The following is a 144,179-nucleotide window of genomic DNA, read 5'->3' on the forward strand; positions in this document are numbered from 1 at the left end:
TGTCCTCTATTGCCTTTTTGCTGGGGAATGTGATGCCAAGTTGCTTTTTGCCTGAGACCGTGTGAGCAATTGTCTTCCATCTATTTCTGTGGGACACGTACATAGCACAGTTTGACTTACAAACCCTTATCAACTTTGGCAATGCTATTTCTTTGATAACTCACTATATCAGGTACCTTGCTTATATTTTGTGTGCCATTAAAACTTTTATTATGAAAAGCCATAAATATAAATAAAGTATTATGCTATCTAAGCAAGCTGTACACATTTAGCCCCTGAAAGTGTTCACATAATAAACAACACTGTAAAACTATTGTTGGTAATGCCTGTTTTATTTCTGCTCCTGATAAATGCCCTATTGAAATAAACTAGCTCTCCTAGCATCAATGATCATTTGATTAAAGAAAACTTTCTAGTTAACATTTTGTAACAATGTAATAAGTAACTTTCAATTAAATTTCTCTATATATGGAGAATATGTGTAATGAATAAATCAGTAAAGACTACATAATGGAAGCATATTAGCAGAGTGAATATATTCTTGTAACTCAGATTTCTATACCACTTTAGTATTATCTTCTATCAGAAGAGAATGTACAATTACCAATTTTATCTTATCTTAGACTTATTATTAAAGAGTAGTAAAGGAAACTTCATTCCAGCATCTATAATGTGATTTTTGATTAATAGTGGGATTTTTATGTGACAAGAATATTTCTCCTAGGCAAAGTATGCACATGTATCTTTGCCTGAACTGACTTGTTTCTGGCAGGCTTTTCACTGACAGAAGTTTTGCTTCTCCATAAACATATGTATTTGTCTGCTTGTATAGCAGATTTCAGTGTACAGGATCTAAAACATTCTGAGCAGTATCTGTGTTAGATGAAAGGACTTAAACCTCAGCTTCATATTTTAATCTATTTAACTTTAACAAGACTTACTAAACAATAACCACCTTCCACTTTATCTTATAAAATGTCAAAGTTGCAAAGAGAAATATTACAAATCTGAACAAAATTAATCATCACCTGAAGTATTCTAAGTGTGTTTCACATTTATCCATACATGCACCAGATACTCCTAGTGGGAGCTCTGTGCATATGATGGTGGCTGCAATGTCCAAGAGATTATTTAAAATACGTTTTCAACCTTTAAAATGTTTCTTAAATTCATTTGTAAAATATGGAAAAGGATATCCTTTCAAGTTTTGCTGTTCTTCAACTGAAGTACATGATATTTTTAATGAGACAAAATTTGAGTGTATTAAGTTAGAGCTAAATCAAGCTCTCACTAGCATCAGATGAAAGAACTGGCTCAGATTTTCAGTTTGTTAAGCCATATGAAATTAGTATTTTCATGCCTAGTCACAGTCAATATTCACCTGTATGCAAAGGACAGCAAGAAGTCCGAGCCTATGCAGGCAGGATGTATAAGGCATATAAGTGCACATGGATTAATACATTAGCTGATATAACTATATAGCCATGCACAAATGCATTAGGAAAATAAAAAGTAAACCAACCTAACTTAAAGGCAAAACCTGGAAGTCTGTAAACAGTGCATGCAGCCAAGCCAGTCTGCAGGCTTGGGTTGTCTCTTTGGTGGTGCTTTCCAGCACTGTGCTTCCCTCTGCCGTGGGAAGGAAACAACTCCAGGTGAGGCAGTGATGGAGAGTTTTGACCAGTGAAATGTGCTCTGCATTTTACTTCTCTTTGCAATGAAGGATATTGTTGGCTCCTGACCTGGGCACATACTGTACTCTTCACCTTTGGATAGAAAAGGACTAAGTAAGTCAGCAGGTCCACTCTGCTGTTTTGGCTTTCAAGGCTAATAAGAAACAAATCTACAGATTCATTCCAATATGTGACTTGATGCCCTAGCAATTTTGCCTCTACCATCCTTTTCTTTTTTTTCTTGAGAGATTTTTTCCATTCCTGGCTTGAACTGCTATTAAAGCACTCAATTTTATTCTTAGCCAAAGTTAAGGGAGTTGCTCTGCATTTCAATAAAAGAACCAGATTAACTGAATTTGGCCTGGTTTTCCCTCCAAATCCTCCATTTTCTTTTTTATCATTTTAGCTTTTTTTTTTTTTTCTTTTGGTCTTAGTATGCATGAAGAATCATTTCTCCTATTCTTTTTATTTCTTCTGATATGTCTCTTGGCAATACCAGGTTTATTTTTTTCTAGATTCTCCTTAATTCCAAATAGCATACAGGTTACTCTGACTTCACTTTCAATATATTTTGTCTCCACATATGTATCTGCCTTCATATTATAAATACATGTTTATATATTTATATACATGTATTCATATACCTATTTATGTAGTTATACATAAATATGTTTCGGCATTTGGGTGATAAGTCCAGACTGGCTCGTTTCTAAGCAACATTCCAATAAACTGGCACTGGTTGTCATATTCTTCCTTGCTATACACCTTTTCAGTCTCTGTTGCCAATATCAGGTTCATTGGTCACTGAAAATGAATAAGGTCCTTATGTAGGATGCTGCTGTTTATGCTGCAGTGAATATGAGTTTTGATTCAAATTTTTCAAAGGTCAGTGGATATTCTTCCACTGAAAACAAGCATTTGTGTCAGACAAGACATACATGCGATGCGTGGAACTCTTCCATTTGATCAAAACAAGGGTGATTTTACTCATCTCTTCGATATAAATAGGTTTGTTTTGGAGTGAAGCTTCTACACTGTTTTAGTGGCCTGAGATTTGTTTCCATCCATGAAAATAAAGACAGATAACAACAGCTATGTTCACACTCTTTTCACTCCATAAAGTCCTGGAAGACTCAAATATGCTAGGTTCGTGCAACCAAATGGCTGTTTCTGCCAAACTGTATGGAAGCAATATTGTTTCAGGTAGTACCAAAATTGGCTAAGCAAACACAGCCAGCAGTTTTTGGACATTCGTGTTATTGCATACAAAACAGGCTGTGTTTCGCTAGCTCTCCTGCTGCACTCTCTGCAGAATCTTCAAATATGCATAGCATATGAAACACCTTTCTAAGGACTCTTCCAGCCTGAAGATCTGCTGTTGCCACACGAAAGTCCACTGCAGACTAGCTCGGATCGTGCACAGGCTGCCACCAGGACCGTGCCTCCCAGAGCAACCACAGCACTTATGAACTCTGAAAAGTGCAGTTGCCATTCAGGTTTCCAGCAACACAGTGAACACAGTGCAGATCCTCCTGCAGCTCTTTTAAAAATGGAAGAAAAAATGGGTTCCTCAATTAACCCCACATTCATATAAGAAAGGCGATGGCATAATTTTAAATGCCATTATCTCGCATGAAATAAATGGTTGTACAGAATCATTTCCAGCTTCCCCTCCGCTAATCTCTAAACAAATACAAACAAAAACCAGTAGCAGGTTGGAGCCACTGTAATTTATTCTTTTGCTTCCACTGAAAGATTTTAAAGTCCTCCATTTACTTGTAAATTTTGTTTTAAAACCTCTTGAGATCTGGCATCTTGTTTTCAAGAGTGTCTACAGGGAAACCAAGGCTAATGACAGCTACAAAAACAAAAAGGGTAAAATGAAATGGAAGATGACATCTTCAGTTATTCTATAGGTGTCTGCAAACAGATTTAATGAGGTACACTCATTTTCTCTTTAAAACCTCAGGAAAGGTTTTCCATCACATAGTGCCTGCTCCTGTATCCTTCTTGTTTCCCCCCCATTCTCCTCTACCTCCCTTGGTGCATTTTGCCTTTTGGTCTGTACCTCTGCCCCATCCCAGGTGGGTGTCTCTGCCCTGCTGGCAATCCAAGTGGATGCATCGTGATGCTGAGCAATACCCAGGTGAGATACGTAGCCCCTAAGTTGGCTGCATGAATTGCACAGCGGGCAGGCACAGAATGGCTCTTCTTGTCTAATGATTCTGCGGAAAAAGGGGAGCAATGATTATGATCTTTTAATTAACGTTGCATTTAGGATAATGTCAACAAAGGTAGTTTGCACTAGGGTTTACAAAACAGTCTTAAAAAAACAACAACTGCATTAATGACAGAATTGCAGAGTTGCAGCTTGAGAGGAATGGTTGTCTAGTGGAGTCCTATTGTTCAAACTCCTGCAGAGTGGTTTGCAAGTAGAAAGAAAGGGATTTAGATGCAAATAACAAATGCTACTGAGTTTCATGATTTGGCTGGTAGCTCAGGAACCAGAGTCCGTTTGGTCACCTGCAATTTCACAGAAAGTTTCTGCCAAATGGATCACCTTCAAGCAAATGAGAACCAAAGACCCCTTGCATCTTTGCAATATTTTGTCATGCTGCCCTTAGCTTTGTTAATATTCATTTTTTCAACAAATTATGAAGTAGATACAAATTGCTGCAGTTCCTTATGCTCCAATTTGAGGCATCATTACAGTGAATCGATGAATCTGGTTATGATGGGCTTGGTCCAACCAGGTTACACAGAGCCATTATGCTGAATTAAAAGTTGAAAGAGCTCCCATTACATTGAGTAAAATACAAATTCTGGGAACAATCCTCACCTTAATGAGGGTGCTAATATGTAAAGTCTCTGTTTTGGAAGTGAGATTTACACTTTTCTTCCTTCTCTTCCTTTCCGTCCTTATCCCAACATGACCTACATTCCACCAGGACTTTTTGTTTGTGCTTTCTTTAATGCTAAGCATGCTGCTCACAGACATAGCTCATCAGCAACGTTACAAAAGTGTGAAAATCTTTGCAGGATTTGAGATTTTCGCCACTTCCTGGGCAAAAATGTTGTCCAGCTCAATTAAATAAAAGCTGAATTGGTCTGCAGTCTTGCAGTTCAGACCTGTATCTTTCCCCTGCATGCACAGTACCTTGTACACCTGTAGGACGACAGAAAAAGCCTACAATAGCAAATAGCCACAACATGGGATTTCAAACTAAAATAAAATACGAAGACAGATGTGAAAACAGACCACAAAGTCTGTGTACTATTACACTGGGTGTGATCCTCCTCTAACTTAGAACTGATGTAGATCAATTTACAGCTGATGTAGGACAGATATAGACCTGATGTGGTATAAATTCAATCCTTATTGGAATTGATGGAGTTAGACAGGTACAAAACTTGAGGCAAAGGAGTGGAGAATTAAGCTGATTATCTTAGAGTTATGAAAACACTATTTATTTGCAGAATTGACATACTTTGTGGTTTCTGTTGCTTGACTCTCCAAACATTCCCTTACACTGAAAATGTACTTGAAAACTTTAAAGATTTATTGTGCATCCCTCAGTTTGGGTAGGTAATTAATTGTGATGACTGTTTATTTTGGAGCTGCTCTTGTATATTTTTGGAGGAAGAAGGAAGTTTGCTGCCAGGCAAGAGGGAATCTTTGTTTTGCTTCTTTATAATTTGTGGCTGCATCACCAGCTGATGCATGAAGTTATAGGAATAGCTGTTATTTCTTTTTCTATGTGCTAATGCACTGAGCATTTTCTAGCCCTGATTTTTTTTTTTTGTTCTTTTTTCTTTTTTCCCCTCCCAAGACTTTGGCATCTGTTGCTGTCAGATAATTTGTTGCACGGCCCACTTGACCCTTAGTTCATAGGTCATCAGAATCTATATGAAGGAGGTTATTCTCCACTATTGTTGGGCAAGGGATTTACATCCTAACTCCTATTAATGCTTGTAAATCTCTCATGCATCAATGATGAAAGGGTGCCTAAATTACAATCATATTTGCTTATGAATACTACCAGCATACTGGCACAGTCCAAGCAGGCGTGGAAGTGGAATATTTGAAGAATATGAAGTTTCATGAGAAGTCTAACGGGAATCTGATCCTGCAACCTTACAGGAGTGCAATTATTGAGATCCCTAACAATATATTATTAATTATTCTGGGAAAAACTAAACAGTTAGGAGAGGTAATGCTGCCCTGTAGCAACTAATTCATACACTGCAGAAACAGTTGCCTGACCAGTATGTGCTAATGGAGGGAACTGCACTGAGTATTGGGCTTGCTGAATTCAGGCAGACAGCTCCTGAGAGTAACTCATAGCTCAGGCAGTTAAGCGGTTCACAACGCCGCCTAGAAAAATGAGCAAGGTGCACTCAGGTCTGTTTACAAGTACTACAAACAGGCATGTTGCAGTCCACTTTCTAAGATTTATTTTGTATAATAACCTTTTCCAGTCTTGGTTTCAAGCATGTGGAGTAAAATTGATATTTGTTTAGAAAATCAGGCCCAAACCTCCTTTCTGCTGGAGTTTTAGGGATGCCACTGGTAATTCGTATCCCTTTGAGGAAAGAGGACAAGGCAGTCTCAATGAACTTCTCCTCCAGAGTGGAGGAATCAGTGAGTGAGATGTGCCATAGTATCATAGAGGTGTTATTACCCAAATGATTCTGGGTGTGCAAACATCCATGATCATCCATGACACCTTCCTGTGGCCAAGTCCTCCTTGCTTCTTACTTGGCTTGGGGTATTTGTCCAAAATCTCCTCCAACTTCTAGTTTCAACGGAGAGATGATCTCAGTGCTATTTTCTGTGCCAGACCTACTATGAGCACTGTGCCAGCTGCCAGATCCCAAACCATCTTCCTGAAATGTGTTGTAGTAGAGTCATTGTTTGGAAATAACTGAAGCAAACCAGCTTCTCCTTGAGTATAAGAGCGTACTGATACAACTATGCTTAAAACTATTGCAGTGTAAGTCTGGGCATATCCTACTCAAATATCTGCTAATAAATAAAATTTTACCCTTCTAAATAAGTAAATTGACACATTTTACTCTGATTTACATGAAGCCAGATGTATTGATATCAATATATAATATTGAATGCATTAACTGCTGTTATTAGAGTTATTTCTTCAAGGGGAAACCAATTCTGTGATGAATCCTTTGTATACTGCCTCTGTTCAGTTAAATCGCAACTCATCTTGACTCCTTAGAGCCTGTATTGAGGATGAAGTTAAAATTTGGATGACAAAAGTCACTCTAAATGCAGAAAAGTTCTTGGTATCCATAGAAAAAAAAATGAACTCAATATGTAACGAGCCAAAATTCAACCTTAGGTCTAAATCTTTACTAATTCTGTAGATAATTGTAAACATTTGTCCTCCATTTTTTAAAGTGTCAGTCAAAGACAGTACAATCTGTTAACCTGCAATTAAAAACAGATTATACGTATATATTCAAGTCTTTCCATGATAAAAATTAAGATATCTAATGACTACACAAATCAGAAGAGAACACACAATTTTATCTCTAGCTTTATCTTGTCAGAATTATTTACTGCTTTTTTTCATCCTGGAAGAGCACACCTGCGCATACTCTACATTACCCTAGATGGAGTATAAAGGACATTCTTCTCAGGTTACTAAATTAAGGCAATAAGGGCCTGAACAAGCTATCCTGACTCATGCAAGAAGTTCCTTTGACTCATATGAGTTAGGGTTGCTGGATCAGGCTGTTGTATGTCACAGTATCCATCACTACTACAGATGCAAGTTCAAAAATGGAACAAATTTGAGTAGTGCTTCTTCTTAAAAGTAGTAGCCTATTATTTTAAAACATCTTTCACTTTTTTTTTTGTGCCTGTGACTGAAAAAATGAAGTATTACCTAAGAATATTTGTTATTTTAAATTATTATTTATAATAATTTTATTTTTTAGAGATTAACAGGTATTTGCTGAGAAATATTTTGATAGCTTTTTTCCTTAACTTAAGACCTATCTATTTCAATTTAGGTGATCATTTTCTGGATATTTCTGAGAAAAAAAAAAAAGATACTCCTATCAACATGAGTAGCAAAGGCTGAACCTGCTCTTGACGCCTTGTCTTATTCTTTATTTATGATGAATTATATGGTGCCTATATAAGAATATATGTACATACATATATATCTTACATTGTGTGATACATTGTTTGGTCAGTATAGTCACAGAGAGACAAATAAGGGATTTCAACACTTGTAAAATAAGTGCTGTGCAAGATGTATACATGGGCTTAAGGCTATGTCCATTTTATGATAATTATGTCCCGTTCTTTAATCTGCAGGTTAAATATCAGACCAAATCTCTCTTTTGCAGGAAATAATAGAAAAACAAGAAAATGTAACTTAAGCACAATTCAATTAGATGCTAGGGAATTGAGCACCTCAATTCTTAATGAAATTAATGATCTTTCATAATCACAAATGGCCAGACCTTAATTTTACTTGCTATTTAAAAGATGACACCTAGAGTAAAGTCATGTCCCATAAACCATTAAGTATCTCTGGAATTCAGAAAAGACTGTCCCTTCCTGGATTAGTAAGAGAGTGTCTTGACACACCTTTAATGCTTCCAATACCAAGACAGCTCAATTATGACTGAAAGATTTTGATTAAAAGGTAAGTGGAGCATCCCTAAGCCAAATGAGATGAAGCAAAGGACACTCATTAGCTTTGGTGGAAGATGGCATCAGCCTAGAAGTCTTACCAACAACCATTGTCAAATGTAGCTGCTTCAAATTTTTACAAATTTAGTTCTAAGGCAACAGAGGAGTGATTTTTAGATCCTGTTAAATGTAAATAAATGTTAAGAATTTTTTTCCTATCTAGGCAAAACCTGTTTCCCTGCAATCTCACTACTTTTTGTGTTAACCACCTGATGAATAGCTTATTCGCCTCCTTTTTGAATCTATCTTTTATGAATTTGATTTCTACTATCTAACTTAGAGTCTTATCAGAAAGAGTTTGAAATACCGTATTGCAGCTGTTTGTTCTAGATGTCTTCAAAGAAAGACTCTTCCAGAGATAAAGGAAAACAACCTTCCGTTACCAGGATATAATCTGTGAAAGCTATTAAGATATGAAAATCACCCCAAATTTTTAGTCACTGAAGTTGGGAGGACAGGGACTCATGTGCAATGTAGGATTGCACAAAAGGAAGTGGCCAAATGCCCTGGGATTCTGGTTTGACCCAAATAGCTGCAGACTGACTTGTGGCATTGACTTCCAAGCTTGTATGAAAGGCATGAAATGAAAAAGTGAATGAAGCAATATTAGAAATGGCAATGGATCAGAGTCTGAACAATAGCAATATTCAGGGACAACCTTTACCCTATTTTGTGAACCCTGTAAGATTACTGAACTGAGGAATAATGACTATTTCTTCATATCCCCTCATTATACCTTTCTTACAAATAGTTCTTGACAGTAGCGTCATTTCTCAAAACTTCTAGAATAGGAAAAATTATACATATTGAGAGACTTTTGCTCTTTCCATGTGACCCTCACATTATAACCAGATGGTAAATTACTGCATTTTTCCTCTTAAAGGGCTGGGAAGATGTAGCCCATACTGACTTAATCTGAGGTTGATGAAGTGGTTTGTATTTGAGACAACATGATTAGATTATCGCAGTATATTAGTTTAAAGTCTTTCTGACAGTGCCTTGTGTTACCTGGTATTAAACTATGAATCATCTCTGCATGCATACCATGGGCCAGATTCTCCCCTGGCATAAAATGATACAAGTCCATTGATGTCCCTGGAGCTGCCCTTGCCAACACCAGCTGAGGATCTGGCCCTTATCACACAATACACTATTGAAATGTCAGTCTTTAGAGCAATTCACTAGCTTGATCTACCTCACCAGTCCTGGTTAGTCATGCCCTGGGGGTAGCTGTGATAATCTCCATTCAATCTGTACTTCTGGAATGGAATTGTTTGGAAATAATGCTTTCAGCTGCACACCTTGCGTTTGGGAAGTTTGCCAAGACGCTTCTTGCTCTGTTTTGAAATAAAGGCTCACATCTCCACTGAGATTTTGGCTCTATTCCCTATTGCAGAATTTTCAGTAAGTTATTAGGTGCATCATTACCCCATTTCATTTCCTGGCTGTTCTGACTACCATTCTAGTGCTTGGATGCTGAAACCGCCAAGATCCTTTCCTCAACCCTTTCCTCGAGTACCTGATCCAAATCCTGCAGAACTCCACTCAAAGTTTCCCAGCAAACTTACTCAGATTCCTAGGAGAAAACAATGGAAGATAGCTAAAGTTTTTGATCATTGAGTCTTTCATGCTGCTTGCTGGTTGAGATGCTGAAATGGAGCAGTTGGGAGCAACAGGGGGCCTAGATTTTCATTCCTGCAATGTCTTCTGCAGGTTTTTTCTCTGTCTTCATACCTGCAGGAAAATAATCTTCTGGGGAGGACTTAGAGACCGACTTTTTATTTCCTTTTGTAGCATACTACTTGCTGCAGTTAATGAACAACTGACTGCACTGGCATCTTTTTACACATTCCTCAGGTTTGTGTTTCTCAAGTGGAGGGAAGACTTTGAAGATGTGAAGTAGCAATTTGTGGGTCTCTCAGTTTACTGCAGGTCTCTATGGTTCTTATACAATATCCCACAGCAGCATAATATGAGGATTCATATTTCTGCATTCTCTGTGCTCAGTGTCATAGACTGTTGCCTTAGGATCACAAGTGAGAGAAAATACAAGCATGCAGTCAGTTTTCCCTGAATAATGCAAACTGTTCCTCCCTTGGATTCAAGCAGCTGGCAAAAAGCTGAAATTTTTCTAGAGAGAAAAGGAAAAACTGGGAGCCTTGGAGCATTTTTTTCCCATGCAAATTTGCATATTTTTGAAGGCTGATTAAGTCTAGTTTTCCTGAACATGAAAAATCAAGCAGTATGAGCTATTCCCTTAGTCCACACCTCCAGCTCTGGCAAACAGTTTCAATCCTTCTTTCTGGACTTTGTGCTTGACTTCCGCTCCTCCTCTGCATGTCATCTGCATCCCTCTCCAACCTACTGAACCTTTGTATCTACGCTATTCAAATTCCTGAATGACCAGACATTTGCCTTTGCTTTTCAGGTGATGACATGTTTCTTGGGTTTGATTTGGAGACTGCTATAGTTTCATAAGTGAATTTAACTGCTTCTTTACGGCCATCTGAAATGAAGGACAGCTGTTACACCTCAGGCTTCAATTTAACGTTTTGTCTAGCCAACAACAACTTCTTCATTACCTCATTGAGCCAGCAGTGGTCCTAAACACTCACTCTTTTGGCTTGTTCTCTGGACACTAATATGCTTCTGAATCTGCTGTTTTCCTCTCCTCCAGCTGCTCTGGTATTTCCTTCATCTCATTGAGACACTAAAGTGTTCATGAACAATGTCAGTGAAATCCCCTCCAATGCTTGCCTTTCCTTTGGGCTGTAAAATGTGAGTGTGTTTGGGATGGAGATTGCTGTTGTTTCAGCTGTTCGGTTCCATAAAGGAGCTTTGCTGCTACTTATATTGACTATTTTAAGTATAGGACAATTATTACTCCCGTCCCAGAAACTTGATTTTGTATTGGTATCTTTGCTCATATAACCTAACAGCTTGGATGCCTGCTGGGTCCTGAGAAAGAGGTTTCAGGTGTGATACTCAGTGCCCTCTCCAAAGTTATCTTCCTTAACAGTAACAGTCTTCAACAGAGGACTTCTAAAACAAAAGGAGGCAAAATGAGCACCCAGAAGAAATACTGTGTTCAGTCCATCTGGCATCATCACTGTGCATCTGAAACACAGCTTGCCTATGTGTGCTGCCCTGTTAGGAGCAGAAGCTCCTGACTTCCTCAGGAACTGAGGCTGATTGAGCTTTTTTTTCCTGACTACAGGGAGCTGTAGGAGGGCACATCAGAGGAAGCAGGGTCAAAGGGCAGAAGCAAAAATAGGGAAGATAATGCTAAAATTCCAACTCTGCAGACTCTTTTATGGGGCATAGCACTGGTTATAAAAGTAAATGAATTAGGATTTCTTCACTTACAATTGCTTGGGAATGTTAATTATCTAGTCTTTGCAAAGAGTATGAAAATCTATTAGGTGAAATGTTCTCTATAAGCATGGTCCCTGAGATGGCTGTGGAAGGTGCAGGTTGAGAGACAGGAGAGAGTCAGGGAGATGTTGCCATCATTGGTGTCTGTATACTCAAGGTAATCTGCACTGGGGAAGGAATACCTCTGGTGTCCCTTTAGCTGGCTGAGGGAGACCAAGGGGTGGATGTGACAGTGTAGTCTTCAGCATATGGAAACAACCCCAACGTAAGCCCTTGCACAGACCTCGCAGACCCTGCACGGCTTCTAGCAGGGACCTAGCATCCCAAAATGATCCTTTAAGTCTCCTTCTGGTTCTGGAAGCTTTAGTAGTTGCTGCCAAAAGCTCTGCCCTGTTATGTCAGCTGGGAATCCTTGCATTGACCTCAGTGAGATCTGGTCAAGATTACAACAAGGATTTAAATATATTTTTCAGTATGGTATTGGTAAGAGTTTTGCTTCAGCCCTTGGAAATGAGACGCTGAACATTAACAGATTTAATATTCATCTAGTCATGTACTAGGTTACCCTACCAAATTTTGAGTTGCTCATGCAAGAGGTGCCCTATCAAGCTACTGCTGAAATCTCTCAAATGATGGCCAGGCAGTGGAATATAGAGAAGAATAGAGAATATTCTTCTTTAAGATTAGGTAATTTCTTTTTTATTATTTTTTATTTTAGCCAAGATTTTGACTTGATGTTAATAGATAAAATAGCAGATTATAATAAATATATATCTATATGCACATTAAAATGTGTATCATGCACTTATACAATATTTATCTTAAAGACACTTTATTTAAAAATAAAAACATACCACAAATGTAAATAAGCTTTTGTTATCTATGTGTATTCACCTTTGCATGGAATATTGTCAAAGCTTCAAACTATTTAAACAATAATATTTTGGACTTCCGGAAAGCCTAGGGGACTTAATCAGGCTTTTTTTCAAGGTCTTTGTTGGCGTTAATTAAAGCTGTGAGGAACTCTGTGCTCTTGGTATTACTTACACCTATTTAACACTAGCTCACATACCATATCTAAGGTCAAGCAGCAAATCAGTAACAAAATCAGCAGAACTGTGATATCAGTACTCCTGAGACTTGCTTGAGCTCTTGGATATTATCTCCCACCAGACCACACTATCTGATATAGAAAATAACTTTTGATCACTCAGAGAATGATCTGGCTGCAGCAGCTATTATTATCATTGATATAAGCCTGAGTGAAACTTCAGCAAATGGTTTTAAGAACAGATAAACCCAGACCGAAGGAAAAAACTCCAAACTTGTGAAAGTGCTATTGACAGGCAATTTCATTAATTCTGGTTTCACTTTATTTGGGTTATATATTCCATTTCATAAAAATCTTATCATAAAGATCTAAATCTGTGAAGAATGACATTAAGCAATTCTTTATTACCTCTGCCAGTCCATTAAAATAAATTACATCTATCCCTTCCCCTATTATTTCAGGGAGTGCAAGGACTTTGATATATTTTGGCATAATTACCTTGGTATCCAAGGTTTATTCTCTAATTGCTGTTGTGCAAATGAGACATTTAAGGAGCATTCAGATTATTATTTTTTTAATTTATTTTTCTATATGGCCTATCACCACAGTGTATAAGCAACATATAGTCTGCATATTTTGTAATGTATGAAATTTCCAACATTTTTATTGGCACTTTTTTGATAAAGGCAGATGTCAGATTGCAGCCAGTTTATCCATACAACATAAGGTGGTCCCTGGCTTCCTAGTTTATTAACAGTGGTGATTCATTACAATGACAACAGAGAAAAACAGATTACTTAGAAGTTATGATGAGGTAATTCTGCTTCTTGGAGCCTCTGTAATGAATCACCATTTTCCCTCCCTCCCTTGACCTAATTTCAAAATCTTTTACCTGTATAAAATATTGTGATGAGAATTGTGTCTAATTATCTTCTAAATTTTTCTTTTAATTGCTAGAAGGATGCCCATTCTTGAATGAGGGAGGTATTCATGATGTAATAGTGTTAGAGAGTCCTTGAAATCTAGATTAATTATTAGTTGTGTGGACTTCTGAGAGTTTTTGATGTATTCATTTGCATTCACAAAGATGGCTTTTTAATTAAAGAGAGTTTTTGAACTTACACAAATCAGCCTTTTGCGAATGTCTCTAGAAACGTGAAAAGTGTTAAAAGTGAGAAGAATCACAGTTTTCCTGAAACTACCTCCGTTACAAACACTGAATAAGCAATAACACTTGAAATATCATACCTCATGTCAACAGCTCTAGCTAGTCTCTGATATAAAATAGAATTATTAAAGCTTGTGTTTTTTTTTACTAGAACTGCCTGGCTTTCAAATTCCGTGTAAATGCTTCTGTATAAAAGAGCAATATGAGAATGTCTGATTTTCATTTGAGCTTCCATTACAGCATGTGTTTCTACCTTTACCTGCATGCTTGTTTTTTCCTCTTTCTAAATTAAAGCCTCTTTCCCAAGAACTCCAGTTTTAAATGTTTCCTCATTGTAACTCTTACAATCCATTGTTGCCACCTGAGACTTCTGTTTTTCCTTTTTCTCTCTTGGACATCAAGAGAACAAAACGAATGCTCTCTGTCTCCAGGTCTGTTTTGCAGATTTATAAATGGTACCATATTTTCCATATTACAGCCATCCGATTTCTTAATGCAGCCTAACATCTAATTTACAATTTAGACTGCCGCTGCACACTGAATTTGAACAGATGTCTTTACCGAACTGTCCACAGTGATGCCTAAATCATTTACCTCAGAAGTTCCCAACAAATTCAGGTCTCAGCAGAGTGTGCAAGTAGTTTAATTTCTGAAGTAGATTGTTTTGTAAATAAGTGGGATTTCATCTGCCATAATATTGTCTGATTTCCTCATTTTGCAAGATCTGTCTGGAGATTCTCATATGTCTCCCTGCCAGTGCTGGCTGCCTAATTTTGGTTTTCAGCATGTGAGTAACACCAGCCTGTCTCCATGCCCATGGTCCTGTTCCAGCAGAGAGCCATGGTGAAACGGGGTCATTTAAACCACCCTCACATTCCTGTTTCCTTCACTGTTCCCAGTTGCACATAGAATCCTAATCTTGATTTACGGATGTCCTTATTCAGGTCTTGTGAGGACCTTTGTTGAGAATCTCTTTAAAGTCTATATAAAAGATATCTATCAGCCTTCCTGCATCTCTTCATATTTTTTTTTTCAAAGAGCTTAGCCAGAGTACAGCAAATCAATTTATTTTAAAAACAGTGATACTTTTACATTCATATAGCAGGATTAAGTCAAAATTATTTCCATTACCTTCCTCCTATACTTTTTTGAAGAGAAACTAGTTCAGGATGCCCACCATTATCACGGTTTTGTTTGTTTAAACCAGCCATAATAACTAGGTATCTGGCCAAGAAGTACACTCATTTAGAGCACCTCTACTTCATATTTCATTTCCAGAAGACACTGACATATTTTCTTGGAGAATCAATGTTTGGTCTTAACTTTCCCAAGTCAACTGAAGACATAACTGGATCAAGGGCATTCCCTGTTTGTATTGTTGTTCATGTCCTCTGTTTCCATTTGCATGATGTGATATCTGAGCTTCATGACTTGACAAGTACATGGTATTCGTCTTTCAGTCTGATGGCAAATGACCTCATACACTACTCTAGTTACCATACCTTTTCTATATTTATTCATATTTTCATTTTACAAACTTGTCTTTTATTCTGAAGCACTCAAATAACTTCGTTGAGCATTGGTTTCTTGTTTTTCCAGTTTTCTTACAGTTCTCAGAGACAGCAGCATATATTCCCACCTTCCAGAATCCTTTCTTTCTTGGCTTTACTTGGGATAAATTCAATTGTCAAATGATATTTTCTCGAGCTTGAATAGACCTTTACATCTTGATGTTTGCCTGTTTCTTCCCTGGTAGCTTTCCTGCTCTGCAATTGTACTTGGAGGTGAAATGTGAACACTATCCATGGTTCTGTCACAATTTCTTTAAATATACTCCTAGCTGATTTATTTTCCTAACTTTTCCCTTCCGTATACTTCTAAGGAAATAAACATTTGGATGTTTTTATTTGATTTTACCTGTGTATATGCCCAATTATAAACTGCATAAAAACCAAGTCACTTATTTATACTATCAGCCCAGTGTTACTCAGAGGCTCATTTCATGAACCAACCTCTGTCCCACAGCAGAGGAGTTGCTCTGAGAAGCAGCACCTCCTGGCACCCAGACATTACTTCTGACCATCTTCCAAGGTAATGCTCAACCACCCAGGTTGGGATACCCAAAGGCATTCATTCTTTACCAGTTTTTGTGTCCCTACAGTGACCTGCTATGACCTGCAATGACAGCTGCCACTGGAGCTGAAGAGCTACTGTTGGAGATTTTCTTGCTGCTTTTTGTCTTGTTGGGAATTGGGAATTTTACTGGTGTAGTTTCTACATCATGGTCTGCATGAAGGGGACCTCGAGACCCCTTGAAGTTCTCTGTGACAAACAAGAGGAAAGGAAACACACTCCTGAATGTTTAATAGCCCTTCAGCCAGGGCCCAGCGATGAGACCTGGAGGTTCAGCTTGCAGTTGCGCCTGCTTTAGAGGAGCAGCTTGAACCCGTGCTCCTGACAGCTGCAGTCAGCAGGCTCTCCTGGAGGCTGCAGTAGGAGTGTGCCTGCTTCTTTTTGTTTGGAATACAAGTAAAGATTTCTTTGTGTAAAATGCAAGCAAGTTAACAACCGCTGCTGTCTTCACTGCTTTCTCTCTTTCACTTCCTGGTAAAAGCTATATTCAAATAGATATTTTCCCATGAAAGATTTTGCTTTTTACAAAATGGATTCATCTGGGAATACCAAACAGTCTGTAATTTCCTCCAAAAGCACAACTCCATCTAGCCACCTTCTTTTGACACCTTTGCATAAATGCTTTTGTGCTGGGGGCTGGGGCCGTGAGGTGATGCTGGGGGTGGTGGGGCCAGGTGGCACACAGCCCCCAGCCCGAGCTGCCTGCCCTCCCCTCTTCTGCCGCTGCCCTTCCATGGACAAGAGGCTATGATTGTCTCCAGAAGCCAAGCCTTCCCCTTTATTAACAAATATCTGCCCTCAGCCCCAGAAGACATTTTGCTTCCCCATTGGATTGCAGACATTTACCCACCCTGATTTTAAATATAGATTTTCCCGGTATGATTAGATCCACAGTTTGTGTTAAACCCAATTACTTGATCTCACACTTTTATTCTGTATAGGGTTCATCTGGTTTTAACATTTCCCCAAATCTTTGGTTTAAATAAATCTTCCTCAAATATTCATGGTCTTCCTTGAAGGCAGTCTGTTTTCATGTTCCTTAAAATGTAAACCATCCGTGCAATGTAAATGCAAACCTCCAGGCAATTCATTTTCTAATTTGTTTTCTCCCGCATTGGAAACTCAAGAACATGTACTTCATTTACATCTATTATTACTATATTATAGATATTGTTATTATTATTAACATTATTATTATTATTTACTCTGGGGGTGTTATGTTCCCTCAGGCAGATACATTGTAAATTGAAACCAGATGTCCAACGAGTTGATGACACATAGATTTTCAAGCAGGACTGAAATCTTTTCCCCAAATTCACAATGCTACAGACAAACTAATGTGACCCTGTGTGACAAACCGGTTACTGACCGTGGCAAGTCTTAAATAATGTCAAATATTACTTTGTAATTGGATAAAAAAAAAAAAGGCTTTTCTTGCCATGATTTTAAGTTTGATCTTTATACACAGAGTGAAATTGTAACAAAACAAGCAGGGAAGGTAAGAGGCTACAGTAAGATTAGAGAATAGGAAAGGTACATTCGGAAGCCATTAACAGCCCAATACTACTAACTAAAGCTAGCTTTAAGATAGTCCCTCCAGGGAGGATACTTCAAAGATGCTCAGATAAAAAAAGGCAATTTATTGGCTAAGTGATCTTCTTAGAGGCCCCCAAATTTCCTACCCAGCCCATTTGTTTTTCATTCCTCTTAAATTTTAAAGTCACCTTTGCAATTGCTCAAGATCTTTAAGGAATTTTTTTTAGAAATTATACTAATTGGCCTATTTTTACTCCCCTCTTTTTGCCCTTAAAGACTACGAAGCTTGGTACCTAAAAATAAGTCAGAGTGAGCTGAAGTCTGTGATCTCCAGATGGCTATCAGCAAGAGACTTCGTTTTACACCCGTGCTTTGTGCGCGGGTACCTGTGCTTCCCACACCAGCAAGTTTAACCATTGCAGCGTTGCTGTCTGAGAGCAGCAAGAGCTGAATGTAGGACACGAACCGGCCCCTCACCACGGCTATTTCCTGCTGTCCTGAGAGACTGAAGGCTCTGAAGTCTCACATTAGCCCTCCTTACTTCGATTTGGTTCAAGTCTGCTGTGCAATGTGAAAAGTTTCAGCAGTAAGAAGCAAACAAATCCCACTGCAATGGTCTCACTGCAAGCCAGGCACTAATAACAGCATCTAAGAATGATTACTATTTTTTGTAGTAGTAGAAATACAAAGACAGATAATATAGAAATAAGATAAATAGGAAGTGCAAAATAAGATAAATAATACAGAAACTAGAATGATAAACCTACAGTAATGAAGAGATAGGTACTATCCCAACAAGCTATTGCTATTTTATTTATTTTTTTGGATATTTTAAGTTTGTACCACATTGTCAGAAATATTGTGACCGGGACTTAAATCACCATTGGAGAAACATGGCTCCTTGCATCATGTGAAGACAAAAGGCTCTCTCCAGGCCCCCATGCGTGGACATTCAGAGATACCCGAAGCAGGATTAGCTGGGGTGCAGCCATGCGGTGCTCTGCCAAGCCCAATGTGTCCTCCTCCTCAGTGAGCACATGTAGTCTGTGCTCATGTGATTGTGATGACATTCTGCTGTCCCTAAGTGCCCTTGCACTGTGACACGGAGCAGCCAAAAGGCCCAACCTTCAGGAGCTCCAGCTGGCAAGGAGGTGATGACTAAGATATATCCATTAAAAATATTAAGTGTGGGCTTAATATTAAATAAGTGAATCTCATTGAATTTGTATGTGTTATGTGGTGAGATTTTTATGAGGCCATCGAGCAGGCTTACGAGAGGAAAGCTCTCAGCATAAAAATTCACTTCTGTTCTTCATGGAAATGTTTGTTCATTCGTAGTTTGAACAGAAAATGGAGAAATGCATTAATTGAACTGTTTAAAATTATTATTTAGCACTACAAGTCTGCCAAAACATACAAATGGGCTAAGCTTGAATCATGTGCACTAAGCTGAGGGTATAAACGAATCTCTGGAAGGTTTAAATACAAACCAGGAACCCTGAGCACATTAGCATGTTTTTGAAATCCAGTGTGGAGGCTGGGAATGAAATGTTTACCTGTTTCACCTATATAACACAGTTTGTATTCTCATTCAAGCCTTCCCATGAGCAGGGAGGAATGGGTTTTTAAATATTCAACCAGCATTTTCATTAGCTTGCTATCAAAGTGGGGATTTACACGTGATAAGCTAACATGGTTGCACAGCTGTAGCAAAGGACAGTTTCTGGCTACAGAATGTTAAAGCTGTTGCGGATGAAGCCCAGTTCATTTCCTATGAATCAAAGGTCCTTTTCCACTTCTCCCTGTGATGCCTGCCCTCTCCTGTATCTGTATGCTCAGGACTGAACAGAGCCCTCCGTGGTTGCCAGTGCCCAGCTCAGATGCCTGCAACATGGGGCTGTACAGCCCGGTATGGACCCGCACGGACCCCAGAGCAGCAACTGAGCATGGGTGGGTGCCAGGGAGCTGCAGGATTTAGCCCCACTTGACACCAATTAATCTAATTTCTATCACTCGTCTGCTTGTGCAGATGGCTGAGGAGGAGGGGGGACAAAGCAGGATCAGGACCTATGTGGTATCTCCTTGTATCAGTCTACAAGGGAGAATTTAAGATGACATTTTGCGTGAAGAAGAAAAAGATCTCCCTTGTCTGGCTCATGCTGAGTACTTTTCCCCTATGCTCTTCCTCATTTTTAATTTTTAGTCATTTGCAGTCTGATAGAGATCAAAGGCTTCTGTCAAAATACGGTTTGCACTGAAGTAGGTATTTAGCAAATGGAGAGAGAGACATTTTTCTCCCCCAGTGTCTTACAGTTTAAAACTAGTCTGGAAATGATTTGCAAGAAAAATGATCCTACAGGTTTATGCCTCTTGATTACTTGAATTCTTAATAGAATTATGCTAAAATCATCCATTTTCTGTGTATATATCTATAAAATACACCCTATAATCAATGCCCTGCAGAGTAATTGAGCAGCAAGAAGCAAACATAGGAATGCTAATTAAAAAACTATTACAGAAATAATCAGTGAAGAGGTTCACATGATCCAAGCTGTCATCTCAGGACCAAATCATATTCCCTTCTGCTAGAAGACATTTTACGAGAAAAATAAACACGCAGGTGCCTTTGATAATTTTGCATCAAATCTAAGTGAAATAAGGCAGTTGGTTCAAAACTTACTAGGAAACTGGGCAAAAACTCCAGAGTGAACATGTCTAAGAGTGGAGGAACAGCTGAGAACACTCAGGGGCATGGTCCCCAGGTGTGCCCCTGTGCCGGTTTATTTGCGTGAAGGACAGATCACCGCAGGGTGGGAAGGAACTGTAACCTCAGGAGAAGGGAATCTCTCCTCCCCGAGTCAAAGAGAAATATTACCTGACCTATTAGCACTTCAAGTCTCTCTGCTTTCTAAATAAGTTATTTCCTGACTTTTATTTATTTATTTATTTATTTTTAAAGAAAAAGGTAAATCCACTAGGTAAATTTCAAACCCAAATCAAGCTTGGCTTTTCAAGCTAAAAGAAGGACACATTTCTGTCAATAAAGCAATCTGTTCCATTGATGAAATATTTTGAAGATACTGCATGCCCATTCACCTAAAACCAACAACAAAAGGGCCAAAGAGGCTCTGCTCTTTCCAGACGATTTTTCACTCAGAATTAGATTTCTGTCACCATCAGCACCCGAGAGACCCTGTCTCCAATCCCTGCTGTTGGGCAGGTCCATGAGTCAGAAGAGGATTTTTTCTCCCCTCCTTTGTCCCTGAGCTGCACAACCCAGGGACCCGTGGTGGGATGTCCCCTCGGATGTCACCAGCGGTGGCCCGGCTGTCGTCCCAGTAAGGCTGTCCACAGCAGTGGGCTGCGAGGCAACCCTGCTGCCCTCCTCTATCAGACAGCATCACATCCCCCACTCTTTGTTGCAGTGACTCCTCCTCAAAAGCCCACACTTATCCCTTGCAAGCACATTTGCCACTTCAAATCTGTTTCCCCATGGGAGGTTTTGTTTTATCGCAACAACCTGTTTGCATTTCCCGGGCTGCTGTGTATTGTCCAGGGTTTTTATGCAGCTTGCGAAAAAAATAAACAACAACAAATGCCTCCACCTTTCCCTTTCAGATTCTTATTTCTCTATCTGGAGCTTTCTGCAAAAATTCCCTGTGAGAAGTGTGCTTTTATTGCTGCGGTATATTTTTATCTTGCCATTTTATAAGCAATGAAATGCAGTTCCCCCCCTCCGTACCACCTGTTCTCACCTCCGGCCAATGCTTCCTTCCATTTTTAATTACCATCTCACTTACCTGTTATGACTCTATGCAGAATCACTGACACCAGAAAACATGCCGCACGTTGCTCTCCTGTCATTGAGACGCTGGCTAGACTGGTTGTTGTCTTGGCCATGGGGACAGGATTCCACCCAGAGACCCTAAGCAATTATCTTTCTCTTTCCCCTTGGAGGTTGGAGCATAGTATTGGTAATTAAATTCATACTTCTGTTTGTTGTGTGTGGGTTTTTTATTTATTTATTTATTTTATTCTATATGTTCCCATTTCCCAGAAACCTTAGGCATACAATTTTCTACTGGGATGAGGAAACTGGATCTGAAGCTGCTTTGGTTTAACTCTGGAATTCAATCTGGATTTAACAGTTACACTGCAAATCATTGTGTCATTTTATTTTTTATTTTTTTGCAAAAAACATGCCCTAGATGTTTCGTTGAGCAGTTGAGAATTTATTAGGTCACGTTCACAGTTTGCTACACAAGAACCTGCTCAGAATGTGTTATTTTTAGGTAAAATTATTCAGAAGGCCAAAAATGGACTGCTGGCTAACCCCAGGGAGCAGTGGGCAGGCGGGAGGGAAGTCCCCGGGGACAAATCCCCCTGCTGGAACAATGAACTGTTTCTGGGCCATGTTTGCTACCACACACTACAAAACAAGCAAATGAATCTCTCAGTCAACATTTTCAGGTCATTTGCCAAACTCCTGCGCTGCCAACCCCTATCTTCATTTCCAACTGCCCAGGCCCTCTTCTTCCTGCCAGATCACTTTTTTGTTTACAGCTGTGCCATCTACCTCCACCACCTCTGGATTTGTTTCTCTCCCAAACCCGTTTATTATTTCTCCATTTCATTTCTCTAAAGAGGTCTGGTCCAAGGCCCATTGAAATGTTTCCATCGACTTCAATGGGCTTTGAATCGGTCCCAAGGTCTTTGTCTCTTGCAGGCGTCCTTAGCTGCCTCTCGGTCAGCCTTTCTTGTCTTTCTGCAAAGTCTCTTTCTTCCTCCCCTTTTCATTCAGCAAGGCAATATGCCGTGAAACCTCCTCTCCTCCTCACTCCAGGATGGTGAAGGCGATCAGAGAGCCCACAGGCAAGAGGAGCTGGGTGAAGGCATTGGTGTGGCTGCACAAAAACCTTGGCTGAAGTTACAACCACTTTTCACAGGCTTAATACTTTGAATTTACCTGAAAGATAGTAGAGCTGACCAGTTGAAGGCCTGGTGGTGAAGGAGGGGAGTTTCACGAGCATGCCGGGGAAGGGGCCAGCCAGACCCTCAGACAAAGTACGGCTCCACAGAAATCAAAGGGCAGATGGCATATTTGTCCCCCAAAATACAAACACGCATAAATAAATAAATGGGAATCATAGCACTGAATAAAAACCCAACAATTGTAATCATCTACGCATTTGGGAGCAGTTAAAATTTCAGCTCATGCTGTTTTTTTCTGAATTACACAAAGGATTGTTATATCTCTTTTAGCAGAGTAAAACTCCAGATGCAGGAACTGTTTTTGGCCTATCTCCACGAAACATAGTTAAGGATTTTCTCCTCTGGTAAACGTCTTTTCCCTACCATAGATGTTTCGACCCTGCATAAAAGACTTCGCTTCTCAGGATTCTGCCAGTGCGGCTATTTGTTTGTTTTTAACAAGATCGTCCTTTAACTGCAACCGAAAGCCTTTGTGCTAAATTCCAGTGTAATCGGTTTCCCCTACCTGCTGTGATGACAGCCTTGTCCATTATTCAGGTCCAAGCCCATCTCTCCAAGCTGCTCTCCTACCCCTCTGCGGCCAGAGTCGATCTGCATTGCTGGGAGCTGAGACGGGCACAAGTGCTGTGCATGCTTGCATGATGTACAGCGACACAGAGCAGGCCAAATCAAAGGGCAAACTTCACCCCTTTTGTAATGCCTTTTCTTTAGTCTGAAAGGTGGGGCTGGTATTTTAGCTTTGCAGAGGCGTTGATAATTTGAAGTGTTAATTTAATCATTCTTGCAAGCACTCGGGCTGTCCATGATCCAGTAAACACCCTCTGAGTTTGTGACTGCTCCAAACCCATTGAAATCAGCAGGAGTCTCTCTGAACTATTGAATTACAGACTTTCCTCGGGGTTGTGTACAACGCCACAGACTTAATTACCATGTTCCTGGCTGGGATAAATATGCAAATGGACTTTTCAGCTGGAGGGCCCTAAAATACAGGTTGGACACATGGCAACTAATGACTTGATTTGGGCTATATGCAAACATTTGCCAGCCAAAGGCCTGAGCCTATTCCCATGGAAGCAAAAGGCACAATTATTACCAGCTCTGGGGAGAGCAGGACTCGGATGCCTTCTTTAAGTAGTGGCCAGTGTTTCCAAGCAGCTCAAATCTGTCAGCAGCCTTTCCTCAGCCCCTTCCTCCTTCTCCTCTCCCTGATCTGCTCTGATAAGAAAACGTCCACAACACAGATTTTATCATAAATGCTGGAGATTTATGCACCTGCAGGTTTTGCAGCTGCAGGGCAGGCATCTTATTGCACACGTAGCTCCAGCCATACTCAACGCAGAAGTGATTTAACAAAGAAATGGGAGCCTTGCCCCAGAAGCTGGAAATCAGCATCTTAAATTTATTGACACAGCCACTCTCCTTGGTGTCCCCTGCCCAACACCACTGCACGCTCGCTGTTATGGTGCTGAGCATGAATTCAGGCTCTCGCTCATTATTCAAGCCTCCACGTATGGCTGATGGTAAAGGGTGGGAGAAAATTCAGCCCCACAAAGCCCGTCTTGCTGACTCAGCTCAGTGGGGCTCCGGGGCCAGCTGCAAGCAGACTTGTTAAATCAGCTTCTGTTATGGGACGAAAACATCTGCTGGAAACATGATGTCCCTAATAATTCACAATTCCCATACTATATTTATTGACATTCACAGTATGTGACTTTTTTTTTTTTCTATCAAAGAGCTGCAATCAATAAAGCACCATTTCAGTCGTGTTTTTGAGAACAGTCACGTCTAGAGATGCAAACCATGATGTGTACATTGCTTCATCCGTTTCATGCAGTATTTTTCACCAGTGCAAGAAAACCTGGAGTAAGTGCAAGATATGATTTCACACCAAATTTTCCCAAAGGGGGACTGCAGCCATGTTCAGAGTGAAGGTAAAATAGCATGAGGAATTAGGATAACAGACTGTCGTTTTACTAGTGCCACAGAGGCTTTGCTGTGGTGCCATGGAGAAGTGGGACAGTGAAGGAGTGGCACTGTGAGGTGGGTGCCATGAACTCTAGAACAAAATTCAGCCAGCAGAAGCCTCCATCCCTCCACCAGCACTGGTGGGATGGTGTCTGCCAGCTCATTAGCAAGTCCCACAATGTTCTCCACTGAGGAAGAGGGAGGAATATTTGAAATACCTCCCAGAATTACTGTGTTATGAAAAACAGGAGAAGGTGCAGTACTGTGGTTTAAAATGCCCCGTTTTATGCTATACTTGGTATGTTAATTTTCCATCTGCCCACCGTCAAGCATTAAGCCTTCCAATGTCAGAAAAATAACCTGTACTTAAATAACAGAATATGAAAACTAATGATACCATTTTTAGTATAAAATGAAATATTACCAGTCTCTTTGACTAGGAGTTTAAAAGTGACAGGAGTGTGATGGTTCTGTTCCATTCATTTCTGCAAATCGGCAATTAAGTGAGAATAATGAAATATAGAAAATTACTTATATGTAAGTTGCCTTTTAAATTACTCCATTTTGTGATAGAAAAGACATTTAAAATGGAGATTTGAAAATGTGAAGGCAACAATATTACAGCAACAATGCATCCCAAAGAAATGACAAAACCTTGTTGCAGCATCTGACACCTCAGAAATACCCCAGGAAAAGAGAAAGAGAGGTTCAGTGGGAAGAGCAACAGGCTTTATGAAGGAAGCAGAAAAAACAACCAATTGACCTGTATTAATTACATTTCTTTTTTGAATATACGTATTTAGATATTTACTCCAAAGCATCACACAACACTAATCAGACAAATAGGGGTACTGGTAAGACAAGGCAGATGACAGACAAGTGAAAGATAATTTGAGACATACAGAGATAAAAGGGAAATAACTGTCCAAGCATAAAGTATTAATGTGCACATGCATGTGTCCGTGGGTATACTAGTACGAATGAGTGTGTTAGTATGCGGACATATGTGTTTGTATTGGGCAGTGGCTGAAAGCAGTAAGAAGGAAGTCTGTTATTAGCACTTTAGTACTATGTTTGTAAAAGAAATTACTACATTATTTTAGTACTTGGGTTGCTAAATCAGTATATAGCTAATACAATGTCCATAAAAATATATTTATTTCCATGTTAATACTGCTGAGAATTATTAGATATATATGGAAGGACAGAGTTTTAGATGGTCATAGGAGAATCATGTAAATTATACCCAGTCAATCAGAAGACCAGAAGAGGAAATATCATTAACTGGTGTTGGTGGAAGTTTGTTTTAGTTTTGTGAAGTTGTGAGGCCCATACCGGGTGCCTGCCATGCATTAACCTGTTTGGATGAAGATTCACAGCAGGTTGCTTTAGTATATTGGTGTCCTCTGCAAATCATCTGGACAGCTGGGACCATGAAATTTACCCAGATTCAAAAAAAGTTGACCCTCACCAAACCTCAGTGCCCTCTAAGGCCATATGTGCAGACCACTTCACATTTTGCACTTGTTTTGCCACTGTGGAATGACAAAAATGCTCTTGTCAAGTGGACATGAGATTTTCAGGCCCTTCCACACAGAAAACATGTCAGCAAAACTTGTCAAATGTTTTTAAACTACTGCATTAGAGACACATTTTCCCTTTGTTTTTAGTGTCATCTTCTGTCCTTTGAAACAAATAAATAAATAAAAAGCAAAAGCCTGTTTGACTCAATTCTGTGTTTCTGAACCAAGTATAATCCCATCAGTTTGGTTCCATCACTTGTAGTAAACTATTCACTAATCTAAGACAGGTGCCCCTGGGTGTTAACATTTAGTCTTCTAGTAGAAAAGTGGGTGCAAAGTCAAACCACATGTTCCACTTAAAAATAAGTGAGGTGTGATTAGGCAAGGTCTTTAAAACATGCGCTCAGACACACACACGCACACAGAGTTTGCAAGGAAAAGATGATGACACTTGCAGGCTGTACTGTGTAGTTATGGTCTGCGCTTAACTCTTTGCCAGGTGGATCATTCTGTAGAAATCTGAGGGGCAAAAGGTTATGTTGAGCTCATTACTGTGGACAGCTTTTAAAACAAAAGCGATAATATGTACATTCCTAGGATGATGTGTTTCATTAATATTTCCCCACTGCTAGAATGTGCAAAGAGCCTAGCCCAAAGCCTTACAGCATGTTAGTGATATCTGTTGGAATAGTAGATTAGCTATGGATGGCTTAACATAACCAGTTAAAAATACATATGCAGATATTTTCATTTTGATGAACAATCTCTGATCAGCTGAATTTTATTGACAGGAGGAAAAGGTCTAGAAAAAGTCCACCAACTCTCTAGCAGTTGTTTTTAATATCATTTCAAATTGAAAAGAACACATATGAATTCCTAAAATAAGGAGTGAAAACTAAACAAAGTCAGCAATTCAAGAGCTAAATTAAGTGCATACTTGCTTACTTTTGTACAAAATAACTGCCAAAGGCTTTCAGTTCTGAATTTTTCCTTTTTTTTTTTTTTTCTTTTTCACAAGGGGATCAAAGGTGTTGAAGTCAAACCCACCTGAGCAGGTTACAGAGCAGAGGAGATTCAAGGCCCACAATTCACAATGCAACTGTGACATGAGCCTGTTGCCTAAATACAAAGGGGATGGACTACTCTTGTGTTTGAGTTAATTACTGACTACTGTACATCATTATTTGGAGAGGTAAAGCTCAGGAAACGTGAGCAATCATTTCTGTAAGAATGCATTTGAGGCTTAAGTAGCAAATGTTTAGAAAGAAGGTAGGAAATCAGATCTTTTAAAAATTGAAAACAGTTATTGTAGTACTGCTAGTAGCTTTAAAGTCTGGACCATCATAGATCTAAATGTCTTCAAACGTTGGCAAAAGAGCAATGGAAAATTAATGATGCGGTATTTCAACAGAGATGTTCACATCATCTGTTATTTGAGGATCACAGCATTCCAGGGAAATGGATAGCTTATCCCCATTTTATAGACAATGAGACAGGGAATTTCCATGACTCACCTACAACCATACAGCCTCACGGTGACACTGCCATGGGCAAAACTGCTTAGTATCTGCTTTCATGTCTACCTATACAAATTCTAGGCACACAATGAACTATTAGCACCATGTTGGAGGCATTTAAATTCTGAGTTATTTACATCTGTGCTTGAAGACTTGCTTCAGAATAAAGCTCTTAAAATTTAAATGTTCTCTCACTCCACAAAATTGTGTACTAGAGCTATAGTCTGTAAATGTAAAGAGAAACCTCACTTCGTTGTGAACTCAAATGTATGTTTTTATACTATTTCATTACAAAACAAGATAGAGTTTGATCTAGGAAAGGAGATGAAGATGTTTTTTATTGGTAGTGAATAGGAGTATCCTTTAGGAATAACAAAAGATATTAAAAATGGAAGATTTCAATGATATTATACCAGATGTAGCATGTCAGTAATATGCTTCTGGAAAGCTTTACAGATGATGTAGGAAGTAAAATAAAATTGTTAAATCAAAATTGTGAAATGATAATTGACTAAAACAGATCTTTTTTTCAGAATTCATTTTCACTGGAAATTGAAAACATACTTGCTTTTGTTCCAAACCTGAAAAATACCTATCAGAAAGTAGAGTCGTCTCATGAAATTCAAATGTAGGCATCATTACTTATCCATCCTCACTAAGCACACTGAAGACCTTGGAGCACAGGCACACCTCTGCTTGCCAAAAGAAATATTTCTCCCTCCCTAAATGAGGAGACTGCAGTGCACCGCAGCTCAGGCTATCTCCGCTTCCCTCTGCCGTCCCGAAATGGATCAGGAATAGTCCACAGAGCTCCTTAATAGAGAGAAATACAGTCAGAGGGTGTAAATGAAGCCTAAGCAAGACCTATGAAATATGAGTCTATTACAGATGGGTGGTGTTTTTCCAAGTACATAGTCAGATTTTCACCCCTCTCCTCCTCCTATCATATGTTGCTTGTTTTAGTGGTTGGCAGGAGGGAGGGGGAAAGGAACTAACAACATGTGTGCCTATCATCACCCTGACCACTGCGCTTGTATGTCTAACTCGCTCCCCTTTGCTTTGTCTGCTTTTTGTCTTCATCCTGCTTGATCCTGCGAGTACTTATGTGTGTACAGCTGAACTACTCATGAGAGTAAAGCTGCGAACATAATGCTACAGCACAGAGCCTTTTGGTCATTTCCTTGAGGAAGATTTGTCCTGTAATTAGGCTGATGCAAAAAGAACAGAAGCAGAAGTAACTTTCTGCCCTCCCCACCCCAAACCCAACAAAACAACACCTCTTCCTTCTAGCATACCAATACAAGTGATATGTCTCCTAGAATACAAACTTTTTGGAGAGAGGATAGAAGGGAAGAAGGAGAAAATGTGTGAAAGAACGTAGATTGGAGATGGATTCTCTCTCTTGCAGCTTTCAGGCTTCCTATCACCCAAAACTGGGGTGGGAGGAAAGTTAAAGTGACTCTCCAAATGGCTGGTGCCTTTCCTGGTGATAAGGCTGCCAGCTGCACAGTAGGAGCTTACATCAGATCTCTCTCTTACCTTGGCCCCAAGAGTGCCACTCGCTCCAAGACCTCCTGCAAGGAAAAAGCATCTTATTGTCATGCAACATCCAGCACAATGGGTCCAAGAAATGCTAAAATGAAACTAGTGTCTATTTCACTGGCACTAAATTGATGTAATCCTCTGTTGCACTCTAATTTAAAAAGCAGTCCACCTGTACAGCCTGTGCTAATGTGCCTGTATTAAACAGGCTAACCATCAGTTACTGGGCAGACACTCTAAAAGTAATTGTAAATACACAATGAGCATTTTCAGTGGAGGTTTCCACTAAGGCTGAAGAAGCCTTTTCTTATGCAATGCTATTCGTCATCTGGATTACTAAAAAATTTTTTCAATTGATCTTATTTGCATTAAAAATGGATTTTCAACTGAAGTATTTTATCAACAAATGAGAAAAGAAACGGGAAAATAAATGACTGCTGGAAAGATAAACTCTCTGAATCGAGAGTTTTCAGATTTTATTTTATTTTATCTGAACAAATCTAACTACTGGTTCAGATTACCATTAACAAACTCATGGTTCTCTGTCCTGATTTGCCTTTCCTCTACAGCCTACTGCAAAATATGATCAAGATGCACCTCAGCACCTTCCCAGTGAGGAACTGGGAGACCTTTGCTGATGTACTGAGTAGGAAATGTGTAACTGGGTAGATGTCTGGTTCATGACTGAGAAACAAGTGCTATATTGTGCTATATTAGGCCAATCTGGGTTATTTAAATGACACACATTTTAGTAAAATCCAACACAGCTTGTATGCACAGGAAAAAAAAAGGCCTAGATGACTTCTACAGAATATATCAAAGAATGTTGTGACACTAAAAAGACTTATAACAAATGCAAAATAGTTAATTGAACCTAAGTTTTCAGTGTAGACTCATAGCTAAGATGTCAATGTGGTCATTGGATGGTGAGAGGGAGGATGAGGAGACGTGGAAATGAAATTAATCCACAGGGAAATCATCTGAGGACTTACATCTAGTGGAAACAGTGAGGTAATTGTGGATGTCTACCTGCACGGGCTCCAAGAGATTTGTCATTGACCCCTTCAGGAGCTGAATTAAGTGCAGGGTGAACAAACAGAGCCATGAAGCTAGAAGAGAAGCAGAGGACTCCGGGTCCCAGCTGTTCTTGTGATTAGACCAGAAATACTTTATTGCCTGAGAGACTGAAACTCAAGCATAATACCCACAGCTGTCCTAGCAGTGCATCAGCTTAAAGAGAGAAACAAAACTGGCTGAAAGATTCAACCATCTAGGGCTAACATTTATACATACCTGTTAGCAAACTGTTGGCAGACAAAAAGAAGTGTGTGTTTACCTTCAAAAGTAAAAAAAAAAAAGGACTGTTGGGGGTTGTCAGCATGTTTTCGAGGAACCATCCCTAATGTGCTGTCACTGGTGTCCCCCCCGAGCGTACTCAGGCTGAACTAGTCCAGGGTTTTGACTTCCACAAACAGCTAAGCTGTGGAAGCCCACAGCCAAAACCACAGGGTTCTTACTCTGTAGCTGTTAAATAAAGACCCTGTTCCTATATCACTATAAATGCAAATGATTGTGAAAGGATACTCAGTGAGGTTCAGTAATAATTCAAATCACAAATCCTTTTGCCATGCAACTCATATAATATGATATTTTTTTATGGAAGCTCTTCTTCCCCTCCAGAAGGCATTAAATTGTTATTCATATTTCAGATGAAAAAATTCAGCCAAGAGTATTAAATGACAGACAGCGATAGCAAGATAAATTCAAGGCTTGTGTATGTGTAGTAGGCTCATGACTACTACAGCAAGGTGCTCCTGCTCTAGAAATATACAAAGGAAGTCAAGTGAACAGTATGAAAATGGATGTAAACATGGAATTAAAAGGATCAATCTCCAGAAGTACAATAGCATTTTTAAGGGAAGGGTGTGTAATTTGAACAAACACAGCTAAAGGCAAGAATTAGCACCATATGCATAATCACATAAATCAGGATAAATAAAGTTGGCAGAATTACACGTGATGTTTTTTGCTCTGAAGAACAGTGAACTAGATAAACAAGGATGTCTTGAGCTTAGCAGGGTTTGCTATACTGAGTGGCAGCACTGCTAGTGCTTCTCAAACGCGTTACTTAAGAAAATAATCATGGTACAATAATCAGTGCTACTGAAACTCTGGCTGTGGAGCTCTGCTGATAGCCATCAACGTATGCAGGTGCAAGGGGAGGCATATTACTCTTAAACAGCTCATTCATTTTAAGTCTCAGTTCATTTGCTACTGAAAATATGAAAGCGGTACACTGGAGAGAAAAGCTCTGTTAATATGTGTATCCCAGCTCTCCAACAAGCAGTCTTTTTTTTTTTTTTTTTTTTTTAAAGCTTATTCAAGTGGTTGGGAAGGCAGTGAAGTTGTACTTTGGATTTTTCACTAATATAATGTTTTTTTCAATGTGCCGGTTCATTTATTCCTCAAAAATGTGTATTTTTATGCAGTTCTTGGTCCTGTATTTGACCTAATGAATCCAGAAGTATTAGAAAAATGTAAAATGATATCAGCCATTAATATTAAAATGGAGAGTCCAGCAAATTCAGAGAGAAGCTGACATACTCAAAAACGATTCTGTGCCACTGAGGAGGAACTGAGCCTCTCAAACTAAGTGTGCCAGGGCTCAGACTATACTAGCAAGTTCATGGTGCTGTAGGAGAAGACCTGCAAGGAGAAAGAGTTGGTTGTCAGTCCACACCAAGTGTCTCAGTTTTGCTTTGGACCCCCTCTGTGAAGCGAGCACCCACCAGTGCTGGGGTGTAGCAGAAGTTAGTGGCTGGGGCGTGCTCAGCCTCCTGGATGGCATCCTCCAGCTTAGCTCCTGCCAACAGACACCCAGTTGGCATCCTAGGGACTCCATGCTATGAATCAAAACACAATAGGGAAGGACAAACATGATTTGTTTCCATAGCGTGTCCTGGACCAGAACTAAAATGTTAGTGTAGGCACACTTCAAGGGAACTCCAGACATAGTGCTTTAGTGGTGGGATTTAGCAGAGCTGGATAAAGTGCAGACAGTCTGAAAAACTGAAGTGAGGATCAGTCCTGTGAACATACAGAACTACAAAAAAACAACAAAACAAGCTTTTTTATTATTATTATTTTATTTTGTAAGTTCTAGATGAATTTCTTTCACTTGGAAGTTACAGATGATGAAGAATTAGAAAGATTAAGACCATCTAGGTGGGAATATTATAATGATGTTTCTTCTTTTTGGCTACTGAGAAAATACACGGGAAAAGAAAAAGGTGTGTAAGAATCAGTTAAGGGCAAAACCCTGTTGACAGTGATAAATCTGAACTGATTTGGCTTTGGTGATGTCTCCTCTCACAGAATGGCCCCTATTCAGGATGACTACGTTTTTTGCTTTTTATAAGGCATTATCTGAGAAAGATCTGCCGTTATTCTAGAAAAGTACTGTTTTCACACTCATTAAGTAAATCATTGAGACTTTTTAAGGCTAGACTTGCCTCTTCAGAAGGAACTGCCTACAGCATTATTAATGCTTTCTAGCAGCCTTGTGTCCGTGATAAGAATTGAGATATTGCTCCTGTGAAGCTATACCCTGAAACCCAGTTTATACCAACCCTAATATCCTTCAGCAGTCAACTACTTCAACACTAGGGCAAAAGCCTCTTTCCAACACAATGGACTGGGGTCGGTGGAGGCTGGGGTTGTTACAGAAGTTCCTTCTGTGTCTTGCTTCCCTCCACTGTACAATTATCAGAAATAAAGAGGAAAAAAAAAAAAAAGAAAGAAAAGACACAGGAGCACAGAGATAAGAGGCAGAGCTCGGCTTTTCTTTGATCTCATTCTCCGTTGCAGGCAGAACAGATCAAAGAGAAGAGGCATAACAGAAAGCACGTGAGAATAGCATGCCTGCAAGAGGCTGTCACACACGCTGTCTTGGCTCTACTTGTTGGGAATATGGCTACGCGATGAACACCGACCACATCCTCATGAGAGAGAGCAGTGGCAGGCTGGCAGGACAGGTCTTCAGTTCTCTTAGAGAACACGAGAAGTTGCAGCGGCCTCGCCCAGGCAAACCTTCCAGCTACGAGGCATAAACCAAGAGTGAGCAGGACCTTTGCACCAAGTCTGCGGCAGAATTAGTCTCAATTTACATGAGTGTAATTCAGTCCAGGCCCATGCTAGGAGGGCTTTGCTGGAATGGAAATATCCAACCTTCATACTGGAAAAGCCACTTGTAGCAACAAAACTCCACTTTCAATACAATAACTTTTCTTAGGCCTGCCAAATAAGTAAATTGAAAAAGGCAATAGGTATTTTTGCCTATTTACCTGCAACCACATTGATGGCTTTTGCTCATGCCAGTCACAGATTACACCTCATTGTACCCTTGAACGACACAATTATGCCAGAAAAGTCTGCTGTGCAGGCTTAAGAGGGAAAATGTGGTTCCATTTTATCACATTGGAGCTTTCTCATTAAACTTATTTGGACTGGGATTAGGCTATTAGAGAAAATTTAACCCCAGATGATTGGAATGGAGAGAAAACCAAATTAAAATATTCTCATATGTTACAAAGGAAACAGCCCCCAAAGAAATTATAGAAAATATGAAAATGTATAGCTTTATATGGGGGAAAGAGGTAAAATCATAGAATAATTCAATAAGCTATTCCAGTCAACATAGCATGACCTGAAACAAAAAACATAAAAGACATCTTTCAAAAATATTTGAAGTACTTCCCCTACTCAAATGATTCTTTTATTGTTAGAAGTTGCACTATTCATATTTAATAATCTGCAAGATAGAGTCAATAGGCTTGCTTTAAGGTAGTGTAACTTAGGTTTTAACAAGACACTATTACTACATATAAATGAGATTCAAGGTAAAAATGATGTTATTACCCCTGAATTAAATGTATATATGGGATTATATTGAATATATGAGCAATCAATATAGGATTTCTTTCCATTCTTGTCTCTTAAGTATTTATATGACTTCAGCATCCTTGATTGTTTAATGTTTTGCTATTAATTTAATTAGCTCTTTTTAACTTCTCTTTTCCCTCAAACTACTTTTTGACTTAAATTTTGTAGCTTTTTAAGGATGCTGGGTGCTCTTTGGCATGGGTGATACACAGTGTGCAGAATGGTGATAAAAAAAGTAAGACAATTCTGCAGACGTAGACGCAACCTTTCCTGATGCCTTAGGGCATTCGCTTTTGTTCTGGCCCACTGGCATCCAGGGCAGCCAAGGTGTCTGGGCACAGTCAGGAGGCCCAAGGGCATGGCTACATCAGGCATTTGTTGTTCTACTAGTGTGTCCTCTTCCCTCTTCCTCTGGAGCTTTCTCTTTCTCCTCTCTGCCTTTTTTCCATGCCCCAGTGTTTTCTTCTGATATCCCCTCTTTTCTGTCTTTCTCTTACTGTGCTCCTCCTAAACTTTTTATCCTTATTCCCTCTAGCCTGTTTTTATCTCACTCCTCTCTGCTTCTCCATAACTGCTCTCAGCTCTTCACACTATAGTAATTCTCTCAGCTTCGCTGTTTCTCCCAGTTGTAGGATTTTGGCCTATTTCTAATTTAACAGTCTTATCTTCTCCTAGACTGGACAAGCCAAAGCTGGGACAGAATTACAGATTTACCCTCAAAGGTAGGAAAACAAGAAACAAGCCTGCATGTTCGTCACTTTTACATTCCTGTAACACAAGCATGCCTCCTTTACCTTTTATCTTTATCCTACCCCTTGCCTTTACTCCTGGTTTGCTGTCATCATGTTGAGGCAAATCAGATCCAACATTTCTCCTCCTCTCTCATCTAGCATGTCAATATATGGATAAGTCTCAACTTCAATTTCCTCTACTCAGTAAACGTGATACAAAAATGAATGGCTTATGTCCAGCTTGTGAAACTACAGAGCACTCGCAGCTCATGCTTGATGTCCAGGTGATGTAGAAGACTGGAGTGGAACAAAAAAATAGGTGAGGCATAGGATTCACCTCTCTTGGGTCCTACTTTTGAGGTCACACCAAAATACCAAGAGAAGCCAATAATTTTATTCATGTTCCAGCTCTGTATCTGGCAATAATCCATGGTCTGGCAAGTGATCAATAGGGTCACTATCTTTTTCTGTGTTGCCAATGCTGGTTTCTTGTATTTGGATAGCAGACCCATGGCACATGCAGAATGGACTCCCAGATATTGTGTATTGCTCTTGGACTTCACGGTGCTTAACATTTTTGAAAAATCAGTCCCCAAACATAATGAATTGAACATGCAGCTGAAGCATCTTCTGGATGGACAAGTTAATCCTTACTACTATTGAAATGAAAAATACTGCTAACTGAGATAATGTATTGGTCAAAAAGAAAAAAAAAAAAAAGAAAAAAAAAGCAGAGCTGGAAAGAAATAAATCCAAGCTGCGGAACTTTTGTGTATTATGGAGCTGTTTAGACACTGTTGATTTTTCATAGAGTATAAACTAGCAGCCCTTTTGGCTTTGAAATGTTTTAAGTAGCTTTTTATATGACAGTACCATGAGATATTCATTTGTCTGCAGCAGGCTGAAGGAAGGAATGACTGGATCTCCCAGACAGGAAGATATAAACAGACCTTGAAGAGGTCAGATGAATTCATGTTTCATAACAGCCTGAAGGGAGCAGTTGCAGAGAGGTTAAAGCTGGTTAAGCATTTTTCCCTATGGATCCAGAAACAGAAGTTTAAGCCTCACTCCAGGCTTGTGTCAAAAGTTTCCCTAATCAACCCAGATGTAAGTGGCTATTTAGTACTTTAGGCTCGGAAGTCAGAGGCAGGTGGACACAGCACCAGCTATATTGCTGCTTGTGTGCTGTTGTCGACAGAAAGCTGACTTACTGGTCTCATAGGCTTCTGTTGATATTTGGCCCTTAACCGGAAAGAGAAAACCAACAACTCTGAGGCACTGATGTTATTAGTCAGACCCCTATGGGAGTGCTATGCTTATACACAAGGGTGCCTTAGTAACATAAAGGGCATTGATATTTTAGAGTCCAGTCAGTATCTCTCGTGGCTACGGAGTGTTTCTCTGGTGCATATTTTAATCAGTCTGGGCCAATGAGTGATGAAATAATATATCTTTATAGAATTTATTGCAGGTTGGAAGAGAAAGGATAGTCAACAGTCAGACTGCCAATACTCGTAACAAATCAAATCCACATTTTGGCTTAATGTTTTTTAAATATTTACGAATACTAGTTTTCCGCCTCTTAACTCTATGAGAGGTTTCTAAAGAGGAAGAAAAAAATAAATTATCTCATAATGCCAGCAAAAAATTGCAACAAATCTTGTCTTGCATAAATCTACTTTCTGTTTTGCTTCCTGGGACTGCTTCAGTGTTTTTCCAGCATAGAGGTTTTAGCCATGAAGCAGAAAATACAGACTATTTTGTGGTGGGAAACATGCTAAAGGCAAGCAGCTGTGGCAATTTTAGACTATTTTCAAACACAGTCATCTTGCTGCTCTATGTGCAGTTCAACACATTTGACAATTTAAAGTTCCCTGCTCAACTGAGTATGCAATTTGTTTCCTTCGCTGCAGTAGCACAATGCATTAGAAAGCACCTATTACATTGCATCCAAGACAAAGTGATACCAAAGAGTCTGGGAGAAGAAATGAATTCCTTCTTATGCAAATCCCTCCTGAAAGTCATAGGTCATCTAAACAAGCCTGCTAATTATTACCTCTGCCTGATTTTCACTTTGATTGTGCATATGCAGCTCAAACTACTGCCAAGTTCAGTAGCAGTACGGTGGCTGATAAACTTGTAAATGTGTGCACCAAATTTGGAAAGAAAATAAGATAGTTTCATTGATAAGTTCCCTGCATCTGCAGTCCTTATGTTTGTGTTAAAACTGGACTTCAGGCTAAAAGATGAGCATGAAAGGAAATAATTATAAATTATCTACATAGAATCTGCAACAAATTACCTATAAAACTATAACTATCTAAACAGGATGACATTTACTTTATAGGTTCATGACTTCCTTTCTTTAAAGTTAGCTAAGAAGAGAGTAAAGTAATTACAGTTCTCTTTTGATTGATTAAACATGACATATATGCTAATATGAAAGTAACTTCTGTCCTTTGTTACCCAAGCTTCTGGTTTAAAGCAATTTTGAAGATAACAGATATAATCTCATCAGTGCTGCCATTTCTAACGTATATGCCAAGAATGTAATTCCTCTGCCTTTTTTCTCCAGCAGAGAAAGCATATTTTATCCTTCATGTTTTAAATTTTGGATACAGAAGTCAGATGATATTACAACCATAAATCCCCTGTTTCTTTGCCATTATGTGTCAGGAAATGTCTGTGCCACCAGTAGAATAAATAGTGCTGCCTTTTCACAAAGGTTGTCCCACTGATTTGAGGGAGATTATTTGACTGAATAAGGCTGATGTGAAATAGCCCAGCAGGGAAAAAAGAAACACCTGCTAAGTTTCACTTGGAAGCACTCTACACTGCATAACTGTGACCATTAGCTTCACCTTCTTGTAGATCTGGCTCCTGCATCAGGAAACGCTCTCTGTAACTGAGGGACTGAACTTGTGGGACTGAACTTCCATAAAGTTTTCCCTCCTTTTTCTCAGCCGTCTTCTAATTCTTCACATTGATGCCTCTAGACGCTCTAAATTGTTTCACTTCAATATCAGTATAACACTTATAGAGTGCGGATGTGTCCCCTCTTTGCCACCTCTCCTGTAAATGATAAAGATTCAAGCCTCTTGGAGGCTTTCCTTACATGAAAAAGCCTCAGCTCTCAAATTATCTTCTTGTGTCCCTTTTTGTTTTCTACCTCCATCCTGCATTTTCTGCAATTTTTGAGGCCAAAACAGAGCATGACATTCTAGCTGTGGTCACACTAAGCCTAAATAAAAATGCACTCTCTCAACTTGCAGAAGACATCCCAAAAATACATTCACCAAATAGATGTGTGTGTGGTTTTTTTCCCTAACACTGCATCATATTACATACTTAAATTAAACCCAGTGGACCAAATTCCTCCCTGGATTAAGTTTAGCAATGTAAGAGAGAATTTGGACCAATAGCTATTAATATTTCCTTCCCTGAAGCAATGCTCTTTTACTGTATATGAATATTTTCCTACAGCTTATTAACTTCAAGCAGAAACTTGGGAGGAATGCAGCCCTGCTATGGAGATCTCCTAAGTCTACAAACAAACAAACAAGCACCTCTCTGTCAGAAGTCTTTTCCGTTTCTGTTCCAGCCTCACATCCCTCCTACCACAAAGATGCCTGACATGGAGGCTAATGCCTGATCTGCAGCAGAGCACTGCTAACGCACAGAAAATGGATTCTTTCATCATATTGGTTTGGAGATGTTGACCCTCTAGGTAAAGTACAAGAAGATGTCAGAGGATATTTTCTGTCTTTGATCATGTGAGAACTGTAACACAGGCAAAACTGGCAGCTGGGAGGGCAGCATGGTCTGGGGACAGGGGAAACGGGCTGTGTCCTTTCGCCTCCAGTAGCTGCCCAGGCATGGCTGGCAATGGGGGCTTTCAGTGGGTAGCAGCTCTGAGCTGCTGCCAGAGAAACAGTGGTGCACAACTACTCAGCAGATTAAACCCATCTCATTTTTTATGATGTTTAAAAACCTACACAAATGGAGAGTAGAGATTTCTTAAACGTTGTTACTGAAGTACCAGACCAGCTTGCACTATTTCAGGGGCTCTCTTTTTGGCTCTGCATTGCCAGTTCCCTTTGCTATTTTTCTTTGTTAGCTCTGCTAGCCTTGCCATGGTTTTGTGCTTGGTGTGTTATACTTGCAAGGTATAACAAAAAAGCAGCCTAACTCCATTGCTTGGAGGACTGCAAACTACTAAAAAAGGCTTCCAAGGCATAAAACCCCATGTTTGAAGTAGAGGCTTTTTACTGGAGTAGGAGAGAAAGGTATTTTGGTTTCTATTTTCCCTCCCTTCTCCCCGCCATTATTTCCTACAGTACAAGCACAAATCACTTAAAATAAATTAATATTAACTAAACATCAGTATTTACATGGCACTACCTTAGGTCAATAGACCTAAGGTGAAAGCTTTCATAAATAAGAATAAAAAAAATAAATGTGTCCTTTTAGACAATCCAGTTTATATAAACATTAAGATCTGCAACACTTATAAATGGCATCATAGTGATAGTGCCACAGAAATACGGGGGCAGATCCCTGACTTTTGTACAGTATTGTATCACCTCAGTTTTTTCTTGGCACAATGCTAATTTACACTAGTTACAGATCCAGACCAGAACAGTTTTCAGGAGGAGATGACTGATTCATGAAGTCTAAGTGACTGAATACAGAAGTAATTCATTAGCTCCATGGTGTATATGAAAGCTTGACCAGAGATGACTGCAAAGGACTGCATATGTAGGCTAAAAAAAAAGCCAAAGACAGAATAAAATTCAAGAAAGCTCATTGCTAATTTGCCTTGAGTTTAATAGTAGACTTGCAACTTAATTTATTTTGGCATGACTTTAAGCAATGCAAGAGAAAGAAATGGAATTGCAGTAGTATAGCACTGGCTATGTGTTTCAGTTTTCTGGAAGAAATAAATTTTATACCGAGTTTTCTTTGCTCATATATTGTCCAGATAAACTTCCTCTGTCGCATATGCTTATTTTCAGTTAAGCTCATCTCTACTCTGATGCAGAAAACGTCTATTTTCTGTGCTCCTATTTTGGGTTTAGCTGTAGCTCCTTTTGATCATTAGTAACATGGAAAAAGTCCTACAGTAAGATAAAATACATAGCCAAAAGAGCCATGATATGTCCCCAGTGAGTTTATTTTGGTTCCGAAGTCACAAATTTCTCCTTCCTTAGTCTACACTTAAATTAATATCAGTACTTTAAATCTAAGGTGTTCATTATTACATGATTTACTTCTGCTTAGAAAATCTCAGAACAAACGCAGTGTCCACCTTGTCCACTAGTGTGCCCCTGACAGTGCCTAATTCCACATGTTGAGGAGGATGGTGCAGAAGACAGCACATGTGTAGAATGATCTTTCCTTGCTATAAGCTCTCCAGGCTTCTGGAAGTCATGGAGTGATTTATTGAAGAGATTGCTGAGGTCCTTCCTTCCCCATCCAGGTCTGCATTGGTGAAACATTGCTTAACCTGTTTCCAAATTGTTCATTAACAGTACCCGCAGAAGGATTTAAACAGTTACAGACAGTGCAGTACTTATAGACTTTGTGCAGATGAGCTTCTAGTGTCTGACATTTGAAATAATTTTGCTTTTTTATTTTTTTTTAATCTGGCTACTTTTCAATAGTCTCTTTTCAGAACACGGTCAAAGGTGTTTTTAAATTATTTTTTCTTTTTTTGTGAGCAATGTGCCTGAAAAGCTCTAATAGATTAGGGAAGCATGTTTTTCTTTGCTAGATAGACACTGTCTTTATTCTATTATGATTTTCATTTATTTATTTTTGTTTCACAATACCCTCGATATTAAGAAAAGAAATTGGTGTTCAATTCCCAGGATCATCTATAGCTCTCTTATTAAAGATAGTCACTGGTGATCAGGCACAGTAGTGGATTTTAATGAGTCTGAATTTTAGGGTTTTTAGCAGTTCAACCATTTTATTCTTAAACTCCTTTGGAACCCTTGAAAATATATTCCCCTATTTTAATAAACGCTTATTCTCTAATTTTTGCCTTCTGCTCCAGTATGTCCTCTGTTGATATTGCAGCTTCTGACAGTACCTCATCTTTATTTCCAGAAAAGAGAAGATATGTCACACAGCATCCTCTGTAGTGAAGACAAAGGCAAAGAAATCATTTAATTTCTCTGCAATGTCTGTATATTCCTTAATTGCTCCCATTAATCCATGGTAGTCCAACAGACACACAAATGTTTTCAACGACTTTCTAGGCAATCTATCAAATAATGCTAAAACATTGCTTTAGGTAAGATACACATTATGATTTGACATATGTTTTCACATTTTTCATAAGTAACTCAATGCAATCTAGGTAAATCATTTTGCACAGACAGTCTATATGTGATATTTAATTTGGTCTGAAAGCAGAGTAGTCCAATTGTCTCGTCACGATTGCTTCTATATATTCCTGCTATTAATAATGCCTAACACTTCTCAATTGGTGATTCCAAAGCTTTTTACAGATGTGGATAGATATTATTATTTCCAGTTTTAGATACTAGAAAATGAGTTTATGTTTGAGTGACATGCAGAAGACCCTGGAGTTGCTTACAACTTGGGTGAGAACCCTTCCACAAATCCTTGTCCTGTTGATATCTCCAGGAGGGCTCTATCCACCCCCGCTAGACCTATGAGTTTATCATTTCTCCCAGCCTTTGGTCCCAGGCCACTCTTTCTTAGATCATTAGTATAATCTGACAACACGGCCGTGTACTTCTCAAAGACAACTCTTTTGGCAAAATGAAAACAAGTTATGTTGTTTCTTAGTAAGTGGTAAAAATATTTTTTCCCCAGACAATTATTAAGAATTTGTAGACAGCACGGGAAAAATGGAAAAGAAAGACTACTCTCTAACTGTAGTCATAAATTACATGAAATACATTTCATTATAAAGCACTACATTTTTTTCTAACCCTTTATGAATTCTCTCCATTTACCCTGGGGGGTTGTAATGTAAACTGACATCTTACTCTCTTCTCAGAAAAATCACTAACATTCTCTTACAACATTTTGCCTAGGAATACAAACAAGCAAATAAAAGCAACATAATGTACAACAGAAAGAAGACTCTTTATGAAAAGGAACACTATACCATCCATATCGCTGTGACTGAAAAAGTTAAAACATTATATGTACAAAAGTAATGATGGCTGGCCACCTATCTATTTTGTACTACTAAAAGGAGTATCAGTATGTTTCTGCTGATGTATAACTGCCTTAAAGAATGAGGAATATGTTAGAAGTATTAAGTTTTTACTATTCTTATATGATGGGTAATATTGTTATGACTTACATTGTTTGACAAAGAAATAACACTTTCATTTTGCTTAGCTCAAATCTTTGTGAGGAATTTTCATCTTTTCTTTGTATTTGAATCAGTTAAGCAGCTCAAAGGCAACTTTTCTCCACTCCAAGTTTTGAATAACAGAAAACTGGCTTTATACCCTTGGGCTACTTGGGTTTAATATCAAATTCTTACCTTGCACAAGGTCAGAAAAAAAAAAAAGCTTATAAAATTGGACTCATATGAAGAATGAGTTTCTATCTTTTAATACTACCAAACAATCTGCAAATTATTTAAATTAAGACAACCAGCACTCCAACATCTGCAAGCAAAATGCTTAAATGCCAAATGCAACTTTACTGGCATAAGAAAATAATAAGTGGAGTTCAATTTGTGTCAGCATAGCTCAGAAAAATAAGATATCATGTCTTGCTGTCTGCTTGATGTCAGCTTCTCAGATTCAAACCCTAATGCCTCATCTTAGGCTGTCCTTACTGGAGGCTGCCAAATAGCAAGGTTCAGCCAGAGTTCATGCAGCTACTACAAAATAGCTTTTTTTTTTTTTTTCCTTCTCCTTTTTCAATCATTATGAACCTTCTGCTTTATATTGTACACACTTGATTATATCTATCCTTGAAATGTATACAACTCTATTAGCCTCTTCTCCTATTCTTTTAACATACTGTAAATTCCTTTCTGTGCTTAGTTTGTTTTACAGCTTACAGAATTAGGCTTTTAAACTTTCACTGCAAAGAGGAGATTAAGTTGTGTGATTGGCTACAAGAGGAAAACAAAGGAACAGAAATCTATATTAATACAATAAAGAAACAAAAATATGAACACTTTTAACACTTTGTAGACTCTTACTACTTTCCTGCTAAAATATGTAGACACCATCACAATCAGGCTGCAAAATATCTGGAAGCGGGTTCTTCCTAGAAAGGGAAGATTAGCACCTTTCTAAAATGTCCCTTTTTTTTTTTTGTCCTAAGAAGCCTAAATCTCCTTCTGCTTATAACCTCATCTCTCATTCATACTTATATCGATATTCCAACTGAGACATCATGCTAGATTAAAATGAGCAATTTCTATTGTTTTATTTTCTTAAATTGTGTCAAATTCATTGTATATGAAATTACTCTGAGTGGTAGTTGGGGGACAGTTAAGCAAAAAAATTTATGACAATACATATAGTTTAGTGCTCTCAAAATTTTCAGTCTTACAGTAGTATTTCAGGGAACTAAGAAGAGCCTGTTGTAATCTGCTTCCAGGAAAAAAAAAAAAAAAAGAGCCAAAACAAAACACTTGCAGGCTGGAGCATTAAAGTCATGATGTACTAACACATATATTTTGAAGATAATATGATCCTTCCCTAAAACAGTGATTGAGTTTTCTGAACACTTCAATCATAGTAAATATGCAGACACAGAGATACATCTATATACATGCAGAAACTCGTACAAAAGGTAAGAAAATTTGTTTTCTTACAGTGCTGCAAACACTAAAGTCACAATAATTTTATATTAACTACTAAGAAGCTATGAAAAACCATTGCCTTAGTATTTTCTGAAATATGATAAAGATTTTATAAAATGTTTCTTTTTATTGTATTTTATTCCATTTCTGACTTGCTGTCCTGCTTTAAAGGAAACAAGTTTCTTCACTTAGGCTCATTCATTCTAAACTTATCTGGTATGAATTACTGAAACAGATTTGCAATATTCAATGTCTGAACAGATGAAACACTTTAATACCTTAGATGGCTCATTTCTGGAATCAGCCAGAGTGACATATTCCCCAAACTTTAAAATATTTTTTACAAAATTCAAAGGCGATCAAGATTAAAATTCCCAAATGTGTATACTGGAAACCTTCCAAAAACATTCAGTCATTATTGGATATTGTCTTGATTAAAATTCCTGTTGGTTTGTTCTATGGTTAAAGAGTAATCTTCTATCTTAGCTTATGGAATGTATTCATATCATGTGACATCTATGAAGTCCGAATTAATATAAAGAGATCTCTCTCACTACACAGCATGGGAAAAGGTTTAGAATGTTCAGATTTCAGCAAAAGCAGTTTGTAGAACGTATTTTTTTACTAACATCACCACTTAGCTACTTCAAAACTTCCTTCAGGAACAGTGAAAAGTTTGTTTCTAAAGATCTCATACCCATTTTTGAAAGAGTGCAACTGAGAATAGCATGTGGACTATCTAGTATTAAAACAAGAATTATTCCTTCTCCTTTCTGTAGCTATACTTTCCACAGACGCATCTTTTGTTATAGAGAAGCTATAGTCACTCTTGACCTAACTGAACCACTTTACTTAGTGTTTTAGAAGTTCAAAAGTAATCCAGAAATACTCCCATTCTCAGAATTTATTTCCCATGGCCTGTAGGATGGTTCTCCCAGAACATCTGAGAAGAAGGGGCAGTCTTGTGCATGGGCCACCTCTACAAGGAAAGGGCAGATCCAAGATCCTACACTGACATTCTCACATCTAAAACCGTGCCTTTAAGTAGTATTTAATGAATTAATTATTTCAGTGTTATTTAAATATTTTTAGGTGTTTATCATTTATTCCTGGTATATACTCTCTTTACTAACTGAGAATGAATCTTCAATCTGAGTCTGATATTACAGTATTGACAAGAGATTTGTTTTTTGTGTTTCCTAGAAATAGTAAATCTGGAAATTCCTGTTTGTATCCCATGAAGCTGTCCATGCAAAAGTTTCAACATTCATCACCACGGTTAGCTTTTTAAAAAAATCAGTATTTCCCTCCCCAGAGTTTTTCATTTAGATCTCTTTCCAAACAGAATTTTGCAAATAAAATAAAATAATTTCAGAACAGGAAAGGGGAAAAATAAACATTTTTTCAGGTTCCTTGAGGGACTGTATTAAGTATATAGATAGCCTGAAATAATTGATTTGTGTGATATTACTTTAAAATTGCAAGATTTATATGAGTGGATTAGAATTAGTAGTCTCAGAACATCTCTATAGAAAATTTGACTTAATCTTTGACATGAAAAATACTCTGTATTTTCTATTAAGTTCTCATGCTGTATATATATATATATATATTTTTTTTCTACGGAGTCAAATATTTTAACAAAGCTAATTATCCTTCCATGATGCTTATGACTGCCCAGATTTTCAGGAATCCACCTTATGCCCGCAATATTACGTCTACATCTAGCAATTAGTACTGTAAGTGGCAGGTACGTGCTTTCTTGAGATGAGCACAATACGGAAAGCTAGTTTTGAAATTGGGATCTATGCAATAATTTTTTTCTTTGCACAGGCAGCTAAAGGGCAATATACAGAACACATGGAAATCCCAAGTTGAGTAAAATAATCTTACCTTGCTTCATCTGCCCTTGAACTTAATGTACATCCATTCGTCAGCCTAAAAAGTGACTTGTATATGCCAGAAAACCTGAAAGACAGCAAATATGTCAAATTCTGTGCTTTATAATCTTCTCCTCCTCCCCCTTTCAGGTATGTTTTGAGATTGTCTCTTGACTTTTTTCCAGTCTGTCTACCTGTTTATCTAATTACAGTGCTCTATTTTTGACCAGGATGTCATGGAAGGCATATTGCCCCAGAGGAGTTTTCCTATTTCTAAAATGCCATGTTGTGAAGGCGAAAGCTCTCTGAGTTTTAGTAGATACGACTCTCATTTGAGAAAGACAAGAGCTGGGTGGAGACAGAATTCCCCCCTTAGCTTTGAAATAATACCAGTATCTCTCTCTGAACCAACAGCATAGGATCCTGCTGTGTGAAAACTCAGTGCTCACTGCAGTGATGTCCCTCAGGCCTGTCTATCAACCCTTATGCTTTTGATCTCTCTGACACCCTGAATTTTTGGCCTTTCATAGCAAGCTGTGGCAGCTCTGGATCTTCTGTGACTCATCAGGATGAGTGTTGGGCCAGATTTCCTTCTGGAATTTCCTCCTGTCCATGCTGTGGACAAGCAACGTCCCAAGATTGCAGTTTAAAGAAGAATGGAAAAAATGTTGGACTTTCTCTGGAGTACCTGAAATCTAACAACAGCCCAACTATTACTCTTTTTGTTCCTGAAGCTTAGTCCACTTCTCAATTCTAGAGTCTTCTTCAGAAGGACTTTTCTGATATTTGGAAATGTACTAACATTTACCTGCTGACCGCAGAAAGATTTTGATGGCTGTAAAACAGGATTTGAGAGTAAAACCATACATCATCATTTTTTCTTGGACCTCCCTTGGGGTCTTCATATCCATCAATATCCAACTCTTGACTGCTTTCTAGCTATCATTGTTCTTGTCCACATTGCAGTTACTGCAACACAAATCTTCCTGCCTTGTCACATCTATAACTACTCTGATGCTATTCACTACTGGGGTTTGTAGCTTCCTGTGTTGGCTCCTACTATTTTCTTGAACTCTGAAGTCCCAGCTTGAGCTCAGGAAGTCACCAGGCAGCAGGCATCATCATTAAACTTATTTTATTTCCTCCTCATCATATCCCAACTGGCTCAGACCTGGCCAACAGCATCTTCAACTGTCTTTGAAACCTCCTTATATCTTGGCAGCATTATCAAGCAGTTGGCACCACGGTAGAGTGAGCACTGGTAGGAGAAAACAGGCTCCAGCACATTGGGTACCAGAGACCTCAACATAGACACTGATCAAATTATCTTGGAGTCAAGACATTAGGCTATGACAGACTCACTATGGCAACTTATTTCAATGTTTTTAATTTATCACTGCTAAAGCCTTCTACATTGTAGAGTGAAATTCTAAAATGTAGGAGTGAGACATGTTTCCTTCAGGTGGTGGAGAACTGAGAAAGAGATAACAGCATTGCCCTGCCTGTTTTTTAGCAAAATATAGACTCAACCAGTGAGACACACATCAGGACGTAATTACATGCTGGGGTAGCTAAAGAAGTGATCTCTCTCTCTTTTTTTTTTTTTTTTTTTTTTCCTTCCCCCATATATTGAAATTGGAAGAGTGGAATAGATTTGGAAACTTACAAAGTTATCCTAATAACCTAGGAGTCTAACTTTCAACATCAGGGTTCCTAACCATAGATTTAGTTTCCTTACGTGAGTCACAGCTACTCAAGCAGATTAGTTTTATTGACTTGAGTGATAATATTTCTGTAAGCATGATTTTCTCATTTTTTTTTTCCCCTTGGTATATTTTTTTGTGATATTCTGGAGGCATTTTAAACACATTTTGGATTTGCCATTTGATCATACGATTAATTATTGCTCATTTTATTGCTAAGTACTTTGTGGTTGCTGGGTGACATAGCTTTGCAAGGCTAAAGGATATTTCATGTGCCAGCGAATGAATAGTAACGACTGTGAGCATTCACTCTAGCTTTTGTTCTAAGTGTTGTTGCTTTCTTCTCTTAACACTTACCAGGTCTTTAACACCATTGTTTTGATCTTGTTGCTACACTGTTGAGAGTATTCACATAGAATGTGTATTTAGTTAAGCAGTTAAGGCTTTGTTTTAAATATTACTGTCTTCAGGCCCTCAGGGAGATGAAATGTATGATTCCAACCACAGCGAAGAAGCAGCTGGTGCACTAGTACAGAGAAAGTGGAGACGCTAGTCAAGAGAATTACGAGTGCACTGGATTAGGATCTAAATCCTGGGTGTTCCTTTAGTGGTACATAGAAATGAGTGATACTGATGAAATCATTAAATCCTGGATACTGTCTCCTTTTCTGACAGTCAATGCTATAATTGCCGACTGTTTAGGGTAAGGGATATATAATATAGTGGGAATGCGTCTCAAAGTACAAGGGAAGTTTCAGGACCTATAGCTGGAACAGGCTCTAATCTTAGCAGAGAGTGCATTTGCAATTAAATGGAAAAAATGGCTTTTGATATTTAATTGCAAATTCAGCATTTATCTCTGGATTTATGAAAGTTTGTTTCCCTATTACTTTTCCTACAGAAATCGTCCTCAGTGATACAAAGAACATGTGCATACACCTACAGCCTCTATAAACAGTGCTGCTATATAAGAACACAAGAATGACTGCACTGGGCCAGACTGTGTAAACTTGTAGCATCTGGTTATGACTGAAGTGAGGAGTTCTCACAGTTCTCTTTGCGTTTTATGAAGAACCACTTACTTCTGTTTATTCTGAAGCTGCTAGTTGCTGGTTTTCTCAGGAGCAGTGGAAAAGACTGTGGGCAACCGTCTTCTATTTAGCCTGTCCAGGTCTCCATGAGTTTATAGACATCCTCATTCACTATTTTTTTTTTTTTATTTTTTTATTTTTCCAGATTAACAATCCCTTCTCTACAGTCATTCCATAATTCTGGTGGTTGTTACTGTCTTTCTTTGAACATTCTCCAGTTCTAGGATAAGCTTTCTTCAAATGAAGGCAATGGGAATAAGGGATTAGAGCTATATAAAATGTTTAAGATGTAGGAGCACAGCAGACACAGAGGCATAGTGATAATGCACATTTCATTGTCTTTTCCTTTCCTAATATTTCCTAGCATTGGTTTGCTGTTTGGCCCCTGAGTGGTGAGCTGACATTTTCATAGAGCTATCTGTCATTCCTTGGCTCCTGATTGGTAATGATCAGTGAGAGTCCACCAGTGATTTTGTACAGCCAGGATTATTTTTTTTCCTAACATACATTCACACTTACTACAGTGAAAGTAATCCACTACTTCATCAGCCTGTCACTCAACATCATAAGTGTCTTTCACAATTCTGGCTGCAAGCCTTTCCCTTTATTGACACAATATTGAGAAATATTTCTCTGTTACACCTTCACTATCCACCCCAAAATGAACCTTCAGCTCTGTGTTCCATTCAAGTGCTCTTCTCCATGGCTTATGTACAAAGTTTTTTCTTCACTGAGAAATTCATTTTAGTGGGAAAGTATCTTAACACACTGCCTGCTATAAACGTTGAGTTTCTGTTCTGAATTTACTTATTTCTTCTCTCTTGCCTACACACAATAAGTTGGTTCAGTTTGTTTATGAAGAGCCCAAATATTGTGGAGCCTGTTAGTTGTGTTCTCTAGACACTACTGTAACACATAAAATAAAGCAGCAAGAAAATATATTGCCCTTATGACAAAGCAGTAATTCCTCATAAATACTTTGCAACTAATATTAGGAATGTATTTGTGTATTTTTAGATGTTGCTAGGGAGAAAAGCGTTTTGATCTTTTCTAGAAAAGAAAAGATTAAGCATTCTGTCTACATTTGATTTTCATTTCATCTTCCCCATATATTCTATTTCTTTCTCTGGAAGTCAGCCAGCAAGCCAGCTCCATGTAACTACCTTCTTCCTTCCAGGCCTCTAAAAGGATTTTGTTTGAAAAAGATGTTTATGGTGCTTATACTACTCATTCTCTGTTCCTTCTTCTGCTTCATTGTCTGCTTAGCTTATGAGTTATTACTGGGTGTTTGTACAGAGCCTGGCACAATGTAATCCTGCCCTTGTGCAGATGTGTAGGTACTGCACTAATAAATGTAATTATTAATTACAATATATATTAATGCTATTTGCTATAAGGTATTTAATTAAAAAACAAAATTGTAAAGGTTTTTCATCACAGGTGCTGACACACCTGCATGTTTGTAGGGGTTCAGTTTGAGTACTTATAGAACAGGATTAAAGTTTAGAGAGAATTTACTGGGATTATCCAACTAGTATTCTGTGTGTTTTTTTTCAGATATTTGCTCAAAGTGGTACAATTCAAAGAGACGTGTGCAAACCTGAGGCATACAAACTTATTGTTGACTTTAAAAAAACACACAAGCTTTAAAGATTTCTTTCATCATTCAGTTTGGTCCCACACTGGCAGATCATCATTGTAAGTGTCCTTCTTCCTGGACATCATGTGCTTTCTCCAAGGCCAGTCCTGTACACCTGATATTTAAAAAATAACCATTGAAAGGTCTGACACTTTTAAATGATATCATTACATTTAAATTATGGACAGCTCATGATGTCTTACACTGGAAGACAATAAAAATTGGCACACAAAGATGATCTCCCCAGTCAACAATAAAGTTTGTTATATGACATAGTCAAAATTACTCTGCAAATTCTCAGCTGATTTCCCAATGTTGTCACTTGGTAAGACAAAATGAACCAGTTCATTTTCTTTACTTCTATGATTTGAAAACAATATTGGTTGTGATCCCATATTTTATAAGTACTCTGGATGTTTTGAATCTGTTTTGCAGACTCGGTCTCTGTACATTTCTGTTGATTTAACTTTTTTTAAAGTTATGTTTTTAGAAGCACGCCTCATTTATAAATCTGGCATTTATTACTTTCTGTTCAGCTACGTTGGACTACGTTTTCAGTTTTGAATCCTGTGTGATCACTTTACAAATGAATTAAAAGGAAAATAATTACTTTTTAGAGCATGCATGTTTGGAATTCCTTTTGGCTTTAGACTATATTGAAGTCATGCTTCTCACCACAGACATAAAAAGTTATGCCTTTTTTTTTCTTTTTTTTTTTTTTTTCCAGAAATACATTCAAGGAATATTATATATGCAGCTTCATTGAACAGTTGGTTTGCCATGTGAATTTTGTGACCAAGAAGGATAAATGCATAAATCTGGAGCACTTACAAGCCTTAAACACACGCATGAAGTATATATACAGATTCCCCCAATACTAGATGATACGACACCTGGAAAAAATTTAAATGTAACATGGTTAAAGAATAAAACTAAGCAAAAAAAAAAAAAAAGTCAGCCTTTCTATATATTTTAAATTCTATATTTTTAATAACTGCAAAGTATGTTCGTGGGAGGAAAACTTTTTTTTTAAACAAACAAACAAAAAAAAGCAACTAAATTTGTAGATAAAAAATGGTATTTTTCTGACTTGCTATTTGGAATTATGAGGTTATTAAGACAAACACTAGTCTTTTAAGTACACAGTTACCACTAGGTTTAAAACCTCTGCTAAAAATGTTTTCTTTCACAGTTATTTCTGTGTTCAACCACTGAAAAGGACAGGAGAAATGAAAGGAGAAAGGAAAGGAGAAAAAAAAAGAAAGGAGAAAGGAAAGGGGCAGGGGCAGGGGCAGGGGCAGGGGCAGGGGCAGGGGCAGGGGCAGGGGTGGGAAGGGAAGGGGCAGGAAGGGGCTGGGAAGGGGAAGGGGAAGGGGAAGGGGAAGGGGAAGGGGAAGGGGAAGGGGAAGGGGAAGGGGAAGGGGAAGGGGAAGGGGAAGGGGAAGGGGAAGGGGAAGGGGAAGGGGAAGGGGAAAGGGAAGGGGAAGGAAGGGGAGGGAAGGGGAGGGGAGGAAAGGGAAGGGAGGGGGAGGGAAGGGGACGAAGGGGAGGGAAGGGGAGGGAAGGGGAGGGAAGGGAAGGGGAGGGAAGGGGAGGGAAGGGAAGGGAAGGGAAGGGAAGGGAAGGGAAGGGAAGGGAAGGGAAGGGAAGGGAAGGGAAGGGAAGGGAAGGGAAGGGAAGGGAAGGGAAGGGAAGGGAAGGGAAGGGAAGGGAAGGGAAGGGAAGGGAAGGGAAGGGAAGGGAAGGGAAGGGAAGGGAAGGGAAGGGAAGGGAAGGGAAGGGAAGGGAAGGGAAGGGAAGGGAAGGGAAGGGAAGGGAAGATTCTGAGACAGTCGGAAAAACTATTCTAAAATATGCAGAAGAGACTGTCAAAATATATCCAGTTTGCACAGACCACAGGCAGTGAGAAATGTAGAGAATTCCCATGCAGTTTGACATGTTTCCATTCACTACTCCATCAGCACAGCATCCTGCAGTTTCTCCAGCTTGTTCCTGATGGCAGGTGGGTATGGAAGCCTAGGAGCTAGCATTATTGTGTTTTCTCTTCTAGGGATACTTCCATGAGAGAAATCTGCTCCAATGCAGAAAACCCATAAAAAATCCAGTGCATTAACCTCCTAAAGTTTAACCTCCTCAAGCACTGCTGGGTAAATCTCTGCAGCTTACAAGTGATTCCATCCAGCTGTATGGAGAATCCATGTTCATCTTTCCCTGAAACTCTCAAATAAATGCACCAACACATCAGTTTTCATCCTCTGGGATGGAGCCAGTTTTCGAGAGCAGTTCAGCAGCTCCTTTCCAGCCTGTGTAGGACGATACCTCCTCTGCTTCCTGATACTGTGTCTCCCAAACAGTGGGACACTTCTTGAAGAGAAGGCTTAAGAGCAGGTTAGATCTTTCTACCATATGGTGGGACTCCTAAATACTGGCAACAAACTGCAAAAGGAGGCCCGAGAAGAGAACTCTTAACAACAGACCTAGCTACAGATGGTGTTTTAAGCAAAAAATACCACTGAGGTAAAGAAAGCACAATCTGCATCTCAGTCATGAATACACATGCTCTGAAGGGCTCCTCTTTCTCTGCAAACCCTTCAGCTACTTCAATTCCAGAAGGTTACTTGATGAAGACAAAGAAATCTGAATGTAAAAGGTTGCTGTGTTGAAAAACTCATGTCCAGAATTTTTGAAATGCCTGGCGTTTCCTAACATTTTCAAAGGGATGCTAAAGATCATTAAACTTAAAAACAAAACAAAATAAAACCACAACATTGTGTGTATGTACACTAACATGACACAGATGCAATGGCTGTTGTTGGAAAAATCAGCATTTTCCAAAGATCCTACCATAGAGTTCATTTCTCTGCTAAGAGTATTGGAGTAAAGAGTGGAACATCAAATTTTTCTGTTTTAATTTAGCAGATGCTATTTTTTTTAGAAAAAAGTGTACCATAAATAAGTTTCTCATTGTATAATCATATTCCAGTATTCTCACAAATTGGAACATTTCCTAATTCCTGCCTAATATTAAACAGCAACAATACAGATCAAAGATAATGCATACAAATTTGATATTTACAGTGTCTCCATGCCTACAAAGAAGAGGAAAAGTAATACTGCTGTATATAAACTAGAATTATGGCATTTTCAAGGATCAACTACCTAAATAGTCAACATGTGCACAAATATAAGTTTAAATAGCTGCTTATTAAAATATGTAGTAAAATATGAGAGTGTACTGACAGTTAATACATTAAGGGTTTATTTATCTTCAGAATAAAACTATCTCATATGCAGGCACTATCAGATGGCTGGTATTTAGCACATATATGTGTATCATTGTTTTAAATCTGCACTTGCTAGGTTTTAATCATGAACCATACTTACTTCCATTAAAATAGCTGTTTTGTGTAATTGAACAGCAGGAAGTAATAAATACTCAGTCCCAATAGTGTTTCGATACCAAAATGTAGGTGACTGATAATCAAAAACCACATTTATCAGTCTCTGCAAATAAACACCAAAATATGAACTGACAATTGGGAAGCAGAGACATTTGATAGCTTTAATGCATGCCGGCAGGATGCCTGATCCCAGAAACCCCAATGAAGTGTTTGCTTGTGCTTAAGACAAATGCTGTCCCATCATCAGTGTCTCAAGGTAGAGAAATACTCAGAAAGAAGATCAAAAGAAAGCAGTGGGTTGAGGCTATAATCAGAGTACTAAAGTCAATGTTGACGAGAATCAAAGCTGGCTACAATTCAAGTTTGTGCTAGGCAGATGTTTATTATTTTGCCTTTCTCTCTCACTGGTGCTTACGAGCAGAGCTGGTGCTCTCCCAGAAGTGAGAGGAAAACCCAAGAAATATTCAGAACAAAACTGTAAAAGGGCTCTTCTCTGGGAGATCAGGTAAAAAATAAACTGTCCACACTGGGGCAAAGGTCCAAGTCTTGTGGAAAGGGAGTTGCTGTGAGTAAAGGCCACCAGGGCAGCTGGAGATGAGTGTCTATGATGCTCTTGCCTCTACTAAAACAGTGACAAAATACCTTAAAATTGCTTTGCTGCCTAACGTGGGGATCTGCTACATAGACAAAGGAGGAAGGCAAAGGCTTTTATATCTCATCCTAAACCACATTCCACTCCCAGCTAGAGAGCCTGTGAAATTATCATTAGATTGCTTCCAATAAGAACAATTCATATGAAGTAAACCAGTTCCTGAAAACTGTTCAGGGACAGTTCTCCATGAAGACATTATGGCAGGAATACAATGTTCATATGGAACGAGGATAGTTTTATTCTGTTTCAGCAATGCCCTGCTAAACAGTGTTCCCTGAAGATCCCTTAGAAGAACTTATCTTGAACATACTTAATGTGAGCAACCTAATGCTTTGAGACTACTATATCTTTTTTATATTCAGTTTACTGACTACATAAAGAATTGCTTTCCAGGTGCTAAACTTTCCTTCCACAGTTTCAGTCCCATAGAGAACATATTTGTTTTTATCGACTTTCCATTCTGGTAGTTTTCTCTTCTAGCCTTGAAATTAATCTTTATCATGTTAGCATGTGTGTTTTTGGTGAGAGCTGAATCCTTCTGTATTTGGGAAGGAGTCCACAGTATACAGATTTATATGGCACCATAACAAAACTACATCAATGGCGGTAGAGGTACCTATAGGGACTGATGATTTTCTAAAAACCCCTTGTGCATAAAAATAAACAAATAGAATGAGTCATAAAACCAATCATGGTATACCTGTGAGAATTTTGTGCTTGGTGTAATATTCTCTGAGTTCTGGTGCAATGACCAGATGCTTGAGTAGGATTCTGGGGATAGCCACTGCAGGATGGGGATGTGCGGAATAAAGAACTTTCACTTCAGAACTTTGTGGTTTTGTTCAGCTGAATGCCCATCTCTGAAGGAATTCAGCATGGGATGGAAAGATCCTGGGATAAAATGATTAAACTAAGAACAGCAGTTTAATTGCGAAATGGACAGCTAACTCAAAGCAAGCAGTCTGCACTTGGCTTACCCATCTGTTTCTGCATTTCGAGTGTTGGGAGCACACTGCCCAGCACAGGTGCTGCCAGCCGCTCTGTGCTGTTGCGAGGGCGCTTGCTCCTGAGCAGCGTGGGCTCAGGAGCTCATGCTGGGCTCATGTTTGTTCCTACACAAACATGTTCTTGCTGTCCTTTAAATCAAAAATATCTGCAGCCTGGCTTTTGTCTGAATGGAGAAGGAATACATAAATATTGCTGTTCCCCAGCAGTAGAAAGGGGGACCTTGTCTTCCTTCCCTGCCTTTACATTAGACTCAGGGTATTGAACACAAGAAATAGTAGGCAAGTAAAAACCTAAATGCCTTAGCTGAATTTTAAAACACCTCTCCGCCTCCTACACCTTTGAAACTCTGCTGCGTTAAACATCTTCCAGAGGTTTCTCCTGAGAGGTCCACGTCCGGCTGGTCTGACAAACCAAGGGCCCGCAGTTCCCATGGGTCGCAGGCTGTCACCAAGCCTTGGCAGGATTTGGTCCTAGGTCTGTGCCTGCTCCTCTGCAGTCTCCCATTTTACAGGAAAATGGAACTTCAGACAGTGCTCTGCCGATGCTGGTTTGACCCCTCCACACTCCATATACAGTTAATTAAATCTTTGAAGCTGTTTTGACAGATATTTTCTTGAATGTATATAATTAAGTTTTAAATTCTTTCGTTCCTGTACATGTTTTCACTGGGGTCTCACAAATCATCTGGTCAGTTCTAGGGTTCTGATTAGGATCTTTCAAGGGAGTGGAGTAAAATGCAGGGAGGAAAGAAAATGGTACACATTTTTCTCCAACATATTAAAAAGTACTTTTTTTCTCCCTTTTTTTCTTTTCATTTTTATTTCTAAAAGCGTGTTTAAAGCCTATGATTCTCACTGGAGAAAAACAAATATGAAAAACCTATCTTCAGATTTAGTGTGAACTAAACTAAAAGTTTACCGTATTTGAACTAAAACCAGGAAATCCATTAGTATTAGTGGTACCAGCTGTTCTGTGCATTAATCCAAACTCTGCAAGGCGACACTGTAAGTTCTGCACTACAAGGTCAATACAGAATGGATAACTTTTATTTCAGATCAGTGAAACAAAGAACAAAAAGAAGTCTCAGAGAAACGAAGTGCTGTGCTTGTAACTCTTTCTGTAACAGCAGCCTTTTAAAATGAATTTGAAGAACTCCTGGAATAGGACTGCCCCTTTGCTTTAGGGAATTATGCTTGCTCCATGTCTCAGCTGACTTCCTTCTGCCCTGCTAGGACAGTCCAAAGATCCAGTATTTAATAATAAAGTTCTGTTAGAAAAGACCAAAATCTCAAATTCCTGGTTCATTCTGGCTGAAGTTATGTTGTTGATCAGAGTTGGTGGAAATCTGAGTAATGCAGGGAAAAAAGAAAGGAAACAAAACTTGCTATTTTCCAGATGTTACCATTCTTTTACACAGTGATCTCTTTGCTCTACCAGCTCTTTCAGCCTGTTTTTCTGTCCTGGGAAAAATAATAATAATAATAAAAAATCCTTCTATAGGGTAACAAGAAGAAGCACCAACTTGAAGAGAAGTCAGCAATCCCACTTTCCATTACGAGGGCAAAGAAAAGGCTGGTAGTTAAAAACCTGTGCCTGTTCCAGTGACAATTTCAGTGACTTCCAAATCCAAATTCACACTTGAAACTAATCTCTTCAGATTTTGCATTTGGTGTCCTGCTTTTTCGTGTGTAAATAGTTTCTTCAGAGTTTGAGACCTGCAGAACTGGATGTCGGAATTGGTGTACTAATTCAGCCTTGGCTCCTCTAATTTGTTTGATACTTTCAAGAGGCTGAACTGATGTGTTGCAAGAAAGATTAAATACACTTCACTTCCCATTTGCTTTAAATGTCTGCTAGTAAATAGTGCTGATAAATAGAGATACAGCCTAAAGCAACATTCAGATGACTAGAGGGTTGCGTTATCTCCAGAAGCTCCCACTGTGGTGTCTTAATTTACATTTTGCAGTAAGAGTTTTGAATCCTACACAGTAATAAATGTGCAGGAGTAAAACTCACAGAAGGGAAGGAAATACTGGCATCCAACTTTACAACTTGGACAACACAGTGATAAATAAAACCTTCCATTTTCTGCAAATTGAATATTACACATAGTCCCTCCTCATAAATAAATAGTTGATATAAACACTCTTGGAGTTATTTCTTACCAAAAATGCATGACAATTCAGGGCATGCCCACATGTGTTTGACATATTTCACATGTGTAATTTATGTAGCTCCCATAGTCTTGGGGCAGAACACATGTGTTTCACACATGGACTGCACAGTCCATATTAGCCACGGTCCAAATAGGTTATAAGAAGTGGGTAGGCTGCAGATGCAGGGTTATATGCTGAAGCATGGCAACAGTGAGAAATTCTATGGGAAACTATTGCTGTCACTTTGGACTGTGGGCAAAACTCTGCAAAGACTGCAAAACAGAGGATGTAGCTCTCCTTTGTATCAGTTTGTGGGTGTGTCTCAGTGTATTTTGGATACTCTACTACTATCACTTCCCCAAGAGTGCTTTCTGGCAATATGCTCACTTTTCAAACCATAACTGATTAATCGGTGGACAAATGTCAGAGGTCACCTGAATAGAAAGAGGAGGGAGAGCCTGCCCTGTGGGTCCTGGTGTGCAAACAGCTTTGCTCTGGGAAAGAAGAATGTTGTTTTATCATAGGACAGGAGGACACTGAAGGGGTTTCTGAGCTTTTCCCCACCTCAAGGCAAGATCAGCAACCCTTTTGCAATCCTTCATGATATATGTCTAGCCTGGTTTTAGAAACCTTCTGGAAGGGACAATGCAGTCTTCTTGGGCTTCATTATTCTTATTGTTGCAAAACTTTTACTAATACCTAATTATATAACTAAAATACACACCCATTACTTTTTGTCTTGCCCACAATGGATGTGGAGAGCAGGTTATTCTATTCCTTTGTGCAACAGAAACTTGAAGACTGTACTTCAGGTCACTTGTTCACTCCTCCCTTCAGGTTGAACAACCTCAGCCCGTTCCAGAATATGATTTTTTGGGCCTCCTTAGGAGTTATGTGAATACCACTTTTATTTTGCTTTCTTATGAAAATATCACAGGAGTCATATCAAAAATTCTCATTAGAATCAAAATATATGACAATAAAACTTTCCTCCCTGTCCACAATGCTGTTGTCCTGTCACAGAAGTTGGCTTGGGTTGGCATAATTGTGATATCTCATACATCACGTCATATGCTATGTAGGACTCTATTCATCCCTTTGCTATATTGTAAGTGCTTACCTGGAAAATCTGCTTGAAACAGGATTTTAACTCTTTGCTCTGGATTTTTCCAGGAATTCACGTTAATTTGTGTGGTCTATAATTCCACTATCTCCTTTCATTTTGGGGAACGGGCTGTTGGCAACTGAGAAGATGTTAGTGTCATATATTTTGCTTATAGTAAGATTTTTGCACTGTGTTTTCCATGATAGTTTCACAAGGAAGCTAAGGAACCATACCAGAACCACACACCTGCTCTTGCCTTGCAGCTAGCAGCTACCTAATACAGATATAACCTGGCACACACCTTCTTCCTGTGGGGGACAGCCAAATTAGGGCATGATTTTTTCTAAAGTCCTCTTCTTCTCAGAAGGCATGGTTTGGTTGGCTAACCAGGAAAAGTAATCAAGCAAATTCATTATTTTATCTACTTACATCAAAACTCAAATCCATGCCTTCACTTCCTACTCTACATATTTACACTAATGGGTGCTTTCACCTCTGAATCTGCTAGCCCACTGCTTAAACACTTAATCCACCAGTGCTAAAAGTATAAGCATTTGGCTAAGGTTGACATAAATATCCTGGTAGAAATTCAAAGATGCAAATGTTTTTACTGGATTTTTGAACAAGATGAACTTGCAGTTACAGGAATGTCCATGTGTACTGATGGTACGTGCCTTAAGGACCATTCCTGCTTCAAAATCTTCTAATGTGTAACTGTCACCTCCGTAAGGCAAATATCTTCTACTAACATACAACTACATCTAGTTTAGCTACAACTAAAAAAGTGCTGTTTGGGAAGCTCAAAACATCACCAAGAACTCATTTTCAACACATGGAGACAAAGTTAGGAATATCTTCAGGTTTTTGCATGAGACATTTCCATTAGATGTACAGTAAAAAGATCTCCACACGCAGCTCTCCACAGAGAAGACAAGAAATATGAAACTACCAGAAGAGCACAATTCTTGTCAATTACAGATGCTAAATGATGAATAAATTTTAAAGAAGTGAAAAAAAAGTTATTTGTTTTGTAACATTCTGAATCCAAAACACCTTAAGATATTTCATCATCTATTTGTATATTTTCTGTTATAAAGCATGAGAAAAATCTTTCCAACTTCTCTTCCAAGAAAAGTTTTTTGTAATATTGATAATGATAATCCACCTAAGGATGTAAATGGGGAGAACATGCAAGAAGTCTAACTGATATGAGACTCAGATATGTTTGACAGACTCATTTATAAGGTCTGTCATTTCTATGCAATTCTCCAACTATCTTCTAAGCTTACCTAATAATAAAATAATCTGTGATTTAAATGTCATGGCATCCTCTTCCAAAGCAAGTATGTTCTTTAATAAGATAGGTAAGCAGATTAAATACTTCACTTGAAGGCAAATAAAAAGACAAATTTGTAAGTAGATTCAAAGAAAGAAATCTCTCTAGCAAAGCATGGGACCACATTATTTAACAACTTCTACAGTCTACACCAATAAGAATATGTCTTCTGGCAAAATCTATCAAGGAAGTGGCCTTAATTCTAGACCTAATTTTCTAACCTTACAAACCAGATCTTTTCCTTTTTTTTTTTTTTGTCTGTAAAAATAAAAAAGAAACCTGGCTGTAATAAATAAGAAAAACTTTTTTGAAATAAGTTGTCTGAAATCCATTTCAATTTTTGAGTGCATCCTCACCTTACCAGTAAATAGTATATAGATGTTCCCAGTAAATAGTGTATAGTATATTGTCTATCATATATTGTGTATAGTATCAACCTTCCCAATCAATCTTCCCAATATGAGTATTTATCACCGTGCAGAATAGACGTACCCAATTTACAAATGAAGGTGAAAGAGGGTACAGTGTGTGGTTTTAATGAATGAAAAAATGCTCTCCTAATTCTCTTAGGTTATGGAAAGGTCTATGAAAGCTATTAAGGATTCTTGTTCATCATTAATGTTGTTGCATGAGTTTGGAATCACCTATCAAAAGCATTGCTGAAAAAAAAATATTATTCCAAACTCCTACACTAAAGGGAAAAATTTTCTGTAGTTTTATGGAAAAAAAAAGAAAAAGAAAAAACACAAAAAAACCCTAATTCCCCCTAGAGAAAAAAACAAACTCCTTGAATACTAACATTGTTATACTGAAAGATGTTTACACCTATTATCAAATGGAACTCTGATCTATAATTAGAGAAATAATTAGAGAAAATCACAAGAAACACTCTTCTTTCAGACCCAACAGAAGAAACAGTTATGTGCTCTCTTGCAGATAGTTCAGACAAAACTTATGGCTTGGGTTGCATAATAAAAGCACATACCTTCTTCCCAGAAAAGACTTCTCAAAGACCGATGAGAGCACTGATGAGTTCATTCTTTTTAAAAGCAATTGTCTGTATTGGTTTCTGGTCAAGCATATTACCTACTGCTGATGGCTCTTACGTGTTAAAGAAGGCAGGAGTTTGATAGTATCCGTATAAATAAAGTGGACTGCATGAAAGAAAGGCGCTTTTTTTTTTTTTTTTCGTTGCTTATTTGTTTTCAGAGAAGAATCCTGCTTATTCATTCCAGTAGCAATTAACTTAGAAGAGATCTTGTCTTCCAGTTTCTCTCAAGCCATCGTTTTATGACTGCATGGAACCCAGCTATCTGGCTGCACTGGTGCCAGGTCAAGGAAAGCTAATTTGATAACTGCATAGGCAGAACATGCCATTCCAACAGGACATAAGATTACGGTGGGTACAATACATCAGACAAGAGTGTTGGTATATTGCTTCAGCTGCCAAACCATCCTGCTCTTTCCCCTTCAATGAGGCATTGACTCTGCCTGCCCAAGTTGACAGTTTTACTAGCAGCATTAGGAAGACTTCACTTCTAATGTGAGTGAGATGAGGCTGAAAGTCATGTAAAGATCTTCTGCTTCTTGCTTGGTCAGCATTTGGAATGAGGACCTCCACTACAGACGTTGCAATAGCTAGTTCAGATGAGCTGGGGTGTCAGCAACTTACTAACAGGCCTTTCCCCTGAGTTTTACACACATTTTTAAGCTTTGTTTCTGTATTCAGTTTGTTGCTGTCAACCTCTCTCTCTTCTCTCTCTCCTCAATAATGTCTCTTGCTGGTTCATGTGACCCTGGGCAAGTACCAGATTCCTTACTACTTGTTAACAAGAGTTAGCAAATGACATATTTTCCAAGTGAAGTCTGTGGAAATCCCCTGTCAGCTGTGAATTGTACTATTTAAATTATACTACTGTGCTGACAGATTCAGATTTGCTACTAACCATGTTTGCAAGAAAAAGCCAGGTATGGGAAAAAATTATTTCTTACAAGTAATGCTTTACCTTGGAACAGCTATAGAGAAAGGCTTTTGGCTCAGTGAATTAGAGGTTTCAGTGACATTTTGCTTAATCTTTATGATTATCCATTTGCATAAACCATGAGTGGGTTTAAACTTTCCGCATTGCCCATGAACTGAAAAATGAGCTTCTCATGGTAAGTGTTTTGGCCCTCAACTTTCCTCTGTGTGCTTTCAGGTAACTAGTAGCCACCAGGTTCTTCTCAAATGGCTGCCTGTTTGTCCCCAGGCTGGGGGGCAGCCCAGAACAAGATGGTGGTTGCTCTGAGCTCAGTAATGGTGGCAGGGCCCAGGAGATCAGGCCCTGGAAAATCAATTTGGTGGCTGCATCCTGGGGCGTTTTGGAAAAGCCCTTTGTTCAGAAACAAAAAACACTAGCCTGAGTGGTTACTTGGTACTCGAGCACCAGGTTCAACCACTCACTTTGGGACAGGGGACACAACACCCCCATGTCTCTATGGGCTGGTAGATTAGGAGATATGGAAACTGGTTCTAGGGGGATCTTTAGGTAGATAAAATGCAGCCTTGCATCTGCAGCTTCCAGATGGATCAAGTTTTGGTTCTTCTTTCAGATGCCTGGATCCTGCCATTTACCCAGGAGCAAATGTAACGTCAGCAGAAAGCACAACACCAAGACACCATTCAGCCTGGGGCCTGGTTTCCTGCGGGCCATCCTGTGTGCCTTCTCTGGTGTCTGACAATGCCACTGTGTCCATGCCACAGGCCATCCCTCAGAGAAGGGTAGTGGTTTGTGTCTCTTACTCCTGTCTGCCCAGCCCTTCTCCTTGAACCTGTGGGTAGAAAGTATCTTTGAGCTCTCCCTGCCCTTGTCATGGTGGAGGCTGGCTAGCAAGGCCAGAAACCGGGCTGGGGTGGGGTGGGGAAGGGGGTGGAAATGAGTGGCAGCGGGTGGGTACAATGACATAAAGTTTGGTCCTGTAAGAGCAGAATGGAAAAGTCAGTATGAAACTGGGAGTCTTTTCTGGATGATAACAGCTTAAGCCTCGTACCAGTATTGTGAATCACAGTTTGCCTGTTGACTTCAGTGTCCTTTGGAGCAGGATGGGAGGCTGAGGGCTACATCAGCTATTATGGCCACCTGAGGAAGAAGTGCCCATTGCCCAGGCTGCCAATTTTTGTCTCTTGATACAGCGAGAGAGAAGTGGGATGGAGAGAAGTAATCACGGTGCTTAATTTTGCATATACATTTGGTGCCATGACTCCTTTGCACCACTTAATGTGCAGGAGCCAGGATCTGGCAGCTGTAGACACTAGGTGGTCTGAATTGCTCATTACCCTCTTGAACTTAGGTGCGATAGCAGGCTTTTAATCTTGGATGCTATAGCTGGCAGCCTGAATAGGGCCCTTATATCCTGCAGCTTAAGCAAAGACTGTAAGAATGAAAAGTGGTATAATGTAATCCACAAAGAGGGAATAGGAACAAATATTTAGGAATCAATCTTCTTTATTTCATAAGCAGTATCAAGTAACCAAGAAGAACTCAGCAGAAACTGACCATGGAAGCACCAGAGAAATGCTCAGTGTTTGACTGTAATTTAATTAGCTTTCAATAGCTTCCAGAAAAAATCTCTAAACCTGCATATATTTAAGATAAGCCTTTTGTTCCATTTGTAACCCACAAACTGACAAGGAATCTAGGCCCCTTCCCCCATCACAGACTCCATCCTCTTTTTATTTTGTTCCCCAACTAGCAGAACTCGATGCTTCTTTTCTTTTTTCTCTTTTTTTTTCTTTTTTTTTTTCCCTGCAGTACTTTTCTTTGACCTCATTCCCCCCCTCAAGTAACTCTATCCTGTGCTGCTATGTTCATGCCCAGCCAAACCTTTATAGATGGCTTAATTATTTTCTTTTCTCAAAGAAAATTCAATCTGATCCCCAATACGCATAGGATAAAATAAAATGAATCAACTGGGAAGCTGCATTATAAAGGGGGAGGGGTAAAAGAAGTTATGTAAAATTTCATGTCGCTGTCAGACTGTTTTCATAGAATTTGTGTTTGAGATTAAATTAAATCCCTAAAACTGCTTTGATAGCTTCATACTTTGGGTGAAACGAAGCAGATGCATTTTACCCCAGTACCATGCTTCTCATCTCCCCTTGCAGAGAGAGAATGAACTGCTTTGTGGAACAGTTCTATATACTTACGGTATTAAGCAATTCTTCTTTTCCCCTGGCATTGGTATTCTTTTATTCAATTTATCTGTACTATAGCTTGGATAATATTTACCAGATGTTAAATAAATAATTTAAGATAACACAGTCCTGCATGACAGTTGTAATGTTTTGGGTCACCTTTTTATTCAATTTTTTAAAAAAATCACTTCAGTTCAAGATTTCAATATAGTTCAACTCAGTAGTGACACTTAATACTTTTTCCTCCTTTAATTTGAAAGTAGTGTTCTCCAAATAGTTCATTTGCCATACTGTTTTTATCTTTAACAAGATAAAATAGACGCAGTGGGTTTACTATTTCAGCCTGATGCCGACAAATATGAAACCAAAGAATATGAAGAGCCAATGTTTTGTAAAAGCCAGTGTTATATAATGAAACCAAATGCACGTCTTGGAATTTAAAAAGAAATCCTAGTGTGAAGATAAAAGGACATGAAAGATAGTAAATGCTGAAATGATACACCACATAATGGTATACTGTCAAGAAAGAAAGATAACATGATAACTTACAGAGCCATCTCAAAGCCTACATAGGTACTTGACCTATAGTTTGCAAGGAAACAATCTTCTTGTTTCATCTGGCTCATATTAAAAATAGGAAAAACAAAACCCTTATTTTTTTCCACTCTCACACATATGGTTTAAAATCCATGCAATTTTTAACTGTCTAAAATTCTTTTAAGCAATTTAAGACAGAAAGAATTATTAAATCACTTTTCCATTTCATTTAATGAAAAACTGCACCACCACCGTTGGTCTATGTACTATCAATTTTAAAGCTAGTAAGGCTCCAATTGGTCCTATGTGCAATCCATCACAAGTGGCATCAGATTTGTATTGCACAAGTTGGGTGCTGGTGAAGATAGAACTGAATAAAACCTAACTCAACATGTAAGTTAACTTTGAGCAAAGCTTAAAATACCTCCCTTTTTCTCCAGGTTAAATGCAAGTTTCCCAATCCAAAGGCAAAAGATAATTAGAGCACAACAATAGGCAAAGGTCATTGTTATCACATAACAGATAAGAGCGTAAAGAAGTTTATAGGTAAACCCTCTAACTTAAAGCAGGGTTTTCAACGCAGCTTGTGAGAGTTAAGCCTCTAATTTCTACTGAATGTCTTTTGTGCCTTGAATATGCTCAATCCTTTCTCAAAGATTTTCCAAAACCTACCAAGCCTTGCAGTCACCTGTGTGCAGGGAACTGCTGCCCTCTTCTCTTGTGCAGGACTGAGGGGCTAAAAAGCTATCTAAGACACTTGTTTTCTTATAAGAGGAGAAAAAGCAACCTACCAACCTACATATCTGGTTTCCAGAAACTACAGGCTAAAATACCATTAGGTTGAAGTCAACCTTTCATCTATCCCACGTATACAGCTTTAAACAGCTGTGGTCTGCTTATAAATGCTCACAGGTCTGCATTGCAGCTGAGGCTGCTTGAAAGTCTTCTGTCAATTATTTTTTGATAGCAAATTGGGGTTTAGTCTTAATTCACATTCTTCTGAAATATTTTTCTACTCTACATTTTAGGAAGTGTCCACAAAGCACAAAAAGAATGACCTCAAACCTTTCTACCAGTTATTCTGAACTTAACCAGGTTTTTGCTTCTCAGCTGAAAACATGGATTTTCATCTTCTGCTGGAAAATCTTTGGGGTTATTGATTAAGGATCTTTAGTCTTCAATTAAGATATCCATGCCTACAGCTCTTCAATAAAACAAGGCCTCATCTGTTCTTCAAACAAAGTCTATTAAGGAAGCCCTGTTGTAAAATGAGCTTGTCCCCATTTCCCTGGCTATAATGCTTGTTTTCACTAAAACTTTTCAGGATGTTGTTTCCCAGAGGTACTGTATTGTCTCCTGTTCTAGAGCCTAGACTGGCTGAATTTTATACTCTGTCTCCCGTTCTTCACAATAGCAAAAAGTAGCCATTATCACTTCAGAGAAGACACTTTTGCATGAGTAGGTAGCTAGAGGAAAAGGGAAATAACGATTTCTGGAAACATACACTGTCTACAGTGGGAGCTGAAGGTGCTCAAAGCCTTTTGAAGCCTTTTGAGTTTACCTGTGAATCCTGTTTCAAAGTGCTATTAGTGGCCTTTCTACCAGAGAATATAAATCTCTACCCTAGATGGATGACTTGCTTGTTAACTGGGATTGTTGCCAGCGAATAGATTCAGCACAATGCTTTTCAAGGTCTAAACAATAATGGGTAATTGCTCACTTAATTGAGAATTATGTGTTTAGCTGCCAAATGTGATACCTGAAGGCCGACTCACAGTTCACAGGTGTGCTTTGGTATTTACGTGAGTGTATTTCTTACTGTGTGGCCTGCTATTAGCTTCTGGCTGCTGCCTGGCTTTAGCAGCTTAGGGTACTTGGGAGGGAGGGAGTAGAGGAAGTGTTGCTTAGTGCTCATCGTTAAAGCAATTCAGGAAATAAAAGTGAGTGTCTCTCAGCACAATATATTCCTGGGAGCCTAATCTGAATGAGCAATTCATTGGCATGTTTCTATTTCCAGCAGGGACTGTGCCAATTAAGAGGACTGCATATAAACCCTTTTAGTGATGTACAGTGGGAGGTAAAAATAATGATAAAGTATGGATTTATTTTTTTTAAGCTATTCCTTTAGTAGTTGTGGGGATGGAGCAAAGTGAGACTACTGTCCTCTCTTCTTTCAAAAGCTGTTTCGGTAAGTATTTGGCCAGCAAGGATGTAAATTCTCACTTGGAAGTGCAAAGAGACTTTTTACTTCTTGTGCATCCAGATGGGAAAATAAATATTCCACTGCAGTCAAGGTTTATTCTTGTGTTTGGAGAATTAAAGGAAACTTGCGTCTTTATAGTTGTAGTGTCTTTAGCTAAGCATCTATTTTTGCCTTTGAGAAGGATAGGGGATTCTGAATCAATTTTAGCTGCAAAGGCTTACGTCTTTTTTTGAAATGTGAAGATGGGAGGGGAATTTGCCCTCAGTCAAGCAAGATATGTGCACTTAAAAGACAACATCTTTCTATAAGAGGGAATGGGGAATTATGGTCAACTGGAACTTTCCAAAGACCTCATCCTGGGAAGCATCAACTGCTCCCAAGCCCTGGTGACCTGCTGGGACTTTGGCACTGGAAGAGCTGCGGCTGTGAGCCCTGCCTGGCCTGCGGTGGGTGCTGTGCAAGCACGGTGTCATTGTTCCTCAAGCTGAAGGTTGCCCAGAAAAATGAATGCATTCCACTTTGCTGAAGCGTTTTGAAGTTCCAGCTCTTGTTTTCACTGTGATGCAGAATGAACTTGAGACCTTTAGAAATTTTCAGTAAAAAAAGCAAACAGATGGTTTTTTGCACTACTCTAGTACAGTAAGTGACCCTCATTCAAAACCTTGTGCTAAGGACTTAATATGAAGTTTTTTCTATTTAAAGGTAAGTGCCAAACCACAAAACTGTTGGGTGTCTAGGAATGGGAGGGCAGTAGAAAAGAGCTCTCCTAACAGGAGCTGTGTCAAAAAAATTACTGCTCTGGCCAGTCAGGATGTCACAAAATCTTCTTTAGACACAAACCTGAGAACTAGGAGAGATCCTTGAGGCTGGTGTGTATTGCAGATTGCCTGGCCAGTGTGTGCCTAATAGTGCTGAACAGGCTTGCATAAAAATATTAAAGAAACGTTTTTTTAAAAGTACCAAAGGAGCAAACAAAGTAGTCTTTGGATGACCTCTTGTTTCTCTTGACTAGCGGTAGCATTCATTAATCTGCAGCATATGATAAAGTCAACTGTTCAGCTGGCTCCCAGTAAACTAGACTCCTATAATTGACAAAGCCCCTGCCATCTAAGAATTTGGTTCACTTTTTCATATCATGCTAAAAGACTAAATAAAATCCAATCTTCTGGAGCAATATTGAGATATTACATCCAGATGAAGGGTGGGTGTCAGAAGAGAACAGGCTGCTAGCAATATTCTCTAGGCTTCTTGCCATCAGCTTGGGTTAAAGCAGTGAAGCTGAGGTAAAAAGTAAAGCAGTTTTTATTCCTGCTGACATATAAAAAAGGAGTAGAGGGCACTTCATCAAGTTTTCTTGTTATATGATTATTAGCCTGGGACTAAAATGTTTATTGCATTCTTTGCTTCCTAATACAACACTTGTTTTGTCTTAGGAAATACTGTCTTCTATATAGTAAATATCCATGTCTTAAGATGAAGAAAGAGGAAAAAAAATCAGATTTGTACTTGGATCAGATTCCAAATGTCCATGAACGTGTGCAATGGAAGGTGGAAATTTTGTATTTCTCCCCTGCTAATTTCATCAGGATGCAACGGCGCTATCCGTTCTGCTTTTCAGAGTGTGTCGGTCCTGCCTGGAAAAGCTTTGTATTGTGTAATGGCAGAATGTTGTCCCTACTGTGCTGGGTTATTGAAATAAGCAGCGCAGTTACTACAGTCAAACAATCGCAGACCTTTGTACCACACTGACAATAGGATTTCCAGCTCTCTTCCACTGATGCAAAGATGTTTATGCCATATGAAAGCTGTAATACTTTAAATGAAGAGCACATTTAAATGATGAGCTACACAAAGAAGTCCACCTAATGACAAGCTGGTCAGCTGGCACTGCAGCAGTGGCAGGGATTTTGCAAAGAAGGGACAGCCGAGACTGCAAGCTGGCCACAAAAAGCAGATTCACCTTAAAATGTTTCTTCTCAGGGCAGCCCTGCAACTGCCCCAGCTCCAGCTTGGGTGAGCGCTGCAGATCCTGCGGCCATATAGGTCACAAGATCACTAAAGCATACAGACTTTATGGTGTGGTATGGCTCAGGGAACTGTTTTCCTGATTTATGAACCCAGCTTCATGAATAACTGTTTAGTTTTTGTTCCTCTCCTCTCATTGTTATTCTGTTTTCTATTTTGCTATTCCCCTCCTCGCTGCAGAGAGGGGACTTTCATAACACAAGGGATACCCAGGGAATACTGAAGCAATGGTAACTAAGGCACACCATGGAAGCTGAGGGCAAACTCTGTACTGATAGCTATGTGCAGCAGAAATATTCTGTATATTGTTAGTTCCATCTCGTCCTGTCCTTAATATTCCCTTCAGGGCTTTCTTCCCTGGCATACAGTGCAGCAAATACCTAGGGAATATTGCAAAAACCGAGGGAACATTATCTAGTTACCTAAGGCAACTGAAAAGTTTTCAAACTGACCAGCGTAGTTGTGTTTCACAACTTCCATTTAATAGACAATGCCTGTCTCTCAAAATATCCACATGGAAATGCAGAGGCAACTGCGAAGTTTGAGTGCTCTGTCTGTGTGTCCTGCCTGCATCCAATTAACAGCCAAACTATTTGAAAGGAAAGTGATCAAATGGAATGAATTAATTTTAAAAATAATTGGTTTTATTATTATTATTATTTTTATGACAGAGTTTTATGTTTTTGCTGAAATTGAGTGATTTTTAAGCTTTTGAAAGCTAAGCCCATTCCCTTGGGAAAATAGCATCTTTATTTCTATTTATTATTTGTATTAGATTTCGGCCTTTTCTGCGCAGTAAGGGATATTTTGCCATGTGTTATACAAACGCAGAACAAAAAGTCCTTCTCTGAGAGAACTTAGAGCCCAAGTATAAGACAAAAACCAGGGAGTTATAGGTAGCTACAAAGAAATAACGAGTTGTTTGACATGTTCAGCTTAATGCCTTCAGCTTCACCTTCTGTGTACGTGGTACCACGCTTTGTGCATTGTCCTCCAAGAGATTCCCTGTCTAGTCTTCGAAAATGTTGAGATCTTCGTCATACAATTGCATTTCTTACATGCCTTAATGAATGACAAATTAGCTAGCTACATCTCTGTTTAAAATAGCATGCTTCTTCTTGGAGTTAGCATACACAGAACTTGGTAGAGAAATTCATGTGTCATGGATGTGGTTTCAGGCTCTCTGCAAACTCAAACCAACATTGCTGAACTGGTTACATTTAAGCCTTGTCTCCAAGGGTGGGTTTTTTATTTTATTTTATTTTATTTTTCCTGGAACTGGAACAGCTGTATTTTAAATGAAAGGCTAAGCCTCAGGAAAATTAATTAAGAAGTTGAATCTTTACAGTCAACTGTATTGTATGTGTGTTCCTCCTGCAGTTACAAATACTGTATCTGGTAGTAATTTGCACTCTCAACAATTCTATTTATTTTTAATTTAGTCAAATGATTCTGTTTAGCTACTAAAGTCATAAAATCAGATTAAAACATCAATCCAATGAAATATATTGAAGTGTGCATTTAATTTTATGCATACGATTACTTCTACTGACTTCCATTTCTACGTTTCAAAAAAATGGAAATGCTTAAGTGTTATAACACACTCTATGATTTTAGTACTGACAACAGAGCCAATGAAATTTCAACAGCAATGAATTTGACCCAGTGCAAAAAAAAAGGTGAGAAAAGCTTTTAAGAATTCAAGAAGATCCAAGCCTTTTCAACTCAGTCAACAGATTGCCCAACATACACCCCTAAGCAAACTTCTCTGGAGTACTACTGTTCATTTTCTTTGTCCTGTTTTGCATGTTTCGTCCTGGCTGAAAGAGTGACCCAGACATCTTTCTGCTTGCGACAGAAATAAATAATAATGGAAACCATAAGGGAATAAGGGATATTTAAACATTTACAGTCACAATGGGGATGAACCACTCTTTCCTTTGGAGAAATGGTATCTCTGATGGAGCTATTCAGACAAAAATAAAAACCCAAGACCCTTCCTGATTTTCAGAACCTATTTTTCTGGAGGGAATATGCAAAACTCTAGCTTTGGTGATGTTTCTTTCCATAGCCTATATAGCTATTGGAGAATATGTCATAATTAAATATGTATAATAGGAAAACATCATGTTACATACATATTCAAGAGCAAATGTTAATTGATGGGCATAAGGGAATTTCTAGTGCAGAATCTGACCCTCAGAGATGCTGTCTTTGAGAACTAGCTATCTAGATACTTATATTACTCCCAGCTCTATGATATCTGGGGGCCTTGCAAACGTTAATGAACTTATCCTCACAACCACCTTGTGAGGCTGGGAAGTTTTAGCATCGACTTTAAGGGAGTACAACCAGGCCCTAGGCATGCAGTAGCAGCCACAGAGGAGCTCAGAAGAAATCATGCTTGCTTCAAACAACATTAACTACTTGTTGGATAATAGCTGGGGATAATGGCACATACAGCGTCTGGTGGATTGCCCCTCTCCCATAAATAATTTGGAGGAGAGAGCCTATGAAACTCCAGTGAGAGAGGTTTGGCAAGGAAGTAGGGGAAATAATACTGCTGAGCTTTTGTTTCCCTTCTCTCCTGCCTTCCCATCATGAAAGCCTGATGGCTTTCAGTCACTTGCAGTTGTAGAAATATGCGTGTGTGTGCGCATGTGTGAGCGCGCGCATGAGCTTAGAAATGAGGAGTGATGTCAGGGAGGGAAAAAAGGAGTATCAAGCACATTTCCTGTGTTCAGACAGATAGTTCTGAATGTGATGAAGATGCAATAGTTATATTTTGACCTGCATTATGCCCAGTTTCTGTTGCATTATCCCCTGCAGTAGCCATCAAAATGAAATCTTCTGTCAACTCCAGCGTGCAAAAGGACTCAGCCCATAAATGTGCAATGAGCAGACACATGAAATTCCTGAGTGCAGGAACATGGCCAGGTGGGAATTGCACAGGCACCTTTGACTATTTTTCTCCATCAGAAGGTCACATATCCTGTACAGGTGTGGCATACTGTCTGAAGGAGAAATGACTTTTGCACATATCCAGTTCACCTTTTGGGATGTAATTTAAGAAGGGACTTTTCGTAAGACACATCGCATATTTGGGCACAGAGGAGGAAGCAGCCTGACACATGGAACAAAGCAGAGACATTTTCTCTCTCTCCTGAATGTAAAACCAGGGAACTAGCGAAGCACAAGCAGGCTTCATAAATTCCAGCCGCTGTCAGTCAGTGCAGGAGAGGAATATGGGGGAATATCTGTTACAAGCAGGCACCGCAACAGTGTTGGATTCTTTTATTTTTTTATTTTTTTCCTTGGCAGTCCAAGGCAGGTTTGTGTTTAATTCTGCTCACTGTGAAAAGCTACTGGCCCAACTCATTGGGCTCTGGCAAACGAATGTGAATATGCAGTAAATAACCTCAAAGTGGGAGGGAGCCATCCAGCGCTTGACTTCTGCAAGGTGGAGGCCTGGAGAGCCCTCAGGGGGTTCTCCAAAATTTGGGGCATGTGTGCACATCACAGCAACCCCCAGCATCCAGTGGGACCACACCAACATCCAAGGCCACCCAACAATGTTCTCGTGCTGCAGAAGACATGGCAATGCCCTTTCCTGCTAAAGCACAAGTGTTTGTCCCCAGAAATTTGGTTGCAGGCTTGTGGCACTGAGCTCCATAACTGCAGCCTGATCAGCAATTTTGTTTCTACTCTGTAAAACCATCATCCAAAAGACTTATTTCTGCATTTCTGCAGTCAGACACTCTGAGCTCCTTTTTTGCTTGTCTTTCTAGACCAGGAGATTTCAAGCTGTTTTAGCTGTGCTGCTAAGATGCACTTAATATACTGTACATATGGCACTGAAATTGGAAAAAAGGAAGCTTCTCTTACCCCTGAGCAGCCAGAAAACACACCGAGGTTCAGCACAGAGCAAAACATTGTATTGGAGCTTTTCTTGTCAGAGAAGAAAAAGTCGCAGATAACACAGAAGGCAGATGTATTTCTCTATGAGCTGTGTTGTACACTTCCTTCAGGCTCTTATTTATTTATTTATTTATTTTATTTATTTATTTATTTTAGTTACTGCAAACCCTCCCGTTGACTGCTGTTGTGCTGTTGGAGGTACACGTGTGGAAAAAGGACAGGGTGAGCAAACAGCAGGAAATTTGACGAGCCAGCTCGATTAAGCTTTCACTGAGCTTTGCAGCACCTGCCTTCCCATCTCATGAAGCCAGTACCTAAGTGAGGAGAAATTATTCTTTGCTCTTCCCTGTGTGCTTTCTTAGGAATGGAGACAGGGACAAGGACAACAGCATGGGGATTTGGGGAAAGGGATGGTGAGAAAATATGCTAGTTATATGTTTCCTGAATAAAAGAACAAGCCCTGTTTTCCTGGGAATATTTTAGTAAAATAGTCTTCAAACTTGTCCCCACAGTTCTGGGAATGCTGGTTAGAGAATAATTCAGTTTGTATTCTTTTGGGGGTAATACTTTCTTTTCTTGTCTTTTAATGCGTTAAAAAACAACAAAAGCAAACACCACCACCAACAACAAAAAAGCAACCTTCAAATAAATAGTGTAAAATAAGACATTGATAAATCTGAAGCCAGAGAAAGAAGTAGACAAAACAATACCCCAGGCCCTAGCAAAGAACATTTGGGAAACTTACCTGAAGAATGATTAAAAAATTGGCTCAATATTTGTGAAGCATTTTGAGGTATTTCTAAAGGGAGATGATATACAACTACAGTGTACCTTAGAGGGATTTTATGTATGCTTAAAGATAAACCATAAACTGGCAGCCTTTTCTTTCTTTGATGGGAGCCAAAATTTTGTTATTTGTCTTTTGTTATTACATAGTTCCATTTCCCTGACTCAAACATTTTTGCCACTGTTTAGCGCAACACAAATAGCAACCCATGTTAGACTGGGATATTCAATCTAAAAGTTTATTTATCAGAGGCACATTGTTAAAACAAAATCTGACTGAAAGTCTGATGATTTCAACATTGGATTAAATCAACCATTAGCTCCTAAAGAAGCGGAAAGGCAAACTCTGTCTCAGTTAAATACATGAAAGCATACGGACTGATTGCCATATTTTTCTGCAATGAATTTGTGATTTATTATACTCTTTCTGGAGCTGAGAGAAAGAAGGTTTTAGTTCACACCGACTTAAACCCCTAGAGTCTAAAACATTAATGAACTTGCAAACAAATTTTGCTTACAAAAGTGCATCGTGTTAGGTGGTTTGAAATGAAACTAATCTCTACACAGATTAATATGGTAAGAGTGAGCTTGCTCAAAACACAAGACAGATTCATTTAATTCATAACAAAGGATTCACATTAACTCTGACCATTTTTTTGTTTTCTTTGAAAAAAATGCAGATTTAGCAATACTGAAGTGTTTTCTAAATTCATTGTAGCTTTGCCAAATTGTCTGGAACAAACACTTAATGTTGAAAACACTGCAATGTTTTATTTCATCATTTTAAAAAGAGAATGCTTGAAATCTAAATTACTTTTTGTTTTGAAATTTCCTTTAATACACTTAAAAAGTAAAGCTGCTTTAAAAATATTCTTAAATTTGGAATGATTTGTTCAATGCAAAACACTTTTTTTTTTTGATTCTGCAAAACAGTTTGTAAACCAAAAAAAGAAAAAAAGGTTATTCAGAAAGTTTTAATTCATCTGGCTTTAATGAGAAATGATTTTTGCATTTAGAGTATAAAAGGTGTGCTTCTAACTCACATTAGTATGAAAAACTCTAGTAAGGTATAAGGAATTTTGTAAGCTTAACTGTAAGCAGACATAAAAAAAAGACAATGTGAGAACCTAGGATTCATCTTTACCTGCATATTTATTTGAAAACTACGCTTACTGGGATTTTAACTTACATATTTTATAAATGATTTTCCCTTCACAAGGACTAGGGTAATTAAGATTAGCTTGCTTTGAATTTTTAAAAATTCAGCCTTAAGTCAAAATTTCAAACTTTTAAAGTCTGAGGACAGAGATAGATTTTCTTTTATTAACTAAAGCCTTCTCTATTTATTCAAGTCCTCTTTGGTTCTCCCTCCCTACCAGTCTAACATTACCAGCAGCTTCATAAGTCCCAGTCTCCTTCTCACTCACTCACTCACTCACTCACTCACTCACTCACTCACTCTCTCACTCACTCACTCTATCTATCTATCTATCTATTTATCTATCTATCTATCTATCTATGTGATTTTCCTCTTTATCTGCTACACGGCGGTATTTACTTTTCTAGGTAGGGCATGTCTCCATCTCCATCTCCATCATCTCCATCTCCATCTCCATCTCCATCTCCATCTCCATCTCCATCTCCATCTCCATCTCCTCTCCATTTCTATCATTTCCATCTCCATCTCCATCTTCATCTCCATCTATGTTCTCCATTCGGAGTATAATTGAACCTAATAATGTGTGTCCTTAAATTTGATGAGAATCATAAACTGGTAGAGCACTCCTACTTTCAGAGAATGGCACTTCCACATTATTTTTCCATCATCATCCTCATAGGAATGAAAATATATTGATAAGGCATCCTGCAGCCTTTTCATTTTCTGCATAAACAACCAATATATCAGTTTAACCAGAGGTATCAGCAATTATAAATCTTTCTCTTGTTCTATAAAGCAAGGAAATGGGACTAAAAGCAGAGAGAAAGAGAACAAGGCAAGGCAAAGTTTTGAAGGCTACAGTTATGAAAATATCTGAAGAATATATAGACCAAGGCTATGACTACAATCTCAGCAAAAAATAGGAGGCATTCAGCCAGATCTTTGGCTGATGTAAATCTGCACAATGTACAAAAATCATTAACACAGGGAAGGAGCTGGCCAAGTGCCTTCTGCTTGAGGCATAATAGTCATGATTTAGTAATCTCTGCACTCTTAGTGATGAAGACAGGCTGATATTCACCAGGTGAAAATTCAAGCCCTTGTCTCAAAATCAAGATGGCTCTAATCTAAGGTAAATTTCATGCAACCATCGCTTGGAAAAACAAAACAAAACAAAACAAAACAAAACAAAACAAAACAAAACAAAACTCAAAACCACACAGTAATCGATTGTCATTATTTCACTTTTGCGTCCAATCGAAGCGTATAAATCTGCCTGCTTGTTCTGGGCTGGGCTGGCCATTCAGGAAGCTCAGTGTGCTTGTGTATGAGTGGTTATCTGTTGTCTTCTTGAATTGCTGTTTGCCATTTTACTGGCCACCCAGAAGGGTAATAGAGCAAATAATGTGCTGATGTTAAAATGCAACTCAGAAATCACATTTTAGTGTGTGTATGTATCTGGGTGTTCACATATGTGTGTATTTACAGAAAAACCTTTGCAGCAGGCACATTAAGCACAACTGGACCTGAAAAACAGAACTGTGAATTCAGCCAAGGATTCATTATTTTTTTCCACAGTTTGGATTCATGCTGAATTAGAGCAAAGCAAAAATTCCCTACTTGGGAAAAGGCTACTAAAATTTAATTTCAGAAAATCAAAACACTATGTTTTCTAAACAATCCAGTCTCCCCGCATTGTTCCAATGCTCAGCAAAACTGGCAGTAAGGTCACCTGGAGAAAGCAGCATCAGGCTACAGCCTCACTGTGCTCCAAACACAGATCCTATACCCCAGACCCCTAATCCTGTTCTGCTGCACGGCTGAGAGACAGCCTGACTCCAGGTGAAAATCTCAGTTTTGTTTCTTGGGTACTGGAGCCGGAAAAAATATAACTATCTTTTTATGTATACATATATACACTTATCTTTATATATATATATACACATCCATACATATATATGGGCATGGGCAAATTCTGCCTTGGATTGGGCAATATTTCCCTCGACCTAACAGGCACCATGAACTTTGTCATTTTCATTAGATCTCACCATTTCCAGTGACACTTAATTTCATTGGGCTTCTGACCAGCTTTTCTTACAGCCAAATTCTGACTCTGACTAGCTTTGGCTATTTTTCACAACAGTCTAAGTTCTTTTGCCCATTTTTTTTTTCCCTACAAGAAGGTACAACAGTATCTTCAAATATACTTTTCTTGGAAATGTTTCCAACAAAATACCATGTTTTACCAACAGTCTCATTCTCATGCAAATTTGTATAAAACATATCATTCAGAAAACACAAATTTTAGCATATGTAGTCAAGTGATAACCACATATAGGAGGCATATGAAAGCATTCTGGTTTAATTTGAAATTTGCTCTGTTCAGGATCAGCTGGACTTTAAAATCTGGGATCACTTTGGGTGTTCCTCAGCTGAACCAGAGCTATGGGGAACACAGAATGGTAGGGGCTGCTAATATAGAGCTTGTGAATATTCAGCGCACTTTAGCCTGTGTCAGTGGATTTAAAGGCAGTTTGTAAATCAGCTTCCCATTCTGTGACTTCCATTGCTGAGTCCAGAAGTGTAGTCCAGGCAAAACTTCCAAAAACAACAGATATTAGCAACTTTCTGGATATTTCAATGTTAAATAAGAGATGAAAATTAAATCTAAAAGGTTTAAACAGGAATCTGCAGTGTATCTCAATGTACAGGCTGTGAACGAATGAGAACAAGGGAGGCAAAATCAGACATTCAATGTATCAAATGTAATAAATCCTCTGAGGCTAATCAGCCCTCCTTCCCCCCCCTAACCTCAACCCCACGCTATGCCAAATAGTGAAAGCAGATGTCTTATGAACAGGTAAAAAACAATCTGAATTCCCATTCCCCACAACTGAAACAAAATGTAGGGTTTGGGGTTTTGATTTGGGAAGCTTCCAAACTGAACTGCACGAGACATTTTATCCAAAGCCCTTCAAAGAAACAGCCCAAAAAGAGGAATTCAATTTAGCTGGCACAAGGAGAGAAGATCTATTGTAATATGGAAGAAATTCAAATGCTAGAGGAGAGCAAAATGACATCTCAAATTGCTGTGATTTATCTTGCCTTGCTCACCTATATTTCTTCAAAATATCAAGCTAACAAACTTTGTTGTAATGCTTAATACACAGCACAGAAATCTTCCCCTTTCCATGCCCTTTTCCCCTCCAGTTGTAAGGAATTGCAACTAAAAATGCCCTAGCTCTGGACTTGGAAGAAACTCTCTCTTCTAGAGTATACCAGGATCTTCAAATTATTGCTCTTAGCATCAACCTGTGCATAAAGAACATGTTTTTAAGGTGCTTTACTCCTTGACAGAATGTAAATGAAATAACAAGAGTGGCTGAGACAATAAATGTTCACGTCCGCATGTGGGTGCATTATAGGTTCATTTTCCCAACTAAATACTTTAGGAGCCTACCAGTGTGATTTATGTCCGTCACAGAGACAAGCTGGGGTAACACAATATCATTCCCCATCCTCTGACTCGAAGCCTGATTTGAGACGAGTCTGATTCAGCAAGCATAAGCTGGCACTTTCAATAGCATTGCACCTATTTATACAAGCAAGAAAACTGGACGGAATGAGCTGTTTCCATCTACTGGCTTTTTAGCAACCGGTATGCATTTCACTACCAATTAGCCAGATACTTATATCCATGCCTCCTTGCCTGCTTTGATTCTGACAGGCTGCTCTTTGCTTTGAACAGACACTGGCCGGGCTCCGGTGTGCCAGACACAGCTTTTTGTACAGCCCTTGACAGAACCCCCTATTGGCACTGTGTGGGCACCCGTCCTGGCAGCACCCAGCTGTGGGCAGCTTGTTCCCTTGTGTCAAAGACCAAGGGCATTGTGTTTAACTGGTGCTCATTTTCCTTCTCTTGGAGTAGCCAGGAGAGCAAAAATACTAGGTGAGGCTGCTTATCTCTGCACACATTTCATGTCTACCTAAAGGCACTTTTGGACTGAAATAATGCTTCCAGGGAAGCGATATATTAAAGGTCTGAACCACGTGGCTGGACAAAGCTTAAAATGATGATTTAGAATCCTTTACAGGACTGGGGAACCTCAATTTGGTATTAATAGAGTTCTGCAAAGGGATGCTGGAAGTATTTTCAGAAAATGGCTGAAGAGAACATCTTTTTTTTTTTTCTTCTTCTTTTTTTCCCCTCTAATTCTTGTACCACTGAAACGGCCCTCATCGCTGGAGTGGGTCTCATACCTGCATCTGTACAATTGTCTCCACAATGCCTTCTGTTGTTTGGGGATCTGTAGAGGAGATAACTAGCAGGAAAGGAATCTGATCTCACTGGGTCTTTGTGAGAGTTTTGATGCAACCTTTAGCTAATTAGTTTCATTTAATATAAATTCTCATGGCTGACATTCTCAAGAGACAGGAGGACTGATCTATGAAAGGAAAAAGCTGTTATCCATAGCAGTACTTTTGTATGCTCTATCTTCTTGGGGGAAAAGGGGTAAGAGGTAGGCTACGAAAAGCCACTATTGCCTGAACACAGGTGGAGGGTTGGGTTTTATACAGTCATTCCTGTGTGACATAAGAAACTAGTTTATAAAACATGTACCCATAAAATTCCCATTGATTCATAGAACAAGCTGAAATAGCCCACAGAGCTGTAGAAACTCCACCTAGTTGAACTGATGCTGCATCGTAGGAAACTTTTAAAGTCATATGGACTGTAACAATGCTATGAAACGTTTCCCCATTGTGGCTTCCCTTGACCAGAGCCCTTGCAGTCAAGAAACTAGTCCAGAAATAGAGGCAAGACTTGGTGTGAAACCTTGAGAAGTCAGAACTGTGGCAAGAAATGCAGGGAGCTGGGGAGCTCAGGGGCATCTCTATAGGTAGCTGTGCTGCTCAGCCTCAGACCCTGCACGTTAGCTGTTTCAGATGAGCACTAAGAGTAGCAACTCGGACATGTTTATGTAGTATAGGTAAAGGAAAAACAGAGAACCACATTCCTGTCTGATGCTCAGAATATAAATCTGTCAGAAGAGCCTTCGGAAGAGATTTTGGCCTTGGAGTAATGAAGTGAAGGATCTGTAGGTGAGTACAGATGACTTAGTAAACTAACATAATGGCTGATTGGGGAGTTAGCAGCACTAGGGAAATTTGGAGTGAAACATACCCTGAACTTTCTCTGTGACTATGCCACTCAAGTTCACTGAACATGAGTATTTCCTTAGAATTAATGGAGATACCGTAGAGAAAATTATATGTTGCATTTTGGTAGTTTTTGCATCACTCACAAATCTCCTTCCTTCCTGCCTCCCCTCAGCCTTGGGGACTGAGTCATCTTGGCTGAGTGTTTGCATGGTGCCCCATATGCAGCTGTGGTGGGGTAGGGCAGGAAAGGGACAAAAAAAGAGCCAGGTCCTTTCTTCTCTATCAGAATTCAGTCTGCCTTCAAGGAGACAAGGGGCAGCCAAGGGGTAAGCACTGCTCAGTAAAACCTGCAGCAGATTGGAAATCCAGAGCCTGAAATTCAGGAACAGGTTGATCTACTGCAATTCCTTTGCTCCAAAGAAGTGTGATGTAGTCCATGTAATGTGAAGGTGTATTTACTTAGTTTATGAGGAAGTTGGTTTGTAACTGTTTGAAAGCTAATCTTCGTGATTTTAAGATAAATTGTAGAAGAGATGGCAAAGATGGCACTCTACTTCCTACAGCTTGAGCTTTCAAAGCTAAACACAGAGAAGTGTGGAGAAATGTGTCATACTGCATTGCTCAAAGATTTTGCAATAATAATACGCAACAAGAATAGGGACAATACCTTTCCAAAAAATAACACTGTGATAAAATTTTCTTTTTTTTTTGGGCTGTTATCTCTTGTAGGCTGTTTATCCCTGTTTCTTCCCACTACTTTTTTCATCTCATCTCCATACCTTGTCATTCTTCTATTCCCATCTTATTTTCACTCATTTCTTTAACCCTATGCCACTGAGTCCCTCTGTTCATTTTCCTGCTCCTTTACCGTTATTAATTCTCCCCATCCAACTGTTGCCTGGGCTAACTATTCTGGTTAAGCAGTAGGATTGGAAAAGCCAGCACTTATTTTGAGAAGACCTTATGGGGAAAGAGGATTCATACAGTAATCTCAGGTGAGGGTCTAAACATTTCCCAAATTCTCTGACCCCTAAATATGAATATCATTTGACTTTGAATAATGAGCTATTCGTTCATCTCTATATAAAACCTCATGTATCCTGACAGTTCCCTATTGCCTTCCTGTCTGAAGTGGCTCAGGAGTATAAATTATTCTAGCGAAGGTTGGCAGTAATTTATGCTCAATAAATTGACTATAGATCTGCTTGTTTCAGTAGGTAGCATGGGAAGGACTTATACATTTTGCTAAATTCCCTCATTTGTTCTCGGACAGACTACTCGCCTTTCTGGGGCTGATCCATGACTCCCAAACTGCTGTGATAGGCAGCTACTTGAATGCCTCAAGTAAAACTACTCATGTGAGTAACAAGTTACCTGTGTAAAGAAGAGCTAGCTACTTTGCACTTTTAAAAGTCACTGGCACAACAATGTAAATATTAGAAGTCATATTTTGCAAAACATTTAATGGACTACTGACAAAAAGCAGATTTAGTGATGGCTGTTCTTAAAAAATCCCTCTCACTTTCCATGGAAGAAACTTGTTCATTTTTTTAGTCTTATTTTTGCCATAAGAGCATGAAACAGGCCATGTAGTTTTTTATTTTCTTCCTTTTTTTTTTTTAATGTAAAAAGACCATTTTCTTTGTAGGACTTCTGCAGAAGTTTGATATGATCCTTTTGTCCAAGGTGTAAAAGACAAAGGAATTCATCACCCTCCAACTGCAATTTGTTGTGGATAAGGGAGAGAGGTTTCACTCGTAATCATTAGGTTTTAGGTGATACAGATACTGAACATGATGAACCAATGAGGCTTATCAGGTGTGATAATCGAAACAGATTTTCTTTTGTATCTGCTGTAATTTCCTCTCTCATAGAGAAGTCTGACTTTTGGACACTGACCACCACTTCATAAATATAGACACATTACTTTATTGTTCTGTGTGGAGATTGTCACCTGATATTATAAATCAGTGATGGCAATGATCATTGTGCCTGAAGTTTGATCAGATTTTGAAGCTGTGTGGGACAAGCGAGAGCAGCTCCATGTGCCTGGGCACCATCACACCCATTTTCCTCCCATTAGTGCCTGCAGTTGTGGCATCTGTGCCAATGCAAAGCTGTGGGTGAGTCAGACACATCCCATGATACACACGTGAGCAGTGGGCCCCAGCCCGCTTGCCTTGTGTTAGGCATACAGGCAGAAATTTTGGGCTGGATCCTTCTATGAATACAGCACATGTGCATCTCTATGCAGTCTCACTGTAGACAAAAGGATGAATGGGTCTGTCTGTGAGTCAAAATCTGGTTTACGATAATCAACATAATTAAAGGACAAACTGTGCATTGCAGTGTAATTCTGGCTCCACCGAGACTATGAAACATGGCTGTTGAATTCAATGAATCCACAGGACCACCTCTTTCATCAGTCCAGCTACGCACAGAATTTAGTTTTGGTTTGCTTTGCAGTTTTATAAACTTTGCTATTAGCATAGTGTCTGGACGCCTCACCAGTTGACAGCTTTGCAGCAAACTGTGATGCTCATAGTGAGCCTCGCTGAGAGAAATGGAAAAGCAAAATACAGCATTGGGGTTTTTGCTGACAATTTGCTTTCAGTACTTGTCAGTTGTACAAACAGAGGCGCCATCAGCTTCAGGTACCTCAACCAGCCCAGACTACTGTGGGGCTATGGCAGAAACAGATTCTCTGACACCTAAGACCTAAACTTTACAGATTAATATCGAAACCTCCAAGTTTCCCCAAAGGCAAAGCAAAGTACAGACTTTGCTGCACTGGATGCCTCTGTGCACCTGCATCACTAAGCCCATCGAACAATTTTCCAGCTGGGGCTGATTCTGTATGTACACACACACACATCTATGTATACACATATATACATATATGTCCTTCCCATATGTGAAATCAAAGAATTTGTGAATGCAAAGCCTAATAAGACAAGAACACTGTTGGACCCATTCACAAATAACAACAATCAACATTTATAACAAAACGAATATCAAATCAGTTATATGCAAAAGCAGGTTGCGGTTTTTTTTTTTTTTTACAGAAGGAATTGCCTCTCCTCTCCTCTCCTACCTACCCCTCCTCTCTTTCTCTTTCTCTTTCTCTTTCTCTTTCTCTTTCTCTTTTTCTCTTTCTCTTTCTCTTTCTCTTTCTCTTTCTCTTTCTCTTTCTCTTTCTCTTTCTCTTTCTCTTTCTCTTTCTCTTTCTCTTTCTCTTTCTCTTTTCTCTTTCTCTTTCTCTTTCTCTTTCTCTTTCTCTTTCTCTTTCTCTTTCTCTTTCTCTTTCTCTTTCTTTCTTTCTCTTTCTCTTTCTCTTTCTCTTTCTCTTTCTCTTTCTCTTTCTCTTTCTCTTTCTCTTTCTCTTTCTCTTTCTCTTTCTCTTTCTCTTTCTCTTTCTCTTTCTCTTTCTCTTTCTCTTCTCTTTCTCTTTCTCTCTCTCTCTCTCTTTCTCTCTCTCTCTCTCTCTTTCTCTCTCTTTCTCTTTCTCTCTCTCTCTCTCTCTTTCTCTTTCTCTTTCTCTCTTTTTTCCTCTTCCCCTTCCCCTTCCCCTTCCCCTTCCCCTTCCCCTTCCCCTTCCCCTTCCCCTTCCCCTTCCCCTTCCCCTTCCCCTTCCCCTTCCTCTTCCTCTTCCCTCTCCCTTTCCCTTTCCCTTTCCCTTTCCCTTTCCCTTTCCCTTTCCCTTTCCCTTTCCCTTTCCCTTTCCCTTTCCCTTTCCCTTTCCCTTTCCCTTTCCCTTTCCCTTTCCCTTTCCCTTTCCCTTTCCCTTTCCCTTCATTCTGTCCAGATGGCACTTCTTTTTCTGTCTTTTGAAGTACCTGCTACCTCCACAGAGTATGTTTTCTATCAGGAATAACATGTGGGTTGTAATTATGTTTACTTGTAGTTTTGAGAATGTGAGACTCCAGCAGGCAGAAGAGTATTTCAAGGAAATGAAAAGGCATCCCAGATTTTTCCAATCGCTTTACAGTTATCATTTTTTTTAGAAAAGTGAAATAATCAAATGAGTCGTACCCTTCACCACCACCTCCCCTCCCCCTCCTTCTGTCAGTATCTCAGATGGCAAGGAAGATGTGCTCTCTGGTGCCAAGATAATGCAAGATAATGGCCAGATTTCACTGCCACGGTGCCAGAACTTTAGTCTTCTGTCCTATAGCCAAAAATTAACTTCAGAAAAAGGAAAGTCTCTCTCTTCTCACTGCTTCCCTTCTCTCTCATTCAAATAAAATCATAATTCAATTAGATTCTTCTTATTAAAGTCACTCAAAAAATTTAGGATTAAGTGTCCCCCATTTTATCTCACACAAATAAGCCAAGTTAAAGAAATATCTGCTCATAATTTCAAGTAAAAATGAGCTTAAACTATATCTGCTCATAATTTCAAGTAAAAATGAGCTTAAACTGGACGTCTGTCTAATATGATGATAACTAAGCTTTGGGTTTCGTCACCAGATTCTCTATCAAAGATTACTTTCTTGTTAGGAAGCAACTGCAGGGATCAGTGCAGGGAAGTCCAGTCTCTATCCCAACCAACTCATGTAGGCTCTGCACACAGCATATCTCAGTTAGCTGCCCTTGGGGATGGTCCTAAAGACCATCATAATAATCATTGCCAGATCTGGAGTTTGTAGAGTTTTTGTCTATACACTAAATTAAATCCTCATTTATAAGAACTAATCCCATAGATACCGAGATACTCCTGTGTAGATAATGCTGATTCACACAATGTCACCTGTCCACTGAGTTGTGGCAAAAAAGGCTTGCTTTACTCCTCAGACCATCCTTACTCACATTGTTTACATGCTAGCTCAAAGTCTGTGATTCTTTGTCATTTCCCCTTGATGATTATCTTTTTGTGCCTTTAATTGTCAAGCAAGCATCAACATGTTTTTGCATTTTTTTTCTGAATAGTTGGTCAGTGAATGGTATAAAGTATTATCAAAATTCCTTCAATGAATGGACAGTGAAACTGAGGAAATGTTTTGTTGGGAGTGGGAAAAAGAATGATAAGTTGCTCTCCTTAAAACTCAGTATCAGATAAGGATGTCTCCTAAGGAAAAGAAAGCCTAAATTGGAACAGGAGCGGAAGTATTATATGTTTAATTGCAGCAGCTACTGGTCTTTCATGAAGGGAGCCTCTAATCAAGGGCTTTGATTATAAGGGACAGTTAAGATAAAAATCTTATACAGCATTTTGAAAAGAAAAATTCCTCAACCTGGTCTTTTAAAACGCATTAGATAGTACAAACTACAAATGAATCAAGTTCACTTTTGCTTTGCTTAACCTAAAATGTGACCTAGTGTCCAGTCTATTAGAATAATAGTTCATCTAAACATTGCCACAGGAAAATGCTTGAAAAAAAAACACAAAACAAACAAACAAAAAAAAAAAAAGAAAAAAAGGCCTTTAGGATTAACTCATATCCTTAAATGAGACATGCATTAAACACATTGCTGAAGTAAACCCATCATGCTGGGGTCTACTTCATTTAGGAAAAAAAAATTCCCTTAAGCCATAACACGGGGAAATATCCCAACTCACAGCTGTAAATAACCAGTGCATAGTTTTCTTCCACTGCATCTTCTGTTCTCATTTCTTTTGCCTCTTTATAAAATGAAAATTTAATCTTTCAAACTCTTAAATCCTTCTATAACTTCACACATGTATTCATTGTGTCATGTATATATGTTTATTCATGTGAACAATGTTGTCAAACTGTTTAAAAACTGTTGGGATACTCTCAGAAATTTAGAAATTCAGTAAGACCTAGAGCCATAGGAAATTTTTACAGCTTCTAGCACAATGGATTTCCATATGTATTGATGTATTGATATGCGTTATTATAACATGTTATAAAATTGAGTTGTCTTTCAATGAAATGCAATGCACCCGTTTCTTTTTTTTTTTTTTTTTTTGGTATTATTTTTTACATGATGCTTAGGAATATTTAGAAAAGAGCAACACAAAATATTTACAAATATACAAATATATATTTGATAACAAATGAAAATTGGAACCTATAACTACCCTACAATGTCTCTTTAAAAAGTAAGCTATAGAACAAACTCTAAACTGGGATAGTCTAACCATCTAAGCTTCAAATTAAAGAATTGCTATCCATCTGTCATCTGTTTTCTGATCCTTATCCATGCCTATATGTGAAGTCCTCAATCACATCCACTTCCTCTGCTAACCAGCTCTGATTTGAAGAGTTTGGCCTATCTTCAGAGCTGTCTTCATCAGTTTCAACTTCATTTTTGTTAACCCAAATCTGTGTGGTTTGTGTATGTGTATTTTCTGGGATCACCAGTCCAGGCACTGAGTAGCTTGTTCTGCCTCTTGATGATCAGGCCCCTATCACTGGACAATTTGTGCCCAAGTGCTGAAAGTGGCTTGTGCTGAAGTGATGAAAGAAATGTGCTTGAACTTGAATGGAATCCAGCTCTTTGCTGCCAGCTCAGCACAAGGTAAGTACTGGAAAACTTGAATGCTAGAGTGGAAGTGAAGTGTTGCATGGCTGTAAAGCTGACCCTTAGTCGGAAGATGAATTGCTTCCACTTGGGGTCTGATCTGGGCTGAGTGAGCTCAGCGGGACTCTTCCCAGTGGAAATTAACTGTGGCCTTCACTGACTTCAGGAGGTGATTGTCTGGATGTCACCACATCTCTGATTCATGAATGAGAACACAGGATGGTTCCCACTGCTTTTACTGCCTTTTTCTTTACATCTATCAGGGCTCAGAAGAGAGCATTTCCTAGATCCCTTAAATTCACCTAGTTAAACCCAGCACTGGCATTACTCCTTGCCTTTGCATGAACATGCAGCTGTATTTAGTAAAATATTGACTCAACAGATCCATTCAATATGGAGACTCATTTAAATTGTGCCATATCTACTGAGTTTCCTGATAAAAATAAGATTTTACTGCTGTACTTAGCATAGCACAGCCCAGCTAATGGAAAGGGAGCGGGACTCTCTTCCATCATCAACAAAAGCCTGCTCCAGCTGCCCAATCCTTGCTACAGGTGATGAAGTGTGAATCAGACAGAGTGCAGCTCAACTTTCACATGCAGGATTAGCTGGCAGGGTTGCTGGATAGGAAAATAATCTTTTCACCATTAAAACGAGCAAATTTGATCTGGAGTCACAGGAGCACCCTACAATGCCATCCTTCACAGAGTGGCCTTTTAGCTCAGAAGCATGCTGGAGCCCATTTCCTAGCTGTTAGTGGAAGAGCAATTCTGTTATTCTTTTTGATGCGTAACAACAGAGACTGGTCTGTTAATACTTCCCTTCCCCCCCCCCCCCCCCAGTTTGTTGATAATTCTAGCAAGGACAGTTACACTGACTGTTTTCTTTCTTCCACTCTAGTAATCCTAGTAATCTAGTAATTTGGCAAAAACCAAAGTGGTTTTCTCAGCAGAGATGTCTATCTATTGAGTTAACAGCAGTAAATATTCAATACCAATCTGAACGATGAAAATTCATATCCCTTTACCTAGCTTCATTGAGGGTTCCTCATTGAGTTGGAAAAAAAGATGAGAAAATTGAAAGAAGCTGTCTGGAAGAAACATCTGAATATACTGGGCCAAACTATCTGTTATCAGTTCTGGAAAAGATGGCATTAGGTCTTGCTCTAGCTTAAAAAAAAAAAAAAAAGGAAAAAAAAAGGCTTTATTATCTTATTATGTCTTTAATTATTAGTATGTGAACAATTCTTTTTTTGCCCTCCTCAGAAGGACTATATGGTATTAAAGATGCTTGTGGGACCACCACTGCTTCCATGCTCCAATTTAACTACATACCTGTGTGTCTTGCTGGGAAATTCTCAATAACTGAAGGACTAAAATTCAGAGAAGTTATTTGGAACCTAAGTCTTCATTAAGGAAACCTGCTTGATTCCAGTGGTTTTTACTCAGGAGTTACCAGCCAAGGGTTTTAAATTTTCCTTAGAACCAGATTTAAACCTTCAAATCTAGCCTAAACTACTGGCGTAGGTTTGATTTTACTTCTCAGTAGACTAAGTAATTAAAGCTAGAGAAGATCAGCCTCAGACACTTTCACATTGTTTGCATAACAAAGAACAACGATTTTTATGGGAACAAAAAGCAACGAAAACCATCCTTATCCTGACTCAGCTACTCCATTATTCTTTGAGGAGCAATTTCAGGCCTGAGGAGGATCGTAGGCAAATCCTGAATGTGAATCTGTAACTCAGTGTCGTGCTTGACACTTTCCAGACCTGAACATGCGTGTGCCATGACTAAGAGGTCCAGTGTTATGACTTGCTTTGTGGAGACACTTTCTCTGATTAAAACACTCCATTATAACCTCTAACAGGACTTGCCGTAATCAAAGGAGGAGTTAACTGACATAGAAAATCAGAATATTTTGTTTATGATAACTGCTGTAATAAACTGATTATATGACACAGTTCTCCAAGACATATTCAAGCAAGTTCATTATACCAAGTCTGAGTTTTAAAAAAACAAATTCCTTCTACAGCTATAAAATTTACCAATCCTCTAAACATCAGAGAGTAGTGTACTCATTCAGTCTAGAAGAAATATATGACTCATACCAGGGAACACCTTCTGACGTGATGCATAATCATTCCAGGGAACTTGCTGCAACTGGGGATTACTAGCTTCATCTGAAATCACAGAATAAACATTTCATAGACAATAAGAGTATGTCACATGCTTTTATACTACATAAAATAAAATGATACAATTATACATGATATAAAAAGGAAGACATTTAATTGATTGGAAGATAACTAGAAAATGATACTTAGTGACCACCAAAAAAGATTATTTTATAGATTTTTTTACATGAATCAATTCTAGCAATAATTACATTCCCTTTTCATCAAAATTGTGAAGAGAAAAACAAAAAATATTTTCCAATAAAGTGTATAGAAATAATAGAATAGAATATATATATAGAAATAATAGAATATTATGAATAAAGTGGTGGAAGATTAAATGTTAACAAGGAGGAGATAGTCACTGAGATTCCTCTCAGTGACTGAGATTCCTCTTAGTGACTAGGAAATCCCAGCAAAACACATATCAACAAACCCAAATGCAAAGACATTCCAGGACAGGAATTTGATGCTGTTCTTGCAAGAAAAAACAAAACAAAACAAAATAAAACAAACACACAACAAACAAACAAACAAACAAACAAACAAGAAAATGGGGACCTCTGTCACAGAACGTGGTGATTTTGAGGAATTTCTGGGTTATAACACATGAGCAACTCAAACTGAGCTTCTAGCTCAGTCCTGTGGCAGAGTGCTATGGAAATCCTTGGGTGAATAAGCTAACACATACTGAGGGAAAGGGTGTGCTTTACGCTGAGTAGATTTCTTAAATGCAGCAGTAAAACTCTTTTATGAGAAAGATATTGCACAATATCACCTATGAAATATTATCTTGTGTCTTTAGAGCCTATAGCTCTGGTGTCCATATTTTTTGAAGGATGCTGGAAAATAAACTGATAAGAAAAGGAGGAGTATAAGAAAACGTTCAAAGCCTAGAGAAAATTCTGAGTGACAGACTTGATGTTGTTGATTACATTATAATTTAATTGTAATATCTATAATATCTTTGGGGGAAACACAGGATTTTTAATTTACCATAAAAAGGCATGTGAAAGACCAAAGATTTAAAAATTGTATCAGACAAAACTAATAATATTTAAAACAATACAAATGGGCAAAACTTCTAGTCAGTGAGAGCCAAGAGAACTGAGGGTTTCTTAATTTCTTGATGTCTACAAAACAAAACTATATTCAATCCTGAAAATGATGTTTTGCCAAAAAAAAAAATTGCTTTCATCAGGCTCAAGTGATTGGTCTCAATGGAAGAATAACAGGATGAAATTCTCTTGAATGTGATGCTCAGGAGAATAAACCAGATCATTTAGTGACACTTCTGCCCATAACACCATGAATATTCATATAAATCAGAATCATGAAAATGCAGTCAAACTCTCTGCTTTTTCTTTGCCTTTGAGCTATGTTCACATATTTTTTTGTGTGCTCTAATTCAAAAACTGTGGGCTCAAACGAATCACCAAATTTCTCCTGGTTTCCCAATGCCATCCCAAATACTCAGATCTGAACCAGCTCACATTTATTTAAAATATATATATTCTTACTTTATGGAATTTTATCAAACTTTATATAAGTTTGCAAACAAACTTGATCCAGTCAAGTTTTAGTATGTGCAATTTTCCAAGTGCTGCTTTTAATTGTATCTGCTGTCATCATGCCTTTAGGACTGAAAACTGGGCTTCTGGATGCTGTCATAATACACACTATTATAAAAATAAAACAAAATAGGAAGTTTTGGGTCACAGCTGCAAGGCTGTTGCCAAATCACTAACCTTCAACCCCTTCAAGACAGAAAAAAAAAAATAAAATCATCTCTAGAGATTCTGGCACTGAAGACAACAAAGTACAGTAGTTACATTTTGAGATGGAATCCAGAAACTGCCAAAATGAAGATATGCAATCTCCACTAGGGAAGAGGCGATGAAAACTCAAGTACATCGTCTGACAAGTGAATCATGTCAACAAAAAGAAAGCAACAAAAATCAACTTGTAAAATGCAGCTCTGTGTGTCAAATTGTTCAAAGCAGTGGACACATTGCTGAAATGAGTTCAGTAAAGATGAACATCTCATCATAGCTTTCAAGAATTGAAGCTGCATACCAGAAAAGGAATGAAATTCCATATTGCTTTGCAGCTGGTAACATAGGGGTGATAACAGTGTGGGAACACTGCCTGCACTGGATCCTGATCCTCTGTGCTCAGGAGAGCTATTATGTTTGATATCTGAGGCACTGGAATCAAATATGTTTATTTTTAGAGGTGCACTAAAGAGCGTATATCACATACAGGGATGTGGGAAACATGCAGACCGGTTGCTTGTGAGAATGGTGGGAAAGACAGTGGGGTTTCCTAAAATCTCTTTGCAGACTAGGATGACTTCTGCAAACCAGCTCAGATGGTGACTTGATTGCAAGGTCGTATCTGCAATTCCTGTAAATTCCACATTGGGCCAGCTGGAAAAAATCCTGCTCCTCTAAAGTCCTGGGTAGATTATTGGAGCTTTGGGTAGCTTGGCCCTTCACTGGAAAATAAATATGCCTGTATGCTTTTGGGGAATTATTCCTTTTCATTGGGACTATTGTGTATTGAAAAAGTCTTTAATATGACAACTACTTTTTGCTTTGAATGATACTTTCAGTGAACCAAGCATCAGAGGAATCAGTTTGCAGTAATCCTGCACAATATCTAGTGGGTATGCCTTAGGTAGATTTTCAACAATTTTGAAAAATCCTGATGCCAACAAATTCTTTGAAAGAATAGTGTGCGGACTAGATTCATCCATCATGCAACTGTGTTGCCTTCATTAGAATAATAGAGAATTTGGTCTGTTTTCTTGCTTCAGAAAATAACTAGTTGCAAGAAGGTTTGTAAAGGTGGAATATCTTTGAAAAACACAGTTAAAGTGTAATAGATATACACAGACAAAAAACAAAGATGAAACTGAGTGTATCTTAACAGTGACTTTGGACAGTATTATGCAGTATCCTTGATGCAATCATGAATATTTTCACATTTAAAATGTAACTTGAGTATTCAACTGTACTTGGATTACTGACCTAAGTGCTGCTAATTGTTAATATGCCTGTTCTGTGACACTTGCTTTCATATGATTTATTCTGACTGTTGATATCTCTGAGCTTTTATACAAAAATATGAGAATGCAAATTATTAGAAATTATGTAAAAGGGGCTGATCAATAGATAATGTGGAAAAACACATTAGAACTTAAATTAATAATATGCAGGCCAAAGATTAAACAATTTCCCATTAAAACAAACAAACAAACAAACAAGCAACAACCCTCCAGCAACCCTCCAGCAAAAAGAAATACATTTTCACCTGACATACACTAAGGAAAAATAAAGCACATAATTAAAACCTCTTCTCAGTAATGTTTTTGCAAGTAAAAGGACCATTTCCTATAGTTGCCATATTATGAAATCATTCATTTGACAAATTTTGTGTGGTGTATTCAACAAGCAGTTCTAGAAACCATGGGAAGAGCACTTCTGCAAGCGGTGTTAAGAGGCTGGTCCTGCCAAGCCAAATGGAGGCACGTCAAAATGGCACAGAGCCCAGCCAAGGCTTTTCTGTGTACCAAGCAACATGAGCACAATGGGAACGCTGCCAATTCAAACACTCCGTGTTTCTGTTTAAGGAATAAAAGCAAACGAGAATTTGCTGCTCCTATTATTCTCTCATTGCTCCACACTATGCAGTGCACAAAGTATTCTGTTTTACTGCTGTTGCATTTAATATATATACATATATACTACTAGTTGCTGTGCCTCTGAGTCATGTAGTTTCTTCAGCACTTGCCTGACAGCATAAATAGCCTCAACTGAATCAACAGGATTATTTATCCCTTTAAAAACAGGCACAAGTTTAGCATCTTTACCAAAATGAGATACTGATTCCCATTTTTTTTGTGGCTCAGCTATTTTCTCTGTCATTCTTCTCTTTCACTTCTTTTTATTCAAATAAATTATTTCTATGTAAATTGCAGTTATGCTAATCAAAACTCCATGTCCTGAAATGTGCAACTTGCTCACTCAGGAGTCACCGTAACTCACATGAATAGTCCTGTTTGACTTCAGTATTTTATAATGTAAGTAAGTAAGAAGACTAAATGCAAGTCAAGGGAACTCAGACTTTTAGCCATAATTTAGTCACTGATATTGATAATTGATACACTCATGGAGTAAGGAAGCAAAAACTGTAAACAACAACAACAAAAAAATAAACACAGCACCATTTCCATAACAAGCTAAAAGCTGGGTGCAAAAGGTCAAAATCTCGACAGAAAGAAGATTAATATTTTCTCTGTGTCCTTCTGTTGTCTGTATCACCTGGAGCAGGCAGACCTGGACTTTGTTACAGGTAAATAATTACAGTTGTATCTGCCATAAATATCCACTTGAAGGGGCTACTGCAAAAAAAATTGAGATTGTATCTCCAAGCAACTGTCAAATGGCTAGAATAAATTTAGAGGGCTTGAAATACTGATGTACACTTTCTATCATAGATATCTCTTGGTCTAGACTTTCAGGCTGCATTTTGACAGAACACATTGGATGACTGAGAAATTAGGGACTCAGGACCAAAAATTACATAGTGTTGGCATTTGTGGTTTGTGTCTTCTTTACCTGTGGTACTAGCAAACAGGAAGTCATTGCTTCACAGCAAAACCAAAAATATTAACAGGACATATCCTTTTGCATTTAAAGCACAGAAGGCAATAAATCTTAGACCATGATGGCAAACCTAAAGAGGTCACTGAGTAATGGTAAGCATAATATCTGTACTTTTCAGTGCTATAATAAATCTGACGGTGCTCTTTTTTAAAGTTGGGATGCTTCTGTACAGACTGAAGATCAAAAGTTTCTTTGCCCCCCAAAAGGAAAAAAAAAAAGCACACACATGCACTGAAATCACCTGTTTTTCATTTTGCATATTCAGTGGAATATGGAACAATAGAGAGTGAAATAATATGCCTGTCTCTTTCAGTGTCGGTGATATTCTCATAAACCCTGACTGAATGAGAAAAATCTGTCCCTTATTTATAAGGATAGATAGGAAAGTCATTCAAACTTTGAACTTCCTTGTGCGTTTACTCCCCTCCCCTGCTTTCCCAAACACACACTAGCACATTGTTATGGGGGTTCCTTCCTGGGGTGACTAAAAATCTCTGATTTCGCATTAGACCATTACCCCAGTGAAAGCAGCGCAGACCTCCCTGTAGTTGTATCTGACTATACCTGCTTTCAGGGCTCATTCTATGCCTATTCCAGAGGACTCCCCACAACATTTCTTAGGTCGGATTAGATGATCTCTGGGTTACAGTCTAAGACATTAATACTTCAGAGCCTCCAGCTTGGAAACCTTTTTCTTAACACATAACACATGCAGAAATACTGTGTTCCTCAGAACAAACGTCTTGCAGACTTGTAACAGTTCTACCAAACAGACGTATTTCCACCTGTGCTTGCAATGTTGCTTTCTGCTTCCCCTGAGGCTGAACTTAACTGCCTGACAGTGCAAAACACTCTGTTTTTGTAATGGTTAATATAAGAGCAAGTAGCATATAGCATGCATCTCTTTTTTTTCCTTTCTTTGTGCATGTAATTATGGTTCCAGCCAAACTAAAAAGTCTCCCTCTTTATGTTAACCTCAAAAATGAAGTCTGTTAATAAAACATAGGAGAAGTAAAAGGATGGGAACACTATTAAAAAAGGCAGCCATATAACATCTTGTAAGATACTCCTTTTCTCTTCATTTGCCAGTTGCCATGGATCTTCCTTGAGTCATGACTTACCTAGCTTACAGGTCAGGCCACATGTTATTGCTTAGAAGACCATGATAATCAAAAGAAGAAAAATAATCCAGGAATATTCAGCAGGACAAGCTGACAAAAGCAGTTCCGCTGAGCTGCCAAGTACAGAAGGCATGGAGTAAGAAGAGAAGAAAACCAGCAGATGAAATGAGTTGTCTGTGGGATGTGTGAAGAGATACCAGTCACCATAACCAGACCTTAGGACCAGCTTTGGGCCCAGCCAACGGGTGCTTTTCAGCATGTCCGAGGCTGAACTGCAGCCTGAGTATTATCTGTGAAGACTGTCTCACCATCTGCGGGACTGAAGACACATAAAGGCATGTACGGGGTTTTGTCTGCAGCCTTTATCTAGACTTTGGGAACTATTTATACTGTTCACTTATATTAATCTTTTCCCACTTCTGTGTTACAGCAAAAAGAAATTACTTGTTGTAGGGAACCATCTGTGTCAGAGGTTCTCACAAGAGCAAGCTGTAAGCCATCGTTGTGGCTCATTTTTTGCACTGATGTCTAGTAAAGCAAATTCAGTCCCCTTGGCTCTGATGACTGCTGAGCAACGTGCCCTCTCCCTTGGCCAAGTCCTGTAGCCTAGTCATCACCTCTCCTGCTCTGAAACATCTGCTTCTGCCACTGCTCTGATAGTGATACAAATGTTCATTCTTCAGTCCTCCAGCAATTATCCTAGCACTTTTTCTCATGCTACCATTCCTGTGCAGAAGGAGCTCCCTGGGAACAACCACCAAGCCACTAAATCTGTCTTCATGACACTTTACTGTCTGCAGATGGTTATGTGATAGACTCTGCTTTTCAAAATGAGCATATCATCTTTGGTAAATTGTTTTGACTCTGTCTGTAAGCTATATCCATTATCCTATCACTATGAACAGAGTATAGATTTTACATATTACCTCATTTTATAGACTAAAATTCACAAATGTCCATTAACTATAAATATTATAATAATACTTGCTTTGATACTGGTCAAATAACTGCTTCAAAGTGCACTGGTATTGAGGGAAAGACTCCCATGGGCATCATAAGAGGTCAATAGATTCTAGATCCAAGCCATAATCTAAATCAGCACAAATTTTTATACATATGAATTTAGGTTGACAGTGTTTGTACATTACTCATTTGCCACTGTAGAACCATCTGTATAACAACAGAACAACAATCTTAGTGACTGTGGAGCCTGCAACCAGATGTTCAAAGGTTCCCAATTCAGTTAACAACTTTTGCAGCCTCTGTTCACATTGCATTTTGAAAAGGACATGATTAATTCAGTGCAGGATTACACTGAAGGTTAGTAACACTGCAGATGGAAATATATGATTTATTTTAAACCTGCAGTTGTGCTCTCTATATTTTTTCAGGAAGGTCTCCATCTAGTAAGTGTAAACGAGCTAAATGGCTTGATTTCCCCTCTTTCTTACCAGAAGGGATATGCCAGTATAATGCATGAATATAAATGTAGCAGAAGACACAAACAGGCCCAACTGCTTATTTAGATTTGCCAGGCAGCAAGGAGGCAGATTAAATGCTCTTGATCACTAACAGTGAGGCTTATAGAATGACTAGAAGGAAACTCAACCAAAAGAAATATAAGACCAAGCCACAGTTTGAATGCTATTCTTTGTTATTTTCCAATTCACAAAGTTAGAAATTCTTTAGAGGGAATCTGGATCACTAAATCAAGAATGCAGATTTTCATATTTAGGTCTTTATGTATGAAACTGGGTGTGCAGAAGAAGCCCCTGTCAAAACAAGCAGCTGATGTAGGTCATATTAACACTTATAGACATGTAAATATTAATAGGTTACCAAATCACATCTCTAAATACTGCCTGAGGGTGGCATGTTGCTAACGTAGACTTACACTTGTCCAAAGTATATCAGCATATATATATATATGAAACTGTGCATACTTTTCCAAAATAAATGCTTTACAAAGCCAATTTTCCTTTGTAAACAGAGATTTTCCAGAATAGTGCTTGTGAATGTTTTGAGTAAGAGATAGCTGTGCAATTACTTGCACCCACATCCAGGACAAGCAGATGCACTCAGCTCTCTATGGTGAGCTCAGTGCTGAGCTAAGGCAACTGGGCATGACTTTGAGGAACACCAGGAATTGCCTGGTAAAATGTGATCATTTCTTTTACTCATTCCTCAGTCCCTTCCACAATTTCAGTGCCACAGCTATGGAGCTCACTGAGGAGTGCCAATTCAACATAAAACTCAAGGTAAAAACTAGTCCTCTAGTTCTTTAAAAGATAGAAGAAAATATTACGTGTACATCTATGCAGCCAATCATGTGCGTTGCTCTGTTCTGCTCATTTGTTGGTCTATGTTTGATTGAAAAAAGTGTAATATGGAAAACAAGGTTCAAGTAAGCTTTTTTATTCTAGGAACAAATAAGGATAAAAAAATAGCACAAATTCTTCTAAAAAAAATGTCTGTTTATTCTCAAATGAGTTTAATAAATGTAAAACTTTGTCAGTTTTCTTAGGCAGAGCAGTAAAATTTGGAAGTGTTTGCTAAGTTCTGATATGCAGTTCTGAAAGTGCTCTGTCACTGGAAGAAGCTGAGGAGTAACCTGTTCTCAGCAGTCTGGATTCAACTGGGGCCTGGAAAAGCTTTTTCCTTGCACAGTGCTACTCTTGGCTCTGGCTTTTTCCCTTTAGAGATCCAGCACCCTACACAGTCGTATAAATTACGTTGTTTCTTTGCATTCATTATGGCTATTCATTGCAGCCACTAAGTGGGTATTTTAGGCCAAGTTGGTAAGATGGAGGGTGTGAACCTAAGGAACAATTACAGTTTACTGCTAGGGTAGAAGATTGGTTGTGAAAGCAATTCTCCTAAACAATAACTAAAACCTTTCTGTGTTTTCAGGCTGTCAGAATGGGGGAATATAAAAGTTTGGATCTGGCCTGAGCTTGAGTACAGAAATATTAAATTCAGACACCTTCAAAAATAATAGTATGCAGGTTTAGAGACAGAGATACTCATATTACCCACTTTAAGCATCTCATCTAGGAGCTCTTAATCACCCTGTGGAGGGTGAGCATACAGGCCAGCAGGAAGCACCCTGCCTGGTTTCCATTTTGAGTTTCCATGGTGAACGAGAGAATGGAGACCTGCTGTTTAACCACAGGAGACCCCATACAAAGAAGGTTATCTGAGCTAGAACACAAAGCAGAGAGAATTTCTCAAATGTTGCATTTGAAAAGCAGCTACTAGATTCACTCCCCTTGTTATTCCCCCAAGAAACAAAGCTTAGGCATCTGGCTATTTAAAAATAGCCATGATTTTCATAAAATGCACAGTTCTACTTCTGTAAAAAGAACTTGGGTACAAATTGTTGACATGCATCCCCTTCCACACTAATCACCTCTCGTACAGGTAGAGATACCTGTATTAACACTTTACAGACAAGTTCTGGAGACAACAGCTTTTTGAATTCACATAGTGCTTTTCATCCAGAGACTCCCAAACACCTTATCATTACGATATATATTATTTTACAAGGCAGAAACTATTGGACAGAATTTTCAAGACCTCTCCCTGTAGTTGTACAGACAGTCAGTCACAGAATTTGGAATATACTCCATCTCCCAACTTATTATTGTTTCATTAGGTCACAGGTATCCCTGTGAAGAAGGAAAAACAGATTCCCACACTTGTGCACCGGTTACTCTTGTTGTCATCAAACAGTTACGTACCCAACTTACTTGATAGCTGGCAGAAAACCAGACACTGCAGTGGTCACTACCAGGCGTGCTCAGATAAGTAATATTCCTGTTGAGTAAATTAGCACATTTATGAGTTATATACTTTTGTTTGTCAGCATTTTTTTCTTAGCGTGCATGTTCCAGATTTCCACTACATCATTCAAAGGTTAGCAGGAAACAAAATTAAACCCTCATTGTTTTCACCACCATACAACTTGCAAAGTCATTTTTCAATGAACTTAACAGGTTATTTTGGAAAAGACTAATAAATGGTGAATGTTGCCTTTGACTTTCCCTTAGCAGAACTCATTGTTCATTTAATTTTTGCAACAGATTTCCTACCTCATTTGAAACTTCAGCTAGAAGCGTTTTCCTGTTACATATTGCAAACAGACATATACAGTGACTCAAAAGCTTGGATCGGGCTGTGTAGTCAATATAGTTTTTGGCAAAAGACTGGGAAGCTTTTTTTCTGGCTGAAAGCTAAGAATGATAAAAATAGATCCTGATTTTACAGTCACTGTGACAAACTGGTTTCCAAAAGCTTCACAACAGCATAAAGAGTACAAACTGGCAAAAGGGAAGTGAGATGGAAAGATATATATTTTTCCCCAACAAGGCTTAAATTGACCATCTTTTGAGGTTTACAACGATCTTATATCATTGTATAAGGCACGCACTGCACAATGGCAACCAAGAAGTCAGCTTAGCATGCAACGAGACATTCTTTTCCAAAGCTTTTCTGTGAGCTCAACACATTTAATTCATAATCACTTATAGAGCTTATACAACCCTATAAAATAACCTACTCTCCTGAATCATCTCTTACCTACAAGATATAATTTTATTCTATTTCATATGATTTCATTATCTTATTTTTGTCACTTGATCTCATTTTTTCTTGGGGTTCTAAAGGATTTAACAACGAATGATAAGAATGAGGTTATCAGCACAAAAATAGACAATAATTAAATGTCAGTCATGTCTGTGACAGAACAAATGCAATTCTGTATCTCACTACTTTTGGTGCTGGCTAGTGCAATACTCATTAAAGATTTTTACCGTTAATGCTGATAGTTTTGCAGTTACTTTGAACAGATGAAATACATTTTGCTTACCTACCCTTCATTCTTCCTCCTCTGCAAATAAGTTTTTCCAGTGAAAGATTAGCATAGTTGGTACTAGGAATTTCAAATGGGATTGTTTATGCATCAAAGAGTAAGTATTAATAACAAAAATGCACTCACAGTATGATTGCTTTGTGATGATTAGAATATAAATTGTTAGTTCTATATATACAGACACACACACATACTGAATTATGTGCCTCACGATGGTATGCCCTTCGCATTCCTCTAACATCTGATAGTCAGATGCCATGTCACACACACACTTGTCAATTTGTTTTATCACTGAAAAGTTTGTCTATGGTGCTGCATGCAGCCGACAACCCAGCACACTCAGAACCCACCTGAAAACGTGTTACCCACGGAAAAATCTCACAGTCACATGCAAGAGGGTGGAAGGAGATAGCCTCTGCCCCAAGGAGCCAGCAAGTGAAAGCATCAGCTTCACCCAGAAACCAGTTTTCTCATCACTGATGATGAGAGGTACACAGCAAGCAGTAAATTAAGTGAGCACAGTCAGTGGTGGACAGAAATTCCTTTCTGCAGGCTCCGCTCCACCACTTATGAATTATAGGGTCATCTATAACTTGTGAAAATAACTCACATATCACACTCTCGCCATCTCTGCACTTCTGCCACTGGAGCTGGTCAAGAACTCAGCAGACACAGGGCGAGCGTTTAGCAATGGGTAACTCTACTGGGCTTGTGGGGTTTGCAAAAACACTGGCATGTGAGGGCCAGAGCCTACCACTCCTACCTCTCTGCCTGTGCCTTTTCATTCCTGCCCTTCATCTCAGGGTAAAATGGACACCAAGACATGCTTATGGAAGGCTGGAGAAGGGCTGAGGCCCCAGCTGTGCTGCGGCTGTTGTCAAAACCCTGACCGACCTTCCAAGGAACAAAAATTTCCCTGGCAAATGGTAAGCAAAACAACCAGATAAACAACCAAGCTGACCGTGAAACGTATGGGAATAAATAACACGGTGTTACGCACAGGCTAGGCTAAGTATGTGAACCTTCAGTCAAAGTTTTGACCTCTGCTTTTGCAGACATACCCAAGCTCACTTTAATCGCCTGGTTTGCACGCTGGAAGCCAAGCGGCTGCCGCAGCGCAGGGCTCAGCACAGGTCGCAAGCCCCCCCCCCTCAAGGGGCAGCTCGCAGCAATGCTGCTGTGTGCAGGTCGCCCCCACTTACCAGGCAAAATAAACGTACCACAGCCACCAGAATTACCCAGCTAGTGACTCAAGTGTAGGAAACGGCACTGAAAGAAAAACTGATTTTCGTAGTGTGGGCAGCTGCCTAGTGCGTCCCTGTGATGGACTGGGGCTGGCTTTGATCAGTTCCACTCTTATTTAGCAGCTAGTGTACAACGTCCTCCTCATGCCTTTAATAGGAAAGGCCCGCCTTTATCCATGAAGTGAAATCATGCTTATTATCATGTTAATTAATACATTTCTAATGAGAAGCTGTTTCTCCAGTTTACACAGAGCCAAAGTGAAAATTGAAATGGTTTTACTAATTTAAAAATAAATTATTTAAAAATAAGCAATGAAGAAACTTCCAAGAGCCGAACAAAAGGAAAAATATTGGAGCTAATGAAATGTTGGTTAATTAGCCCTTTGTGCACTCTTTTATATATTTTCTCCATTCTTAATTGTTTCATCTAATTAGATTATAACTACTTAGAGCAGGAATTTTATTTTACTCTGTATTTGTATTGCATATCGGGTCCTCATAATACAATGCACCTAACTGATAATAATAATTATAATAAAGAACATTATTTTGCACTATGAGTCTTTCCAAGCCAGGGAGCCCAGCATGCTAGTAACATCCAAGTGTAATTTTTTTCTGCATTTGGCTTTATCAATGATAGAGGAACAGAGCTTGAGACTCTGCAGACTTGGCTATTTCTACTTCTCCAGTCCCAGGCCATCTTCCTCACACTGTAGTTCACTGTTCTTGGACCTAAGTTCATCACCTCAAAGCAATGTACTCTGTAGGTTAACCCTCCTGCTCTACTTTTTGCTGAAGAGGGTGTGCTGCATTAGGCAATGTCTTCAGATGGGTCTTGCCTACCCTTTTTGAGGAAGCCCAAGAAAAGGTTTGTCTGTGTGACCTCTACATCACCAATATCACAAGTTCAGAGTCCAGGAGAATAGTGAATTTCTGGTGCCAAAGTGCAATACACAGAGTCCTCTGTATGCTTACAATTGTCCCTCCCAGTTCCTCAAAATCTTTCTCCTGGGCAGCTCAGCACCATGTAATATACTTGTTAAGTAACTGACCAAATTATTCATTTTCATTACAGTATGACACAGATGCTTCAAGAGAGGCTGAAGGCTCACAGAGTCAGTGGCTCCACGCACATTTAAAGAGCTAACAGAAGACAGATAACAACATTTCCTTTCTGCCACCTGTTAATTCTTTTTAACAGATGGAGAACTGGAGAATGGAGAGATTAAAAGCCCTGATACAGGAAACCATATTTTTTTCAAGACAGTGCTTAAACACATGCTTCTGCAAGCACAGGCTTCTGTCCCAGTGAAGTTGAGCATGTGCTTATATGGTTTTTTGAATCAGGATCTAAGTGACTCTTTCAAGGTCACAAAAGCAGTGGAATGAGCTGCCCCTGAAGATCCCAATTCATATTGCAGCCTTCATCCTTTCTCTACACAGTCTCTTTCCAAATCTGTATCTCTGGAGAACTCTGCTAACCTGTTAGGCTCTCAGATGGGAGGGTCGCAGGCAAATCTCTCTCGGTTACTTTGGTAAAAATGTTGCTTTAAGCTTGAGTATAAAATATACATGATGTGAAGTCAGGCAAAGGTGAGAAAATTAGAAATAGCAATAAATGGAGTTAAACTTCAAGTCTCCTACAGTTTAAGCTGTAGTAAATAAGAAAACAATGGGATCTACCTGTATTTATAATGTAATTCTGAAGACAATCTGATCCATCACCACTTGAAATATTATGCAAACCTTTGACGTTTGCATAATATTTTAGTAGTCATAAAATGCCTAGTAGTCACTAGTCATATTAGCATTTCACGTCTTCATTAATTTACCATGAAAATGATAAAATGTTTAGAGTTGAATACTTAATCTCTATCAGTTCTCAATAGACCATTATTTTAAGAGGCCAAAAAAATTGCTTGTGAAGCTGAGAAAGACAGTCTTAGGGGAATGACGCTGGGCTGACATTAAGGAGAGTTCTCCTGCATGCTACTGCTTTGACCTTGAGCAAAACCTTTAATTCCTTTGTGTCTCAGTCTCCAATTTGTGTGTTCAGGAAAAAAATACCATCTTCTTCCCAGGCTTTGGCTGCCTTGCATACTTCAACTTTTAGAAATGCAAAGGTAATACTTTTTTAATTTTTTTTTTAAACTAACACAGCCCCCTCTTCCTTAACCGTAATTAACTCCTTGAAGAAAAGCACCTATTCAAGCTCTCTTGGAGAGCCTTGTGCAGAACTGTAGCCTCATAACAGCTGCATGCAAAATCTGCCAATAAATTCTGGAGAGTTTTCATGAAAGTGTGCCATGCACTCCCTCGCAATATGATAAACAACTAAGGCACACATTGCAGTTACTATAAAAATAATCCATGAAGTCTTCCTATGCAGCTACAAAGAGATTTTAAACTGAGATAGGGAGTGCCATAGCCTGTACCTGGACACTTCCAGATGTGCTGCTTTGCTCTCCATTACTTGTGCATGCAGAGGTGAGACCTCCCTGTTTCCTCCCTGTTTTATTTCTTTTTCTCGGGCGCATAAGCTGCCTTGAGAAGGGTGTTTTCCACACTGCCCTATGCAAAAGGTACATCATATTTGCAGGGGGCTTTCATTACCCCTGCTATAAATTTAGCAGAAAAAAATCTTTCATCTTTGTTTCCAAAAATCTCTCTATGTTACTGTACGTACACTTGAAAACACTAAAGATTTTTTTTTTTTAAATTAACCTTCTCTTAGGCATTGGAAAAGTAAAGCAGACGATATGAAAGACAGAGGTTTAAATAGAACAGTAAGAGAAAAACACTTTGGTTATCAAACTGATGCTCCTTGGTTCCTTATTCCACTGAAACCTGTATCTGTGCTGCTTTCATGGAGGGTGTTTTGCTATCACATGCAAATTCCTCATTTTTCAAGGAAAGCTTTACATAACCTGCCTATTTGGCCTTTGTTAGTCATGCTACAAAGATTTAAAAGCTTTGAAGATTGTCTTAACTAAAAAGAGCCACAATGACAACAATGCACTTTCTTCCAGTCACTGATCAGGCTTCTAAAGAGTAACTAATGATGTGAATTTTAAAGAGCAAAAGGCAACAAGAAAATATTTAATAGTACAACTAACAGCACAGCACACCTTCTGCAGAAACCTGTCTGCTTTACTTTCCTTTTATCAATATTACCAAGAAAGTAAATTTGTCACTGTACAGTTGAGAATCTCTCAAAGATCTACTTTAATGTTTCACGCTACGTTTGCAAAACAAGAGTAATAAAAATAATGACACCATTATTACTCTTCCCTCTTTGTTTTCAGTTCATCACTTGCATATTTGAATAATGAATTATATTCACATTATCTCTACACTTTTGCTCTTGACTTCCTCTGCTGGCTGAAAGTAAAGCTATTATCCAGTTGTCAGCTCTGAAGAGCCATTCAACATAGCAGCCAATGATCCTGACATGTAGATATACTACTATGCAAAATTATCTAGAGTACAATTTCAAGCTATATATGAGAAAATTACCAGCCAGCATAAAAATGAATCCTCAGCTTAGGTGAAATATTAAAAATTTCATCAGGGCCACTTTAGAACATAAATAAGTAGACAACAGAATTAGTTGTGAATTAGGCACAAAAGGCTAATTAACACTATTGTATCATCTTGATTGACTTAAAGTCTATTAGATCACTATTTTATTGTTTGAATCTCTGAACCTTACAGGAAAAAATGGAACCTTCTTCTATTAAGAGGCCCCTGTTCATTCTCAGATCTGCAGCTTTTGACTGAATTTCATTAAGACTCATTCCACTAACCAATACTTTGCACATGTAATTTCCTGATAAAGGAATGATTATTTGTATCAGTTGATTTATACAGCTTTTTTATTAAGTGCCATGTTAAGTTATAAACAAATCACATAAAACAAAACCTACACAATTTTTCTTTACTGTCACATCCCTTCATGTAATTATAAATATAACTGGAGATTAAGATGCAGTTAGATTTTCATGATGCAGTGAGGGGCAAATTCAGCCTAGGAGCAAACATTCTCAAGGGCAAATACCTTCTTCTCTGCATGCTCAAGTGTTTTTATCAGGAAAGAATAGCTGGAGGTTGGGAAGGTGAGGAGGTGCTCTCTACCAGACGGAAAGCAATGTCCCCAGGATGACATTAAACAAAGGAGTATAAGAACAGATGGGAAATCAGAGCTACTGAAATGGGAAATCACAAGCTACTGTGCTTGCTTTGAAGAATTGTCTAAGAGAAGAGCAGCTGATGCCTCTGTGGTCAACATTTATTCTTCTAAATCAGCTGCCTCAATCCCTTTTCTACCAATTAGACCTACTCCTGTTTGTATCATTATGTTGGGACGAGCCAAAAACCTGATTAATTTTTATGGCAGTACAAGGTGTAAATAACAAGTTATCTAAAGAGAAGAATGAAGAGGAAGTCTTGGTGTCCCTTCCATGCTGTATTTCCTTTAGGGATGTGTCAGAGCCCATCAACTTTTATTGAAATTTAGACATCTGAAAGGAATTAAAATGTATTTTCATGGATTACAGCTCCTGAAAATTCACATTGAGAAAAAAAAAATTGCTCATTACAAACACTGTTTCATCTCATAGTATCATTTATTTTAACAGCATTGTAACAGCCTTACCTTAAACATGGATGTGTAGGCAATGAGATTAAATGATATATTTAAGATCATGGAATAAGGATAACCAGGAAATTCAGATATGCCCTCTTTCACCCAGAAATCTTGTTTTTATGGGATTTGAGGATAGTAGACATTCCTGGATATCTGGCAGCTTTGCTGTAGTAGCAGTAGCTCTTTTAAACTGTGGACATCAGCAAGTCCAGGGCAGAGGGACATCTTCTACATATCAATTTCATGGTGCAGGCAAAATGAGTTGGATGTGTTCATGAATGTGCCAAAAAGTGTCAACACATGCACAATAAACCTGATATGCCTGGCTTACTGCACACTGGGAATCCATCTCCATAATGCATGCATGCATATTTCTGCCTGGGAAATCATGGTGAGCAGCATGGCAACCCTACATCAGAAGTCCTCTTTGAAAGCCATGCTCTCAAGCCAATGTATAATTCATTAAGTTAGCCTTCCTTAATCGGTGATCAGTAGAGCTATTTAGCTCGTGAAGCATTAGAAGAAAGTCTAAGGTACTCTATCCCCAAAATAAATATATTCTCACATAGGTTACAAAGAAGGAAACAAGATGGAGAGAAATTAAAGCAAGACATTCAAAGTTTAGATCAACTGTTACTTGTTTATAAATGAAAATCATTATGGCAGCTCAAATTGGGCTGTAGACTTTGCTTTTAGCTGTCAGATGTGGCAAAAATGAATTACAAAAAAAAATGAACTACAAAATTACAAAAATAAATTACAAAAAAAAAAAAGAATAAAAATTAGAGTATGCTGATTCTTATTCTGTTGATCTGCTGTGAGCCATAGCACTGTCCACCTGATCTACTCAGTGTTTTCTGATTTGGAGTTATTATGTACTAAAACCTTTGCTGAGCAAAGCATTAGTGCAATCCTTAGAGTATAAGCAATCTGCCCCATGCTACATGATTACTCAGTCATTGCTTGCATATTTTTCCAGCAGCAACTTTGTCCTTTCAAATAATCTGACCGTGTTCATAGTGGACATAGAGAAGGAGGAGAAATGTTACAGCAAGCATGTGTGCTGACTTGGAAACTATAACCAAACTTTGTTGTGATTTCTCTTACCTAACTTGTGCACTGCATTAGGTGTCCCGATACCCTATACAGGCTGACAGAGAAGTTTCAGAAGTGCGATTTACCTTGCCCACATTGTCAAAAAGCACCTTTGAACCATCTTCTATTTCTGGACTGAAGAGGTAGCAAGACAATTAACTCAGATGAGGTTCCCAACATTCTTCTTGAGTTAGAAAAGAAGCTCCCACCTAGAGCTCACTTGCTACTACTTACATTTAGATATATGCTTAGATGTACTTGGCACTGAGATAGAGGAGTTCTAATATTGATTCCCTGTCTTCAGGGCTGTAAAACAGAGCTAAGAGCAGTCGGGTGGTGTAGCACTAAAAGTCTGTGCTTGTCTGGGAGCTGGAAGGCTTATTTCCAACTCTGTGCCTGGCTGCAGTCCTCATGTGAGTGTTCTTAGGCATGTCACTTAATTCTTGATTCTCGGTTCCCAGTCTGTAAAGTGAAAGCACCAGCACTTGAGTACTTCACATGGATGTTGTGAGAATAAACATAAGAGAATGATTATTGAATTACTTGAGAATCAGATAAATGCCATTGATGCGGGAAAGAAAGAGGATCAAAGAAAGGACAGCAGAAGTATGCAGTCAAATTTGAAATTAGCATATGGACATTTTACTTTTCAAAGGAAATCTTTTGGGTTACTGAGTATATCATTCTACACAGTAAACATATTTTCCCATATAAATATTCATATATTTTCCCACCGTGATACAGTCTTTCTTATTTTGAGAAATAATATTGCTTCTCCTTTTGGCAAAGACATTTTCTTTAATATTGAATTGAATAAAATTCAAGATTTCATGATTAAGAAAGAAACAAGATACAATTATTAAAGAGCTCAGACACATAGTGACAAAGCAGAGGCTTGTTTTCATTTAGATGGGTGACAAAACTTGTACCACCGAGCTCACTTGACAGAAACAGATGCAGTCGACCAGTAAATTTTAAATGGAGAAACAATTTTGGCTCCAGCTCTCTTTTGAAGTCCAGAAAGATTGCACACCAGCTTGGCTATCAAGGGACAGTCACAAAAAGTGATCTTTTTTGTCCAAATGTCCTCTTTTTCTAGCTAATATATGATGATGTGCTGATGTGCTCAGCTCACATATGAGCCAACTACTCTTCATCCAAAACCTAATTTTATCCAGAACATTACAGCTGGAAAGCTGCATTTTAATCCAAAATCACAATAGTCAGTACAGTTCTGGTAGCTCAAACCTTTCAAAATAATCCCTTCAACCAAATCAACAGTACTAACTCATTAGTCTGGGTTTGGCTCTGGATATTGGCAGGTAGCAAAGTGCTTTATTAAACTTCTGTAGTAGCAAGTGAATGCACCTCTGAAGATATATTATATTTAATTTAGTGCAACAGGACAAATCGTAAGTTTCATACTGAGCAGTAAAATATTTTCATAATATTTTGCTTGTTTCACTGTTTTGTTTTAGTCAGTAAATTCAATCACAAAATAAGCAAAATCCCCAGATATTCCAGAAAATATAAACAATAAAACACAAACTAGTTGGGATAAGCTTGGTAGCTATTGCCACCTGCATTTCCCTAAATAATTATCCTCCTTGCATTTTGTGCCAATGTAAAACCGAGAGGCATGGAATGTGGTAAATGACTGAATTTGGGGGAAAAAAAAAAAAGGAAAAAAACAATTCACAAACAGGTAGATTATCATGAGTGCTATTTCTTGTATCAACATAGAACTTGGTCATTTCAAACAAAGACCAGGGCCCATCAAACTCAGTTCTATACAGATTCATGGACTAGCCAAGGTAGCTTCTGGCAGAGCTAGGAACTGGCCTCCGTTCCCATTGGCCTCCCCAGTAACTTTTTTCCCTTTGTCACACACACTTGGTATAGGAGTCACCAGCACTCAGAACAGACCTCAGTCTCCACTTAAAAGGAGAACCATATTTACTAACAGCAGTTTCTCATTCACTCTCAGCTTTCATCCAGAATTTTTTCACCTCCAAATTTTGTTTCCTTGCTTATTTCTGTACCTAAACCTGGAACCTAATTAGTCCTTTGGACAATTTCAAACCAGCTTGTCCTTGAAGGCAATTTGCATGAAAATTCAAGCTGTCCAGAAACATTCTCTTCCTGTAGGATTTACAGCACCAAGGAGCATCCAAGCTACTTGGTCCTACCAAGGCCTTCCACATGGTTTCACAGGAGTGAAGGGAACCCGTGCATGGCAACCCCATGTGGCACCTGTACTGCAGGTCCCTACTGGCAGGGTGCAGAACAGACTGACTGCTCCCAAAGGCCATCTTACACTGCACATACACCACTGACCACCTCCGCGGCATGTCCTTAGTTCCTGTTCCCCTCCATCTGGAGCAGCTCCTTCAAGAGATAAACTAATTCTGCAGCAATCACGTGCTTATGTTTGGCTTAGCCATTCCTTGGGTTTGCCATGCTCTAGAAGCCAGGAAGTTTGCTTCGGACAGCCAGGAGGACCTGAATCTTTCCTACCTGGTCTATGAACGTCTTTCTCATGGCTTTCCTTTCCCTTCAGAGACTCCCTTTTCAATGTCTAATTTCCCACTGACCTTTTAAGAACTGGCAAAAAAAAAGAGCTGTATAGTCTTGCCCTGGGCCCCAAAAGTGGACCTTTGTCTTGCTTTTACTGCCTTACTTTGAGAGTTTATTTAGTCATTATATTGCTCTCCTGCTGGTTTCTCCAATACCTAGACATATAAAAATGTAATACAGGTATCGATATGCTAGAACTATGCTTCCCTGTCAACTACATACATTGTTTGCTATATTATATCCCCATATTCCTGGATTATTAAATACTTATTCTGCATCAACCACATGGTCTACTTATCTAACACCCCATTTACAAAAAGAATCCAGCACTTAAAAGTAAGGACATTTATAGTTAAGGACTTCATAAATCTTACATTACTCATAAAACAATACACATGCACACAGTCACACTATATTTTATCAAGTGTAAGCTCTGGTCCTTTGTTTCTAGACCTGGAGGTTTTTACCTCTTGCCTGTTGTTAACATTTCCCACCAGAAATATCTTCGTTGTCTTTCTAAGCTCATAGAGCTCTGTGTCTTCACAGGCACGTGGTACCTAGTCGTGTCTGCACTAGGCTGGTGACAAAAATTCCTGTTTCTGTGAGAGAAAATTATGACCCATATCCTGCATGAGTAAAAGTGGACTCACATGCTAAACCCTCAATAGAAAAATTTTGTAAATAACCTTGCTTTACTCTGATTCATGTTCTTCCAGTATAGCTGGCATTTGGAGTTTCAGGAATATTTAATTATATAGAAAGCCTTAAGGGGCAGTAAGAAGCTGGTTTCTGAGCTAATGGGAGAGAAAAGAATATGAGATTAAAATCTAAAAATTAAATAGAGGGTCATTCTTTTTAATGACTAATAACTCTCAAAGAATTTAAGTTTCAATTAAATTCTGACTCCAAAGGTATTTATGTAGTCATGAAACTATTTTTAAATATTTCACATTCAGAGTGCTCCAGTTTCCTCCTCAGTTCTGGCTCATATCAGACACCATTATGATATCTGAGGAACTTTGCAGAAGTACTGTTTTTAACCTTTAACTTCTAGTCCAAAGTATTGTTCTCATTTTATTCATGTCTTTGTGGAACATTTCAGGATTTCTTAGACAATTCTGCTGCCAGTGAGATAAATAGTGCAAAATTTAGGCCAAACCAGGTTACTTGCAACCTTCAGTACTGAATGAAAAGAAGTGAGAAACTGGTGAATAGAGCATTCGGGTGAGAAAGTAATGTAAGGCAGGCAGCTAACTGGGCATCAGGCAATTATTGTCTGTCCTGGAGCAAGGGAAAAAAAGGGTCTCTTCTCCCTTGCATATCAAAAACGTTCATTTCATTGCAGAGAAGAGGAAATACGAGAAACATCCCTTTTCATAACAAGATACACAGCACAAGGTAGCTGCTGGTATAGGTCTAGGAATGCATAAATATATTACAATTCTAAGAAAATATAAATATTATTGTTTGGCAACATGCAGACACATGACTCTCAGACATTAAATCCAAATCCTTTCTCACACACATTAAGAGTGGAGCTGTATCACCTAACATCTTGCATTAATTTATATAAGTAGCTCAGGGATTCCCAGGTTACAAAGGATTGTGGTTTTCTAGAATAAGAAAAAAGAAAAAAACACCGTAAGATAGAATCCAGTTATCATAGGGAAGTATGAGTCACAGCTCATCCCGCTTCTGTCTGGAGCACTGAGGTCCTCCATACAAGCAGAGATCTCCTCACATGAGTCTGAATGGCAACTAATCGTGTCTCCTCAGAGCACTCTACATTTTACAGGGTGCATTATTGTTTCTTCAGTCTACAACTTCAGAGACAGGTACCAACAGCAGCTGTAGCTAAGGCATGCTAGTAACGAGTTTCTTCTCCTCTCCCCCAGCTGGAGGCATTAATTTCTGTTATTGCTGACTACCCAAAAGATACACCATTTCACCCAGTATTGGAACAGATGTAGCTGATGTCCAAAGTACTTGAGTTTCTTCAGTTGTTGTTGGTGCCTCAGATGACAGAGTTACGTTATATTTTGATCTTAAAGACCAAAATCCAGGATTTGGGCAACAGGGTCTTCCAACCCAGTCCAGATTGAGCTGTGACACTAAGGGCATTTTTCAGTCTGCTGGCTGATGGATGTAGCCTGCCAGATGATTACCTGGTCCTTCCTGTGTAACTGCTGAGCAGTCAAAAGTGCCAGAGGATGCTCTGAAGATCCCTGATGTTGGAAGGATCATGATGATCAAGGATGACTTTTAAAGTTACGTTATAACCTGGGAAGGTATCCCTGGCGTAACAGAAAGTAGCACATGGGCTGAAGCTCTTGTTTCACACATCCCAGTGATTTGCTTGAAAAGGTATTTCTTTTACAACAACTTGGGATGAAGGTATGGTGGCACTGAAAGCCTTGACTTGGAAATACAGGGTCTTGAGAACAGGTCAGAAAGGAACTTCTCTTCCTCTCCCAGGCAAACTGAATTTGTTTGGGTTTGTTTCCTTTTTTTTTTTTCTTTTCTTTTCTTTCTTTCTTTTTTATTCTCCAGGCTGAATTCTGATAGTTTTTCAATGTAAGAGATTGGTTTTTAAATTTTCCTTTCTTTGATGAAAACCAAAGAATTAGGGATGAATGCAAATTCCTATTTTCATTAAAACATAATTTCTCATCCAATCTCAGAAAAATAATAATATGAATAAAACAAAAATTATGGAGAAATCCATCTGAATGAATAATATAAATCTATCAGTAGTCCCAAACATATTGGCAATTTTATTTGCGCCCCCCTATAACAATCCAAACTAGGTGTCCTAGCTGTGTAGGCAATACCTCAGACCTTCCCTAGCCTGTCAAAGACAGAAAGCAGCATATATTAACTACTAGAAAAAAATCCATAAAGGAATTTCTGTAATTACTTTAGGAATCTGTAGTTCAGAACTCATGTCTCTCTAACAAAATTGAAAAATGAAAAGATGCACAAGAAATTAAGAATAACTTCCTCCTGTACCATTAATTGTATATTGTGCTACATACTGTACATTAATTTTTATAATAAGAGATTTCCAGATCCAGTCAGTAAGACAGAATAAATTATAATTTTATATAATTGCATTTTATGTGCATATACTTATAAAATTTTATATAATTTGTCCATTTTTCAAGAAGGGAATTAGGAATAAGACTAAAGTTCTATTTAATAAAGGATGTAGCTAAGTATTAAGATTCCAGTTGCAGGAAAAAGCAGCTTGACTCCCTGTGAAATATCTGGACAAAATTTCAGCTCTTTACAGTAGAAGCAATTTCAATATAGAAATGAGCTCCACCCCACTGGAGAGGGTTTTGTCCTCTTGGTCCCAAGCTGGAATTTCTTCTGAAGGTAGGCACCTGCGCCTGCTGCGCCAAAGTTGGAGAGGGGACTAGAAACCACAAACTGGTGGAGCCCCCAGCCGGTCCTTCAGGGCCCTGGCTGGACTTCTGGCTGGAGGAACGAGAGACTTGGCCTTGCTTTTGTCCACAGTCAAATGACGTGGTATTGAAATGGAACACTGTCACGAAGTGTATCCTGTAGCATACATTCATGGTACAGCTGACCCTGGTGGAGTGAGTGGCCCAAGCAATTTGGGCAGAAAAATATACCCTTTCTGGTGTGTGACCCAGCGTGGCTACACGGCAGGCACTGTGCGGGCTGGCCTTCCCCTTCCTGCCCCTCTGCAGGCCGCAAAGGCATGCAGAGCAGAATGAAGAGTTCACGGCATGTGGGTGCCACAGAGCTAGGCAGCTGCTGGCAAAGGGCTTTCAGGTTTACTTCTGTGAATGTTCTCCAGATTGCACTGAACTGCCACGTTGAAGATCTGGGCCAAATTCCCTGCCCTAAAGGAAAAAAAAAAAAAAAAAAGTAACCCTCTGGGGTGCGTTCACAGGCACTCGGCAAGTCTGCAGCAACATCCAAGAACCACAGCTCTGTGCTCACTGTCCTGCAATTCCTGCTTCTCTTCCTGGACACCCGACATCAACATTTAGCCTTGGGTCTTGAAATTTAAGATAGAATGCCCAGAATCCATACACTTGAAAACATATATAAATGTACAATGAGAGCAGAAAGACTAAAACACATCTATTCAATAGATTAAGCAACACCATCCTCAGCTGGTGTACACTGGCATAAACATTTACACCAGTTAAGGGTTAGCAGGATTTGTTTGTTTTGTTTTGTTTTCTGAGAAAGAAACTACAGCTGAATAACAATTGAGTTAGCTTAAATCTAAAAGACTTGATAGTGATTCTATTTTTAAAGTGGCTTGTGATTTTGCTTGTGAATTTGATGTGATGCAATGGGAGATAGAACAATTATGTCTAAGACATGCACATGCTACATACACACAGTGTACACATGTATTAACATATCTCCATTTTCTTCATTCACCACAAATTAAAGTGACAAGCTAGATGTTAGTCCTTTCCAAATTAATCCTGTCTGAATTGCATTAGTGTCATCCTCACTATATACCGGTAACCGCTAGGCTATAAAATTTATGATATAACATTCAGAATTAATCTGCAAATATATACTAATTCACACTGACCTTTTTTCAAGCTGAGGCCTTTTTAGCACTCACAGTAGGTTTAACATTGCCCTACTGAGTGTTATTACGAAGCAGTCAATGGTTGTCCATAATTACATCATGCAAATGACATTTGCTTTTTTGTTTGAGCTTATTCCCTCCGATGTTTCCTTCTTTTATCACACTCCTCACACATCTGTGTCCCTGAAATGGCACTGCAAACTCCTCCTCTTTTGGTCCCCAAGTTCCTTTCTCTGTCGTCCCTGACTGTCACGCAGCCGCCGGCGGCAGTTTGGGCTGGTGCTGCTGTGACATCTCCCTCTGACATAGGTTATGTTGCCAGCTGGTTGGAACAGGTGTACACTGATTTTACCATCAAATGGCAACACACTCTTGGCTTCCTACCAGCGCACAGGCATGAAAAACCTGTTCCCTTAAAATTTCTTCTGAGATTGATGGGTTCTTCTCTGACACAGCATCCAGTAACAATTTCAATTCCCAGATTGTTTCTCGCTGCTGAGGTCCATTCAACAATAGCAACAATAAAAAGTCACCGAGAAGTTCCTATTAGGGGAGACAAATTACTCAGCCTTCTCCTCTCTTTCTTCAGCAAAATAAAAGACAACTTCAGCTGGAGCAGCACGAGCATCCAACTGCTTGCAAAACACCACCTCATGCCAAATGCCTGACTTTTAGAAAAGAATTGGTGCAAAAGGTGAGGTAGCATTTCATAAAATCCACCTCAAAATAGCAAAGACAATAACCATGGTATTTAATATCAAACTGTTTCATCCAATTAAAAACAACAAAAACAAAACAAACAAAAAAAAACAACCATTAGAACATGCATCAATATCTGTATCTGTCACGGCTGTGTCCTGCAAGCCCTATTAGTGAAAATGCAACAAAGTTGGGAATATAATTCAGAGACTGCATGTACCAGCTGCCGGTCTTCATCTTCCCAGTGTCACCACAGTGGCAGTGCACTTGTAGAGGATCTGCTCTGCTCTAATGCACATTTCTGAAGCTGAGATCATCTTTTTATTCTGTTCCCAGAGTAATAAGTAATGCTCTGATTAATTCCGCAATAGAAAATAATCTAATACTAAAAATATCTCAACTTCCATTAAACCAATTCTGCACTCTTTAAAAATCCAAGGCAATTATGCTAGTTTATATCTGACAATATGTCTTGATTTGTGAATACTTTGGGAGACCCTCATTCTTCACAGTTGAAAAATTACTCTTTCCATTAGAAGCCATTCCTTATATTATCTTGTTAGGGCAACCCACAGTAAACACTGGATGGGAAAGCAGACTTTATAATGACAACTGATCAGAAGGTCAATGGCTGCAAGTCACAACTATAGTAATCGAGTTAGAAAGACAATGTTATTTTAGTCTAAAACCTGCTGAAAAGCAGAGGAGCTGGAGGGAAATAGCGCATTGCTCAGCTGTTCCATTTCTTAATATTTATTTTCTTACCAGGTTAATTTTTAAATTTTTTTTCCACAGCTGCTTTTGAAGTGATTTTTTTTTCCCCAGGGAAACTCCACACATCTTATTCCTAACAAAATGCCGATTAAATAAAATTACCTGACAATGCATTAATTAGAACTATAAAGAGACTTCCTTAAAAGGCTTTTATATTAAAAAAGTGTGTTTGTTTGTATGAAGTATTTAAGCCTCTGTACTGATACAAAGCATAATAGGGCTGGTGCCATGGTAACTACTGTGTTGTTTTTTTAATTGAACAGCTGACTTTCAGTGGTGAGAATACCTCCCTACTTACTTGTTTTCTATAATGCACCAAGGCTCTGTCCCAAGGAAAAACAATGAGCTAGGAGCTATTAGCTCGTGATGACCTGAAAACTATGTTTTGTCGATAAAGTGCAGTTCTCATAGAAAAGCTCTGCAAAACCTGCAAAAGCAGACACATAACCTTCTTCAGTAACTTAATTTGAAATTACCTTGCAATTGCTTTTTTTTTTTTTTTTTTGTGTCTGATAATGAGGACAGGAGGTGTCTGAAAGAATTCATTATGTCCATATACAACCTAGTATAGGAAAAGACCTACATATTATTACATGTTATGTACAATTGTACCACAAAGAAGACTTTTTCCTCCAAATGGTTAATTGGGATGCAATACTGGTTATTTTAAGCTTTACAAAAGAGTTCCGTACATAATAGAGTGGCTGTTTCTTGCAGCTCCTATGATAAAATTCTCACCAGTCTTAAAATGACAGATGTAATATTACCTTTAATAAGTGTCTACCGATGCATGCAAATTGAATTAAATAGTGGGAGTACAAATTTGTCCGATAATTAAGATAAAAATTCATGTCAGCTTAAGCCCTGGTGTATATTAGTAACCCTGTATACTTCTTTTTCTGCGTTCTCTACCAATTACTTTTAGTGTCGAACTCTTGATTACTGTAATATCTAGTCCTTTAAAAATTTAAAAATGATGTATAGAATGTATTAAACAAACAATAGACTTCTTTTTCATGCACCTTCAATGCAAACAAATTATACCTATAACTTCAAAAATCAGAGAGCCTTACAAATTGCTCAAAGTTCAAAATACCCCACATTTTAATACATTCTAACACAATGTAATAGAAATGTGAAATAATAAGTATAGATGTACAATAACAAGTACAGAGAACAGCAAACAATTTCTCCAGCCTCTGAAATGAACACTATTTAACAGAAAGGTCTCTGTTTCATGTCAGAGCAAAATTTTTCCACAAGCCCAAGTTTTCCACAAGCCAGTTATGAAATTCAGTCATTGGACTTTCTTGTTAGTCTCTCTTTGAAGACATATTTGGAACTGGAAATTCAACATTTTTATAGTTAAGAAACTCATCTAGGACATGAAACAGACAGCTCAGGTGCTAGAACCTGGGTTTAAACACTTCTTGTAAATGTCCAAAGTAGAGAGCTGCTCTTGGATAATATCTTAACATGCTCTCATTTTTGACCTGAGATGCTTTCTTGGATGTGACACACCTTAGAAAAAATGTTATTTCAATTGCTACACCCCCATGTTAAATTTCAATTATGATAAACTGTTTTTTTTTTTAAAATCCCAAAACCATAAAATATGTAGTAAAAAAAAATAAAATAAATCCTATCAGCTCTTGGCATAAATGTTTGCACTAAAATAAGAATTTACATTGTTTTAGGTTTCACTTTAAATCAGAAGCTTCTCATCAAAAGTATCTCTGCATTAGGAATATTCTTAAAACCAGACCTTGGGGTCATTTGAGGCTAATCATTACACCGTGGGAGGGAATTTTTTATATGACATCCATAGTGATCTTTAAGGTAAAGAATTCAAACTCAGAACACCAAAAGCTTGATACATATTTTGGAAATGAGATAAAATTGAGATAATTGATAAAATTGAGATAAAAATGAGATAAAAAACTTTGCCCTGAGGTTCTCAGGTCTCATTGTCGCTAATACTCAGGGCCCAATTCTGGAGGAAAAAAAAACCCTGATTGCTCTGCTGATGTAGTGAGGTGTCCCAAGAAGAGGACCCATTGGTTGGGCCCAGACCATGGGAGTCTCCTGAAATTGTCTCCGTCCACATATTGCATTATTTGAGTGCCAAATTTAAGTACAGCTCTCTCCAGATCTTGGATTCCAAAATGTGTTTACAACTTGAATTAGTGCTCCTTTAGCACAGACTAGAAGAAGACAGTGCTTCTGATACCTTGGGATGCATTTGCTCTTGATGTTGACGCTTGTGTTGAAGGCTTATAGCAGAGCTCCAAACAGGGCAGCCTGCATAGTGCTGAGCGCAGAGCACCTGCAAGCTTCGGCTGTGATGTTCAACCACAGGCATGTTTTTTCCTCCAGAAACCTGCCCTGCTGAAATCCCTGACTGTGCTCCTGGACGTACCCTGTCTATTGCTCTGCCCACCTGTAAAATGGAGATAATGACACTACACTAGCTCACAGGGATGTTGTGAGGATAAATACATTAAAGATAATGAGGTGCTCAGATACTATGGCAATAGGAGCCATATGAGCAAGCTTTGTTTAAACTCGTACATGTTAATAACAGTGTTCATTCCATCTCTGCTACAACACCATACCTGGCAATATTTTAAGCATTTATAGAGAGTTATACTGTATAATGAGTGAGATTACATAGCTGAATGGACTGGAAAGCCAAGATCGTCCTCATAGAGTGGATAACACTGTGGCTGTCATTAATCCCCGCCTCCCTTCCCCACCACACCCCGAGCTAGGCTACATTCGGCAGCGCCTCCCCAGCCCTCACATCTACATGAAAAGAGTAGGATCCATGCCTGGCAGAAATGGATGCAACTCCAGCTAAAAATCTGGACTGCCCTTATCTAAACCAAGATAAGATGTTGCCCTTGGAATTTCAATATATTGGAGGGGGAAGAATAACATCCTGTGCTGAGACCTCTTCTTAAAAGGAAGTTTTACTGGAGTTTACAAGGACTTGTACTGGAAGGAGTCTTCAAAAATGTTCCTGAAAATGCCCAAATACTGTTTTCTTAGGTTCTTTGACAGTAAAGAACCTTCCCTTCCCTTCCCTTCCCTTCCCTTCCCTTCCCTTCCCTTCCCTTCCCTTCCCTTCCCTTCCCTTCCCTTCCCTTCCCTTCCCTTCCCTTCCCTTCCCTTCCCTTCCCTTCCCTTCCCTTCCCTTCCCTTCCCTTCCCTTCCCTTCCCTTCCCTTCCCTTCCCTTCCCTTCCCTTCCCTTCCCTTCCCTTCCCTTCCCTTCCCTTCCCTTCCCTTCCCTTCCCTTCCCTTCCCTTCCCTTCCCTTCCCTTCCCTTCCCTTCCCTTCCCTTCCCTTCCCTTCCCTTAGTTTCCTGAGTTTCCTGAGTTTCCTGAGTTTCCTGAGTTTCCTCTCGGTACATAGGTAAAATAAATCATAAAATCATTGAATTACAGAATGGTTTGAGGTTTTCTCAAATGAGAGAAGCAACATTGGTTTTATCACTGACCACAGCTTCAAAAGGCAGCTCAAGTTTTACTTGCAATCTTGTGAGGAGTTTCAGGCTCAATCACTATAGCCTGTCCAAGCTTATTATGACTTTATAATATGATAGTCAGTGCTTTGGGTAGGTGTTGCAGTAAGAAAACACAGAAACAATTCCACTGCCACCATACCAGCAGTAGCTGGATATGAATGTCTAAATTAATGCAGTCTCCTGGTGCTTCTTGCCACCAGCGTAGATACAGTCAGATGTTCTGTGAATTTGCTTGGCCATCCATTGGCTCTGTGGAAAGATCTCAGGGAGAGAGGTTTGTTAAGCTAAAGAGCAACAGAACGAGAGCACGACAAGCAACACAACAAGCCATAAAGACCTGTGTAATTGATGACTGCGGCAGGCATCATAAATAGTTTCCTAAGACAGAAGGAACTACAGCCATCATCTTACCCAAGGGCTGAAGCAACAGCACATTCTGGAGTTTATTCTACACTTTCGTGAAAAAAAGACAGTAAAATACCTTTCCTGGGGCAATGTCCTTCTGTTCAGCATTTCTATAAGCAGCTACACTTGGAAATGTGTGAAAGAAGTGTTGCTGTCTCTGAAAAACACCACCACATGGAAAGAGAGACACTTTTAAGCTGGTTGAGTTCAGAGGGGCTGAGTTTTTCCCTTCCTAGCCTACATGAGGTATAAATTCTCTGGAAGGAGCAGCCCTGGGCTGTTACTGGTGTTCTGTATTGCATTTCCCCAACTGTAGCAGAAGCCCGAGCTAATTACACCCATGATGAATTTGTCGTCTCTGCTGTAGACATTACTAAGGAGTGTTTATTACAAATTGGTGTGTGATGGTGTCTTCTCTGTAACCCTCGCAACTAGGCCCCATAAAATGTGAGTTGATGACAAGGATCAGCCTAAGATTTAACATCCTCGTCTTTGCTGGGCTTCTTGCCATTTTTTTGAATGTAGTGTGGTTGGTAAGTTAATATATGCAGATATTCAGAACTATAAATGAGTATTTATCCTGTAGCCTGCTAGGAAGGTTCAAACTATATCAGAAATGAGGGCATAGTGAGAAAAAGGGCTAACTGTGTTTTTTAATTTGTCAATAATGATTTTAGACCATGACCCTTAATAGGACACTGTCACTTGTGCCATGATTTATGCCTAGTGTGATGACATCAGTACCAATACTGCTGATAAAAGAACACTTATATTGAAGCAAACAGGATGATGAATGGAGTACAAGTCTACTTACTCATTTCATTACTGACTCTTCTGTTCACCACAGAGCTAATGTAGCGAGTCATTGTCTGCCTTGGGAGTATTTTGCAGGTTGAATTTAATGGCACAAGTGTGTGATATGTACTTCAGTCCTGGTGTTTGAAATGGCACAATCATAGGTTAGAAATATATGTGCATTGGATATTTTACATATCAAACAGAAAATAACTTTACGCCAATTTTTAAATAGAAAACAGCCAGAATGTACTTCTCTTGTTTTTATTGCAGAATTTCCAAGGTTTATGAGTGTGTTTAATTCCACAAAAAGTTAAATTTCTGTGTACGTTTTATAGAGCGGACAAAAATGGCAAGTAACATTACCAGCATATTTAAGTATGACACATGCTTTTGAGGGTGCATAATGTCTTTTTTTTTTTTTTTAAGGTTTCCATTGCAAATGCAGAAGTATTTAATATATGGCCATATTAAAGAATGTTTTCATTAACAAACATTTGATACTGAAACGTTTACCGAAGTAAACAATGTAAATGTTAACATTAACCTTAATCAAACCTACTTCTTAAGATATAAATACTATACTAATGAAAGAGTCTGGCAGCATAATCAGGAGAGCAAAGAAATCCCCTAGGACTCTTCAAGCCGTGTGTATGTCACCAATAATTCCGCTAACCCTTGAGTGCTAGTGACTTTGAATGTAGAGAAGGGGAGGTAAATGCAGTTTTATTAGTGCAGTTTTATTGCTATGGCCAGCTGCACTCTTTTCTCTATAAAAGGTAATTACTTCCAATAGTAACAAGCTAATTGATTGCTAATTAAATCAATTGGCACACTAACCGCTGTCAGAAAGTGACAGATTAGCTGGTCACATGACAGTGTGTTAGTAATGAAAAGTGGACATGGTCTGAGTGTGATTGACACAGCAGATGAAAAGTGATTTGGGATCTCCTAGGTGGTCATGAAGAGGGCATGGAAAACATGATTGATTCAATGGTGACTGTCAGGGAGGAAATGAGAATTGAATGGGATTCAGTGTTGCCCTGGAACTTCACCACATGATGCTCCAAGTTTTTTCACATGTAAATAAGCTAGACAGGGCTTTCTGGCAAATGAAAGGCAGGATGGGGGAGGCAAATAGGTGGAACAGAAAGTGAAAGTCAAATCAACAAGACTTATTTAGAACCTTTGGTGTGTTTCTGTAAAGTGGAAACGAAAGCACAATTTTTAATGGGTATAAACTTGTGAGCATCAGCTTTTCAGTGGTTAAAGATACATCCTAGTGTGTTATTTTCATTAATCGTGAAAGTTTATGGATCAGTTTTGGAAGGCCTTTGTAAAAAAAAAAAAAAAAAAGAAATAGTCCGTTGCCTTGATTTACAAAGACTCTATATACTTTATAAAAAAACAAGGAGGGAAATTGCACTGAAAAGTAGATATAGAGTTGCATATCTCTGTCTCTCAAAGTATATATGTGTATATATTTTAACAAAAATATAGCAAGCTCATTCTTACCAAAAATATTTCCTGAAGATTAAAAGCTAAAATTTAATATTTAACATGACTTTATTTCCAAATATCAGTATTTTAAATCAGTAAATATTCATATTTCAAAAGTCCATTTTTTTAAAACAAGAATGGAAAATGTTGCTTCCATACTTTCTATATAGTTATTGCCATCAAGACTTCAGTAAGAGTTCTTGAGAGACTAAATTTTTTATCTGGTCTTTGAATAAGAAGTACTTAGTTAACATCAGGATTTCCTAACAAATGCTGACATTTCACTGTAGCTGTCAAGGTACTATCCAAGTGTGTCTAAAATAGAGACTATTATTTCTGTATTCTTAACATTTAAGATGGTACAAACCAGGGCTTGTGTGCTTTGTTCCTTTCTGAAGAGAATTGGTGCCATTCAGGAAGAGCATTGTTTGGCATTGTACACAAGCCAGCACTCTCTTGGAGAGATTCCTATGAGCAGAACCCAGACTGGTGGCCTCATGCAATGTGTGTGCACATACCAATTAAAACCCAATACTTTTTAAGAAGGAAATGGGACTTCTGGCCTCATCCTTATTTCCGTACTTCCTCAGCCAACTGCTCTCAGGACTGTGGGGGAAAAAAGCTGCCTCTAGTAAGTACTGATTGTACTTTCTGTGATAGAGAACAGAATTCTAAAGATACACCTCTTTCCAATCACCTACCAGCTTGTGAAGTCACTCAAGGAGGCCATTAATGGGTAGGAAAAGACAGATATACCACCTAGAGTCTTTCATTTTGGCTAACCGATATGGGAATATAAAGATGCAGGTAAGGCTCCGTGCCATAGTTTTTGGCCAAACTGTTCAACAGTGCAAATCAGCATGGTCTTGCTGAGGCAAGTAGTGAGATTCAAATCTTTGACAGGTTAAAAGGCAAAGTGCACATTTTGTCTGTCTCTCTTAACTCCTGCTAAGTCTCCTATGCATGCTATACTGTCATCAGCTTCCTGTACCATTGCATTTTTGCTTGCTTTGTTTTCTGTTTTTGAATGGATGTGAACTGGCATCTCATCTCACACATAGGCGCCACCCAAAATGCAGGGAAGGAGGACCTTCATTCATAAGAATTTTAATTCATTTAATCCAAATAAACCCAAACTTCTCAGTTCATTCTTCACTCAGACATGAAAATTAAAGGGCAGGGAAAAATACTGGAAAGATTCCTACCTGTACAAATTATTCTCACACTTTAATGCTATGCTGGAATCCAAGAGTTCTTATGTAAAATCGTGCTGCAGCCTTTGCAGACCAATAAATACCACCCCTAGTTAGGTAAAACACACATTATGTGAATATAACGGTATTTTGCCAGAACATATTACAGGGCCATTGCTTTCTCTATATATTTCCTGTTTAATACCAGTTTATAGATTCTGAAGGATCTTCCCTGTGAAAGAACTTTCTGGTGGAATAAGTTTAACTGGCATAATTATTTCTTGATATTAACTTTTTCAAGGGTGTCAATTCTTGCTTTCATAAATTTTGTTTGCACTTTCATGTGTCTACTTTTTTAACCAGTTCTTAATAGACAGCTAACACAAATGAAAACAAAGTTCATGCAAACATGCTATTAATTGTATTAATGCAAGCAAAGTATTCATTTTTCAAATAATATTGATTATGCAGCATTTTATCTTTTGTTTTCAGCCAAGTCTTTTAGATCTGTTGTATAAACATGAACAGGCATTACATTCAGGTATATATTTTGTCAGTTATCTTTTTGGTGAACCAAAACCTAGAACTTATGACATTTTACCAGCAAAGAAAATACATGCAAGCATTTTGGAAGTAAATTTCAAGCCACACTAACTTCTAAGCATGGTTGCTGTCAGTAATGAATCATAGAAATCTTCTCCTGTTAAATAGCAAGGTATTACAAGATGTACTGACAGTTCCACAGAACGCATTAGAAAATATAAATCAACCTCATAATAAACATTTTTGTCTGTTAAGATGAAGTACTAAACTTTATTTTCTTATAACAACTTCCTTCTACCTGATCATGACATAGGGGAGATGAAATTATCACTGCATTCTGGATCTGGCCTGGCAGGACACCTCGAATCCAGAATAATAAAAAAAATTGCTTTATTCTTACCTCAAATAACACAAACTTATGAGTTGGGTCACACCAAGCTGTGACTAGTACGGATGCAGGGAAATGTCCTTTTAGTGTTTTATATCTTTTGATCTTATCCATTAAATTGACTTCCTTACTCTTGAATACGTGTTTGAAACCCTACAAGTAAGCATGGATCACAAGGCACATGGCAGGTATCTTGGCAGTCTGAAGGGAATGGTGTCGGTGGATGTCTGGAAGTAAGGTCACAGGCAAGAATTCCTCCAAAACAACAAAAGCTTGAAAAACAAATTTTATTTATTTTTTAAAGGTGCTTGCAAACTGACTTGATTTTAGGAGCTTTATGTTGGGTTCCGGCAATCAAGTCAAAATTTTACAAACAAATTTTTCATGTAGCTTGGGAGAAAACTCATGTTTTTTGATACTCAGTCCATTGTTTAAGATAATCTTTCCTCATGACTAATACAACAACTGTACAGGAAGAAGTTGTAACAAAGATCCTGTCCTTTGGTGTGTTATAATTATACTCTTTCAGCAAACTAACAAGGAGTGGGCGGGGAAACATATCACATCTTGACTTGCTACCTCACTGATGGAAATAAAATTGAATGAAACTTGTGGGAATTCAATAGGGCTGCCATTTACAAAGTAAAGTTACTCACACTTACAGCTGGGTTATTTTAGGTAACAGATCTAATGCTTTAATACACTGACCAAATTGTAAATGTAATAGATGTTTAAACAAATCTAGTGGCATCTGTAAATTCAAGGGATCTATATTGTTTGGATCAACATGTTATCTGCTTTCCTACTTCCATGGGTCTAACTGTACTATTTTGTCAATTATAAGCAATGGCTTGTCTAGATGGGGCATTTGGGAAAGATAAAGCAAATCCATTAATGGTATGAAGTCAATAGGACATAAATTAAAGCATGTCAAATCCCCATGTAAACACTCTCATCTAAAGGGGCTTTAGATCAGATGGAGCCTTCATACCCAGATAAAGCAGTTTAACCTACACTTCTAGACATTGTAAGTTTTCTTTATTTGCCTTAGTTTTTTCTGAGCATCCATAAACAGAGAAGTCATCTTATGCTCATATACTGCAGGGAAAGAAAATCCTATGATTCTTATCAAAGACTTTATTTAAGCCCCATAGTGATACCCTTGATACATTTAGTGACAAAATTTCCATTGATTTCACTGCAGTCATGTCTTCTACCTCAACCTGTTTGAGTTTATTTCAGCAGAAAATAGTCTGAGAAGCTGCCAGACTTTACCTACTATCTATTGTTCAGCATGAAAAGAAGGGCAATAATCTGACCCCATTTATCTGAGTGACAGGATAGCCTCCCACCAATGATACGGAAATATATTCTGAAAGGATTCCCATCCAGAGTCTTGGATCTAATTGGACTTTTTTAGTAAGAGTTCTTAAAGTCAGAGGCATTAGGGCTGCCTGGGCATCATTTAACATAGAAAAACCATATGAAATGTCTGTGTCTGCTGGGTAAAATGGATCCCCAAAAGGCTGACATTACATATAGGTGTAGTTTCAATATCACTCTTACCTGCTCTCAACCTGGTTTGAATTCTGCTATTTGCTCCCTGTTGTGAAATTCTTTTTTTTCTTTTTTTTTTTTTTTTTGGTGTTCTTTGGACATGATCTAAAACACCTTAGAAACAATGTGAATTTAAATGAACAGACTTTGCATCATGACTTTAATTAAAGACTTTTACAACCCCAGCACTCTGAATGTTTCATTCTTGCTGAAAGACTCTTATCTTTGCTGCTTCTGCTACTAATGACACAAATCTTACCCATCCCTGCATAGCCTGTTCAAAAAGATGACTTTTTCAATTACCATCAACTGCCATCTCTATGCTAATAATTCACTGTTCTACAACTCTCTAGACCTATCTCTGTGTCTAAATTAAGTTCTTGGTCTGCCTCTTTACCATCCTTTGGTATTTAACTATCACTTAGAGCTCGGCATGGCAAAAACATAATTCTTAATCTTACCTTCCAAACTTTGTTTCATTTCCTTTCTTGTTTATGAACAATATCACCAGCCTGTCTGATTCAAACCATAATCCTGGTGTTAATGTTGACTCATAACAATCCCTAGATCTTAGGGTACTTGATTTGTGTACACCGGTCTGATCTAGCATCTCTGAAATTCCGAGTTTACTATCCTTCCAAGTGACTCAAGTTCTCATCATCTTACCTCTCAGTTAATGCAATATCATTTTCTAAGGCCTGAATAGAGTGCAAACACATACCCAGTAAGAATACAACCAGAATGAACATTTATCTAGCCTATTGTTTTGACTGTGCCTTTTTTTCTGTCATATATGAACCACATTTCTTCAGTTTCCAAGACCATCACAGACTCCTGCCAGTGCATCTATTATCTCTTCTTCACTATTGAATCATTAGCCCATATATCGCTTTATAAACTCTCCATCAAGTTTTTTAAAATTATTTTTTCATTTTTTGTTCTTTTTCTCTTGTATAATTGGAAAGTGCTCACCATAAATAAGCTCAGAGGTATTTCATTATACTTATAAAACTTATTTTTGCTGAAAAAAAAAAAGAAAGTCACAGTGGTCAACTGATGGTTCATTCTTACAAAACCAGATTCATTGCTCCTTTTCACTCCTTTTTTCGACTGTATCCACTTGCTGTCTCTTATCGCATGTCTGTATCACAAGACCTTCGGACAGCGTCTGCTTTTTACTTTTGCATTCACACAGCCTCAAAGCAAAAAGGTTTTTAGACACTGTGATAATATTAATCCGTAAGAATATTTGTTAAGATTTTGAAAAGGTCAGAAAGCACATGATACAAAAGAACATATTTTTGGTGCCTGAAATCATTGGTGCGATAAGAGAACATGACTAATATTTAAAAGTAAAATAAATAAATGAATGTTTGTATAGCACCCAGATGATGAGTCCCTGATCTCACTGGGTCCATCAGGTACCCAGGTACAGTTAAATAACAGAATCATCTCACCACTGAAAAGCACAAGTTTTTAATGCCAGTACTTTATGGCAAAGGATATGAGAGTGAATGAAATGTTTGCTTAATGTAACTTCTGTAGAGAAATGATTTACAAGAGTGTTCTGTGTAGTCTACATCTATGTAAGGCTTTTTTCAGTGCCTCACAGACCAGACATTAGGCTTCAGCACTTTATGGCACAAACTCAACATTTTTTTTAATGTCCCAACATACATTATGGTCCGCACAGAAGGGGGACCCAAAAGTAACTTGAGGGATATTGCTGCCATCAACCTTCTTCCTCCCCACAGCATTGTCTTCTGCTCCTGTCCTAGCTCTGAGGAGCACTGCTCTGGTCCTGCCAGCAGCTCCATGCTGCACCCCATTTCCAATTTCAATGTGTTCCACTGGAGCACAGAACTGTGTATCAATCTGGCTTTTCTGTATACATAGCATTCTGACTTGCTTACCCACACAATCTAGTACTTTATATTTACAAACACATAAGAGATCGGAGGTCAGAGGGGGCTGTTTTATTCATATAAAGCTATGGATGTTTGGATATGATATTTCTAGTAGCAGCAGTGATGTGTGGAGTAGATTCTTTGTGTAGAAAAGCAGGGCTTCCCTTCCCACTCAAGCCTGCAGCTTTTGAAGTCAACACAGAAATTCTACAATAGAAAGAAATCTACTTGTACCAAAAGATCATGTGGCAGATGAATGAAAGGCTAATATCTTGTGTGCAGGGAACAGCATGGGAAAAATACCAAAGGAAGAGATAGAAAGAAACAGAAGCCTCTGGAATTTAGGTTAGAAGAAGGAGAGCATGAGTTTAGGCAACCTGATGCAATACCTAATCAAGATCAGATAGAAAGATGCTACAAAAATGACACTGAATGATAGGACAATATCAAGTATTTATTTCCTTTGCTACCTAATGATTTCTGGTATTTGTATTTACAAGACAGTAATGTGAACATTTATAAGAAATTAGAATTTGAGAAGACCTGAGCTGAACTAGCATCTTCAAAACCCAAGCTCTAATGACCTCTCAAGAGAAGTGTTGACAAAAGGATCCAAATATCTCTTGTCCTGTTGGAAAATATAACCAAATATAACTAATACAACTTTCAATGACAAATGGATAAGATCACTGCATGTAGGGATATTAGAGCAGCCTTACTGTCTCAGCCCTGATATCCATCCTGCCCAGGATCGTGTGTCTGACAAACACCTATAATAGATGCTCAAAGAACAGTAAAAAAGTGTCAGAAATTTCCTCTCATACTTACTCATTGTCTAGAATTGTATCAGTTAGCACATTCCTGAGCCAGAGGTGGTATCTCTGGATGAACAGCCTCCAACAAATTCAACCACTCATTTTTTGGAGCTGGATAAACAATTACCATTGATGACATCTCTTGCCCAACACTTTATAGTTGAACTGTGTGTTAGGTGAAGGCATGTTGGCTCTGAACTTGTCTTCTACTACTTGCAATTGCTATCTCCAAGTTCTTAGATTAGAAAATCATGATTCTTAGATTATAAGACAATAAGCCATCACTCCTATGCAACTCCTCATCATTTAAAAAAATTCTATTCTTATTTTATAACCTCTCCAAAATCCTGACCAGAAGTTCCTTGGTCTATTTAACACAATATTTTTCTTCTGTGTTCCTCATCTTCCTCCTCTAACGATTTCCTTTTTCTGTTTTGTGGTCTTTCAAATACATTATTCAGTACTATATACAGATCTATACAACAGCATGAAGATATTTTGTGTTTTATTCTTACTTATTTTTTCACTAATAGCTCTTCACATTCTACTTGCTCTTTTGAGATGGAAAGACTATATCAGTGGTTCTCTTTATGTGCCACAGCTGGCACTGAGACAAGAGAAGAGTAAGAAATTTTATGAAGGTCATTGTTGCATGTCAGTCCAGCCTCAGGCTCACTTGAGTATATGACGGGCGCTGAGTGCTCAGATGCCATGATGAGGGCAAAATCCAGACTGAAGCAGTACAGATATAAAAGCCAGGTGTAATTAAAGGATTATGGATGAAAAGGGACAATTAAATTCTTTTACTTTTCAGTGACAATAGAGGAAGTGACAAGGGTTAGTTCCAGGCATGTGGTGAGCAACTGATGCCTGGGGTCCATGATGCAGCCTTGCCCTGCTCTATTCCTCCTGCTCCGACACTGCTGAGCATCCCCTGGGCATTGTCTGCCATTTGTGCTAGATAGTGGGGGTGATTTTGTCTCTCTGTGACACAGACAAAAGTCTGCCAAGGATATAACTCCACAAACACTTCAGCAGAGTCCCAAGACAGCTTTTAAAGTTAGATTTTCAGCAATAAAAAGACGAGGATGTAAATCTACACAAACTACTTGCTGCAGACTTTTAATGAAAGTATAACACATCAAGTTCACTAAAGATAACTAGATTCAGTACTTGGGCTAGAAAGTCCATCACTCATCTAAGAAGCCATGCTGCAGGCAAATTAATTCTTAGAATGAAAACATGCAGAAGACAGTTTGGTGAAAACTGTTCTGGAAATGGTTTTGGACTGGAGATAATTGGAGTAATTCTGTTACTTAGAAAACTAATGGAGAGTTTCACTATCAAGAGGTCATCTTGTCTTATTTTGAAGCCAGACTTCCTTGGCCTAACAGCTGTAATACTATATTCATTTGCTATAAAGCAACAGATTGAGGTAGTTTAGAAGACAATAACACTGCATCTTCACAGAATCACAGAATGGCTGAGGTTGGAAGGGACCTCTGAAGATCATCTGGTCCAACCCCCCCTGCTGAGCAGGATCACCTAGAACACATTGTGCAGGATGGCATCCATGAACATTTGACTTACTTATAGGTATAAGTCTAAAAAATCTTATAGATGCACCTATCTATGTACAGTATGGATGTAGGCTTTCAGATCAGTAGCTGACTTTTTATTTTCTTTCTTTTAAGTTGAACACCTTAATTTTATATTCTCCCTGTAGCTGCATAAGCACCAGATCTTATCAAAGACTTTGTTGCAAGAGGATTAGCTTCTGAAATTTGACTGTTAGGCATCTACCTCCATCAGTCTTCATCTGCATGGGGCTTCATACCAAAGAAGTAAATTCCTTTTCCATGGGGAGAGATTGGCCTTCAATGATGAAGTATGCAAAATGATGAGAGAGCACAGGCCTGTAATAAGCCTCCAGAGAAGATGCTAAGCCTTTGTTCAAGTGAAATACAAAAGAGGAAATTCCCTTCTCTTAAGAGGTATCAAACCCACATTGCTGCCCCAGTCACCAAATTCTAACTTAAACTGATGATGTTCAAAAACAAATTTGGGATTAATCTGACCAGAGGCAGAGCATGCAGTAGTGAATACCCCGGGGAAGTGCATCTATAGCTGCTGGTAAGGACTGAAATACAGGTGGACGAGCTGTAGAGATTGCTGAGTTTAGTAGTTGAGCAGCAGGGAGTCAGAATTATAGTTTTGGATTTAGGGCTCAGATATATTCAGACAGGCAGAGCACTAACAGAAGCTGTGGAGTATCAATAGCAGTTTTACACAGCTGACTTCTTAGGTAGGCCACTGTAAACATAAATGCAATCAGTGACCTTGGCCTTGTTTGCAGATAGTGAAGAAGGCTCTGCTAACTTGCTGCCCACAGTTGTGATGAGGTACAAGTGCAGACAAGAGCAGTTATCATGGATGAGCTGAAGCACTGTTATTGAGTACTCTGTGTTATGTTTGAGCACTCTGCCAGGTAACTTATTCTGGTCTCTAAAGAGGTTAAGGTGTTTTTTTTTTTTTGTTTTTTTTTTTTTGAGCTATCAGCTACTAGTTTATCATCACAATTAACCAAGCAGTTTGTTTAGTAATAGGACAAATTCTTTTTTGTATTGTCACACAGACGTTCCTTATACCTATTCGTCATTTCACCACATTTTATTCCCACAATTTCTTTAATCTACACTAAAATTTTCCATTAAAGAAATCTGTCTTGTTTAGATAAGTTTTTAGTACAGGCCATTCAATACAGTTAAATTTTCTTGTAGCCAGGCTGTATTAATGTAAATAATCCAAGGCAGAATCATTTTGCAATGACAGGGAAGTTGTAATGATCAAGAAGAGACCACAGCTGGCATTAGCAAGGGGGTCAAAGATTAGAATCTCATTAAGGGATGGTTATGAAGCTCCTTTTCTTGAACGTGACATTCAAGCCCCAAATTGTGATATTTATTATCCTTATTTAATGTTGAAGATCAATCAATAACATTTGCTTATTGGTTACCTACCAAGATTGAGAAGTTTCCATTCATAAGGGATAATGAATCACACATTGAAGAAGTCCATCTCCCCTGTGAGTATAATTAAATATTGCATTAGCTGATCAATAATAACTGGAGTTAGATGGTGTATGGGACACTGCCATTAGCCTGGTGACAGCAGAAGTTTAGCTTTTTAAAAATTTATCTTTGAGAAAAGATAGAAAGATAGTTAAGGTTTTCCAAAAGATAAATCTGCAAGCATGTTTAAGACAAAAAAAAAAAAAACACAGAGAATTGAGTCATTCCTCAGCATCAAACTGTCTTAAACAACTACTTTTTAACAAGAACTAAATGTCAGCTCTTATACTGAAATCCTTTCTCTAGCTGCACACAATTTAGAAAAAGAAAGGAAAAGTGACACAGCCAGTAAGAACAAAAATTAAATTGAACTTTGTACCCCCAGGAGGGTCGCTTTAGCACAGAGGCACTTGCACCTGCTATGGGCACTGGAAGCAGTAACAAGGCTCACATTTTGTTCTCACCCATCCCAAACCTCCCATATCTTTGTTGCTGAGCAGTCACTGGCCCTGGCTGTGCTGCCCTCCAGCCTCTGGCGAGGGCATATCAGTGCAGCACTTTTTTGTGTCTACAGGTATGGAACCAGGGATATGCTTTCCCTGATGGAAATTGGCCACACGGACTCAAATCTGTCCCATAGCCTTCTGAATTAGTAATTGCTTTGCTTTCCAATGTGGACTGGGTCAATGCCTTTTGGATCACCAAATCAATTAGAAAATCATCACTGTCACATCAGGAAAACAGTAGCCACTGCTGAGATGGTACAAAAATTAAGCTAGAATTTTTATTGATTTAAATTCCAACTTTTTTTTTTTTTTAAACCTGTGATGTCTACTTTCACCACCTTTGTGCCTTGGGCACAACACCAGAACCTTCTCTCACAGGTACATGCATACAGGCAGGGTAGAAGACAGACCCCAAAATCACTTCCTGCAAACTACCTTAGGCTATTACTGATGACATGGCCTAATAACATGACCAGAATTTTTAACTGAGGACTATACCTTGCTCAATAAAGTAAACAGGAGATGAATTTGGCTAGCAGGGAATAGCAAGTTGCTGAAGGCAAAGTTATAGTTTTTTTTTCCTTTACTTCAAATTTGATTTAGAGTCTTGTAAAAGTCTTTTGCTTTTAGAAATACAAGTACGTTCCCATACTGAAAATAGAAAAGCCATTTAGTGTGCTGTCATGCTCAGCTACAAATATTCATCAAAAGCATCATCTTCCTCTCTTTACTTTCTCTTGCATCTCAGTCTACTGATAGATGAATGGTCCCTCCCTCCTTTCAAGTCTTATCTGCCTCTCTTCTGTGCATTATAGTCAAAAGATAAGATTTAGTATCACAGTTGCATAATAATTTAATAAGCAGACCTTGGAGAACAAGAAAAGAAGAAAGAGAAATGCTAAAATATTGCTCAGAAATAGAAATTGATGGAGCTGTTCCTAACAAAACCCAGCCTGAGAGCTCTGAGGAGCACTACAGACTGAAGACAACAGAGCTTCTGAATATAACCTGAGCAGACTTCCCAAACAGCCGAGGATCCCCTCAAATAGGATACCTAAATATAACCAGTTAAGGAAAGTATCTTTGCAACCCTTATATCTTTTAGCCTATATAATTTCCCTCAAAGTAGGTCTTACCATCAGCAGTTTACCCAGTAGTGTGGATTAGGTGAGTCCTTGGGTCATGAATCCCTAGGATCTTTCTGATGTCTGACTTCTTATGCCATGCCAGAAATCACTGTTGCAGCTGGGACCCATCTCTGATAGAAACTCTTGCTGAAATATATGAAAAGAAAGGCTTTCTGCACTTATTTCCACTGTGTGATTTTTTTTTTATTTTTTAAATGAACAAGAACAAAACCACTAAGTAGTTTTCAGACACATCTAAACCAGCACACCCTCCATGCTCCCAGATGCAGGTGCATGTAATGGTGACACCCACCCTGCACCAGATAATTTACAATTCCTATTCACCTTTATAGTATCCTGAAAAAGTTCAGCTGTTGGTACTGACGAGGACCACTTAGGTAATTTATAGCACAGGATTAACCAGACTGTTACATCACCACATCTAGAGGCTATACCAAACCAGGCAGGAATAACAGTTAACATTTTTACCACTTCTCGTTCTAAAGGTTTCCCAAGCACCAGATACTCTTCCCATCTTTGCCTCATTTTGCCTGCAATATGCACCTACGTTATTTCATTTGTTTGTGCAGCCTCCTTTCATCCTCACAGACATTCTCAGGACAACGTTGCAGAAGGTTAAGGAGAACTGACGTAAAAATGAGATATATGATGGTGCTGATAGTCACTTCATATTTGACCTCCCACCACAGAGAAAGCAGTGCTCTCCCTCCCCACAATCTTACCTGGTTGCTGGAGAACAGGACAGTGATACTCAAAGTTTTGGCCTCTGTTTTGCTTCACCTACCAAATCTTCAGGCCTCAAGGACCTGTGCCCATCACAGAAAGTGTTTTGTGCTGTTTTGTGGCTTCTTGTTTAAAAAAACAGCAGAAGCCTAAACACTCATTTTAACCCATTAAGTTTCACTTGTAATTTGTACTCCATGCTCTCAGGGCACAGACTGTCTTTACCTGTGGTCCCTGAGTACTGCAGTAGAAAAGAAATTTGTTCTGAAATACAGACAAGGCTTTCCTTAATACAATATTATCGGCATGAGCAATACTCTCTAAAATATACCATAATTAATCACCGGTATTAGCTAGAGATAAGCCTAAACTGCAGACTGTGAGACTGAACTAAACTGAGGTTCGAGGGCTTTGAGGTGTCTGATTACAGCTCAGGCTTTGTTAGAAAGTTTAAAAAATATAAATAAAAAATCACACTTTGGTCTTCAAAAACAGAGGCTGTGCCTGCTCAGAGCTCCAGGGTTTCAGACATGGCACTTGTGCAGATTGCTTTCTTCTACACAATATGATAAAATTAATCATTTTTGCACCCACAGGTAAAATAACAAAACAACAAACAAACAAAAAAACAACAACAAAGACTACTTCCATTTACAAATAAACAGTATTTGTTATTATTAAAAACTAATATGTACACAAACACTGTATAAAATAAGGCATACAGCTGTCTTTAACATGTTAAGTTTGTGCTTCTAATACATAATGGTTGGATTTAAGTAATTAAAATCTGCACATACATTGTCTTTCAGCCATTAGTTTTCTCTCTTATTCACAACACAGATGATTTTGACATAGTAGTTTACTCCCTTCAAGGTCCTACCAGTATATTATTTAGAAAAAAAAAAAAAAAACAAACAAAGGACAGAATCTGTTAGTAACTAAACTAGCAAAAGTGTAATAATAATAATAATAAAAAAGTGTATAAAGAAATAAAATGTGTATAAATTTAAGGTAATGTATGAATAAAGGTCATTTTTGTAAACATTCTGCATTTTTTAATTTACAGAGACTAGAGAATTAAGTCATAAGTTTTATGTTTTTCTACTGGTTTTCTTTCAAGATCATTATAGCTTCTTTTGCTAGTTTCTTGCTTTCAGGGCATCTTCAGTACAATTGAGTGGGGAAAACAAAGGAATAAGCCTTATCAGTTATTTAGGCTGATATCTTGCACTAACACTGAAGAGATATTTTGGTGATATAGTTTTCATTACTAAAATGCTATAGCATAATAAATTAATTCAATGTTGTGCACTTATCTATTAGACACATTACTACAGAAAAATAAAAATGTTAATTATTCATTATCATCTCTCTGATTATTTGTTGTGGCTGATAATTACATTGAATGTATTTTATATCAGTAATAACCTTCTGTCTACATTTACAACATATCATATCTGGGGGGCTTGTCAAGGTTTTTCCCAAAGCCTTTTCTTTATTAAGACACAGACCTCATGAGTACATAACCTTTATGTTGAAGGCTGATTTTCCTCTTTCATATAAAGAACAAATATTATAGATTAATTAATCCAATGTGATTATAATTTAATCACCCTCCTTCTGTAGTCACAAGGGACTTTGTTATTATTCAGAGGCTCATTCATATTGTTATGGAGAATAAATGCAGTCATAAAAATATTTGTGTGTCACTTAATTCATACCACAAAACAAAACTCTGTATCAATAAACAAAACCCCCTATTTTTCTTTCATCAGAGAAGCTTTGCAGTCTTGCAGGCTCTTACTTTCCAACTCTTAACCAGTTACATGTTTAATGTGTTTTGCTGCAGAGCCTTCACTTCCAGGCACTGTAATATACTCTGTTCCTTTTCTGAACTGTAATTAACTTGATTTTTTTTAAGAGATTGCCCCAAAACTTAAGTGTAGAGCCTGTGCATACCTGACCAAATGCTACTTGCCCCAGCCTATTTTTAAAGCAATGACTTATGCATTCTGCTCATGTCCAGCCTATTTCACTTGATTTTATTGTCAGTGAAAATGATTACTTATTAATCTAACTTCTCTAACATTTGCTTTTATGCCATTTCCTTAAAGTGTAGCCTGGACCATATTCCTATCACCATGGAAATCCTTTTGGATTATTTCTATCTCAAATTCTATGAGCTTTTTGAAGGTTGAATCCTCTCAACATTTATTTTAGAAGGACGGGGAAAAAAAAAAAAAGAAATTTCTTTTCATGAGACCTTTGAACAAAGTGTAATTTGAAAGTGTGAATGAAACTACTGTTTAATAAAAATGAACATTTGAGCTACTTGGCCTTGGGACAACGCTGTTTAATTAAATTAATCAAGTTTAATTTTTTACTGAACTTTGAGAAACTAAGGTAATAATTCATAAACTCACTGGATGGAAACAAAAGTTGAAAGAGATATAAACCCAGTGTTTCTTCTGTTGCATCTAGGAAGTCTCAGTAAGTGCTTTGTTCAGACATTAAAATGTCATTGCAATTTATACAAAAATAAGTAAAACTGCTGTTTAGAAAATGTTTATCAGGTATGCTAAAAATATTACCAGATAAAATTAATTGATCAATAAATATACAGACAATTCAGAATGGAGGTTAAATGTACAAGAAATCCAGAGACAATTGAAATAATTTTATGAATGTGACATGAAGAAAGTCTTGGAGCTGTGGTAGGTAAAGGTAGCGGTCTTCTGGCTGGTTAAAGATCAGAATCAAGTATTTTTAAAGGAAATCAGAAGTGTTCATTTGACTACATGAGTATGTGGATTGGACTTTTAAAATCTATTCTTCTTTCATCTGCAAACTACAGTTTTCTTTCCTGAAGTTCTTATCCACACATTTCTCTTGTATTGCCATGACAATTCAGGTTATTCTGTAGATGTGAGAAATGTATATTTTTTAATGTAGTTCTACAACTTTCTTCAGAAAAACCTTATGTAGGAAAGGCTAGGTATGACTGGTTATGCGAGGGGTTGCCAATTTCAGCAGCCAAAGAACGGCAAGGCTGCCACAGCTCCATGCTCAGACTTGTTCCTCCCCATACCACCTTGATCCTGGGTGCTGTCTCATAGATTAGTATTTACCCATCCTTTTTTTGAAGGCACTGAAGCTCTTTAAGGCAGCTAAAGGAACTTACAGGAATGGAAACAGCAGACGATAATTTCCATATGGTGGACTTCCCTTGGTACAAATTAATTTTCCTCTGTTTTTTTTTTTTTTTTTCTTTCTCTGCTACTGGTAGACGTGTGAGCTGTTGAGGAGCTAGGACATGACCTGATCATTTAAAGACTGGGTAAAGAACACTGAAATTGGATCAACGGTGGCTTGGGACTTTCCAAACTCTTCGCTGCCCCAACATGGAAATTACTTGGGTGGGCCTCCTTTCTCTGCTTTATCCCAAGTGTTGGGATCAGCCAAAAAGCATTTCCCCTTATTACATCTGAGGTTTTCATCACACATTACCAGTTAGATGAGCAGTTTTTGCACAACCAGTTACACAGGTATCCTAAATACCAAACTATAACTTCAACTAAACTAAGCTGATCTTAGATCAGTCTTGATATGCAAAAATTATGTTTACAAAAACCCTCCAGATATCATCAGAAGTGAATGATAAGCCTAGGTGGGAAAGAAGCCAAGTTGGAAAGATTAGAAGATGGCATCTGCAGAAAAGTTAGATTATGTTCTACTGTTGTACAGACAAGACTTCCTTTACATGTATGTAGAGAGAGGCTGAAACCTACTGTGAAATCTATGTAGTGACATTTCTTTGTGGTATTTTGCAGCAGGCTTAGGAACATTGAACACCGAGTAAAACAGAATGTCCTTGAACTAGTATTTCAGTTGGCATTGTGTAGAGAATTGCAGCAAAGCACCATTATTCTTCTGTCCACTTAATGTTCCCCTTTTATGTGTCTTTTTAACATGACCAGCAGTCTCCATTTGTCACCTCCAGGACCCAGACCTGCTGCAATTTCTCCATCCACTTTCTAAGTCAGATTATGAAGGACAAGCCCTATATCCTGGGCTTGGGTATCAACTCGAAAAACATCGCACTCCAACAGGTTTAGGAATTCAGCAGCCCAGCACAACCTATATTATTTTTTCTGTTATCTTTAAACACTGGCTATCTGGGCAGAAAATATGGTTATTTATGTAACTGTGACAATACAATAATGATTATGATTGTCCTACGCAACTCTACAGAGTAATAAAAATATCTCTATCCCAGAGAATTCATATAAGAATATGTGAATTCGGATATGCTAGATATGACAATCTAGTTGGAGAATGATTCAGTTATCCCTCAGTCTCTTTCCCTTACTATCTAACCTGTAACGTGAATGAAAAAAATCTATACCAAGGAATCAAACGCAAGCCTGGAAACTCACAAATTCTGGTAGATAATTCTCAGTACTTGTGAGAATTATTTTTTACAGTTATTTTCTCTAAATTATTCCCTCTTGAATACAAATGCACATGATGATTAAAAAGCTCTGTGGCTCAAGTACCAAAATAAATGGATCTACCTGTGAAATGAAGAGCTGTGAACAAGTAAGCTAAGCAAAGTATCTTATGCGTGGGAAAATGCAAACCACATCTGACACAAACACACCATAACTCTAATATCATCCTTCGTACAGCTCCCTTTCCTCCTGTTCTTCAGCCACATCCACTGACACACCCATGCTTAGGATGCAGATTGCACACTCTTTGGGGTAGTTTTCTTTGCCTTCAGTGACGCTTCATCATGTACTTTGGTGGTATGCTAAATCAGTAATATTACTGTGCAAAGGATTAAGGTATTGTGTGCTGACAGAGAGCAAGTCTTTGGCTTACATTGGTGCTGCAATGGTACTGTAGGACAGTTCATGGTCTCCCAATGCTTAGTGAGGGCACCACAATGGAGGAATCTGGATTCAGATAGTTTTATTTTCTTAACCATCACTGCCCATTTTCCCATCCCACTGCTGATCCAGCCCAACCTCATTTAAAGTCTGCAGTCTGACAAGATCACAGCTTGGATAGATATGGCTGTAAGGAAAGTTGTGTTGATTTTCAAGTATAGTTTATTTTAAAGCGTGAGAAATGTTTGTTGGTGAACGTGTTTACACAGATCTTCCCCTTTCAACATAAAAGGGAAGCTATTGTGATGGTACAAAAAAGAATGGTAAAAGTGAGGTCCCCACCAATACAAGTGGTGGCCATTGTAATAACAGTGTTTTGCAGTTACAGAGCCTTTCATCTAAGGATTTCAAAACTCCTTGCAAAGATTGATTAATTAAGGCTCACGGTGAGAGTTCTGTGAATCATCAAACCACAAGCATTTCACACCTCACTGACTTGCAACTCAGAGAAGCTCTTGATGAACATGAGCTAAGTTTCATGAGACTTGAGGGAACCTAGATCAACTCCAGTGGGTTGACGCTGAAGTCATTTTTAAGATGTGTAAATTTAAAGGGAAGCGAGGTGAGCAATCCAGAGTGCTTTGTTAAGAACCACAGTGACTGATCCTTGGGAAATACCTCCTCCTAGATACTGAAATCACTGCACTCTTACAGTTGGTAAGGTGCTAGCAAAACTGTAGTGCACTCTCTTTGAAAATACTTTAATTCTATTCAAAAAGCTTAGTCTATTTAACTAGTACTTATTTTAAAACAATGTAAAGTTGAATGTCACTTCCCCTCCTTTTCTGCAGCACTTGCAGGCATGGACCCGGACCCAAAGAACTATCAGACTGAAGGTGGCCTTAACAGTCTCTCCCTGACATACTGGATGCCTTGCACAGTACCAGAGGCCTCCCAGTAGCTCTCCCATCAGCCTGTTCCTTCCCACTGGCACCACTGCATCACCTCCCTGGGTATGGTTATTCCCCCTCTGGAAGCTGTTCTTTTCATTTTCAAGAACATTTACAGGACTGTAACTACAGACATTTAAAATCTTGATTAGTATTTTCTTTGTCTTAAGATCTGTTGTAAAATATTTCTTGGTCATGTACAGCTTATAAAAAATGTTTTATACGTAAGAATGTAGGCGCCTATTTTTTTAGTTAAAAATAATGATTTGGTTAGTCATATTTTACAGTTGCTAATTACTCTACAAATGCCATAACCTGTCTGAAAGGTAACTGCTCAGTAAGAGATTTTGTTTTGTTTAAGAGATGCTAAGTAATCCAGTATAATAGTACATGTGTCAGGCCAATATAATACAAAATTAAAATGTATTATATTTACTTCTCCTTTCTTTCTTTCTGTTGTTGTTGGCTGAGGAGGTCAATTCCAGTTAAGTAAAACCTTTCCTTGACTTTCTCCAAAGTCTAAGCTTTCTCTGTTGTTTATTTGGACGTAAATTGAGCATAACTGTGGAAACTGTGGTGTAAGACCGTTGGGCCTATTGGTGATTTCAATGACAATTCAGTGACCAGTCGGAATAACAAAGGAATGGAAACTAAGTAAAATCTGCATAACTCCTTTGATTAAAGTCTTTTCTGGCATATGTCTGGCATAGTCACACACTTCGTATACATACAGTGGAAATGTGTTTGGCTCCACATTCATCTACTGCAAATTTGCAGAAAAATGCAGAAGAATGTGCTTTTTCAGCCATTGCTTCATCTTTCTTTCATTTATAAACTCACTAAATGTGTGGAAAAGAGTTGAAACTACTAGCACAGACCAGAGTGTAGCTTTGGGCACTTTCCATTTCTGTAGGAACTGCTCTCTCCCAATTGACTTCAGTTCTCTTGGCCCCAGGTTAGCTTTGTGGTATCTGTCCAAGCCCAGAAACAGGACCCCTTCCTCATCCTCAGTCCCTGCCCTGTTAATGCATCAGATCAGGTTCAGGATATGGCTGCAGACAGATGAACCAGTCGCTGTGAATATTCTTCCATATTCTCTAGTTCCTTTAGTCTTGCCATCAGTGTCCCCTTTGGACAATCCCTCAGATCTTGTCACCTTTCTTTGGTCACCCTCTCCTGCTGGCCACCTCAGCAGCAAAACGGGAATTGTAGGTGCTATAGCAGCAGCTCAGCTGAATAGAGGGATCAATTTTTGTAATTGTCTGGGAAGAGAACCTAAACCCATAAATCTGTCTTTTAAAAATGTTAGTTTGTGTTGTTTTGGAATATATTTGCATTTCATTTTTTCCCTTTAAAATGCAGGTTTGACTATGATCACTTGATTTAGGCAATATGTCTTCATGGATGAAGAAATGGATTAAGAGGTTTCACCTCTGTCCACCACTGGCCAACTGGCTGACTCCAGTCAAATCACTTTACTGTCCAGTGGCCCAACATGAAGACAGGAATTACATATGCTACATATATATTATTACTTATAGCAGGAACGCAGAAGCTAACAAACTTTAAACTTTTTTTTTATCGTTAAAAGTTCTATCAAATAATATATTAAAGATACAGATGAGAGCTCCCCGACAATACTCCAGAGTCCAGAAAAAAATATTTTTAAATCATTTTCATTCAGGAGAGCTGAGCAAGTAATGACAATAATGAAACATACCGAAGTCATAAAGTACTGTGTGAGTCACATATAAGCACTTTTCTAGACATTAAAAGTACAAAAGCAGCAGCAGAAGAAATTTTTGTTAACAGAATGAAGGGAAAAAAAAGTAATGAAAAAGAAACCTCTTCAGTTGAACACCCTAAACCCATGCCCCCTTTTTAAATGTTATTGGTTTCTTTCCTTTGAAGGTGTTCCAGAGTATATGGCAATAGCCTGTGTCACCCAAAGCTTCTGAGAAAATTTTTGTGCTGAACAAAGTCCTTTTGAAATCAGCTGAGGGACTAGGAAAGGGAGTTTCTGCTTTCTGTAGAAGAGCAAAAATAATTTAAATTTTTTTTCATATAAGACCAGAAGCCCAAATTAGCATTCACACTGAAACCTATCAGCAATACTTTGATACAAAGGTGATTCTTTTCCTGGTAAGAGTGTAGACCACACCTATGATACGTGCTTTATTTTTTTTTTTTAATTATTATTATTTTATTTATTTATTTATTTATTTATAAATTAAAAAAAAAAAGGAAAAGCTTTAGGTGAGTGCGGGTTTTCAGCAAAGACATAGTGGCTTCCTTTCATTCTAGGTGGAGCAATATTATCTTGTCTGAATTTTCAAGGCTCTTCTGGGAAGAAGGAGATTTGATTTAAAAACAAAAATAAAGGTATCTACATTGCTTGTCTAGGAAACATGATTAACTGTCAAAGAGCAAGATATCCTCCTCTCACCAACACGCTGACAGACAGTGTCTATAACCATGAGGCAACACTGACAACACTGACAAAAAGTTGCCTGACATGTAAGAAGATACCACAAATACCCAGTGAGCCAGTTTAGCTTAGACATGTGTGTAATGAAGTACAACACCACTCTGCTGTATTCTGCCACCAGATTTGCCATGCCTGATGATAGCAATTTGGTCAGCTCTCAGTCTAGTTGAAGTTAAGAAGGTTATTGTCATTGACTCCAAGGCCTACTTCAACACTTCTTACTCAGCTCCATTAGATGTCTGTAAATGGGATCTCTCATTAAAGGCTACATGTCCTACAGGTGAATAAAGGTGGAGGATTCTATCACATGGAAAGAGGACTATCTTTATTTACCACACAGACCAAACACTTCTCTGGTTCAGCACCCATGAATCTCATGGGGCTATGCCAACAGTTGGTTTGCTCTCGCTAAATTTGGTGAAATTCTGCTTCATGGGAAGGAATGTTTTTCACATTACTGTGAACTATTCAGGTCGTCAGCATCTGTGGGAGAGTATTTCAAATGAAAGCCTGTTCTGATTTTAAGATGTTCTCAGTCATATTTATTGTGATGGTTTTATTCCCACTGGCAGTGTCTCACAGGACCACTTTGGCACAAGACACATGAATGAGGCATTGCCAATGTCTGTGGTGGATGGAAAACCTAAAAAACAAAAGCATTTTCTCCAGCCCACCTCCTTTCCCACATTTAAGTGAAAAAAAAAAAAAAGAAAAAAGAAAGAAATCAAATTTCCTGTGTTTAAAGTTTCTCCCTTTGTCCTATTGCTTGTTTGCACATGCTACCATAGTTTCTATTGGCTTTAAAAGGAATTTAGAATCACGGAATCACAGAGTAGAATCACAGAATATCCTGAGTTGGAAGGGACCCACAAGGATCATCAAGTCCAACTCCTAGCTCCACACAGCATCACCCAAAAACCAAACCATATTTCATGTCCAAAAAGACCGTAGAAAAAAAGATTCAGTATTATAAGTGTCTCTTAAGGCAGCAGGCCATTCTGGGAACCACAAGCCTCTCAAAAGCAGCCCTACACAATAAACTCAATAATTTTCCAAGGAGGTTGCAGATAATCTTTGCTCCATGAGTTCAAAACATTTGTGAACTCCAGATGTTACCTGCTTACCCCCAGCAGACACCAGGAAAGTCGGCTGCCCCTGTACCACATCTGAACATGATTCAGAGCCTTTAAAACTTCAGACTTTGTTTTGACAAGGGCTCCCCTCCAGCTCAGGTAGCAGGTTGCTCAAACTTATTGACAAACAGTTGCACTTGAATCATTTGCACCACTGTGAGCAGCATTAGATAACATGGAAGAAGCAGGATATTTTGCATTATTAAGGAAGAAGACAAAAGGATTGTTGATCACAGTATGAAAATCATGCATGTATAAATGATTACTTTGTCTATATTTCCTCTTAGGCAATAGCTGATGCAGAGACAATCAGATATTTGTTAGATACAAGGGAGATATTCAATTTAATTAAAATAAATATTCCCAAAAAGATATCAACAGCCAAGAAAGGTCCCCCTTCAAACAGATAACTGTAAGTCCTTTGTTAGTAAGGCCCATTCTTTAGGGCCTCTGAAGAGGGAATTAACTTCTTATCATAGGATAATTTTTCTCTACTTACTGCTATCTAGTATAAGATATAAAGACAGAAACTCTCCAAGGTGACAGAAATCAGAATTTTTGAAATGAGGTATTTTGGATGTTTGCTGAAAACAGACCTCATTAAAATTCTCGGTGGGCAGTGGCCGTATTTGCTTGAAGAAGGCATTGCTAACGTTGTTTTTTGGGGTACTGTTTTCTACAGATTTCAGTCCCTGGGACTTTTGAGTGGGCAGGGGTTCCCTGCTGGACCCACCACCTCTGTAGTCCAAAAGATTTTATGGTGTCAAACTCATGGCTGGTGTAAGTCAGGACAGTCCCTGGGCTGCAAATGGAGTTTACAGGCAATTTACACCAGATGAGAGCCTGGCTTTACAAAGCAATGGCCGGAGGCTAATGATATTCTTGAAAGTTGCAAAGCCTTGGATTATGAAATCTCTCTTAATATATTTCCATTTCAGCTCCTTCCAGTATCGTTTGCTCACAGCAGTCTGAATGCAGGGGAAACATCTATTTCATTATCTCAAATAGCTTATAAATGCTTCTTAAAAATTCCATTATTTGCACAGTGTAAGGACCCCAATGCACCCTAACAACTGTTTGACCTGAATATATTAAAAATATTGTAATGTTTTGTTACATATCCCAAGGTAAAAAAAAAAAATAAAAAAAATCAGGCTACCGCTTATTAGTTTTCTCTACCCTGCTTCTTATAAAGGTTTATTTGACAGAGCATAAGATAGTGGTAAAATCCTAAGGTAAAGGTTAAACTCTGTTTTATTATGTTTACAGGATTTAAAGGGTAAATCAGGAAGTGCTTATTTAACATCAAGTGAAAGTGGTGGATTAGTAACCAGACCGAGACTTAAAAGCATCCTTAATCCTTAAAATCTCTGAGGGTGAAAGGTCACTCTTTAACACCAGGTTGTGTAAAGAATGAAGCAGACAGAAGCTTCTGTTTCATCATTGCCCAGTTAATCCACTGAGGAAATGAGCAGCATTGGTTTTTGCTAGGTAAACTCCTCCTAAAACCAAGGAAACAGAGGAAAGTCTGAACAGGAAATAATTAAAGTTGGTTCATTCCACGAACACAGCAGAGCAGTGCAGGAGATATTTTAAACTGTTTTAAAAATGACACTTTTGTGAGGATTAATCAGCTGTCTTGATTACATTTTCATTGCTCCTTATTTTCATTATTCTTTTAATGATTAAATTAATGCTCAGTATTTTATTTGGAGAGAGACGCAGAACAAGACAAACATTTTCAGAGGCACAATTGGTCACTTCCAATAGACGCTGTTTTATGTTCTGTATGTTTTGGCATCTAGTGGATTAAAGAGCACAAACGGGGCTTGTAAATACCCTCTCTCTTTTAAACTTATAAATTCTGGAAAAATAATTAAATGCAGTTTTTTTTTAATCATGTTACCACAGTGATGTGTGTCAAAGAAATAGGTGCAGAAGAGTACAGTTTGCAGCATCTCTTCTCTTTTAGTCTGTAATCTCTACCAAGTGGAAGGAGGCAAGTATTCACTAGCTGTTTCAGCTGAGATTAAAATGGGTTTTGAAGCTCCCAGTAGCTGGGATAAAATAT

The sequence above is a fragment of the Anser brachyrhynchus genome (genome assembly GCF_964034855.1).
Source record: "Anser brachyrhynchus genome assembly, chromosome: 7".
In the NCBI taxonomy this organism is placed as follows: Eukaryota; Metazoa; Chordata; class Aves; order Anseriformes; family Anatidae; genus Anser; species Anser brachyrhynchus.